General features: G+C 32.7%; 8 protein-coding genes, 1 non-coding gene and 1 pseudogene across 18 annotated transcripts; 7 read left to right on the forward strand and 3 right to left on the reverse strand.

Annotated features, from left to right (window-relative positions):
• Window positions 1–1,914: 1,914 nt before the first annotated feature.
• On the forward strand, window positions 1,915–5,192 carry LOC110644454 (disease resistance protein RPV1-like). The gene is made up of 3 exons (XM_058134257.1): window positions 1,915–2,387; window positions 3,674–4,757; window positions 4,878–5,192. Exons 1-3 carry the CDS (start codon window positions 1,915–1,917, stop codon window positions 5,190–5,192), a joined length of 1,872 nt encoding a protein of 623 aa, XP_057990240.1.
• Window positions 5,193–5,848: 656 nt separating this feature from the next.
• Window positions 5,849–18,537, forward strand: LOC110661718 (disease resistance protein TAO1). 4 transcript variants are annotated; one of them, XR_009143058.1, is made up of 7 exons: window positions 5,849–6,050; window positions 6,134–6,277; window positions 6,433–7,625; window positions 8,040–8,219; window positions 9,214–9,321; window positions 17,105–17,415; window positions 18,077–18,537. XR_009143058.1 is itself a non-coding variant. In XM_058133516.1 (5 exons), exons 1-5 carry the CDS (start codon window positions 5,862–5,864, stop codon window positions 18,153–18,155), a joined length of 1,785 nt encoding a protein of 594 aa, XP_057989499.1. In that variant the 5' UTR covers window positions 5,849–5,861; the 3' UTR covers window positions 18,156–18,537. The 4 variants fall into 4 exon arrangements, 1 of the variants encoding a protein (XP_057989499.1); XR_009143060.1 differs by having other exon boundaries at window positions 17,105–17,144; XR_009143059.1 differs by lacking the exon at window positions 17,105–17,415.
• A 647-nt stretch (window positions 18,538–19,184) lies between these two features.
• Window positions 19,185–72,603, forward strand: LOC110661812 (disease resistance protein TAO1-like). 7 transcript variants are annotated; one of them, XM_058133519.1, is made up of 8 exons: window positions 20,978–22,019; window positions 22,224–22,316; window positions 22,860–22,941; window positions 64,212–64,465; window positions 64,632–64,683; window positions 64,816–65,105; window positions 70,789–71,001; window positions 71,085–72,602. In XM_058133519.1, the coding sequence occupies exons 7-8, from the start codon at window positions 70,810–70,812 to the stop codon at window positions 71,946–71,948; spliced, it is 1,056 nt and encodes a 351-aa protein (XP_057989502.1). In that variant the 5' UTR covers window positions 20,978–22,019; window positions 22,224–22,316; window positions 22,860–22,941; window positions 64,212–64,465; window positions 64,632–64,683; window positions 64,816–65,105; window positions 70,789–70,809; the 3' UTR covers window positions 71,949–72,602. The 7 variants fall into 7 exon arrangements, 4 of the variants coding, with proteins under 4 accessions (XP_057989503.1, XP_057989502.1, XP_057989501.1 ...); XM_058133518.1 differs by having other exon boundaries at window positions 64,833–65,105; XM_058133517.1 differs by lacking the exon at window positions 64,816–65,105 and having other exon boundaries at window positions 71,085–72,603.
• Window positions 23,391–25,330, reverse strand: LOC131173142 (YTH domain-containing protein ECT3-like; annotated as a pseudogene).
• LOC131173743 (small nucleolar RNA R71) lies at window positions 56,949–57,055 on the forward strand. Its single transcript, XR_009144057.1, has one exon. It is a non-coding gene; the product is annotated as a small nucleolar RNA R71 (small nucleolar RNA).
• Window positions 72,604–75,046: 2,443 nt separating the features above from the next.
• LOC131172739 (uncharacterized mitochondrial protein AtMg00810-like) lies at window positions 75,047–78,148 on the forward strand. Its single transcript, XM_058134258.1, has 3 exons — window positions 75,047–75,087; window positions 75,196–77,298; window positions 78,086–78,148. The coding sequence occupies exons 1-2, from the start codon at window positions 75,047–75,049 to the stop codon at window positions 76,436–76,438; spliced, it is 1,284 nt and encodes a 427-aa protein (XP_057990241.1). The 3' UTR covers window positions 76,439–77,298; window positions 78,086–78,148.
• A 10,379-nt stretch (window positions 78,149–88,527) lies between these two features.
• Window positions 88,528–92,896, forward strand: LOC110652432 (disease resistance protein RPV1-like). Its single transcript, XM_058133514.1, has 5 exons — window positions 88,528–89,385; window positions 89,650–90,715; window positions 90,836–91,135; window positions 91,218–92,620; window positions 92,702–92,896. The coding sequence occupies exons 1-4, from the start codon at window positions 88,901–88,903 to the stop codon at window positions 92,592–92,594; spliced, it is 3,228 nt and encodes a 1,075-aa protein (XP_057989497.1). The 5' UTR covers window positions 88,528–88,900; the 3' UTR covers window positions 92,595–92,620; window positions 92,702–92,896.
• Window positions 92,897–94,464: 1,568 nt separating this feature from the next.
• On the reverse strand, window positions 94,465–97,128 carry LOC131172740 (YTH domain-containing protein ECT4-like). The gene is made up of 6 exons (XM_058134259.1): window positions 97,125–97,128; window positions 96,811–96,872; window positions 96,092–96,278; window positions 95,573–95,641; window positions 95,078–95,454; window positions 94,465–94,938 (listed from the first exon to the last, which is right to left on the reverse strand). The coding sequence occupies exons 1-6, from the start codon at window positions 97,126–97,128 to the stop codon at window positions 94,465–94,467; spliced, it is 1,173 nt and encodes a 390-aa protein (XP_057990242.1).
• Window positions 97,129–103,233: 6,105 nt separating this feature from the next.
• On the reverse strand, window positions 103,234–106,879 carry LOC110666548 (leucine-rich repeat receptor-like serine/threonine-protein kinase BAM1). Its single transcript, XM_058133515.1, has 2 exons — window positions 104,859–106,879; window positions 103,234–103,899 (listed from the first exon to the last, which is right to left on the reverse strand). The coding sequence occupies exons 1-2, from the start codon at window positions 106,717–106,719 to the stop codon at window positions 103,481–103,483; spliced, it is 2,280 nt and encodes a 759-aa protein (XP_057989498.1). The 5' UTR covers window positions 106,720–106,879; the 3' UTR covers window positions 103,234–103,480.
• A 26,800-nt stretch (window positions 106,880–133,679) lies between these two features.
• Window positions 133,680–134,878, forward strand: LOC131172741 (disease resistance protein RUN1-like). The gene is made up of 2 exons (XM_058134260.1): window positions 133,680–133,773; window positions 134,370–134,878. Exons 1-2 carry the CDS (start codon window positions 133,680–133,682, stop codon window positions 134,876–134,878), a joined length of 603 nt encoding a protein of 200 aa, XP_057990243.1.
• The last annotated feature ends 9,301 nt before the right edge of the window (window positions 134,879–144,179 follow it).

Genomic DNA, 144,179 nt, shown 5'->3' on the forward strand with positions numbered 1-144,179 from the left:
ATTAATTATGCAATTATATATATATATATATATATATATATATATATATATATATATATATATATATATATATATATATTAAACGATTACTCTTTTAATGATATAATAAGTAACCATTATTGTTAGGTAAGTTATAATATATGAACATATATTTATTCTATTTACTTATATTTTATATAGTGCATACATATAATTTTGTTTTCATCTTTTCCCTTTTGCATTATTTTTATGATATTCAGATTATTAATATTATTTTTAGAATAATATTAATATTATTAAATAAAGATAATATTTGAACATATTATATTTTTTATTATTTTAAAAGGATATAAAAATTTTTGTTATTTTAAAGTGATGAAAATAATCATATAGTTTAACTAATCTTAAATTATTTTATATTTTTAATTGGTATTTCACTATATTACCACATTTTTTTTTATTTTCATTATGAAATTTTCATTAAAAAATTTGTGAGCTAAAAAGTTTACTCGACATAAAAAAGTAATAAAAAAATAAAATATGGTGCAATTAACAATAAATTTAAAATATTATGTTATTTTAATATATTAAAATTATAATTAGCAATGCGTAAAAGCACGGCAATTTGCTAGTCAATTATATTAGGGAGATAATATTTTATATTTTGTATTTATTATTACTGTTATTGTAGGAAATTATATACATTTATATTTTATTTTAAAATTTTAATATTCTGCAAGTGCACTTAAAAATGTTGTGCGGTTAATTTATAATCTATAAATTTTTATTTCCTTAGGATTTATTACGTTGTAGAATAGAACTTGAGAGAGCTGCCGTCTGCCAAATACAAACAATGAAAAAAAAAAGACAAATAAATAAAAAACCAACTTGGTATCATCATATATATATATATATATATATAGAGAGAGAGAGAGAGAGAGAGAGAGAGAGAGAGAGAGAGAGAGAAGAACATTGATATAATCGGGAATTGCCGGCAATTTAATTAAAGTTTTGGCTTATTTGAGCATAGATAGTGGAAAAGCTTTTGATAGTTTCTACGATTGAACGTTGCCTTCCACATTAAGTTTGCAATTGAAATTTCAAATGACTTTGTTTATAGCTTAATTTCTGCATTTACTTTGCTGACAAAGTGCTAGCCGTTCCTTTAATTGTTCATTAGTAATTAATATGTTCCTTCCAAGTAGAAGGATATGGTATCTGCTTCCATTCATATGTATGTTCTTACTTTTGTCAGTTACCATGGCCGGCTTCATCAACCCTTTCCCTGCAATTTCACATGTAATGCTCTATAGTTTAAGTATTTATTATTTGCATGGCAGTCTAGAATAGAAAAAAAAAAAAAAAGAAAAATTAATTAGATAATAAAAATAAATTTTAAGTATTTTATATTTTAAATTGTCTCGTTTCTTAAATTTCTTTTAAAATTCGACAATAAAAATAAAAAATAGAATTATGCTTAAGAGTTCCTAAATTTTCCTTGAAAACATCTGTCCAAATCAAGTCGTGAACTGTCTTTAATACTCAATTTTTTTTTTATATATATAGTTATTTATGTACCAATTTAATTAAATCAATAATTTGATAAAATGCAATAGATTAATGCCGGCCATAAAGAGCAAAAGATAACACAGAGACCATTGAAAACCTACTTTGGACGAAATGATTTCTTATTGCTTTGCTTAACGGCTTCATAATTTCATTCACACTGAATGATTTCTTTGTAGAAGGCCAATGTGGTGTTTCCACTCGCCTTCCTTTTTTTAATTCCCCTTAATTTCTATATCTGTTGTTTATAAATTTCAAGTCTCCGAATAGTTTACCACACACCCACAATATATTCATCTCTAATACTATTTTGCTTTCTCTACCTTCTTCAAACTCAGTTTGCACCAGATCATTCTTTTATCACTTATCATGGCTTCTACTTCTTCTTCAACCCTACCCTGCGAATATGATGTTTTTATTAGTTTTAGAGGCAAAGATGTCCGTTGTCGTTTTCTCTCCCATCTCTCTAAAGCCTTGAAGGACAAAAAAATCAAGACCTTTACGGATGAAGAGCTTCGTAAAGGAGAAGAGATTTCACCAGAGCTCTTGAAAATAATCCGAGAATCAAGTGCCTCAATAGTCATTTTCTCCAAAAATTATGCAAATTCTCCGTGGTGCTTAGATGAGCTTGTTGAGATACATAAATGCAGAGAAGAATCAGGACAAATAGTCCTACCAGTTTTTTACCAAATAGATCCAACTGATGTTCAAGACCTGACGGGGAATTTCGGGAAGGCACTGGCTGTGCATAAAGAAAAAGAGAGTCCACAAAAGGTGGAGAGCTGGAAGCATGCTCTGATGAAAGTAAGCGTCTTATCTGGATGGGATTCACAAATTATTAGGTAAGTTAATTACTTTTTTAATTACTCTTTACTATAGTTTTTCTAAGTTTCAATTTATGGAAATAGAATCAAAATATATAGACGCCTTTAATAAAGTACATTAATCTTAATACTTAGTACTAATCCAAATATAGGCAGCACTAATATGGAAATGGACATTTGTTAGCTTATTCTAAAATCAAAACATATTAATTATATACTAATCGTATGTTGAGCATACTGTTTATTTTTTTATTTAATAACATAATTTAATATATATTTTTCTACATTTTATATTTTCATAATCATATTACAAAATGTTAATAATAAAGTTCTTAATTAATTACAATTTTATCTCAAGTGTTAATAAGTAAATAAATTAATTAATATATTAGTTTTTGTTATTTTTAAATTATGACATATATCAGTAAAATAATAAATAAAATAAAAAAATTCATATGACACATGATAATTTTTAAAATATCATTATTAAAATTTTTAAATTTTAAATATAATAAAAAATATTTTTAAAATAAATGCTTAAATTTTATAAATAATTTTTAGTGAACAAATTATTTTTAATTTCATTTTTATTAACTTAGAAAAATAGTAAATTATTTTTTAAAAAAATTATATCAATAATATATATTTAATAAAATAATTTAATATGTATTTTTCTATATTTTATATTTTCATAATCATATTATAAAATGTTAATAATAAAATTATTTATTAATTATAATTTTATTTCAAGTGTTAATGAATAAATGGATTAATATATTAGTTTTTCTTATTTTTAAACGTGGCAATATTTTAAATATCATATTTAAAATTTTTAATTTTAAATATAATAAGAAATGTCTTTAAAAATAAATGCCTAAATTTTATAAATAATTTTTTAGTGAATAATTATTTAGATATAAATATTTATATATTAATATAATTTTAAATGAATTTAAAAATGGTTAATTTTTAAAAATATTATAATAAGTAGAAGTTCAAAAATTTTAAATTTTTAAAAAAAAAATAGTAAAGCGAATTTTAAATAGCTATTAATATTTTTGCATGAGATAAAATTTTAATAGTCGAAATTATAAAATTTTTAGATAAAAAGTTAATTTTTCATGTGATAAGTTAATTATGATATAACAAAATATAAAAAATAAAAATAAAAAGGTTATGTCTCACATGTCCTTTTTTAGGTAGCACACACATGTAAAGTCATTTTAAGGCTTGCTTAGCTTTATATATACTTAGAAGTGTGAGTCTATCTTACTTACTAGTGTTTGTTGTTTATATGTGATTAGGGATGAGGTCAAATTAGTTGACGAAATCGTCAATGATGTGTTGGAGAAATTTAATAATTTGTCTAAAAGTGATGATTCTTATGATCACAAATTGATTGGAATTAAATCACGTGTGGAAAAAGTGGAACAGTTGTTAAACGATAAAAAAGTTATAGGAATTTGGGGGATGGGAGGTATTGGTAAAACAACTATTGCACAAGAAGTATTTCGTCGAAATAGGAGTAAATTCGATGCTCATTGCTTTGTAGAAAATGTTAGGGAAACAATGACAAAGCAATCACCAAATGATGTACGAGACAAAGTCATTCGTCAACTATTAGGGGACAAAATTTTACATGAAGACAAATTGTATTTGCAGGATTTCACTAGAAGGCTTAAACGTCAGAAGGTATTGATTGTTTTTGACGATGTAGAGGATCGAAACCATGTAAAAGATTTAGCAGGAGAGTGTGATTTGTATGATGAGGGAAGTAGAATCATCATAACTAGTAGAGATTCACACGTATTTAAATCTGATTTTTCAGAGGAAGGCATATATGAGGTTGAGAAGTTAAGTGATTCTCAAGGTTTGGAACTTTTTAGCTTGCATGCCTTCAACCAAAATCTTCCCAAGGAAAAATATGTGGAGCTATCAAAGAAGGTGACAAACTATGCTAGAGACAACCCACTAGCTCTTAAAGTTTTGGGATCTCATTTATTTCGTAGGACGATAAAAGAATGGGAAAGTGAATTGGAAAAATTGGAAAGCAAATCTCCTCAGAAAATTCAAGATGTCTTGAAAACAAGTTACGATGGGCTAGCAAAGAATGAACAGGAAATATTTCTTGATATTGCATGTTTCTTCAAAGGTGAACATAAAGATCATGTCGAGAGAACATTAAAAGCATTTGATTTCTATCCAGAAAGTGGAATACCTAGTCTAATTGAGAAATCTCTTATAACTATTTCAAACAATATGGTAGATATGCATGACTTGCTAGAGCAAATGGGCAAGGATATTGTTATTAAGGAATGCAAACAGCCTGGAGGACGCAGCAGGTTGTGGAATTTTGAAGATATTGATCATGTATTGACAACAGATACGGTAAGGACTGAATTAATCAATGAAGCTTCTTTCATTATCATTTTTGAATTTTGTAAGAATAGTAGCTCTCGTGATGAATTAAGTATTAATCAATAATCCTTTTTGCTGTTATTTTATCAGGGAATCGAAAATGTTGAAGGCATATTGCTTTATTCGCCTTGGGGAAATACTATGGAGCTTAGTGCCACGGCCTTTGAGAAGATGCGCTATCTTAGATTCGCAAAAGTCAAGCATCAAACGGGCCTTCCTAACGACTTTGAATTTTGCCCACCAAAGCTAAAACGTCTTGACTGGGATTATTATCCTCTAGAATCTTTGCCACTAAACTGTTGCCCAAATAAACTTGTAGAACTTCGTATTCGTGACAGCAAACTCACACAACTGTGGAATGGAGGAGATAAGATACAGTTTATAAATTTTACGTACATTTTATAAAGTTAATTCGTATCTTCTAATTTATTGATGTTTTTCCATTTAATTACAGTCTCTTTCAACTTTGAAATTGATGGACCTTAGCTACTCTTGTAGCCTGACCAGGGTTCCGAACTTGTCTAGCATTGCCCCAGATCTCGAGTTTTTGTATTTGAATGGCTGTCCTAGTTTGGCTGAAATTCCCTCTCTTCAAAATCTAAGTAAACTTGTAGAACTTCATATGCGTTGTAGCAAACTCATACAACCGTGGAGTAGAGGAGATAAGGTGTAGTTTTTAAATTTTAGATACATTTTATAAAGTTAATTTGCATATTCTAATTTATTGATATTTTTCTATTTAATTACAGCCCCTTGGAAGTTTGAAATTGATGGACCTTAGCTACTCTTGTAACCTGATCAGGATTCCGGACTTGTCAAGTATTGCCCCAAATCTCGAGTTTTTATATTTGCATAACTGTAAGAGTTTGGTTGAAATTCCCTCTTTTGAAAATCTAAGTAATCTTGTAGAACTTCATATGCGTTATAGCAAACTCATGCAACCGTGGAGTAGAGGAAACAAGGTATAGTTGTTAAATTTTAGAAACATTTTATAGAAGTTAATTTGATTCTTCTAATTTATTGATATATTTCGATTTAATTACGTATACAAAATTTCTCGGAAATTTTAAATTAATGAACCTCAGCTACTCTCAAGACCTGATCAGGATTCCGGACTTGTCTAGTATTGCCCCAAATCTCGAGTTTTTATATTTGAATGACTGTTATAGGTTGGCTGAAATTCCCTCTCTTCAAAATCTAAGTAATCTTGTTGAACTTCGTATGAGTTCTAGCCAAGTCAAACAACCGTTTAGTGGAGATAAGGTACAGTTTATAAATTTTAGATAAATTTTATACAAGTTACTTTGTATCTTCTAATTTATTGATATTTTTCTATTTAATTACAGCCTCTTGGAAAGTTGAAATTAATGGACCTCAGCTACACTAGTAACCTGATCGGGATTCCGGACTTGTCTAGTATTGCCCCAAATCTCGAGTTTTTATATTTGACTGGATGTTGGAGTTTGGTTGAAATTCCCTCTCTTCAAAATGTAAGTAATCTTGTTGAACTTCTTATGCGCAATATCAAACCCATAAAAACTGTTGAATGGAGGAGATAAGGTACAGTTTATAAATTTTAGATACATTTTATAAAGTTAAAAATTTTTATCTTCTAAATTTTTGATATTTTTCTATTTAATTACAGCCTCTTCGAAATTTGAAATTAATGGACCTCAGCTTCTCTCATCAACTGATCAGGATTCCAGACTTGTCTAGTATTGCCCCAAATCTCGAGTTTTTACATTTGAGACGATGTACGAGTTTGGTTGAAATTCCCTCTCTTCAAAATCTGAGCAAGCTTACTGAACTTAATCTCAGTAAATGTTCAAGACTCGTGACTATTCCAAGCAACTTAGGCGAGTTGAAATGTCTTGAAAAGTTATCTCTCTATAAATGCTCAAATTTAGAAAGTCTTCCAGAAAGCATCAAACAACTTTCGAAGTTGAAAGAGTTTGATTTAGCCCGTTGCAAGAGTCTTAAAAGTTTACCAGAGCTTCCATCATGCTTAGAATACTTAGATGCAAGTAATTGCCCCTCTTTGGAATCTGCATCAATTTCTTTCCATTTCTTAGAACATGAAGATGAAAATGAAGAAGCAGAAAAAAGTGAAGATGAAAATAAAGAAGCAAAAAAAAGTGAATTTCAAGATTGCAAATTTCTTGGTTTTATTGATTGCGTCAATTTGAATAAGAAAGTGATGGAGGATGTTTTTAGAGCGCATCTGTCGGGTCAGAAAGTTATGCTATTTATGGCAGGAGGTGAAGTGCCAGAAGGGATGAGATATAAGAACAAAATTGGATCCTCGCTTTCATTCAAAATTGACCTTCGTCACTTAATTGCCTTCTCTTTCTGCATTGTTACTCATTTTAAACATTATGGTTATTTACCTGAAAGATTTGAATGTGGAGTGGATTTCATATATGAGTCTGGAAATAGGCAGGAACATAATAAATTCACCTTATTTAACGGTGAGGATTTTGCCAATTGGGATCATTTTTGTAAAGGTCCGTACTGTTCGGGCTCATCACACGTGTTGCTTTCATTCAATGGATTGAGGAGGCGTTTTGATGAAGAGTGTTTGGTTAAGGCCTCGTTTTGCTTCATCACTCTTGGTCGCGTGTATGAGGAGCGAATTATGGATTGTGGGGTCCATCCTATATATAGTAGAAATAAAAGGAGAAGCACAAATGAAGAGCATCAGGATGACGAGCAACCCCATCAGCATCAGGATGACGAGAAAGGCGAACCTCCTCTTCAAAGATTGGAACAAATTGAGGACCAAAATTACATTTTGAATCATGAGAGGAGGAAAAGGAAGAGGAAGAGGAAGAGGAAAAGGTAAATCCATTTCCTATTTGCTGTTTTAGCATTCTTAATTTCAATATTCTTCATCAGCACACTTGGTTCTTAACTACTCCAAGGTTAGACATCACACAATCTGCTGCATTTAGAAATATTCAAATTTTATTTTGTTTAAAAAAAAAAAAAAAGGTAGATTCACTCAAGTGTCTTAAGTATGTAATGGCAATCAATTGCCAATAGATGCCTTGTGCCTTGGCAAGCAGTTCATTCTCAATTTACAATAAATTTTCATAGAAGCAGTACATGCATTTTGGCCTTCCTGAAGAACTAGGCTTTGTGAAATTCCCAAATCAGTAGTTAGCCATTTTGTCACTTTTCTCTTCTTAAAGCTTGTATACATTTTATTTTAAAGATGAGCTTCCTACTGTTGGATTCAATTTCCTGTTACAGGACCAAAATTGGACATCAAAATCCAATAATAAGCATTGAAAAAAAACATGAGGACGACGACGAAGGCGAACCTGAGGATAAGGAACACAATGACTTACTGAATCCGGAGGAGGATGAGAACCAAAATGATATTTTGAATCACGAGAGAACGAAAAGGAAGAGGAAGAGGAAGAGGAAAAGGTAAATCTATTTCTTATTTGCTGTTTTAGCATTCTTAATTTCAACATTCTCCGTCAGCACACTTGCTTCTTAACTGCTTCAAGGCTAGACATTACACAATTCCATATTCTATTTATAAATCCTAAATTTTACAATATTGGACCTCAATCGCTTCCAATTACTCTGTTCATGTTGATGGGTACTTATTGCTTGACCAACTTATTTGATGTATGCCATATATCAGATGGATCTTATCCTTTCATTCATTGATATTCACTCTCATTTTTGTGACATAAAATTTCTTCTGCATTTAGAAATATTCTATTTTTTTTTCCTATATAAAAAAAAACAGTTAGATTCGCTCAAGTGTCTTAAGTATGTAATGGCAATCAATTGCCAAAGGACGCCTTGTGCCCTGGCAAGCAGAACTATGTTCATTCTCAATCTACAATAAATTTTCATAAAAGCAGTGCATGTATTTTGGCCTTCCTGAAGAATTAGGCTTTGTGAAATTCCCAAATTAGTTAGCCATTTTCTCACTTTTCTCTTTTTAAAGCTTGTATACATTTTATTTTAAAGATGAGCTTCCTACTGTTGGATTCAATTTCTTGTTACAAGAGCAAAATTGGACATCAAAATTCAATAATAAGCATTGAAAAAAAAAACATGAGGAAGATGACAAAGGCGAACCTGAGGATAAGGAATATGTTATTGAATCGGGAGGAGGATGAGAACCAAAATGACATTTTGAATCATGAGAGAACAAAAAGGAAGAGGAAGAGGAAAAGGAAAAGGAAGACAACCTTAAGAGAAGAAGAATAAATAATAAGGAAAAAGAAAAGGAAGAGGAGGCTTCTTCTTCTTCACTCGATCTAAATCTCTCTCTATCTCTTCCTGCTTCCTCTTAACCAAACCCTGCCCACTTTCACAACAGGGTTAACTAATTTCTAGTTTGCCGTTACTTTTTAGCATTCTTAATTGCTTTACTCTTACAAATATTTGCAATCTTTTGCAGCTTTATCATCTCCTTATTTGGTTCTTAACAACCTTCCGCTCCATACTTGAGAAAGAGAGGGAAGACTATACAGGAGAATAATTAAGCTCAAATCAGGGGGAAAAACAGGTGAAATGATAAATACTATTTTCATTATATGTAATGTAATCAATATTGCAATATAATATGTTGTTATGTGAACATATGATCTATTCTGTCATCCACATTACAACATTAACTTCCAAATCTAATGATTGATCAAATCAACCCCACTTCACCTCTAAATCAACTAAGATAAACATTGCTAATAAATTACAACTCTCTCACTTGAAGAATAAATAGAAATCTAAAGAAATGATAAAATAAGGAAGAGGAACAACATCACATTAGAGGAAAACCCCTCTAGTACAATAAACATTGTAAATAACTAAAAAAGCTATAAAATGCCTATAGTGCAGGAACAACAGGAATTAAATTTTCTATTGGCTTCTTTAAAGAATTACTCTTTGAATTGTAGCCGTGGGGAGAGATTTTTAGTTAGATTGATAAGAGTCATGGGAACTCCGCCTAATCAGCTTACGCTTAGCCAGTCCCAAGCTCGTATAAAGGAGGAGGGTTGCGGTAGGTGACAACCAGCGTAAAAATTTCGTCACACCTTATGATATGGATTCAAATGATATAAACGTTGGGGCGTCCTCTATTCACGATGTGCTACATTGGAGCCCGGGTGTAGTGAGAAATATGCAAGGGTCTAGGGAGTTCACCGAAAGCGACAAGCCATGCCTACGCCCGGGTGTGGTATTAAGTGAGCAAGGGTTCCCACATCATGGACGGGTGTGGGTGGTGTGGGTAAAGAAGTTAGTCCATAGGACAGATAGTAAAACAGATAGTGGAACAGAACACAAGATAGATATAGAAAACAATAGAAGATATCATAAAAGGAGACCAATTAGGAAGGAGCAGGATAGGAGGAGGATCAGGGTTGGTACTTGGAATGTTGGATCACTTACAGTAAAATTAATGGAGCTTGTGGATACCTTGGAAAGGAGAAGGGTGAATATTGCTTGCATTCAGGAGACTAAATGGGTAGGAGAGAAAAGTAAGGAAGTGGGTGATTCAGGGTACAAACTGTGGTTTACCGGAAAGGAGAGAAACAAGAACGGATGGGCATAATCATAGACAGGACATTGAAAGACGCAGTAATAGCTATGAAAAGAGTAGGAGATAGAATTATACTAGTAAAACTAGTACTAGAAGGAGAAATAATAAATATAGTTAGTGCTTATGCCCCACAAATAGGACTAGACAGTGAGAGTAAACAAAGGTTTTGGGAAGATATGGATGATTTAATGCAAAGCATACCGAATGAAGAGTATGTTTTCATTGGTGAAGATTTGAATGGACATGTAGGAAGTGATAGACAAGGTTATGAGAATGTCCATGGAGGTTTTGGTTTTGGCAATCGAAATGAGGAGGGAAAAAGCATCCTGGATTTTGCTATGGCATACGACCTAATACTAGCAAATACTTACTTTATAAAAAGAGAGTCACATTTAGTGACTTTTAAAAGTGGGCAACATAGAAGCCAAATCGACTTCCTCTTAACCAGGAAGACAAATAAAGCTCTATGCAAGGATTGCAAGGTCATTCCAGGAGAGGCTTTAACAAGTCAACATCGATTGGTGGTCTTGGATGTCAAGTTTAGGAACAATTCAAGTAAGGCCAGAAGAAATAGTGTAGCTCGAACAAAGTGGTGGGAGTTTAAAAGAGTAAAGCAAGTGAAGTTCAAAAATGAGCTTCTCGAATCCAAAGTATGGAAGCTGGATATGGAGGCCAATGATATGTGGATACAGATGGCATCAAAGATTAGAGAAGTAGCTAAAAAAGTACTTGGAGAGTCTAAAGGACATGGACCACCCTCAAAAGAGAGATGGTGGTGGAATGAGGAAGTACAAAAGGCAGTGAAGAGAAAAAAGGAATGGTATAAGAAATTACCTTAATGTGATAATAATGAGGCATATGAACAGTACAAGATAGTAAAGAAAGAGGCAAAAAAGGCAGTTAGTCAAGTAAGAGCATAGGCCTTTGAAAAGTTATATGAGAAACTTGGAACTAAAGAAGAGGAGAAAAATATTTATAGATTAGCAAGGAGGAGAGAAAGGAAATTTCAAGATCTGAATCAAGTTAGGTGCATTAAGGATAAAGAAGAAAAAGTGTTAGTGAAAGATGAGGACAATAAAGAAAGATGGAGAAATTATTTTAATAATCTTTTTAATAATAGTCAAAATGGTAATAGCGTGAATATAGACTGTAGAACAATAGAAAAGAATGTGAATTATACTAGAATGATTAGATCTTTAGAAGTAAAGGAAACACTTAAGAGAATGAAAGTGGGTAAAGCCTGTGGACCTGATGAAATACCAATTGAAGTGTGAAAATGTTTGGGAGATATGAGAGTGGCATGGTTAACTAAATTATTTAATAATATTCTAAACTTAAAGAAAATGCATGATGAATGGAGGAGGAGTATTTTAGTATCTATTTTTAAAAATAAGGGAGACATACAGAGTTACTCAAACTATAGAGGAATTAAACTCATGAGCCATACTATGAAGTTGTGGGAGAGAGTTGTGGAGCATCAACTACGTCATGTGTAACACCCCTAATTGTATAGCCTGGTATATTTCACTGTTCCGGTGACCGGTGTCGGTCCGGACAATTAAGGGGATTAGAACCATACTTAAGACAACTAGAGAAGCCATAAACACAAATAATTAGTAATTGCCAATTAGTTAAGTATAAATAAGAAAAACAGAACATAAGAGGTTAAACGAGCCGAGAGTCATAGCGATGGGTGACCTTCTCGGGAACGACTGCGAAGTCGTTTTAGACTCAAATTTCGAATCGTAAAATGTGACGCCGTGGTCCTTAGGACCCTTATGAACACAGTGGAAAAGAGAAAATCACGAAAAAGAACTGTTAAGCCAGTCAAATAATTAGGTCAGGGAGCCGAAAGAAATATGGAATTATTTGCAAACCGGGATGAACCGGCGAGGGGCAATTTGGTCAATTGACCCCGAGAGCTGACTCCTGACCTAACTGTCAAATAAAATCGGAGAAAAGAAAATTTCAGTATCGATAATTAAATTAAAGAACTAATAGAAAAAAAAAAAAAAGAGAGGAAAATGAAAAAGTAAAAAGGTGATGACATCATGCATGACCTCATGCATGATGCCATAAATAAATTAATTAATTTAATTATTAATTTAGATTTTGTGGTCTTCCATAAACTAAAATAAATAAAGAAAAGAAAAGAAAAAAAAAACAAAAATCTCTTCTTCTTTCTCCCAATTGCCGCCTCACTTTCTCCCTTGTTCCTCCATGAATGGTCCTCCATTTGAGCTTACATTTAAGCTTAATTTTCTTCACTTAACCTTCATAACTCCCCTAAAAACCTTACTAGAGCTTGTTATTGCAACTTGAGAAGAAGATTACAAGAAGAAAGAAGAGTTAAAGATAGAGATTTGAAGTTTTAAGAGAGGTTAGTATGTTAACTTGTTAATTTCCATTTTAAATGCATAATTAGTTGTTGAAATGAGCTTAGAAATTAATTAAATGAAATAAATATGGGGGGGAGGGGGAGGACCAAACTGAAATTTCGGCCTGTTGAAGGGGAGTATGATTTTGTATGGTTTGATGGATTTGAATGAGTTTAAAAACCTTATTTAGTTGAATGGTTAGGATTAAGAGCACTAATTGTGATTAAATGCATGAGATGGATAAGTTAAGGTTTTGAATATTAGGGTTTGTGAACCAAAAATGTGAGAAATGAGCAAATGATATCTTTGACCTATTGTGAAGTGAAATAATGGTCAATTATGACCAAGTGAGTTGTGTGGGAATGGTAGGAAATTAAGTTAAATTCGGAGGTTGTATGGTCATGCTGCTGGCAGCATGACCAAGTCAACTTTAAAGGACCAAAACTGAAATTTTACAAGTCCAATTGATATGGTACCAATTGGGGATGAAAATAGACATAAAATGACACAATTTTCATTTAGGAATCATGCCCAAAAAGTGACCAAAACTTAGTGAACCAATTGACCAAAGTTGGATAAGAGCAGTCTGCCACTGTACAAACTGACCAAATGAACAGTTTTTGTTCATTTGGTCATAACTCGAGCTAGGCAAGTCAAATTGACCTGAAATTTTACCAGAGGTTAGATGAGATATAGACCTAAAACTTTTATGAAGAACACAAGTCCAAATTCTGCCAGCAACCAAGCCATTTAGCCACCCCAAGTTGGTGACCCAAATCTGCCAGCACCAAAATTGCCCAGAAAATCTGGGTTGTTTTCAATCCGGCAGCCCTAGTTTAAATGGCCATAACTTGAGCTACAAAACTCCAATTGAGGTGATCCAAAAATGAGAATAAACTTAAGACAATAAGGAACATTTTCTATGAAAGAAGGTTTGCCAAATTCTAACAGTAGATTGACCAATGGAACAGTGCAACTAGGAGCACCAAAACTGAAAATTTGACAATTTTGCTTGAAGGACTTAAGCTTTGAGAAAATGACCAAAACCAACAAATTTAATGACCAAAATGTGGTATGTGGGTGAAGTTGGAGTTCCCATACCTATTATGCCTTAAAAAGTCAACACTTTGACTTGAATAGTGTAGTGAATAGTAACCCGAAACACAAAAACTCCGAGAACATCGAAATTAGCACATTAAAGCTAGGTAAAAATGAAGTGAAATTTATTTTTGGATTTATGCTAAGTTATGGTACTGAAACACTGTGAAATTGTGTGTTTCAGGTGAAAAAGACTTGGAAGCTCTGAGAGACTGAGTCAAGGCCTAGAGGCGAGTCAAGGCCTAGAGGCGACTCACGTCAGGTCTGTGCACAATAATACTTGTTTAAATATTTTATTCTCAAAAATTTGACTTCTTTGATTAATTATGTACTGTGTTGCCATTTTATAATCGTAAATGTGACTTTAGAAATTGATCAGATTTCTCATAAATTGTTTGAATAAATTGTTTTGAATTGATTTTATGTTCACACTTAGCATGACAGTATCACATTATTCCTCCTCCATTTGTGGGGTTGAGATCGTTTATTTTCCTCCCTCTCTGGCTTGCCAGTTGAGGTTGAGATCGGATGAGTACTCATTAGCTAGCTAGCCACCTCCCTCATTGATTTTGATTAATAGGGTTGAGATTGCTTTGTCGTGGTGTACAACACGGCATTGATCGGAAATTTTGTATCATGGCTTAAGTTGTGTATGATTTTGGCAACACTATGTTTAATAAATTATTTGACTAAATGGAGTTGTTATGAGCTTTGATATTTGTGAAATGTGATTGAGAAGTATTCAAATTGTGTTTCATCAATGAATGATTTATGTATTGCATTTTAAATTTTTATTGTGCACCACTGAGTATGTTTATACTCAGCGATAGCTTATTTTGCTGTCGCAGATAAGAGCAAGGAGAAAGCAGCAGAGTGAGCTGCTATCGAATTGTGGACCACATCGATCATTTTGTACGGGTATTATTTTATACTCTTGTAGATAATTTTGATGTAAATATAGAAATATTGTATGTATCAATGTAAGTTGAGTAGTTGTAAATAAATTGTAATAAAATTATTTTGGATTTCCTTCTGTAAATTTAATATTCGTATATGTGAATTTCATGTTTTATGCCTTGTGAATGAAGTATTAAATATTTTGAGATGATGAATTTTAATTTGGATTGTGGAATTATTTTGAAGTGATTGGAATTGAGTTGATTTGAGATTTATTGGAGGTTGGGAGTTGTGAAAAATTTTTGGAAGTGTTTTTCGCAGGTATTTGAAGAACTGTTTTCTCTAATTACAAACGGAACTCTGTCAAAATTTTTACAAAATTTGCGGCAAAATTAAATTGGACAAAAATTTTTACTAGTATTTAAACTTTGAATAAATGATTTTTCATTCTTACCAAAATGCTCACCACTCCCAAAATGTAAGAAAATGGTTTCAAAATCCCTTGTAGTGTACTTAATGAATTATCGGTAGGTGAAGTTCGGTAGTTCATTAGGTATTCTACGGGATCATGTTATGCCTTATAGAGGGGTAAGGTGTGACATCATGATACTTCTATCTCTCTCAATTAATTTGGTTTCATGCCCAGTCGTTCAACTATGGAAGCGATCGTTCTCATTAGAAGCTTGATGGAGAAATATAGAGATGTGAAGAAAAATCTACACATGGTTTTTATTGATTTAGAGAAGGCTTATGATAGAGTTCCAAGAGATGTCTTATGGAATGTGTTAGAACAAAAGAGGGTATCTATTAGGTACTTACAAGTGTTGAAAGATATGTATGAAGAAGCAACTACTATTGTGCGCACAGTGGGAGGGGATACAAGAGATTTTCCGATCTCAATTGGATTACACCAAGGATTAGCCATAAGCCCTTACCTTTTTACATTAGTTTTAGATGAATTTACGAAACATATACAAGAGAGTATTCCTTGGTGCATGTTATTTGTGGATGATATTGTTCTGATAGATGAGACACGAGAATGAGTCAATAGAAAGCTAGAGCTTTGGAGAAGTACTCTAGAGTCAAAGAGTTTTAAGTTAAGTAGAACGAAGACAGAATACATGCATTGTAAGTTCAGTGAAAGCCAAACTGGTGATAGGGAAGGAGTTAGTTTAAATGGAGTGGTACTGTCCCAAAATAATCACTTTAAATATCTAGGATCAGTCCTTCAAGTAGATGGGGGATGTGAGGAGGATGTTAGTCATAGGATTAAAGCCGGATGGTTGAAGTGGAGACGTGCCACGGGAGTTTTATGTGATCGTAAAATTCCCAATAAGTTGCAAGGAAAATTTTACCGTACAGCCATACGACCGGCTATGTTATATGGTAGTGAGTGTTGGGGGCACTGAAGGAGTCATATGCGTCTAAGATAAGAGTTGCAGAGATGAGAATGTTAAGGTGGATGAGTGGCCATACTAGACTAGATAAAGTCCGTAATGAGAGTATTAGAGAAAAGGTAGGAGTGGTGCCAATTGAAGATAAGTTGAGAGAAGGGAGATTGAGATGGTTTAGTCATGTGAAGCGTAGACATATGGAGACTCCAGTTAGACAAATAGAGCACATTAGGTTAGATGATAGAAAGAAAAAAAGGGGTAAACCTAAATTGACTTGGAGGAAAGTAGTACAATATGACCTAGAAGCATTACACATTTATGAGGATTTAACTCAAAATCATTTAGAGTGGAGAAAGCGAATCCATATAGCTGACCCCAAATCTTTGGGATAAAGGCTTAGCTGAGTTGAGTTGAGTTGATAAAAGTCATGGGATTAGTAGTTTCCTTGATCCTCAAATCATCATCACATTTCCTATCTCCTGCTTTTGTATGCTTCTGCACAATAAAAATAGAGTTGCCAAATTAGCAACTAAAAATGAACAAACATTAAACAGAATTCAGCTAACTGCCATAGCAGTCAGCAAATTTAAAATGGGAGCATTAATACAATTCATAGCAGTCATTCAATTCTAGTTAAGTATCTAGGCAAGACTTAAGGCTTCATTGTTGTTGTATCTAGGCAAGATCCCTAACATCGCCCAGCAAAATTCATAGAATTCAGCTACTAGTCCAAAACTGATTGGAGAAAGTGAATACAACAATAAGATCATGTAAATACTGAAGTAATCTAGTTTAATATTGAATTGTATTATATAATTTATACTGCCCTGGGCCCCTGGCTCAACCATTTATTCTGTATTATCATGGTTTTAGCATTTTTGTTGTTTCTATTAATCTTAGGTGCTAGAGGTTAAAATTTGAATTGCATGGTTGACTAGATTATTGATGAGATTAAAAATGTCTATCTTTTATTTTGTGGGGCAGGATGGGATGGGAGGTGTTTAGTCAGCTTGAATTGGACAGGGTGAGGATACAGAACTTCTTTGCTACTACCTGTCCTGCAAAATGCCTTCATCCTTCAAATTTATCATCTGTTTGTTAGGCCCTATCCCTATAACTTAGATGAAGTCAACCTATGAAATGGGTCAGAAGTGTAAGTTTATGGCTGTTGAGAAGGGAATATCGAAAAATTTGTCACGCTATATATCTATGCTAACCCAACTACTATAGTGGAGTTGGTTTGTCCATCTCCATGTAGCCTTCAAGCTCCAAGTTGGTATTAGTTCCTTTATCAGGTGATGATCACCATACTAATCAGGTGCAGGATTGAAAATCATAATCTCGCTTGCTGGATTTTATGATGCAATGTTCCTATTTTTTATCATAACTGTCGCAAAACCTCATTTTTTTTTTTAACATAGCTAAACCATGTGGATATTACAAAGTTATTCTCAAAAATCAACATTTCACTATTGATAATATTCGCTAATTTTAAAATAATACGTAATGTATATTAAGGTCAAGCCTCAAATTGTTTAATAGTTTACTCTCACCTGTGCTAGGGGTCCAAAATGAATATAGTCAAGAAATACATTTGCAAATATTCTACATGTTAACAATAAACAAAATTTTAGTACTGGTAGAAAGGAATGGGGTTAATGAAAGGGTATGCTAAGAGTAAATATCCTGGTAGGAGTGGGTCGGGTGCCCTTAATCCTGCATCTATCCCAAATCACAGTCTGATTTTGTTAAGAAAACTTTGACCTTATTATAAACGGTCTCCCACTTGCGCAAATTGTCCTTCCATTTGAGGTGCAGCTGGCTGGTTTGCCGCACCACTGATGCATCTTACATTAACTTTTAATTTGGGATATGTGCGGATTATGATCATTGACCTCCTTTGAGACTTAAATACATAAATTCTAACTTCTTGATGTGTTCTTACTCTGCATGCAGGATGACTGTAAAGAGGCATGATCCTCACATCACAGGACTCGTCAATATGTGTTTTGGATTCTCTTTGCCCCCTCTTTAAGTATTTGTTAGTGTTGGTGCATGATATTACTACTAGGCTTGGTGGATTGAACCTGTCGTTTTGGATTGGACATGCAGCCCTGACTGCTAGACAAGCTTTATGTCTTTACGCATGTATTGTTCATAACTGGAACAGTCCTATCATGATTTTTGTTGCTCATAATAAGAGTTTCGTATTATTTGGTTTGGTGCGATCGCTGATCCTGGTTGGTATTCTTTATCTTGATGCATGGATGAAAATGACAGTGAGAATGATAAAAGCAATCTGCAGAGATCTATGGGCCTTTTACTTTGATTATGATTACTGGTTTGATATTGTTCTTTAATAACTAATGTAATTGGTGTAGTTTTTTATGTTGAAATGATGCTTTTGTAATTTTCAATTTTTTCTCTTTTTTAAAAGAAAACAAATTTAATTTTGATAAGAAATAAGATCAAATTAATCAATTTAAATCAAATTGATTTAAGTTCAAACTAGATCGTCATATCTTGGTTCTACTTGAACTCCGATTTTTAATTGCAGAATTGGTAAAGAGGATTCATCATCCAAGTTAGAGCATCTATTTCCAAAGAGAATGGCAGCTGGTGGAAGATCATCTGCTAGAGCTCTTGGTCAGATTACTCCTTTTAACACAGCAAGCTTAAGCTGCCATTCCTAAAATAAAGGCATCATCAGCATAGATCATTCAAACATAATAAGAGAAATGGGCTTTTAGAAAATTAAAATTATTCACCAATAAATTTTAATTTAATATTGTTGAAGATCTTTTCAGATTATAAAGTGTCAATTTTGAATTTTCAATTAAAATTAAATATATTAAAAAAATAAAGTAATAGAAATTATTTAAGATTCATCATAAATTTAATTAATATCTGATTTCTTTTTATAATTCACCAAATAAAAAGGAAATTCAACTTATTTTTTTTTATTTTATATACATATTTTCTTCCAAAAAAAAAAATAATTAAGTTACCATCAAAACGACGCCGGTTTTGCCGTTTGAGTCTTTTTTTTTTTTTTGTTAATTGAAATTGAACTGGAACTGGAAGCTCAGAACCCCAATAACGGAGCTCTGTCTCTGTCTATATCTGCACCGAATCTATTATCAGCTCGAATTTCTCCTTCAACTGGAAGAAGGTGTGGTGCTATTTATCAGCTGCTAATTTGCGCTTTTTCTTTTATACAGGTTGATTCGAGGGTTTGCTGGTTAGGGAAGATTGATGTGTACTCGTGTTATCCGTTTTTTTGGGTTTTGCTTGTAAATTTTCTTTGAAGCTTCATATTTTCGATAATTGAATGAGAAATTTTCAATTTTATATTCAGTGTACTATTTTTCCTTTTGGTGTGAAGCAATGGGCTTGGAAATTAATTGTAACCGATTGGGATCTTCTGAAAATGTGTTGAATTGTAGATTTATGAGATTCTTTTGTGATTGTTTTGTTTTGGCCTTCTGTTAGCGTATAATATGAAGCGAAAGAAAGGGAACAAGAAGGGTGGGCAAAAGGGCGTTCCTGTGGCTGCCACAAATGAGGCATCTGTAAATTTAGTCAGTTTGGATGGAGAAGATAATTCTGCTGCAGATGATGATGATGATGATGATGATAATAATAATAATCATAGTCATAATAATGAAGAATATGAATCTCGAATGGATATTGATAGACCTTCTTCCACTGCTACAGACCGGCCATTGACTTTTGCTGGTATCAACCCTGATGGTTCGACCGACAAGACTACAGGAAAGTCAGTTAGGCGTGTTAAGGTTAAGCTCAAGACTTCAAAGTTGTTAGAATCGCAGAGTGATACTAATAAGAGTAGCCCACAACTGGGTTTGGAGAAACAAGGAGTGGTTAGTGATAAAATTGAAGATACTGGCAACTCCCTATCCGAAATCAAAACTGTTGTTCCTGGAAATGTGTCAAAGAAACCTGGCAGTATAAAGATTAAGTTCTCAAAAGTGCTTGGTGGATTGAGTGTTGAGAAGAGTGGTAGCACTGTAATGGTGCAGGATGAGAGCTTACAACAAAAGGAATCGAAGACACCTCATCAGGAATCTCAATATAACAAGCAAGAGTTAGATTCTGCCATGTTGGTATGTTAGGTCAAGCGGGATGCCCTTGCTTTTATTGACTACATGATTGTCAAGTTTGTCATTGCAGTGTGGTTGAAATGTGATTAATTATACTTATTTTTGTTTAGTTTTATCCTTTCAGGGGATTAAGAAGGTAATGAAAATGGATGCAGCTGAAACCTTCAATGTTCCTGTGAATCCCGAAGCTCTAGGAATACCTGTAAGTGGAAATAAAGCTCTAGGAATACCTGTAAGTGGAAATACTTACTGTTTGGGGTGCTTAATGACATTATATCTATGGTCCTTATAGCACAATGCTTATATTACCACACCACCCAAACCCCAACCCCCACACACCACCCCCCCTCTTTCCCGCTTCTCTTTTTTTCCCTTTGTTCTCTCTCATTTTGCCTAGATTGGTGAATTTGAGTGTTGCAGCTCCTTAGAGAGAATTGCCAAGATCAATGAAGCTTTTGCAATTAATTTGGTGTTGACTGCTACTTGTCTTTGATGAGTGTGGATCAACAAATGCTTAGAAGCCGTAGTCTCTCGTTTATGATTGCCGGCTCATTTTTATTCTCTGCATTTCTCTCTATCTCTATTTAATGACCACCCTCAGGTATACCATAGGAATCTCATCTGTCTTCATCATGTCATATCAATCACCACCTATATACGACAAGAGAGAAAATATTGTCCATCACTGAGCACTCAGTATTTCTTTATGCAAGATGAATAGAAAATGTGGAAGTACTAGGTTTGTTCTGATAACAGTTCTATATTTTTATGCCAGAATGCTTGATATGTTTATTTCTTTCCATAAAGTAACTTTTTTTTTTGTGGGATCATTTAAAACCTGGATTATTTTGACATCATTGGTACACCAATGGACTTTGGAACAATATGCAGAAATCTTGAAAAAGATGATAAATTTATGAACTCAGAGGATGCTTATAAAGATATTCAATTCATTTGGGACAACTGTTATAACTATAATAGTAAAGGTGACTATATATTGACCTCATGAGAAGGGTGAAGAAGAATTTTATGAAGTATTGGACTGCAGCTGGTTTATCACTAAGCAATCAAGAGGTTCCAGTGGTATGTGTTTTATGGTTGTGTCCTTTCTCAATCAAATCATTTTTATTTGTCTGGTAAGGCTCATTTGGTAAACTTGTCTTTCTTTTTTTTTTCCCATTGTATTCAAAATAACCAAAAGAAAAAGCAAAATGAACCAATCATTTTTATCATTTTGACACTAATATAGCCTTTTATTGGTTGGCATGTGGAAACATAGCCACCATACGAGTACTAGGTCTTACTTATCCTAGGTCTTTTTTTATTATTATAAATTATAGCTTCAAAAATGGAGGAATAGCTATTATTTTAGTACTTGATAACAATATAAAAAAATAAATTTCAGTGCTTTTGGCAATATATCAGTACTTTCCTTTTTTTTTTAATGAAAATATATCAGTACTTTTAATCTTACTAATTCAGGTCAAATTTTCCTTCATCATTTTTCATTTAAAATTATCATTAGCTTACTTACATGGGTCTTAAGCAGGAGTTACTGGGGCCAAACTATGCCAAGAAATAACTAATGTAGCAGGGCATCCATTTCCTGAAATATATATGGCTACAAATCAGATGAGCCATTGCCATAAGATTTTTAGTGCCAAATCATATGTGGTACCAGAGGTAGACTTCATGATTGCTACCACAAAGTAACCGTTCTTTCATCCCAAAACATCTTAAGTACACCCTGATTCATTCTGATCCTTTATCAATTGGTAAGTACAGGAATTTCTTCATAGTGGGGTTTGCTGACAGCTGAAACAGCTGATTAATATGTTCATGGTTTGTCTGTGCTACATAGTTTAGGAAAATCTTTTTACTTGTTGTTTATTGGAACATGCTGGGCTCCATTGGTTTAAGGCTGTTTGGCTTCATTTTACTATGGTAGCCTAAGCATTATTCATTTTTCATTGTGCCAGGTGCTGAAGCCCCTCAAGGGGAGGACATTGGAGCATCAAGTCAAGGACATGGTAAAAGCGGTCAATCGAAACAGAAGACAAAAAATGTCATGAGTATGTCTCTCTATGGGTTAATTCTTTTTCTGTTAATGCGTAGTATATACAATTTTCCTCCACTGTTCTAGACGTGTTTTGGGAATTCTTTAAATTAAATGGTAATTCCTGGTTTCTGAATATCCAACTTTTAGATGTCTCATTGAGGTTATCTGGTAAATCTACATTGGCAGCAGATAAATTCAGCATGAAATGATGAATGGTCATACAATTAGCAGAGGACAATTTTTTTATCATTCCCTTTTCCCATCCCTCTATTTGTTGTTTTTATGCTCAATTTTCTACTGGTCCTGTGAGATATTTTGGATGATTAAATCTTATGGTTGTGAAATTTATTCAGTGTAGTCCAGTTGTTAACTGGTGTTAAGAAACTTGGATAAAGTCTAATGTAAACATCAAACAGACTCCATGTGGCTCATGTGTCACTGCACCCTGCTTTTGCTTTGTTCTCACATGTTAGAATAGACAATGTCTTAGATTGTACAAGGTGTTATATCATAATCTTTCTTTGCTTTAAATAACATAGCTATTTCTAATTTGCAGAAGGCATCATAAACTTGATTGCCTTGCTAAAGGTCAGATTGGATGCGCTGATAACAAACTTGCTCAGGAGTTAAAGCAAGAGGTGCGTCTATATTTTCTTACTAATGAAATGGTCGTCATATTCAAACTTCATTGATTAAGTAGATCTCAAGTTGGTTTGATAATATGTGGTTGATAGCAATATCCGATTTGACAAGATCTTGGTTACATAACCAATATTCCTTAAATTTACTGAAATTTTGAAATAGATCTTTTTGAATTTGATAGAATTATCGCATAGTTGCATACTTGATAAGTGTTGGTTACAGGTGGAACCTTAGGGTGCAACCCTTTTTGTTCTTAGCAGTTAACATAGATCCCTAACATTGCACAGCAAAATTCATAGAATTCAGCTACTAGTCCAAACTGATAACAATAAGATCATGATTTTAACAATAGCAAATTTTAGGGGAAAAATGCATCTTCTCAGAAGATGCAACAGTAAAACCTGAATTGTTGACAAAACTATATGGCTAGTTTTCGAGAGTGAACTTACAGAAAATCACCATTTTCGTGTATTTCCATTCGCAAAGTTGCAGGCTTATTGCTCTTTTTAGTGTGTAGAGATTTCTCTTGATTTTCATAGAAATTGAAGTCATCTAACAATGAGGTCTTAGCTGAATAACTCTTAAATATATTCAGCATTTCCAAATCTTGCTCAAGTCCAATCTGCAAATTATTATAACAAATCGTGTCAATCCAACCTTAAATATATTCAACAAGAAAAGGGGGCTACCGTGCACAAGTTTCTATTCTACGCTTCTGGCAGCATCTTTTGCCAGATACATTGAAATATCAATCCTAAATTGTATGGTACAACCACTGAAAATAACAGAAAAATGGCAACATACTCCACTAAGTTGAGTTTTTAATGCAGGGGAACCATATGCACAGCATATTGCAGAAGACTTCCACAAATAGAAGCTGTTGTGTAAGAGAACAGGTCTTTTCTCAAAACCACGAACTTCCAAATTAGAGAGTGGTTTTTTTTTATTTTTTTTATTTTTTGAGGTTAACATGAACTTAAAATTATTTCTGCTCCATTCCCAACGTGACAGGGTCAAGTATAACAAATATTCATTGTAAAGCAGTACTACCATGAAGTGAACACAATTTTCGACAATCAATATGGATTTAGTTCTAGCCATATTTCTTAAAATATAATATAACAAATTAGAAGATGTAAATGTAGAGCAGACTGGCTTTCACAACAGAAACATCAGAATACAATTGAGTTCTAAAGAAAAGGAGATACCTCTTGAGTGTCTCTGCTATAAGTTACAGGCCGCCTACCATTATTTTCAAGGATGATATCCCGCAGATGACTGTTAGGAATGTCTTTTTCGACATGCCATTTAACTGGGAAGAAACCATTCCACTTGCGAAGTTGCCAAAAGTCCATATCTTTATCAAAATCCACCTGCCCAACCACTTCAGCTATCCCAACAAATTGTCCACTTCCATTAACCTAAAGTTATGATCAACAGAAAATGAGGACTTGAAACAAAGTATTTTATGTTAGACATGATAAGAACTGAGGATTTAGGCACAACAGAAGATAGAAGACATGATTTTCAACTCACCAAAAAAAAAGAGCAAAATTGGACATTTTGTGCCAGTTCCACCTGATCTCTGTTCTGCTTCACGGAATGCTGCATCTAACTTCTTATTGCCATTTGGGGTGCTTGCCCATGCATCGTATTTAATGCTCTTATGAATGTCATCTTCATTGTAAGATTTGATAACATAGAACTTAGCACCTGCGTACTTTAGTTTCAAAATCTAGTTTGTTATACTGATCCCTTTGTACAGTGATTCCCAAGTCTTCCTTGACAGCAGTCTCCAGAGAAGAAAATTTGTTAGAGGCTCTAGGACCACAAGTTAATTCATTTGAGGTTTCAAAATCACTGTTTTTATAGAGTCTGTCTGTAGATTTATTTCTATCATTTCCATTTCATATCTTTCCATTCTGTCTATAGTTCATAGGACAATTATGCGGGAATGGACCATGTTTTTGGACAGAAAAAGGAGGCAAATTTCCTACAGGATGGTATCCTTTCAAGAGACCTGCTGAGAAATCAGAACCCAATGTAGACACCTGTAACCAAAAAAGTTAAATCAGCAAAAACACTCAAAACTGAAGACTAGTGATGACCAACTAGCACAACAAACTTCAAAATCAATTCTTTTTGGAAAAGTTCAAAGATATACACATAAAAAGTAAGAATATTTCATACCTTGTTTCAAGGTCTGATTGCTTGTGTATTTGTAGACTTAGAGGATTTGCCAGCGGTATTGCCATTAGACTTCATAGAGTTAAAACCACTGGACTTAGCAAGAGTAGAGCCTGATCCATATTTTCCATTTCGAGAACCAGTATTGCCATTTGAGACATCACTAACATATGCTGAACCCCATGAATAAAAAGGCATGGCTTCTGATCCATAGGAAACAGGATGTAGAAGGTATCTATTACATATTATAGGAAGAAGTTTAGGAATAAAAAGGAGGGAAAGGCTGTTGTAACTGAAGGAGAGTAGCTGATGACAGTTATAGAAGTCAATGAACAGCTGGAATTGATTAGCAAACAGCTGGAATTGATTAGTAAACAGCTGGAACTTATTAGATAAGCAGTTACAACTGCTAAAGTGTATAAAACTGGGGAGTTACTTTGTAATTGCATAACTGAAATCTTAGAAATAATATTCTTCTTTTTCTCTCTAATTTTCTCCCTAATTCTTCTTTCTTTCGATCCTCTTTCTTACTTCTTCTCTCTCAGTTTCTTCTTCTTTCTTCTATTCTCCTAATTTCTCTTGTTAGGAATCCAAAATCCTAACATTTGGTATCAGAGCTGGTACGTAGCGAGATTGATTCAATTGTTGGTTCTTGTGAGTTGGAAATATGACTAGATCTGTAGTGGTGAGTTCTGAGATGGTCAAGATTGTTGAGCTAGAGGAGAAAATGAGAGATCTCCAAGAGGAGACTCGAGGAATGAAGAAGGAGGCAAAGAAAACTTCTCTGAAACTTAATTCTTTCGGGGAGGAATTTCGGGCTTTCATGAGCATTGTGATGGAGGATAAAAACAAAGAAAAAGGAAAGGAAATTTGTCGCAGTGATGAGGAAAAATCTGGAGTGCATGAAAACAGGGGGCTGTTGGACAGATCTGGAGTGCATGAAAATAGGGGGTTGTTACCCATTCCTTCTCAAGGTAGTTCTGGAAACTCTAATAATTCTTTTAGTTGTGAGGGATCAAACCCTTATCTGCCTAAGATTGAATTGATGACTTTTGATGGACATGATCCTAGGGTTTGAATTTGGAAATGTGTTAAATATTTTGATGTGTATGGAGTGTCAAAAGATAAAAAGATTGGGATTGCTAGTTTGTTTTTAACTGATAAGGTAGATGCATGGTTTCATAACTGGAATAGGGAAAAGAGTCATTCTTGGGAGGAATTTGAGCAGAGTATTTGTGAGAGGTTTAGGGATCAAGGGTTACAAGATATTGTTGAGGAATTTATGAAGTTAAGGCAAGAGGGGACTGTGGATGAATATCAAGATACTTTTGAGGATCTAAGAATTAGAATGGAGAGGGTTATGCCAAATTTGGGTGAATCCTATTTTATTTCAGGATTTATTGGGGGTTTGAAGGATGAGGTAAGACTTATGGTAAGAATGATGAAACCAACCACTCTTTCTCAAGCTATTGAGGTTGCTAGACTGCAAGAGAAGCTTTTGGATAATACCAGAAGGTACAAAGATCCTGTTAAGAATTCTTATACCACTGCAAGTTTTAGACCTATTTCTTACAGCAATCCTAACAATAGCAATTTCGGTAATAACTTCAATTCTACAAATGCTAGCCAACCCAACCAAAATTCTAGACCTAGTCAGCCATACTCTTACCTTCCAAGACCACCTCTTGTTAATTCTCTTCCTAAGCCAAATTTTCCTTTGAACAAAACAATTACTAGCAGTACTACCCCTGTTGTATCAGCCAATTCTTCAGTCAACAAACCTTCCAATCAACCTAATTCAACTGCTAAAACCAAGCCAAGACCTTGTTACAAGTGTGGAGAGAAGTTTGCACCTGGGCACCTATGTAAACCTAAGACTGCAATGGCTGTGCAGATTGAGGAATTAGAAGGGGAAAATGAGGAAGAAGGTTTGAATATGTTAGAGGAATCACAGGAGTTGGAAAATATGGGAGAACCTATGCTATCAATATATGCTGTGGAAGGAAAGCAAGGGAATGAAACTATTAAAGTCTTGGGGAAGTATAGAAGTAGACAGCTGGTGATTCTTATTGACACAGGGAGTACTAATAGCTTCTTGGATAGGAAAGTTGCTAAGAAATTGAAGCTACCAAAGGTGGAAATACCAGCTGCCCATATTTCTGTTGCTGATGGGAGGAAAATTACTTGCGAACACAAATGTCAACACTTTTTTTGGCAGATGCAGTCTGATCATTTCAATTTTGACTTGAGGATTCTGCAGTTGGGAACTTTTGATATGATTTTAGGGGTTGATTGGCTTAAAAGTTTTAATCCAATTTTGTTTGATTTTAAAGCTTCAAGGGTTATATTGAGTGGTGATGGGAAACCAACTATTTTACAAGGGTTGAATGATTACTCTTCAGGATCTATTCAGAAATCCTGTGATACTATTTTTGAATTACTGCAGAAAGGAGGGGCTGATTTAGCAACACCTATTTTCTGTGTTTCAGTTTCAGGAAGTGAGCAAAATGATTCTGTTGTTAATGCAATAGCAGTGCATGTGGGTGAGGGTTTAGAGCAGCTATTGCAAAAGTATCATAGTATCTTTGAAGAACCTCAAAGCCTTCCACCATTTAGAAGCCACAATCATGCCATTCCATTGAATTCAACTTCTCAGGCCATTAATGTTAGGCCATACAGGTATCCCCATTTTCAGAAAGCTGAAATTGAAAAGTTAGTTTCTGATATGCTGCAATCTCAAATCATTCAGCCTAGTACTAGCCCATATTCTTCTCCAGTCCTTTTGGTGAAGAAAAAAGATGGGACATGGAGATTTTGTGTTGATTATAGGAAATTGAATGATCAAACAATCAATGATAAGTTCCCTATTCCTATTATTGATGATCTACGGGATGAATTGCATGGAGCTTGTATTTTTTCCAAGATAGACCTTAGAGCAGGGTATCATCAAATAAGAATGCATATTCCAGACATACCCAAAACTGCATTCAGGACTCACCAAGGCCATTATGAGTTTACTGTGATGCCTTTTGGGCTTACCAATGCCCCAGTAACCTTCCAGGCATTGATGAACCACATATTTCAGCCTTATTTGAGAAAGTTTGTTTTGTTTTTTTTTTTTATGATATTTTAGTCTACAGCCCTAATATGGAGACACATTTGCAACACCTAAAAGTGGTGTTTAAGGTTCTTCAAAAGCAGCAATTATATGCAAAAATGTCGAAATGTTCTTTTGGGAAGATTGAAGTGGAGTATTTGGGTCATATAATTTTAGGGGAAGGGGTAGCAACAGATCCAAAGAAAGTGCAGGCCATGATTACTTGGCCAACCCCTATTTCTGTTAAGGAATTGAGGAGTTTTTTGGGGCTTACTAGCTACTATCGAAATTTTATAAGGAACTATGGTATCATCAGTAAATACTTGACAGATTTATTAAAGAAGGATGCTTTCCAATGGGGTCCAGCAGCTCAAGAAGCCTTTAATGAGCTCAGCAGCTATAATCAAGCTCTGTTCTTGCTTTGCCGGATTTCGCAAAAAATTTTGTTATTGAGACTGATGCTAGCAACTGGGGAATGGGTGCAGTATTGCAACAGGAGAATCATCCTATTGCTTTTATTTCTAAAGCTTTTGGACCTAGATCACAGACCCTATCTGTGTATGAAAATGAGCTTTTGGCCATTACCTTTGCTGTCTCTAAATGGATACATTACTTGGAGCAAGGTCAATTCTTCATAAAGACTGACCATGAGAGTATCAAGCATCTTTTAGAGCAAAGGTTACATACTGGATTACAGCTGAGGGGAATTTCAAAATTATTGGGCCTTGATTATAAAATTCTCTATAGAAAAAGAGTTGAAAATAAAGTGGTTGATGCCTTATCTAGAAGGCCTGATAGGACAGTTCAGCAAGTCAATGTATTGCAACTGTCCAATTCTTCTGTTACACCAACTTGGATGTCTAATTTGGTTCATAGTTATGAGGGTGATGAGAAAGCATTAGAGTTGCAAAGAACTCTTTCATTGGATCCTAATGCATATCCTGGTTATAGGTTGAAAAATGATCTGATCTATTATAAGGATAGAATGTATGTGGGGCCTGCTACAGTTTTGAGGCAGAATTTATTGGCACTTTATCACAGCACTGCAGTTGGGGGACATTCAAGGGTGCATGCTACTCACATGAGGTTGAAAAGACTTTTTTTTTTGCCTGGTATGTTGGCTGATGTTATGCAGTATATCAAAACTTGTGATACTTGTGCTAGGTGCAAATCTGAGCATTGTGCTTCCCCTGGTTTATTGCAACCATTGGAGATTCCTACTCAACCTTGGCAACAAATTTCTATGGATTTCATAGAGCATTTGCCAAAATCAAATGGGAAAGATACTATTCTAGTAGTTATTTGCAGATTGACAAAATATGCCCATTTCCTTTCCTTAACACATCCATTTACAGCTTCTTCAGTAGCCAAAATTTTTATGGATTCTGTGTTTAAACTTCATGGCATTCCTTAATCTATTATTTCAGATAGAGACAAAATTTTCACTAGTCTCTTTTGGAAGGATCTCTTTAAATGTTTGGGGGTTACACTTGCTTTTAGCACAGCATATCACGCTCAAACTGATGGACAGTCTGAAAGATTAAATCAGTGCTTGGAGGCCTATTTGAGATGCATGTGTCACTTGCAACCTTCTTCTTGGAGTAAATGGCTTTCGTTAGCAGAATGGTGGTACAACTCTTCTCATCATAGTGCAATTAAGATGTCCCCTTTTGAAGCTCTTTATGGATATTCTTCTCCATTTACGCGATAATTCCATCGAGTTGCCTCTTGTGTGTAGCTGAATATTTGGAACAGCGGCAACATATGAATTCTGTTCTTAAGGAAAATTTGTCATTTGCACAACAGAGAATGAAGCATCAAGTCGATAAAAAGAGAAGTGAAAGGGAGTTTGCTGTGGAAGATTGGGTCTATTTGAAACTTCAGCCTTACAGGCAATCTTCTATTGCCCTTAGGACTTCATTGAAGCTTGCTGCCAAGTATTATGGTCCATATCTAGTGTTGGAAAGGGTTGGCTCAGTGGCCTACAGATTGCAGTTGCCACCTAGTTCCTCTATACACCATGTCTTCCATATTTCTCTTTTAAAGAGGAAACTAGGAGATAAAGTAACCCCTTTGACGGAATTACCAACAATGATAGAGGAAAGGGTTATTGTTGCTCCTGAGAAGGTTTTACAGACAGGAGTTATTACAAGAGACAAGCAGCATGTGCTTCAAGGCCTCATTAAATGGGCTAATCTACCTGCTGAAGATGTTACTTGGGAAGATCAAGCTTCTCTCTGAGCTCAATTCCCTGAATTTTTACATTCTTGGGGACAAGAATGTGGTAATGGGAGAGGTATTGTTACATATTATAGGAAGAAGTTTAGGAACAAAAAGGAGGGAAAGGCTGTTGTAACTGAAGGAGAGTAGCTGATGGCAGTTATAGAAGTCAATAAGCAGTTGGAATTGATTAGTAAACAGCTGGAATTGATTAGTAAACAGCTGGAACTGATTAGATAAGCAGTTACAACTGCTAAAGTGTATAAAACTGGGGAGTTACTTTTTAATTGCATAACTGAAATCTCAGAAATAATATTCTTCTTTTTCTCTCTAATTTTCTCCCTAATTCTTCTTTCTTCTGATCCTCTTTCTTACTTCTTCTCTCTCAGTTACTTCTTCTTTCTTCTATTCTCCTAATTTCTCTTGTTAGGGATCCAAAACCCTAACAGTATCCAGGTGAAAAAAAATATGCTTGTTGACCAACACTTTGCCCAGAAGCATATGGATAATAGCCAGGTAAATAATAGACTAGTGATCCATTGTCTGATTGCATTCCTTGATGCGATCAACCGATACACCAGTATAAATTATCAACAAGACACAATTATACAAAACTATGCTTATCAGCCAAGACGAACGAGACATAGTTTTGCATAATTTTTGCAAATAGAAATGAAAGTATATGTCAGAAGAACATACCATATGAGATTCATCTGCTTGAAAATAACCATGATCATCCAATTGTGTGAAGGATCCATTATACCCTGCAACAAAGAGTAAGTTTGAGAAATAATATACCATAAATTAATCTAATTCTCAAATTATAAAATTCAGAGCTGCAAATCAAACTAAAAAAAATATATATCTTTAATTGAAGCAAAATAAAGTAACTTAATATTTTCAAAATTATCATGATTGAAGACGTGCTAAAGTATTATCTTTTCATTTTTCACATGATTGCACCATTAGCCTAAAAATGATTCTGACTATATGGAAGTCGACTAAGAAATATGAGTACTTGAACACAGGGCCGATTAACATCATCCTATGCAATACATTGAGGAGTATATTACCAGACATCTCAAGTCTCAACTTTACTGAAAACCTATTATATGAGTACTTTTAACTAAGATTATGGCATTTCATTTAATTAACTTTATCACAACTCCAAAAGATTATATATAAGAAGAATATATAACTGTCTCAATATCCCACCTGGGTAGTAATAATTGTAACTACTAATTGGTGGATTGTAAATGCTGAGGTCTCCAACAGACTCTTGGTCAGCCTCCTCTTTGATACTAGAATTACCATCTCCTTCACCTTTGGTATTAGAAGTGGCATCTCGTGAAGAGCAACTGAATGATGTTGAGCCACATGGTAATCCATCTTTTCCAGAAGCCTGAAAACAAAGGCATACAAAGGAAAATAAGATAATAAAAAGATAATCTTGTTCTACTAAGCATTAAGTTTGTTGTTAAAATAACCATCTACCATGCACAGAATAAATTTGTACAATGTGGATGCCTAGAGATACATATGCAGAGCCACAAAATCTAAGATCCAAAAAATTTAAATAAAACACTAGCAATCTTTTTCAACAAGCAGAATGGATCTCATGGTACTCACACAAATAGATCATGTTCTTGAACTTATGTTATAATGACCAAAAACATATTTCCTTGAGCTTGTAGTGTTTTATAATTCTAAGTAATCCAATGCATACCATACACCAAATCGCAAAGTGAAAGTTGGCACAACTACAAGAAAGATAGGAATCCACAATAAATTAAAATTAAGCCTTTTCACCTTCATAACGCTATTTGTCCAAGCAATTATAGCTAAATTTTGACAACCATCCCTGAACTTATCTAGTTGTAACATTACAGTCCCTTAACTTAAAAATGTAACATAAAACCCCATCTACTTTTAAATTTTGCACAGTAAAATTCCTCAAACCTTCAATTATCAGTTTTTCAGTTAAATGTTGATCTGGACAGTTCTAGCATGGAGCTTAGTCAGTATTTCTCTTTTCTCTCTCAAGCCATGTGTAAATTGAATCTTTTTTCTCTTTGTAGAAAAAAATAATTTTTCTTGCCCGGGCGTAGGGAGAAATATGCAAGGGTGTAGGCCGTTCACCGAAAGCGACGCGCCATGCTGGTGCCCTGATGTGGTGTTAAGTGAGCAAAAGAAGTTAGTCCATAGGACAGATAGTAAAACAGATAGTGGAACATAACACAAGATAGATATAGAAAACAATAGAATATATCATAGAAGGAGACTAATTAGAAAGGAACAGGATAGGAGGAGGATCAAGGTTGGTACTTGGAATGTTAGATCACTTACAGTAAAATTAATGAAGCTTGTGGATACCTTGAAAAGGAGAATGGTGAATATTGCTTGCATTCAGGAGACTAAATGGGTAGGAGAGAAAAGCAAGGAAGTGGGTAATTTAGGGTACAAATTGTGGTTTACCGAAAGGAGAGAAACAAGAACGGAGTGGGCGTAATTTAGACAGGACATTAAAAGATGCTGTAATAGCTGTGAAAAGAGTAGGAGATAGAATTATACTAGTAAAGCTAGTACTAGAAGGAGAAACAATAAATGTAGTTAGTGCTTATGCCTCACAAATAGGACTAGATAGTGAGAGTAAACAAAGGTTTTGGGAAGATATTGATGATTTAATGCAAAGCATACCGAATAAAGAGAATATTTTCATTGGTGGAGATTTGAATGGACATGTAGGAAGTGATAGGCAAGGTTATAAGAATGTTCATGGAAGTTTTGGTTTCGGCAATCGAAATGAGGAGGAAAAAAGCATCCTGGATTTTGCTATGGCATACGACCTAATACTAGAAAATACCTACTTTATAAAAAGAGTCACATTTAGTGACTTTCAAAAGTGGACAACATAGAAGCTAAATTGACTTCCTCTTAACCAGGAAAACAAATAGAGCTCTATGCAAGGATTGCAAGGTCATTCCAGGAGAGGCTTTAACAAGTTAACATCGATTAGTGGTCTTGGATGTCAAGTTTAGAAACAATTCAAGTAAGGTCAGAAGAAATAGTGTAGCTCGAACAAAGTGGTGAGAGTTCAAAGGAGTAAAGCAAGTGAAGTTCAAAAATGAGCTTTTCGAGTCCGAAGCATGGAAGCTGGATATAGAGGCCAATGATATGTGGATACAGATGGCTTCAAAGATTAGAGAAGTAGTTAGAAAAGTACTTGGAGAGTCTAAAGGACATGGACCACCCTCAAAAGAGAGATGGTGGTGGAATGAGGAAGTACAAAAGGCAGTGAAGAGAGAAAGGGAATGGTATAAGAAATTACCTAAATGTGATAATAATAAGGCATATGAACAGTACAAGATAGCAAAGAAAGAGGCAAAAAATGCAATTAGTCAAGCAAGAGCACATGCCTTTGAAAAATTATATGAGAAACTTGGAACTAAAGAATGGGAGAAAGATATTTATAGATTAGCAAGGAGGAGAGAAAGGAAATGTCAAGATCTCAATCAAGTTAGGTGCATTAAGGATAAAGAAGAAAAAGTGTTGGTGAAAGATGAGAACATTAAAAAAAGATGGAGAAATTATTTTAATGATCTCTTTAATAATAGTCAAAATGGTAATAGCGTGAATATATACTATAGAACAATAGAAAAGAATGTGAATTATACTAGAAGGATTAGATCTTTAGAAGTAAAGAAAGCACTTAAGAGAATGAAAGTGGGTAAAGCTTGTGGACACGATGGAATACCAATTGAAGTGTGGAAGTGTTTGGGAGATATGGGAGTGGCATGGTTAACTAAATTATTTAATAAGATTCTAAACTCAAAGAAAATGCCTGATGAATGGAGGAGGAGTATTTTAGTACCTATTTTTAAAAATAAGAGAGACATACAGAATTACTCAAACTATAGGGGAATTAAACTCATGAGCCATGCTATGAAGTTGTGGGAGAGAGTTGTGGAGCATCGACTACGTCATGATACTTCTATCTCTCTCAATCAATTTGGCTTCATGCCCGGTCGTTCAACTATGGAAGCGATCTTTCTCATTAGAAGCTTGATGGAGAAATATAGAGATGTGAAGAAAGATCTACACATAGTTTTTATTGATGTGGAGAAGGCTTATAATAGTGTTCCAAAAGATGTCTTATGAAATGTGTTAGAACAAAAGAGGATATCTATTAGGTACATACAAGTGTTGAAAGATATGTATGAAGGAGCAATTACTATTGTGCGCACAGTGGGTGGGGACATAAGAGATTTTTTGATCTCAATTGGATTACACCAAAGATCAGCTCTAAGCCCTTACCTTTTTACATTAGTTTTAGATGAATTGACAAAACATATACAAGAGAGTATTCCTTAGTGCATGATGTTTGCGGATAATATTGTTCTGATAGATGAGACGCGAGAAGGAGTCAATAGAAAGCTAGAGTTTTAGAGAAGTACTCTAGTGTCAAAGGGCTTTAAGTTAAGTAGAACGAAGACAGAATACATGCATTGCAAGTTCAGTGAAGGCCAAACTAGTGATAAGGAAGGAGTTAGTTTAAATGGAGTGGTACTGTCCCAAAGTAATCACTTTAAATATCTCGGCTCAGTCCTTCAAGTAGATGGGGGATGTGAGGAGGATGTTAGTCATAGGATTAAAGCCGGATGGTTGAAGTGGAGACGTGCCACGGGAGTTTATGTGATCGCAAGATTCCTAATAAGTTAAAAGGAAAATTTTACGTACAGTCATACGACTGGCTATGTTATATGGTAGTGAGTGTTGGGCACTGAAGGAGTCGTATGCGTCTAAGATAAGAATTGCAGAGATGAGAATGTTAAGGTGGATGAGTGGTCATACTAGACTAGATAAAGTTTGTAATGAGAGTATTAGAGAAAAGGTAGGAGTGGTGTCAATTGAGGATAAGTTGAGAGAATAGAGATTGATGTGGTTTGGTCACATGAAGCGTAGACATACAGAGGCTCCAGTTAGACAAGTAGAGCACATTAGGTTAGAGAATAGAAAGAAAAAAATGGGTAGACCTAAATTGACTTAGAGGAGAGAGTAGTATAATATGACCTAGAAGTATTACACATTTCTGAGGATTTAACCCATAATCATTTAGAGTGGAGAAAGCGAATCCATATAGCCGACTCCAAATTTTTGGGATAAAAGCTTAGTTGAGTTGAGTTAGAAAAAATAATTTTTCACGTGTAGAGAGAATAATTTTACACTTTGCATAAGAGAAGAGAGAGAAATGTTGACTAAGCATCATGTGGGAGCTATTCACGTCAGTTTCTAATTGGAAAATCAGTAATTGAAAGTCAGAAGGATTTTATTGTGCAAAATTTAAAAGTTTAGAGGGTTTTATATTATATTTTAAAGTTGAAGGAGTTTAGGGACCGTTGTTGAAATTTACCCAAGCAATTATCCACAAGGAAGAAAACAAAAGCAACATAGATTAATATGACATACCACATCACGCCCAGCCAATTTCCTAATGGACTTTGATTTCAATCCTGTGGGAACAGGTTCAGCTGCATTCTATCGTTAAGAATACAATCCTTGTTCAATTAGCCAACAAATCATCGAGTTGCCAACAATATAGCAAGAGGAAGGAATGAAAGGGGTGAAAGGGCATAAATCAAACAAGCCAAACAATTTACTTTCCATAAAATCAAAATCTTGATCATCCACGATAATTATTACTCATCTTCAATATAAAATGAACAACCCAGATTTTTTTTTTCGTTTTCAGTTTAAAACAAAAGTTACACAAATGAAATTAAAAACAGAACCCATAATAGCTTTATATTTAAAAAGTTAGGGGTAAAAAAAGGGCAGAAAAGAAACCCAATAAGAGAGTATACGTTTCTCGAGTTCCGTTCCAGCGGTCATCGTCGATCAATAAAAGCCCAAGTTAACACCTACAAACAGATAGACAAAATAAATAGCAAAAGTGTTGGTCAAAGTCAAAGCACCAATCCTTTTATACCAAAAGTCTTGGATTATTTTCCAAACTCAACCATTGTTGAGAAATCAACATGGATGGGTAAATAAGAGTAAGAGAAATAAGTAATTATTATATTTTTGTTTAAAAAAAAGTAAATTAATAAAAAGTAAGAGTAAATTAAGATAAAATTTATCATCCCTCACTCCTCAAATCTTAATTTTTTCTTATACTTCACATTGGGTTATAAACAAGGAGGTGAAAGTTAAAAATTACTTTATTTTTTATTTATTTATTGTGTTCTTAATTTTTTATTAAAATTTAATTATACCAATTAAAAATAAATCTAGTCTATCAATATAAACAAATGTCTCCTCTCTCATGTGGCTGATTTTAAATTATTGCAGAAATAATATTATTTTTACCTTTGTATTTAATTTTAGTTTTTAAATCATTTATTCTTTCAATATTTTACTGTAATTATAATACTTCAATTATCAATTTTTTCCTCTAATCAATTCATTCTTTATTCGACCCTTGTTTGATTCTTTCATTATTATTTTAATTTATTAATTTTATAATTTATTCACGGTGAACTATTACTATTTATAAATTTAAGATTTATCATGCTGAATTTACTATTTAATAAATTATCTAATTACAAACTAAAGGTTTGATCATTAATGCTATAATTTTTTTGTTTTTAGTTTGCATATTAAAAAAGATAAAGAATTAATTTTTATCTAATAAGAAAAAATATTTTTATACTTTTAATAATTATTTATCTTTTTTCATCTCTTTTCAAACATAAAAAATATATATATTACCTCTCTTTACCTTCTCATTAATTCATTCATTTTCAATCATGAGATTTTTTTTTATTATAATTATTTTTATCCTTCTCTCTTCTTATCCTCACATTAATTACCCTTCAATCACCCCTTCCAGTCCACACAGAGCCTTAAATATTTATTCTTATAAAAGTTGAATTTGATTGTTTTCCTTTTAATAATAGAATTCAAAAAAAAAATCCCATTCCAAAAGCAAAAACGCTGGTTGCGGGCTATCCAGTATCCACTAGGCACACGTTAGCAACTTACACAGAATGGGGAAAAAAGAGATTCAGATTCCTCTTATTATTAATTAATTAATGGAAAGCATAAAATTCTATTTTATTATTATCTTTTGATAGCGTTTTTTTTTCTTTTGAGATAAAAATCAAACAGAAAATGGAATTTTGTATATAAATTAAAAAAAAAAATCTCAGGAGAGAAATCAAATGCAAATACTGAAATTAAAAAAAAAAAAGATCTTTTTGAGTAAAAGTAGGAAATTCAATATATATCTTACAGCGAGCAAACAACTTTTAAAGATTTTTCGTTTTTAAAGAGGGGGGAAACAAATCTGCTTGGTTGCAGAGAAATCGCGAGAAAATGAAATTTCGTGACTTCAAGTCCACATAAAATAGAAAATCAATTTGCAAAATGGAAAATTAGAAACAGAAGTCACCGAATCAAACTACTCATAGAGAGCAAAAAATTGGAACTTTTCATTTCCTTTGATACGCATGTGCTACAGAGGAAGCATCGGAGAGACTAAAAACGAAGAAAAATGAGAAATCGGAAGCGGACCTAGAAGCGACGGATCGAGGCCGATAAGAAACCGAGAGACCCGATCTGATGGGTCCGGGAAACCGCTTTTCAGTAGAGTAGAAAAGTGGTTTTCCAGATAAGGAAAGAAAAAGAAGCAGTGAAGTGAAGGTCGAGAAGGAGAAGAAGGGAAACAAAAGGGTCTAATTATGGAAGGATCGGACAGGTGAGATGAGTTCCTGGTTTGAGAAGAAGAAACATCCCGTCTAAAAGCAACTGAATGATGTTGAGCCACATGGTAATCCATCTTTTCCAGAAGCCTGAAAACAAAGGCATACAAAGGAAAATAAGATAATAAAAAGATAATCTTGTTCTACTAAGCATTAAGTAAGTTTGTTGTTAAAATGACCATCTAATCTTGTTCTACTAACAATTCAGTAAGTTTGTTGTTAAAATAACCATCTACCATGCACAGAATAAGTTTGTGCAATGTGGATGCCTAGAGATACACATACAGAGCCACAAAAATCTAAGATCCAAAAAATTTAAATAAAACACTAGCAATCTTTTTAAACTAGCAGAATGGATCTCATGGTACTCACACAAATAGATCATATTCTTGAACTTACGTTATAATAACCAAAAACATATTTCCTTGAGCTTAGTGTTTTATAATTCTCAGTAAATCCAATGCATACCATACACCAATCCGCAAAGTGAAAGTTGGCACAACCACAAGAAAGATAGGAATCCACAATAAATTAAAACCAAGCCTTTTCACCTTCATAACGCCATTTTTCCAAGCAATTATCCACAAGGAAGAAAACAAATTCCCTGTAGTTTCTGCAATTTTGTATGTCTCCCTTATTTTTTAAAATAGATACTAAAATACTCATCTTCTATTCATCAGGCATTTTCTTTGAATTTAAAATCTTATTAAATAATTTAGTTAACCATGCCACTCCCATATCTCCCAAACACTTTCACACTTCAGTTGGTATTTTATCGGGTCTATAAGTTTTACTCACTTTCATTCTCTTAAGTGATTCCTTTACTTCTGAAGATCTAATCCTTCTAGTATGATTCACATTATTCTCTATTGTTTTGTATTCTATATTCACGTTATTACCACTTTGATTATTATTAAAGAGATTATCAAAATAATTTCTCCATTTTTATTTGATGTCATCATCTTTCACCAACACCTTTCTTTCTTTATCCTTAATGCACCTAATTTGATTGAGATCTTGACATTTCTTCTCTCCTCCTTGCTAATTTATAAATATCTTTCTCCCATTTTTTAGTTCCAAGTTTCTTATACAACTTTTTAAAGGCCTGTGCTTTTGCTTGAGTAACTATCTTTTTTGTCTCTTTTTTTGCTATCTTGTATTGTTCATATGCCTCATTATTATCACACTTAATTATTCTATTACCATTCTCTCTTTCTCTTCCCTACCTTTTGTACTTTTTAAATCTGATTTCAATAAGATTAAAATTATCTATTTGAACCATTAATTTCAATTTTATAATAGGAGAAAAAAAACTAAAATCCGTCACTCTATGAATTATTATCAATTTGATTCCAATTCAAACCCTTAAATCATTAATTTGTGCCAATTTCATATTTTAATTTTGATATAATTCAAGACTTATCTAGGTAAGTTCTTTGATATTTAGTGTTATTTTGTTATTGATTTGAAAAAAAAAATTGCATATATCAATTTGATTGGTTAAAAATATAATTAAAAATGTACAAAATATGTAAATTATAATTTATATTAATTATATATCATGATGACTATATTTATATATTTTATGATATATTAAAAGTTTTTTTTAATATAATTCCTTAATTAAAATGTCTGTGGTTTAAAAAGATAATGTAGATATAATCACTAATATTTTTATATAAATAAGAAACTATTTACATGGAATGAATTTCTAGTATGAAATATTAATTAATTGTTGAGAAAATAGTTCATGCCTACATAGGGGATGCTCCATGTGAATTCTACCATACAGCTACTTCATATTATTCATTTCAATTTTTAGTTTATAATTTATTTTTTAATTATTATAAATTGATATATATAAAATTAAAAAATAATTAACATTATTGTTATAAGAATCGGATCGGTTTAATTAGGAAAAGAACTAATAATCAATTTGATTTAGATAATAAATATGAAATGTTAGAAAATTAGGGTTCATTGGTTACTCACTCGTGTTTTAAATGATTTAATTAACTCATTTAAAATAAAAAAAAAAATTGAAAATAGTGTGCTAGGAGATTTGAACATAGGACCATATAATGCATAAATGGTTTGTAATCAACTTTAGTGTATGTATATATATTTTGATGATTGTAACAATATATTATTATTATTTTTAAGAGATTATTAATTATACAGGATATAATTAATATTTATTTAATTATGGGAATAGATTCATACTTTAATCTACGTAAGATCTTAATTGCCTTTTTTATTGATTTTATACAGATTATAATTAAAAGTTTATTTAAAAAAAAATTCAAGTTATTTTTATAAACAAAACAAATTAAGCATCTATAGATTTAATGTGATAATAAATTTTTCAAATTTATATAAAATTTTAAATTTGTCTTTTATATAAATAAATGAAAAAAATTATAAAATTCAACGGTGACCCCTTCTCTCTTTTACCTTATTGACCCTTTTCTCCTTCACCATTTCAATGAGTCTCTCTTTAGCTGCATTCCCTTTTTTGGTACAATTTCATATCTTTCTTTGGGGCAGAAGATTGAGAAGCATAACTAGCCAATGATATGTATATTTTTTCTCTACCTCTTCTGTAAAGAACTATTATATTTTTTTTTCTTTTCTTTTAAATTATATGTATATTATATGACTAATGATATGTTTATTGGTGTATTTTGATTGTTCTATGAACGACCTGACTTGTTAGTTATTGGAAAGGCAGCTGTTAGCTGCCACTTATTTTGCATTTATTTAGGGCATTTGTTTAGGAATTTTTGTGTACATATCTGTTCTTACCTTTTGTATGATTCTGATACAATTTTGGTAGTTTAGCTTGATTAGGAACCTATTTATTAGCTGTAATTTTTTATATATATCTTTGATTTCTGGGGCAATAAAGATTAGAATTCTTATTCCAAAATTTCTTAGTTCTTTTACATGGTATCAGAGCCATGGCTGATGAAAAGAAAAATGAGAGTTCTGGATCAGGGAAGAAAACTTCTAGTTCTTACACACTGAATTCGAATGACAACCCAGGTAACTTGATTACCCAAGTTCAGTTGAAGGGCGAGAATTACAAAGAATGGGCGCGAGCTATGCGGACTGCATTGCGGGCCAAAAAGAAATATGGTTTTATTGATGGATTTGTCAAGCAACCAGCAGATGACTCACTGGAACTCGAAGATTGGTGGACGGTTAACTCTATGCTGGTTTCTTGGGTGTTTAACACCATTGAACCGACGCTTCGCTCGACCATCTCTCACATGGAGAACGTAAAGGATCTGTGGGAGGATATTAAACAGAGGTTCTCGATTGGGAATGGTCCACGAATGCAGCAACTGAGATCGGATCTGGCGAATTGTAGACAGGAAGGTCAACCGATCGTGTCCTATTTCGGAAGACTCAAAACGTTATGGGATGAAATAAACAACTATGATCAGATACCAGTGTGTATCTGTGCAGGCTGCAAATGCAATCTTACCATTGAATTGGAAAGAAAGCGTGAAGAAGAGAGAGTTCATCAGTTTTTGATGGGCTTGGATGAAGAAGGATACGGAACAGTGCGCTCTAATATTTTGAGCACTGAACCCTTGCCCAATTTGAATCGTGCCTATGCTATGGTTGTTCAGCAAGAGCGGGTGCGAACTATGATACGAACCAAGGAAGAAAGAGGCAATCCTATGAGTTTTGCAATTCGAGCAGGTAGTCGAAATTTAGGGGGGGATAAAGACAAGTCATCAATTTGTTCTAATTGCAACCGAGGGGACACGATGCTGAAAGTTATTTCCAGCTGATAGGTTATCCAGAATGGTGGGGTAATAGACTGATGTGACTTATCAGCAAGTATACGGGCCGTCTCAAGTAATAAAGTGATGAATCAAGTATCGTTCCCACGAGGATTTGCTGTTTGAGTACCAAAATATGAATGAAGCGATTATTTGGGCTAATGATTAATGAATAAATGGTAAATGTAAATAAGCAAGGTAAATTGATTAATCTAATTGAAATGGGTAAAGAGCAAACAAATAAATTCTAATTCTAGTTCGCAATTAAACTAAATTAACAATGGGTAATTTAAACGAAAGTCTAATTATGGTAAAAGTGATTCCAGAGTTGGGGGTTTATGCATAAATTAATTGGGATTTATCTTGGGCATTCCAATTTTTAGGGAAAAATAGAGTTTGAAGGAAATTGATTCTAAATCCCTTTGATATCTTTTTCAAGTAAATCAAAGTGTATTCTAAAATAACCAAACCTACCTTCGTATGTATTTGATTACTTTAAAACCCATTAAATTTTGTAACCAATAATTAATTCCTCTTAAAATCCTAGTTTATTTCTAAATCTAGGTGATTTTAAGTTTCAATCCATGATTACCTATCAATGACTTTCACCTTTCGGTCCTTCAATCAAAGATTAACACAATACCCAATGGGTACCAACATTAGGCAAGTAAATCAAGTACACAAGGAAGGAATCAAAACTCATATTCATATAAAATAAGGAAATACCCAGTCCAAATCCACAAATTAATCTAAAACATATTTCCCAACTCTGAAATCTAAAGAAATTACTCACTCATGATGGTATTTACAAGAAATATTGATGGAAAAGTAAAGGAAAACATGATAAGAGGACTGAAATAGAAAAACCCAGGTGGAAGAACCAAAGTCCCTGGTTTCTGGAGCTCCAAAACTGGGGCAGCAGCTCTTCCCCAAGAGAAATGGCGTCTTCTCCCTCTCTTTCTATTAGATTTTCTTTCCTTTTTGTTTTTCCTCCCTTTCCTCTTGTGGCAAAAATAAGGAAATGATGAATTTATATGGTCCCTAAAAGTTGCCCTAAAAGTAAATAAAAGCCAAGGAGTGGATAGGAAATGAGGTGTAAAATTATCCAAGTCAGCAGCATCTTTCACGTTCTGGGCAGTCTGCTTAGGGTTCGGCTTAACCCTAAGCAGCTTCTTAGCAAATTTTAGCCTCAGTCTGCTTAAGGTTAAGCAGACCTTCAGCAAATCTCGGCAGACTTAGAGTAGAATGGACTCTTCTGCTCATGCTTGACTTGTGCTGCTCCTTAAGTACTGCCGCTTTACCCTAAGCATGACCTTAAGCAAAGTCTCAAGCAAATTTCGGCTAGTTTGCTCTTTCAAGGCTTGATTTCTTTAACTTTCCTCCATGCTTAAAGAACATCAAATCTCTTCAAATTATTTCCTATTGCACTCATTGATCTTTGATTTGCCACAAAATCCTATCAAAACAACAAAAATTACGAAAATCAAATATAAAGTATCTAAAATTAACAAATAAGATAAAATAAAGCTAAAAACATAAAATATACTAAAATATGAGGGCAAAATGGATGCAAAACTACCCTAAAATGCCTATATGAATTGAGTATAACAAATTCCCCCAAACTCAAACCTTTGCTTGTCCTCAAGCAATTTAAAAAACAATTAATGCAATTTGGGGTACCTTACCTTAAATTTATGAAAATTACTTATCCAAACTCTCAAGCTTACCTTTAGCCACCAACACACCATATACCCACTTTCAAGATACAAAGAATTCAATCCTTACCAAAGTTATCACCGCTTAGCCTTGGGTTAATTATCCATATTATCAAGCCCAAACCAATCAATCACAAAGAATAATCATGCCTAAATAGACTATAGGGTAATCCATAAACTAAAGTGTCTCAAATAATAATGGAAGTGAATGAATGGATTAATGATATCACAATCCCATAGGCAATTCTCCTATTCCAATCTCCACTAATGTAACAAAACACCATCAAAAGATCAAAAGGACTTTCAAGGGTTGTAATGGGGCTAAGGGGGTGATAATGTGGCTAACAAAAAAAGGATAAAGGTAACAAAATATGAGAATAATCAAATTATTAAAAGATCAAGATACACAAAATATTTTTTTTTTTTTTAAATCAATTGGGAGAAGGAACTTTACAACTTTTCACCAATGCTAGCATATAATTTTGAAGCTTTTAGAGGGACTACATAAATAACATTGACTTTGAATTATAATTGTCCCTTTCAATTCATCCCCAAACTCATTTCTTTGTGTACTTGGGTGGTGAATTACTTTACATACCATAATTGAATTTGCTAGCTTTTTTTTTTTTTTTTTTTTTTTTTTTTTTTTTATAATCAAAACTCCCAACTAATTATTATTATTTTTTAAGTGTATCTATCATTCAAAGAATTATTCTCATGGAGGGTAGGTAAGTGTTTGGGTTTATGGCTAGGCATTAATGTGGGTTCCAAAGAAATAAGAGGGATAAATGTAGGCTCAAATTGGTTTCAAAGGAAATTTTGAAGTGAGGTTGGCTAAGGCTAAAATGTGGGTTTAAAATTCAAAGAATGCCTAGATCATTTCTTTTTCAAGTGCATGCTATGATTTTGCCTTGAAAGGTTTAGAAAGATTGTTCTAGGATTGGTGAGACATCAATTAGCTACTTCTCACCCTAGAGTTTTCTCTAGGCACTCAAAGTCAATGCAATTGATTGGGTGGCCCTTGGCTAAGAAGATATAAACTAAAGCAAGAATCTAATAACTTTGCACCTATCTAGAACTTTCAATCCATCAAACCCTTCTAAAAGTAAGCTCAATTGCTCTTCAAAGCAATTCTCAATCCTCTAAGGACAAGGTAAAAATTTATTTTTATGATATGCATGATCCTAAAATGAATGCATAAATCGAATTAAAACTAAGTGTAATCTATATGAAAACTATATGCTAATGTATGTGTATGAGTATAGACATGTGTGTGGTATATGTATAAGTGCATGGATTATCTATATATGAATGAATGAAATGCAATAAATGAATGAAAGAAAATTTAAAAAAATTTTGCAAAAATTATGCCCTCACCCTCAAACTCAAATGAAACATTGTCCTCAATGTCTAAAATGAATGCAAAGATGGGCAAAATTGCGTGAACTAATCAATTAATGAAATATATACAATTGGGGATTAAATCAATATAAGCTCAAGTATTTCAAAATTAGCTCAAAATGATATTAACAATGAAGCTTTAGAGAGAAAAATGTGAAAAGGTATCCCAAATGTATGAATTTACACTGCTTAAGATGTTGCTTAACCTGTTGCGTAGGGTAAAGCGAAAGCATAAGCATTGGCAACATACCATAAGCATAAATGGTAAAAGGGTAACCTGTTACCTCCAAATGATGTGAAACAGATGCGGCTTGAAGAAAATTTGTGCAACTCATCAATGTCAGCAAAATTAGGATTTAAGAAAAGATAAAGTGCAAAAATAATGTGCAGGAAGATGAAAAAGTGTAAAAATATAAAATCTAACAGTTAAATCAAGAATTAAATCAAAAAGGCATTCACAAAATAACTATGTCCATAGCAGAAAATAAAATATAATAAACTAAAAGAAAGAAGTGCAAGTATAATCATAAAAACTAATTACCAAAGTATTACAACTATTACCAAAGTTTGAAAATGAAAATAAACAGATTACAAAATAAACCTAGAAGAGAAATTAGAACTATTGCTACTGATCAAGCTCTGCTGTCAAGGCTTTGTTGCTGCATCAGGGTCTGCTTCAGGTTCTGCAGTAGGTTCATTGTGATCCGAAGCTTCAGAAGCAGTTTCCAAATTTTCTGTGAGGTCTTTCATTTCTTGAAACATGGTTTGGCCCCAATGATATAAATTGTTGTAGGATTGGGCCAGTTTGTTGTAAAGCTCCAACATTTGAAGTTGATGTTGCTTCTGTTTCTTTTTAAGAGATAAAAATCTCTTTTTAAGTTTCTTTTCTAGCTTCTTCTTTTGGTTAACCTGCTGCTGACCCATGGTTTCAATTTTGATTTCTAAGCTCTTCAAGGTAGCAAGAATTTCTGTGGTGTCAGGTGAGGGAACAGATGGTTGGACAGTGAAACTTGCTATTCTGGATTCCAAGGATCTTAAGAGGGATAGAATGTCTGTTGAAAACTGTGGGGTAGTGGTTGGTTGTGGTTCTGCTGGTGCGAAGTTAATGGGGTCTGTAGTACCAGTGGTATCAGGATGCTGCTGTAACAGAGTGTAGGTGTGCCCTATTTTCTCACAGACATCCATATGCAACAACATTGTGCTGTCTATATATGATTCCCCAGAAACTGGCAGCAATTTATATAGACTAGCATCAAAGCTAAATGAGTTTGCTATAGCAGTTATATACCCCCCAAAAACTATACTACCTTTAGTATGCTTCGTGACAATTTGGTGCCAATGAGTAGCTATGAAATGGGCCGTGCTTACTTGTTTTCTCTCCTTCATGCACCACTAGAGAAACAAGTCACCAGCACCCACAATACTGTTACTGTGTCCCCTTCCTAAAACAGTATAAGAAATGAACCTATGGAGGTATTTCAATACATGATCAACTATCCTAGAGGCTTTTGCAGTCCTCTGTCTATAATAACCCCCAAAAGGTGCAATATCCTTCCAGAATTGAACAGGGTCATAAACAGTTTGCTGTCACTCAATGTTTTTATACCCCGAATCCTGAAAACCAAAAATTGCATTCATAGCAGCCATGTCTAACTCCCTATCAATTCCAGCACATCGAAAATATATCATATCTTTATGTTCAGGCACTGTTGGTTTGAAACTCAGCCTTAAGGAACTCAAAAATTCCAGGGTTAAATCCTTGTACACTGGTTCCCTAATTTTAGCAAAATCAGTCCAGCTAACAGCATTCAAATAGGCAAATACATAGTCATAAATGCCTAATTCTTTCAAAATCTGCTCATCCATATACTTGTTTGCCAAAATAGTTTTAGAAACTAATTTCTCATAGGCCTTTTTCATATCCATATCCCTAAAAGCCCAAGGTAATGGAGAAATTACCTCCTCGATAGTATCTGCAGATGACGCAGGTGCTGGAGAGTGTAAGGGAGACTGAGGTACTGGTGTTTGGACCACTGGTGTTGGGGTTTGCGAGGAAGACCTGGTCCTTTTGCTGACTGGTTCAGAGGATGGCTGAGGTGGAGAATTTAGGTCGAAAGGAACAGAGGGTACTCGTTTCCGTTTTCCGACAGGGGTTTCCTTGGGTCTACCTGCAGCCCTTTTAGTTTTACCTTTGGTTTTCGTTTGAGTAGGCGTAGGCTCAGGCACTGGTTCTGGGGAATGGGTGTCGAGAATTGGTGTTTCATTTTGCGGTTCGGTTTGCGGCGAGAGGGGAGTCGGCGGAATGAGAGGTGGTATTTGGCTTGGGGGTAGTGGTGGTGACTGAGGTGGTGGCGATTGAGGTAATGGCGGCGTTTGTGGTGGCGGTGACTGAGGGAGCGGCGGACTGGGGCTGGGGTTAGGGTTTGTGGGCAATGAGGATGGAATACCCATTTTTGATTTGACAGAATGTCGAAATCTACTGAGTTTGGGTTTATAGGAAGATCACATTTTAATTCTTACCATTTTAATGAAAAGAAAGAAACCTTTCGGCTTCCTATAAAGATTGCCGGAAAAAATAGCGTGGGAAAGGAGTCGACGAGGTTTATCGGGAGTGTGGGCGAGGCTTTTGGAAAATTGGCGGACATTTTGGGCTATTTTAAATTGTGGGGCAGACTTGTTGTAAGATGGGCCATGCTTGGGGTTAAACATAAGGTTCAGCAGAATTTGCTTAAGACTCTGCTTGACAAGCAATGTCATCAGCAAGTTTCGGCAGGTTTTTGGAAAAATTGTGGTTTTGCTTGCCAAAAACAGTCCAAAAGCTATGGAATTCTATCATGACCCTCAGCAATTACCACATACACACAAACACCATAAAATTAAAGAATTTTAGCTCATCATCTCTCATAAACTTAGTAAGCATAGCACATGTTCATTTAGCTTTTTGCAATCATTGTTCATTTTAAGCACCCATTGTGACTACCTTTTTGCACATTTAATGAAATGGTCTCCTCTCTAAACTTATACCAAAAGCACATTTTCAGCAGCATTTGAGACAAGTTCCAAACATTCAAAAATTGCAGAAAAGACATAGAAACTGACTTTTTAAGCAGCATGAACAGTAGCGTGAACAGTAACCAAAATCTGCAGATTACAAAAACTAACAGCAATTCAAACAAAAACATGCAAATTCCTATCAGACTACAAAATTATATATACACTAAAAGGTAAAACTTAACAAACACTATTTTTGCACCTCAATAAAGCTCACATCAGTCCTAAATATCAAAATTGATCCTCATTCAAGTTGCATTTCATAGAATTTACACAAAACACAAAATCAAACATGTGCTATCAAGTATATTGCAATATCAGCAATTTAGCACAAGTTTAAAGGTGTTACTGTTCACAGGTACTGGATAAATTGCAGAATTTTGCTTATACTTACTCCCTTTCAATTCTTTCTTTTTGCTACAAGTGTTAATTTGCCCAATCTTCATGAATGACCTACAAAAGATAAACAAATGTCACTTTTGAGTTTAATTAGGGTGAAAACTGAAAATGAAATGAAATGGAAAATTAATAAACTATAAAAGGATACGCTTGGGTTGCCTCCCAAGAAGCGCTTGTTTAAGGTCTTAAGCTTGACCTTCCACTCCAATTCACCTAAGTATCCCTGATTGGAGAACTAAGCCATGAAACCTCTACAATCCTTTGTGTGGGTTCTCCAACAATATAATGCTTTAATCTCTGCCCATTAACTTTGAAAGTCCCTGAGGTTTCATTGCCTATCTCAACAGCTCCATAGGGGTATACTTTTATAACAGTGTAGGTTCCTGACCATCTTGACTTTAATTTTCCTGGAAATAACCTTAACCTAGAGTTGTATAGAAGAACAACATCACCTTCCTGAAATTCTTTCCTCCTAATATGCTTATCATGCCATCTCTTAGTTCTTTCTTTGTAAAGCTTGGCATTTTCATAAGCATCCAGTCTAAGTTCCTCAAGTTCATTTAGTTGCAGCATTCTTTTTTCTCCTGCAGTTTTTAAGTCAAAATTCAGTGTCCTTATAGCCCAATATGCTCTATGCTCCATGCTCCAACTCCAAAGGTAGATGACAAGCTTTCCCATAAACCAATCTAAATGGGGTGGTTCCAATAGGAGTTTTAAAAGCTGTTCTATAGGCCCAAAGAGCATCATCTAACTTTAGTGACCAATCTTTCCTTGAACTATTCACTGTTTTCTCAAGAATTCTTTTCAGCTCTCTATTGGAGATCTCCACTTGACCACTAGTTTGTGGATGGTAGGGTGTTGCAATCTTATGCTTCACTCCATATTTTTGTAATAATCTTTCAAATTGATGGTTGCAAAAATGAGAACCTCCATCACTTATAATGGCACGTGGAGTTCCAAATCTTATAAAAATGAACTTTTTAAGGAATTTAATCACAACTCTAACATCATTAGTTGGAGATGGTATAGCTTCAACCCATTTGCTCACATAATCTACTCCAACTAAAATGTATTTGTGTCCCAAGGACGATGGAAAAGGTCCCATGAAATCAATGCCCCACACATCAAATAGTTCCACTTCCAATATATTTTGGAGGGGCATTTCATCTCTCTTTGAACTCCGCCTAAGTAGTTTGCGCTTAGCCAGTCCCAAGCCCGGGTAAAGGAGGAGGGTTGCGGTAGGTGACAACCAGCGTAAAAATTTCGTCACACCCTATGATATGAATTCAAATGATATAAACGTTGGGGCGTCCTCTACTAACGACGCGCTATATCGGAGCCCGGGTGTAGTGATAAATATGCAAGGGTGTAGGGCGTTCACCGAAAGCGACGCGCCATGCCGGCGCCCGGGTGTGGTGTTAAGTGAGCAAGGGTTCCCACATCATGGACGGGTGTGGGTAAAGAAGTTAGTCCATAGGACAGATAGTAGAACAAATAGTGGAACAGAACACAAGATAGATATAGAAAACAATAGAAGATATCATAGAAGGAGACCAATTAGGAAGGAGCAGGATAGGAGGAGGATCAGGGTTGGTACTTGGAATGTTGGATCACTTACAGGAAAATTAATGGAGCTTGTGGATACCTTGGAAAGGAGAAGGGTGAATATTACTTGCATTCAGGAGACTAAATGGGTAGGAGAGAAAAGTAAGGAAGTGGGTAATTCAGTGGTACAAACGTGGTTTACCTGGAAAGGAGAGAAATAAGAACTGAGTGGGTATAATCATAGATGAATATTGAAAGACGCAGATAGTAGATGTGAAAAGAGTAGGAGATAGAATTATACTAGTAAAGCTAGTACTAGAAGGAGAAACAATAAATATAGTTAGTGCTTATGCCCCACAAATAGGACTAGACAGTGAGAGTAAACAAAGGTTTTGGGAAGATATGGATGATTTAATGCAAAGCATACCGAATGAAGAGAATGTTTTCATTGGTCCATTTGAATGGACATGTAGGAAGTGATAGGCAAGGTTATGAAAATGTTCATGGAGGTTTTGGTTTTGGCAGTCGAAATGAGGAGGGAAAAAGCATCCTGGATTTTGCTATGGCATACGACCTAATACTAGCAAATACCTACTTTATAAAAAGAGAGTCACATTTAGTGACTTTCAAAAGTGGGCAACATAGAAACCAAATCGACTTCCTCTTAACCAGGAAGACAAATAGAGCTCTATGTAAGGATTGCAAGGTCATTCCAGGAGAGGCTTTAACAAGTCAACATAGGTTGGTGGTCTTGGATGTCAAGTTTAGGAACAATTCAAGTAAGGTTAGAAGAAATAGTGTAGCTCGAACAAAGTGGTGGGAGTTCAAAGGAGTAAAGCAAGTGAAGTTCAAAAATGAGCTTCTCGAGTCCGAAGTATGGAAGCTAGATATGGAGGCCAATGATATGTGGATACAGATGGCATCAAAGATTAGAGAAGTAGCTAGAAAAGTACTTGGAGAGTCTAGAGGACATAGACCACCCTCAAAAGAGAGATGGTGGTAGAATGAGGAAGTATAGAAGGCAGTGAAGAGAAAGAGGGAATGGTATAAAAAATTACCTAAATGTGATAATAATGAGGCATATGAACAGTACAAGATAGCAAAGAAAGAGGCAAAAAAGGCAGTTAGTCAAGCAAGAGCACAGGCCTTTGAAAAGTTATATGAGAAACTTGGAACTAAAGAAGGAGAGAAAGATATTTATAGATTAGCAAGGAGTAGAGAAAGGAAATGTCAAGATCTCAATCAAGTTAGGTGCATTAAGGATAAAGAAGGAAAAGTGTTGGTGAAAGATGAGGACATTAAAGAAAGATGGAGAAATTATTTTAATGATCTCTTTAATAATAGTCAAAATGGTAATAGCGTGAATATAGATTATAGAACAATAGAAAAGAATGTAAATTATACTAGAAGGATTCGATCTTTAGAAGTAAAGGAAGCACTTAAGAGAATGAAAGTGGGTAAAGCCTGTGGACCCGATGAAATACCAATTGAAGTGTGGAAGTATTTGGGAGATATGGGAGTGGCATGGTTAACTAAATTATTTAATAAGATTCTAAACTCAAAGAAAATGCCTGATTATTGGAGGAAGATTATTTTAGTAACTATTTTTAAAAATAAGGGAGACATACAGAGTTGCTCAAACTATAGGTGAATTAAACTCATGAGCCATACTATGAAGTTGTGGGAGAGAGTTGTGGAGCATCGACTACGTCATGATACTTCTATCTCTCTCAATCAATTTGGTTTCATGCCCATTGCGTTCAACTATGGAAGCGATCTTTCTCATTAGAAGCTTGATGGAGAAATATAGAGATGTGAAGAAAGATCTACACATGGTTTTATTGATTTGGAGAAGGCTTATGATAGTGTTCCAAGAGAGATCTTATGGAATGTGTTAGAACAAAGAGGGTATCTATTAGGTACATACAAGTATTGAAAGATATGTATGAAGGAGCAACTACTATTGTGCACAGTAGGAGGGGACACAAGTGATTTTCCGATCTCAATTGGATTACACCAAGGATCACCATAAGCCCTTACCTTTTACATTAGTTTTAGATGAAGACGAAACATATACAAGAGAGTATTCCTTGGTGCATGATGTTTGCGGATGATATTGTTACGATAGATGAGACACGAAGGAGTCAATAGGAAGCTAGAACTTTGGAGAAGTACTCTAGAGTCAAAGGGTTTTAAGTTAAGTAGAACGAAGACAGAATACATGCATTGCAAGTTCGGTGAAGGCCAAGCGGTGATAGGGAAGGAGTTAGTTTGAATGGGGTGGTCTTGTCCCAAAGTAATCACTTTAAATATCTAGGCTCGATCCTTCAAGTAGATGGGGATGCGAGGAGGATGTTAGTCATAGGATTAAAGCGGATGGTTGAAGTGGAGATGTGCCACGGAGTTTTATGTGATCGTAAGATTCCCAATAAATTAAAAGGAAAATTTTACTGCATGACCATACGACCTGGCTATGTTATATGGTAGTGAGTGTTGGGCCTTTGAAAGAGTCGTATGCATCTAAGATAAGAGTTGCAGAGATGAGAATGTTAAGGTGGATGAGTGGCCATACTAGACTAGATAAAGTCCGTAATGAGAGTATCAGAGAAAAGGTAGGAGTGGTGCCAATTGAAGATAAGTTGAGAGAAGGGAGATTGAGATGGTTTAGTCATGTGAAGCGTAGACATACGGAGGCTCCAGTTAGACAAGTAGAGCACATTAGGTTAGAGGATAGAAAGAAAAAAAGGGGTAGACCTAAATTAACTTGGAGGAGAGTAGTACAAAATGACTTAGAAGCATTACACATTTCTGAGGATTTAACCCAAAATCGTTCAGAGTGGAAAAAGCGAATCCATATAGCCGACCCCAAATTTTTGGGATAAAGGCTTAGTTGAGTTGAGTTGAGTTGAGTATTTCATCTCTCTTTGAGATATTACCCATCCTTTGACACCTATCACATGCATTTACAAACTTCCTCACATCCTTAAACATGTGTGGCCAAAAGAACCCTGCTTGAAGAACTTTTTCTGCAGTCTTTTTTACACTCGTATGACCCCCATAAAGTGAAGAATGGCAATCTTTAATAACATTCCCTATCTCCTCATCAGCTAAACATCTTCTAATCAGCCCATCTCCACATCTCTTGAACAAAAATGGCTCCTCCCAATCATAATCCTTTACATCAAAAAGAAATTTCTTCTTTTGCTGCCATATTAGATCAGGTGAAAGGATTCCACACACTAGATAGTTCACAAAATCTGCATACCAAGGGGCTTGTGCATTCATGATTACTAACAGTTGCTCATCAGGAAAATAATCATCTATTGGGGGCTCTTTTCTCAAATTGTCTCCTTGTTCTTGCCTCAATCTAGATAGATGATCTGCTACCACATTTTCTACTCCTTTCTTATCCTTAATTTCCAAGTCAAACTCTTGAAGGAGTAGCACCCACCTTATCAATCTAGGTTTAGCCTCTTTTTTCTGAAGGAGATACTTGATAGCTGCATGATCCGTGTACACTATTACCTTTGACCCCACAAGATAGGATCTAAATTTGTCTACTGCAAATACCACTGCCAAAAACTCTTTCTCTGTAGTAGAATAATTTATTTGAGCATCATCTAAGGTCCTACTTGCATAGTATATTGCATACACCTTCTTATCTCTCCTTTGTCCCAAAACAGCCCCAATGGCATAATCACTAGCATCACACATTAACTCAAAAGGTAATGACCAATCGGGTGGCTGCATAATAGGAGCAGATATCAAAGCTTCCTTTATCCTGCAAAAAGCATTCATACAATTAGTATCAAAATTAAATTCCACATCTTTACTCAATAAATTGGTAAGAGGTTTAGAAATTTTAGAGAAATCTTTGATGAATATCCTGTAAAATCCAGCATGCCCCAAGAAACTCTTCATTCCCTTCACAGATGTTGGGGGTGGCATTTTCTCAATAATTTCTACCTTTGATTTATCCACCTCAATACCCCTATTTGACACAAGATGTCCCAAAACAATTCCTTCTTGTACCATAAAATGGCACTTTTCCCAATTCAAAACTAAATTGAACTCTTCACATCTCTGCAAAACCTTAGACAAGTTAGATAAGTATTCATCAAAAGATTTACCATACACAGAAAAATCATCCATGAACACTTCCATAATACCCTCAATCATGTCAGAAAATATGGACATCATACATCGTTGAAATGTAGCAGGGGCATTACATAGTCCAAATGGCATCCTTCGATATGCAAAGGTACCATAAGGACATGTGAAGGTAGTTTTATCTTGATCATCTGGGTGAATAGGGATCTGAGAGAACCCTGAATAGCCATCCAAATAGCAAAAATAAGAATGATGAGCTAGTCTCTCAAGCATTTGATCTATAAATGGTAATGGAAAATGGTCCTTTCTGGTTGCATTATTCAATTTCCTATAGTCTATACACATTCTCCATCGATTCTGATCCTTGTAGGTATTAGTTCATCATTTTCATTTTTCACTACTGTGATGTCCCCTTTCTTAGGTACAACATGGACTGGACTTACCCAATTGCTGTCAGAAACAGGGTAAATAATACATGCATCAAGCAATTTCAAGATCTCCTTTTTCACAACCTCTTTCATATTTGGATTCAATCTCCTTTGTGATTCTCGAGAGGCTTTATGGTCATTTTCTAACAAAATTCTATGCATGCACACAGAAGGATGTATTCCTTTAATATCATCAATGGTATAACCAATTATTCTTCTATGCTTCCTAAGAACTCTCAATAATTTTTCAACTTCACAATCAGTCAATTTAGCACTAACAATCACAAGATATGTAGAATTTTGACCTAGAAAAGCATACCTGAGATTTGTTGGAAGAGGTTTCAACTCTACCTTAGGTGCCTCACCTTTTTCAAGCTTTGATGATGAAGTTGTTTCTTGCTTCAAGTTCCCAATCTTTTCAATTTCAGTCATAGGCAAAGGTGGATTTCCTTCCAAAATTGTAGCATATTCTGCAGCTTCTTCAATCTCATCCCCTTTTTTGATGTTATGAACCAAACAAGCTTCTAAGGGATCTTTAGGATGTTGCTTTTTAAGCACTTCTCTAACCTCTTCATCTATCACATCAACTCTCAAGCATGAGTTTGAATCATCTTTCTTTTTCATTGCTTGAAACAAATTAAATTCAACTTTCTCTTCCCCAACTTCTAATGTAAGCCTCCCATTTTTTACATCAATCACAGCTCCAGCAGTAGCAAGGAAAGGTCTACCAAGAATAATAGGAATGTGTACATCTTCCTCCATTTCCAATACCACAAAATCCACTGGTATGAAAAATTTCCCAACTTTCAGAGGAACATTCTCAATCACCCCAATTGGAAATTTAATAGACCTATCTGCTAACTGTAGTGATATAGTAGTAGGCTTCATTTCTCCAATCTTCACTTTCTCATAGATAGACAATGGCATCAGACTAACACTGGCTCCAAGATCACATAAAGCCTTATCTATACTGATATCCCCAATGTGACATGGTATGGAGAAACTTCCAGGATCTTTCAGTTTGGGTGGAAGCTTATTTTGCAAGATAGCACTGCTTTCTTCCGTGAGAGCTACAGTCTCAAATTCCTCCAATTTCTTCTTGTTAGATAAAATCTCCTTCAAAAATTTAGCATACGAAGGCATTTGTGCTAAAGCATCAGTGAAAGGAATAGTCACATGCAAAGACTTCAATACCTCCAAGAACTTCCCAAATTGTTTATCCAATTTTGCTTTCTGAAATCTTTGTGGGAATGGTAAAGGTGGCATGTAGGCTTTAGGTGCAACGTATTTAGGCTCTTCTTCTTTGCTCTCCCCCTCCTTACTTCCTTTTTCTTCCACTGAATTTTCTTTCTCAGCTTCAATTTGTTCATCTCCTTCTCTGTTTTTCTTTTCTTCAATTTTCTCTTCAATTTTTTTATATCCATTTTCCAATATTTTTCCACTTCTCAATGTAATAGCCTTGCAATGCTCCCTTGAATTTTCTGGCTGGCTAGGGAGCTTCCCAAATGCTTTGTTACTTGAAGAGCTAGCTTGTTGAGCTATTTGATTTTCTAACATCTTGTTGTGTGTTGCCATTTGATCTACTTTAGATGCTAATTGAGAAATCATTTCTTGTTGACTTTGATGGCTCACAAGTAGAGTTTCAATCATAGATTCCAATCTAGCTGTCTTGTCTAGTTGTGCTTGTTGTGGTAGAGGTGGAGCAGGTGCATTTTGAGGTTTAGAAATTCCAGGAGGAGGGCCTCTATTTTGCTGAAAATTCTGATTTTGTTGATATCCAGAAGGTTGCTGAAAATTCTGATTTTGTCCTTGTCTACCTCCCCAAGAGAAATTGGGGTGGTTTCTCCATGCTGGATCATAAGTTGCAGAAAATGAGTTACCACCTGGTCTTTGATTGTAGTTCCCCACATAATCCACTTGCTCACTTGAAAAATCTTGATTACGTGTAGAAAAATCTTCTGCACAATTGACATTTGCAGCTCCAACTTCTAATGTATTACTAGAACCTCCAGCTGAAGAATCTACTTTTATGCTCAGCTTGTCCATCTTCCTTGTTAAAGCATCAAACTTAGCATTAATCATATTCATGGCATCAAGCTCAAACATACCAGCTGGTTTCTTGATCTCATTCCTCTCACAACTCCATTGGTAGTTGTTATAAGCAATTTTATCAAGAGCAGAAAAAGCTTCATCTTCAGATTTCTCCATAAGGTCACCTCCAGAAGATGCATCAATTGTACTTCTAATAGCTGGTGAAACTCCATTGTGAAAGTGTTGAACAAGCATCCACTTAGGAATCCCATGATGTGGACATCTCCTTTGCAAATCCTTGTACCTCTCCCATGCTTCATACAAGCTCTCATCATCTCTAGGTTTGAAAGAAGTCAGCTCATTTCTTAGCTTAACTGTCTTGCTTGGTGGAAAATATTGAGCTAAAAATACTTGAGAAAGTTCATCCCATGTTGTGATAGAACCCGGTGGCAAAGAATGTAACCACTCTCTAGCTCGGTCCTTCAGAGAAAAAGGAAATAATCCGAGTCGAATTGCATCATCAGAAACTCCATTTATCTTCAACATATCGCTGATCTCAAGAAAGTGTGCTAGATGCACATGTGGACTTTCACTTGGATTTCCTCCAAATTGTGATTGTTGCACCATCTGACAGAGTGCAGGCTTCAGTTCAAAATTATTAGCTTCTACCCTTGGTCTTGTGATACTTGGCATGAAATCTCCAATGTTAGGATAGGCATGATCCTTCACAGAGCGGTTGTTATTGTTGTTGTTGGCCATTTCTTCTTGTAATTGCTCTTGCTCTTGTGCTCTTTCTTGTTGTTGTTGAGCTTTAATTTCAGCTTTTCTCCTCTTAGATTCTGCTCTTAAAGCTTTTGCTGTCTTTTCTATTTCTGGGTCAAAGAATAGATTGATTTCTTCACTTTTTGTCCTTCTCATAAAATAAAGCACCTGAAAAACAAAAATAAACAAATTCTCAAAGTAAAATGGTAAAAAGAAAATAAAATAAAATGCCCAAATTAACCAAACAAACAATTGTTCAATATCAAACAAAAATCAAATCCCCGGCAACGGCGCCAAAAACTTGATGTGACTTATCCGCAAGTATACGGGTCGTCTCAAGTAATAAAGTGATGAATCAAGTATCGTTCCCACGAGGATTTGCTGTTTGAGTACTAAACTATGAATGAAGCGATTATTTGGGCTAATGATTAATGAATAAATGGTAAATGTAAATAAGCAAGGTAAATTGATTAATCTAATTGAAATGGGTAAAGAACAAACAAATAAATTCTAATTCTAGTTCGCAATTAAACTAAATTAACAATGGGTAATTTAAACGAAAATCTAATTATGGTAAAAGTGATTCCAGAGTTGGGGGTTTATGCATAAATTAATTGGGATTTATCTTGGGCATTCCAATTTTTAGGGAAAAATAGAGTTTGAAGGAAATTGATTCTAAATCCCTTTGATATCTTTTTCAAGTAAATCAAAGTGTATTCTAAAATAGCCAAACCTACTTTCGTATGTATTTGATTACTTTAAAACCCATTAAGTTTTGTAACCAATAATTAATTCCTCTTAAAATCCTAGTTTATTTCTAAATCTAGGTGATTTTAAGTTCCAATCCATGATTACCTATCAATGACTTTCACCTTTCGGTCCTTCAATCAAAGATTAACACAATACCCAATGGGTACCAACATTAGGCAAGTAAATTAAGCACACAAGGAAGGAATCAAAACTCATATTCATATAAAATAAGGAAATACCCAGTCCAAATCCACAAATTAATCTAAAACATATTTCCCAACTCTGAAATCTAAAGAAATTAGTCACTCATGATGGTATTTATAAGAAATATTGATGGAAAAGTAAAGGAAAACATGATAAGAGGACTGAAATAGAAAAACCCAGGTGGAAGAACCAAAGTCCCTGGTTTCTGGAGCTCCAAAACTGGTGCAGCAGCTCTTCCCCAAGAGAAATGGCGTCTTCTCCCTTTCTTTCTATTAGATTTTCTTTCCTTTTTGTTTTTCCTCCCTTTCCTCTTGTGGCAAAAATAAGGAAATGATGAATTTATATGGTCCCTAAAAGTTGCCCTAAAAGTAAATAAAAGCCAAGGAGTGGATAGGAAATGAGGTGTAAAATTATCCAAGTCGTGACATCTTTCACGTTAGGCGATGCAGCTTAGGTTCGGCTTAACCCTAAGCGACTTCTTAGCAAATTTTAGCCTCAGTCGCTTCATGCTTAAGGTTAAGCGGACCTTCAAAGAAATCTCGGCAGACTTAGAGTAGAATGGATTCTTCTGCTCATGCTTGACTTGTGCTGCTCCTTAAGTACTGCCGCTTTACCCTAAGCATGACCTTAAGCAAAGTCTCAAGCAAATTTCGGCTAGTTTGTTCTTTCAAGGCTTGATTTCTTTAACTTTCCTCCATGCTTAAAGAACATCAAATCTCTTCAAATTATTTCCTATTGCACTCATTGATCTTCGATTTGCCACAAAATCCTATCAAAACAACAAAAATTACGAAAATCAAATATAAAGTATCTAAAATTAACAAATAAGATAAAATAAAGCTAAAAACATAAAATATACTAAAATATGAGGGCAAAATGGATGCAAAACTACCCTAAAATGCCTATATGAATTGAGTATAACATAGACCACGTGGAACTTCTGCTGGACGAGGTGGTCAAAAGCGTGGCAATGGAGCAGGACGTAGCAAGGGAGGAGTTGCTCGTGCCAATGCCACACAAGCAACTGGAGTTGATGGTGGGCATGGAATTGTGACAGATTCAGATCGAAAGGGTCTTAGTGGATTAAATGAAGAGCAGTGGGTTGCTTTGCTAGGAATGTTGAATTCTTGTCAGAATGGTGGCAATGAGAGGCTGACAGGTACGCAGAGGATATTTCCTTGGATTATTGACACAGGAGCTTCCCATCATATGACAGGAACGTTGGCATTTTTGAGTGAATGGCGTGATATTGTGCCATGCTCAGTCGGGTTACCTAATGGAGAAAAGACCTTGGCGATGAAAGAAGGAACTGTGTTGCTTGGAAGAGACTTGAAATTGCAACGAGTCCTTTATGTGCCAAATTTGAATTGCAATCTGATCTCTGTATCACAACTACTTAATGATTCAAATTTGGTTATTGAACTCACTAACAAAATTTGTGCTATACAGGACCTAAATTCGAGGAACCTGATTGGAGCGGGTGAGCAACGAAGGGTCAGATTTTTCTCAAGGGAGTGACATCGGTACATGCTTGCAAGGTAACTGATGTGGGGTCTTTTGAGTTTTGGCATAAGAGAATGGGTCATCCTTCTTATAAGGTAGTAGAGTTAATTCCAGAAGCTGGTAGCATTGGTAGGAAAACTAATAAAACTTGTGAAGTTTGTTTTAGAGCAAAGCAAACAAGAGAGATTTTCTTTTCTAGTGACAATAAAGCTGATGGTTGTTTTGAATTGATACATTGTGATTTGTGGGGACCTTATAGAGTTCAAACTTCTTGTGGAGCAATTTACTTCTTAACAATTGTTGATGATTACTCTCGTGCTATTTGGATATATTTGCTGAATGGAAAACAAGAAGTAGCTTGTGTTCTTAAGAAATTTGTTGTGACGGTTAAACGCCAATTTGAAAAAAATGTGAAAATTGTCAGAAGTGATAACGGAAGTGAATTTATGTGCTTGAAAGAATATTTTGATGAACAAGGGATGTTGCCTCAGACTTCCTGTGTAGGAACACCTCAACAAAATGGCCGAGTGGAAAGAAAACATCGCCATATTCTTAATGTGGCAAGAGCTTTGCGTTTCCAAGCAAATTTACCCATAGAATTTTGGGGAGAATGTGTACTTGCAGCCGGGTATTTGATTAATAGGACTCCATCTATGTTATTAAATGGTAAAACCCCATATGAGATGCTCTTTGGGAAAGTACCTTCTTACAAACACGTTCGGGTTTTCGGTTGTTTGTGCTATGCGCATAATCTGAATCGAGATAAAGATAAATTTGGTAGTAGAAGTCGTAGGTGTGTTTTTGTTGGGCATCCATTTGAAAAGAAGGGATGGAGATTGTATAATTTGGAAACTAAAGAATACTTTGTTTCAAGAGACGTGGTATTCGCTGAAACAGAATTTTCATATGCAAATGAGAAAACAATGGGTGATGAACTCATTAAAAATGGAGTTGAGGAGTTGGGTGATGAAGTTGATGGTTTAGAGAACAACTTGGGAAAGGAGCACGATGAAAGTGTGGGTAGAGAAAGTGAGGTGAATCCTGAAATGGAAGAATTGATCCATGAAAACAGTGAGGAAGTGGATAGAGGTGAAGTTGTTGAAGAGCAACTAGGTAGGGGACAAAGGGCCAAGCAACCTAGTGTTCGTTTGAAGGATTATGCGACAAACGCCATCAAACAAGCCCCTCGGTATGCTCACCTTCCCAATCTGATTCCTCAGGTACGCCTTACTCTATAGCACATTATGTGGGTTATGATAAATTCTCTGCACAACACTGATGTTTTGTGGCAGCCATTACTACAGGACATGAACCAAGCTCTTATGCAGAAGCAGTTAAGGATGAACGGTGGAGAGCGGCTATGGGAAAAGAAATACAGGCTTTGGAGGATAATGGTACATGGACAATTAAAAATCTGCCATTTGGGAAGAAAGCAATAGGAAGCAAGTGGGTATACAAAATTAAATACAATTCTGATAGAAGTGTTGAACGATACAAGGCGCGGTTAGTAATATTGGGAAATAATCAAGTTGAAGGCATAGATTATCAGGAGACTTTTGCTCCTACAACAAAAATGGTTACTGTGCGCACCTTTCTTGCCGTTGCCGCTGTAAAGAATTGGGAACTCCATCAGATGGATGTCCAAAATGCTTTCTTACACGGTGATTTGGAGGAAGAGGTTTACATGAAGATGCCGCCTGGATTTGCTTCTCAATCACCAAGGAAGGTTTGTAAACTCCGGAAATCTCTATACGGTTTGCGGCAAGCACCTAGATGTTGGTTTGCGAAATTGGCTGCTTCTCTAAAAGCTTATGGATTTCAGCAATCATATTCAGATTACTCTTTGTTCACTTTTATTTGGAATGTATTCAATTGAATGTGCTTATTTATGTGGATGACCTTATTATCTCCAGTAATGATGTTTCCGCTGTACAAAAATTCAAGAACTATTTGAGTCGTTGTTTTCATATGAAAGACTTGGGGAAACTGAAATTTTTCTTAGGGATTGAAGTAGCCAGAAACTCGAATGGTATTTTCTTGTGTCAACGTAAGTATGCGTTGTATGTAATTTCAGAAGTTGGATTATTGGGTTGCAAGCCGGCTAAAACTCCTCTTGAACAAAATCACAAGCTGGCCCTTACCGAGAGTGATGATGTGGATGACCCTGCTCAGTATAGGCGTCTGGTGGGACGGCTTATTTATCTAACAATAACTCGGCCCAAGTTGTCTTATTGTGTGCATATTCTTGCTCAGTTCATGCAACAACCGAAGAAAGGTCATTGGGAGGCAGCTGTTAGAGTTGTGCATTATTTGAAAGGAAATCTAGGTCAGGGTATACTACTGCATGTCAATTGTGATCTCAAATTGTGCCATCGTGATTCTGATTGGGCTAGTTTGTCCTTTGTGAGACGGTCTTTGACCGGTTATTTTATTCTTTTGGGTGAATCCTATCTCGTGGAAGACTAAAAGCAACGAGCGGTGTCTCGCTCATCATTGAAGTTGAATATCGGTCTATGAGTACTACAACTTGTGAACTTAAATGGTTGAAAGTATTATTGAATTCTCATGGTGTGGCGCATCGAACCTATGAATTTGTATTGTGATAGTCGCACTCGCATATAGTCGCTATCGTCTATCATGAACGTACCAAGCATATTGAAGTGGATTGTCATTTTATCCGTGATGAGATATTGAATGGTAACATTCGAACAGATTATGTACGTAGTTCAATGCAACCTGCGAATATCTTCACAAAGGTGTTGGGAAATGATCAGTTTTACTTTCTTCTTCGCAAGTTGGGCATTCGAGATCTCCATGCTCCAACTTGAGGGGGGTATTGAAAAGGCAGCTGTTAGCTGCCACTTATTTTACATTTATTTAGGGCATTTGTTTAGGAATTTTTTTGTACATATCTGTTCTTACCTTTTGTTGTATGATTCTGATACAATTTTGATAGTTTAGCTTGATTAGGAACCTATTTATTAACTGTAATTTTTTATATATATCTTTGATTTCTGGGGCAATAAAGATCAGAATTCTTATTCCAAAATTTCTTGGTTCTTTTTCATTAGTGTTTTAATATAGGTTGCTTTATTTATTTATTTATCTAATTTATTTGTTTTAATTAAGTGTTTGAGAAATCTATATATTCTATAATAGGACTCTATGTTCGGTTAGTAAATCGCCAGGTTAAAGCTCTGGCAGTTTGTATCTAAGTTATACATGTCTTAATTAGGGAAATTTAGTGTGACAAGAGAAATAGTTGGTTTGCTTCCACAGAATAATTAATTGTGACACAAAATTTTACCATTAAAATCTTAGTGAAATTTCTTCTAAAAAAAAGTCTTAGTGAAATTTGATTTATTGAATTAATTTGATTTTTCAAATGTGTTGCTCTGTAGGTCTAAGTCTATAATATGTATTACCACATTCTTTTTGCTAAATTTACTAAAGTTATCAAAATGATATAGTTTTATGTGTAAATTTAAAAAAATTAATGAATTTATTTTTTCAAAATTAAAAAAAAAGTTCAAAGATTTTTAAAAGGCTATTAAATTTCCAATTATAATCAATAATTCAATTTGTGATATATATCTGTCTATATATTAATAATTTGAAGTTAAATTTGCTACTGCACAATTAATCATAATTAATTATATGTAATATTAAATATTTTCTTAAAATAATATTTACAATTATTAAATTTTAAATATTAAAAACACAAAATAGAAAAATAATCATATACAATGAACTTTCAGTATTTAATGATATAATTAATATGGTTAGATATTCAATGTCATAATTAATTATAAATAAATATTAAAATTTTTGAATTAAAAAATATATACTAATTGGTCCAATCAAATATAGAAAAATAAAGAAACTCAAAATTTCTAAAAAATAGAAAAACAAATTACAATTCATAAAAATTACCATGTAGAAGTAGGAAATTCGGATTTTCGTTGGCTATTATATATTTATATAAATATAGATAAAAATATATAGATATAGATGTTAAAGAGTCATTGACAATAGCTAGTAAGACTATGTTGCTTTGTGATTAAGGATATGTCATTGGCTGCTCTTTGCCTGAGTTTAGCGCGCGCTCTCTCTCTTTCAAACAAGCATGCCTTCAATATGCTAATGTTTATGTTGATACTCGTGGATGGATATGATGCCGTGTTTGTAATATTGGTTTTGCCACTCCATAAAAGGAGATATTATGATTGTTGTATTATTTTTTTATATATATTTTTATTTTGGTTAACTCTTCCCGAGTCCTCTCTACGTTTTGTCGCTGCTTCTTTAGAGAATAACTAAAGTTAGTAGATCAAACATGGAGTATGGCTGCTCTGTCAAGGAAGAATTGGGAATTACTATGCAAAGGGATCAGCATAACCTACCAGATTTTGAAAATGAGTTCGCAAACGCAAAGTTCTGTGTTATCAAATCTTACAATTGAAGATGACAATCATAAGAGCATTAAATATGATGTATGGGCAAGCACTCCAAATGGCAATAATAAGCTAGGTGCAGCATTCCGTGATGCAGAACGAAGATCAGGTAGAACTAGCACAAAAATGTCCAATTTTCCTCTTTTTTTTTTTTTTTTCTGTTGAAAAAGCATGTCTTCTATCTTCTGTTGAAAGTGCCTTAATCTTCGTTTCTTAACATTTCTAACATTAAATGCTTTGTGGAAGTCATCATGTTCTCTTAATCATAACTTCAGGTTAATGGAAGTGGACAATTTGTTGAGATGGTTGGGCAGAGACACTCAAGAGGTATCTCCTTTTCTTTCAAACTCAATTGTATTCTGATGTTTCTGTTGTGAAAGCTAGTCTGATCTGCGTATACATAATCTCATTTATATTTTAAGAAATATGGTCAGAACTAGATACCTATTGATTGTCTAGTTCACTTCTCTTGAAAGATTGGACCAATTTGAGGAGGATGAGGACCAAAATGCCTTATTTCACTTCTCTACTGACCATGACAAGGAGGGGAAAATTAAGTGTGCGGTTCATCCAATATAACAACTTGAGATTAATGAGGAAGGCGTTCAAAGATTGGAACAAAATGATGTGGATGAAGACCAAAATGACTTTTTGAATCATAAGGGAGAGGAACCACACCTCCTCTAACAAATTCAAAATCTCTATCGCTTCCTTGTTGCCTATGCTAACCAAACTCAAAATGACAACAGGTAAATCTATTTCTTATATGCTATTTTAGCATTCTTAATTTCTATATTCTCTGTCAGCACATTTGCTTCTTAACTGCTCTAAGGTTAGACATTACACAATCTGCTGCCCCATATCAATATGTATGTATATACATTAAAGCTAAAGCACAAAAATGGCCTTATAAAATTAAGTCATTTGGCTTATTAATACACTTAAAAACTATTCATTTAAAAAATTACCATGTATCATATTTTGTAATCCACATGACTTAATGATTTGTCATCATATTCATCTGGTATAAATATTAATTATTTTAAAATTTAATTTATCCTATTTAATTTTAAAATTTAAATCATCATTTTCCTTTTTATTTTTATATATTTTACTTCCTTTAAAGTTGTAACATTTTTATTTTTGCTTTTTTCCTTATTTTGTTTTTATCTTTTGATTGGTATACATAAACTAATTTAAAATATAATACAAATCATTTATCAAAATTTAAATTTAAAATTAAATAGTATTTATATCGATTACAATTAAATAATTTATTTATTAATACTAGAAAATAAATTCATTCCTCATTCCTTTTTCTTTTGAATATTGAGTATCTATCTTATTAAAATCTCTCAAATTTTTACTTGTTTCTACCGATACTTTAATTGTTTTATTTTTTTTTAAATATGTGTAATTATTTTTAAATTATTTATTATGTTTTATTTTTCAAATCAAATCTTTTTCTTTGCATGTATAATTATAGAATATATTTTAAAAAAATATGTATTTTTATAAAAGATATAGAATTTAAAATCAGATGATTAGAATAAAGAGATATATAATTAATTGTATAACTTTTCAATGATTCATATAAAAAAGTAAATGTTGTTTTTAAAAAAAAATACAAAATATTATATAGGAAAAATTTTGTATAATATTTTTCAAATCACTGTCCACGCTCTTGTTTTTCAATTATTTGTAGACCTTTTTTTTTTTAACTTTCTCACTCTATCTCAGGACGTAAACTGAATCTCAAAAATGCTCAAAGAATTTTCAAAGATCTGAAATAATTTTAAAGCATAAAATTATTTAAAATTTGCCATATATTAAAATAATTTAAAATAAATTATCGAAATAAAATTCCATAAAAATGCAAACTCAAAATTTAAATTTCTGAAAAATTGTAATAAATTTCTCTAATTTTATTACATCTAAATACACCATAAAAAAAAAATATATTCGAATTCAACCTGCATTTAACTCTTTTATTAAGTGTATGAGCTCATTTTATATTTAAGTCATTTAATGATATACTCAATGAATTATAATAACTGAAAGAGGAATTCCACTTCTTCTCTTGAGGTACCGTCTTCTAGTGACCCTTCACTTTTCTTTACTGGTTTTTCACAGCTCTCCTTCATTTCTCTCTCTTTTCGAGCAGGGAAGGAATTTTCCCCCTGCCCGGAGAGTGGATTATCCCTTCCCGCCTTTGAGCAAGATTACAAATAGGCTTTTATGGGTGTATTTCGGATGTAGATCCAATGGCACCGAGGAGAGGGTTACTTTGGATCTACTCAGCTCTGGTTCCCTCCACAGAATAGCCATCGAATTTAGGAAATTGAAAATAAATTATTAAAGAGATTTCAAATATGAGCCTTTTATATACTAAACATGTCCATTAAATTTAAAAATTAAATAAATAAAGACCTAAAATCTTAGATGAGTCTATCACATAATTAATAAGACCATAGTCTAAATTAAAAGTTATGTACTACTTATTTATTAATAATTATTTATTGCTAATTTTTAAAATAAAGAAACAAAGTTAGTTATCTCATTTTTTAAAATTTATTTAAGATTTAAAAAATAATTTTAAATTGTTTTTCAACTGTTAGCTAAAATTATATTATAGCTTTTTTATAATTAATATTAAATAATTATTTAAAATATTTATTTATAATGATAAAAAATTAATTATTATAATAAAATAAATGAATCAAACAAATTAAAAAAATTAAAAATAAAATAAGATTTAAATATATTTAACTAATAATCTCTTTTCTAATTATAAAAGATATTAATAAATTTTAATTTTTGAATTAAAAAACTATTTTCTATTAGTTCCAGGTAAACATGTTTTTCCTTATCTTTAATGAAAAATAAAAAAACAAAAATTTATTTTCAATAGTAAACGAGCCTTTATTTACTTTCTTCCTCTTTTGAAAAAGGCAACTAGAAACGAGCCCTTATTTACTTTCTTCCTCTTTTGAAAAAGGTAACTAGATTTCTATTTAATAAATTTAATATAATTTATATTAATCAATTTAAATTAATATTTTACTAGAAAACATTTTCTTAGAATTATGACTCAAAATCCTAATGGGATTTGGAGAGAAATCTTTTTCTAATTTGAGTGGGAGAAATATTTTTCAATAGGATGGAGGAATATTTTCTATAATGAGTAGAACTCTTATTTTAGGGTTATTCCTAAATTGAGTAAGACTCCTAATCAGATAAGAATTGAGGGAATTAACACTATAAATAGGAGAATGATGCAAAAGGTTATTTTGCTTTTGCCCATTGAAGAGAGTGGCTTTCAGCCCATGAAGTGGAGGCTGTCACACGTTATAGAGAAGGGCTTTGCCAATTGCTGAGGATTTGGCTCTACCCATTAATGAGGGGCATTTGCTTTTTGCAGTGGATAGAGGCTTCGGCCTAAGGTGGAGTAAGAACATAGAATTCAAGAGGAATGAATTCTTATCTATTGGTGAGAGGGCTCTTGCAAATATAGTTGAAGGCACTCTTTGTGGTGTAGTGTTGTAATAGTAAATATATTGGGTTATATCTAGAGGAGACTGAGAGGGACTAACTAATATATTTATTATGAGCAGTTTGATGTACTGTTGGATCTCTTGGGTGTAATTGGGTTGATGGGTAATATAGCTATGAGCTTGTAATGATGATTTATTTATTAATGATAGTGTAAGATGGCATGCCCATGGATGTAGCCCTATGTTGAGAGGGTGAACCACGTAAATATTGGTATTTTCTGTGTAGTTTGCATGCAGAAAGGAATTCTTGTCTATTGATGAGAGGGCTCTTGCCCATATAGTTGAAGGCACCCTTTGTGGTGTAGCATTGTAATAGTAAATATATTGGGGTATGTATGGAGAAGACTGAGAGGGACTAACTAATATATTTACTATGAGCAGTTTGATGTATTGTGGGATCTTTTGGGTGTAATTGGATTGATGGGTAGTATAGCTATGAGTTTTTAATGATGATTTATTTATTGATGATAGTGAAAGATGGCATGCCCATGAATGTAGTGCCATGTTGAGAGGGTGAACCACGTAAATATTGGTATTTTGTTTGTTTACTTTATTTCTTTGCAGTTTACACGCTTCCGCGGTACACAACAAGTTGGTATCACAGCACGAGATGATCTTGATGAGTTTGGTTGAAGGTGGAGCTGCTGCAACATGTAGAAATTCGCACATGCAATAATGGTGGTGGTGGAGAGTTGAAATTGAGGTGGAGCTCTTAATGCAAAATCAAGAAGATGATGTGAAAATTTTTTAAAGAAAGAAGCAAGTTACACCCAAGATGAAGATTAAAAAATTGATGATTTGAAGGGTTTAAGCTCAAGCATGGAGATTTGATGATTTAATGATACCCAAGAATTTGAGGTATGCAATGGTTGATAGATTTTGAGTCAATCTAAAGATTGTTAGAATTATTACTCAAAATCCTAATGGGATTTGGAGAGAGATCTTTTCCTAATTTGAGTGGGAGAAATATTTCTCAATAGGATGGAGAAATATTTCCTATAATGAGTAGAACTCTTATTTTAGTGTTATTTCTAAATTGAGTAGGACTCCTAATCAGATAAGGATTGAGGGAATTAACACTATAAATAGGAGAATGATGCAAAAGGTTATTTAGCTTTTGCTCATTGAAGAGAGTGGCTTTCAGCCCATGAAGTAAGACTGTCATCCATTGTAAAGAAGGGCTTTGCCAATTGTTGAGGATTTGGCTCTGCCCATTAATGAGGGGCATTTACCCATTGCAGTAAAGAGAGGCTTCGGCCTAAGGTGGAGTAAGGACATAGAATTCAAGAGGAATGAATTCTTGTCTATTGATGAGAGGGCTCTTGCCCATATAGTTGAAGGCGCCCTTTGTAGTGTAGCGTTGTAATAGTAAATATATTGGGTTATATCTAGAGGAGACTGAGAGAGACTAACTAATATATTTACTATAAGCAGTTTGATGTACTGTGGGATCTCTTGGGTGTAATTGGATTGATGGGTAGTATAGCTATGACTTTGTAATGATGATTTATTTATTGATGATAGTGGAAGATAGCATGCCCGTGAATGTAGTGCTATGTTGAGAGGGTGAACCACGTAAATATTGGTATTTTGTGTGTTTACTTTATTTCTTTGTAGTTTACACGCTTCTGTGATACACAACAAATTGGTATCAGAGCACGAGATGATCTTGATGAGTTTGGTTGAAGGTGGAGCTGCTGCAACATGTAGAAATTCGCACATGCAATAATGATGGTGGTGGAGAGTTGAAATTAAAGTGGAGCTCTTGATGCAAAATCAATAAGATGATGTGAAAATTTTTTAAAGAAAGAAGCAAGTTACACCCAAGATGAAGATTAAAGAATTGATGATTTGAAGGGTTCAAGCTCAAGCATGGAGATTTGATGATTTGATGATACCCAAGAATTTGAGGTATGAAATGGTTGATGGATTTTGAGTCAATCTAAAGATTGTTAGAATTATGGCTCAAAATCCTAATGGGATTTGGAGAGAGATCTTTTCCTAATTTGAGTGGGAGAAATATTTCTTAATAGGATGGAGGAATATTTCCTCTAATGAGTAGAACTCTTATTTTAGTATTATTCCTAAATTGAGTAGGACTCCTAATCAGATAAGGATTGAGGGAATTAACACTATAAATAGGAGAATGATGCAAAAGGTTATTTAGCTTTTGCTCATTGAAGAGAGTGGCTTTCAGCCCATGAAGTGAGATTGTCACACATTGTAAAGAAGGGCTTTGTCAATTGCTGAGGATTTGGCTCTGCCCATTAATGAGGGGCATTTACCCATTGCAGTGGAGAGAGGCTTAGGCCTAAGGTGGAGTAAGGACATAGAATTCAAGAGGAAGGAATTCTTGTCTATTGGTGAGAGGGCTCTTGCCCATATAGTTGAAGGCACCCTTTGTGGTGTAGCGTTGTAATAGTAAATATATTGGGTTATGTCTAGAGGAGACTGAGAGGGACTAACTAATATATTTACTATGAGCAGTTTGATGTATTGTGGGATCTCTTGGATGTAATTGGATTGATGGGTATCGGCCTTGGACAAAAGTTTTGAAGCTAAGAGCCACGGCCTTTATGAAGATGTGCAATCTTAGATTCGTCAAAGTGAAAAATTCATATCTAAACATTGTGCTCCCTCCTGCAAACTTTGAATTTTGTCCACAAGCGCTAAGATATCTTTACTGGGATTATTATCCTCTAGAATCTTTGCCACTAAACTTTTGGCCAAATAATCTTGTAGAACTTCATATGCCTTATAGCAAACTCATACAACTGTGGAATTGAGGAGATAAGGTAAAGTTTAAAAAATTTTAGACACATTTTATAAAGTTATTTTATATCTTCTAATTTATTGATATTTTTCTATTTAATTACAGCCTCTTGGAAATTTAAAATTAATGGACCTCAGCTACTCTCACCGCCTGATCAGGATTCCGAACTTGTCAGGTATTGCCCCAAATCTCGAGTTTTTATATTTGTATGAGTGTAAGAGTTTAATTGAAATTCCCTCTCTTCAAAATCTAAGTAATCTTGTAGAACTTCATATGCGCTGTAGCAAACTTATACAACTGTGGAATGGAGGAGATAAGGTACAGTTTATAAATTTTAGATACATTTTATAGAAGTTAATTTGTTTCTTCTAATTTACTGATATTTTTCTATTTAATTTCAGATAGAGCCTCTTGGAAATTTTAAATTAATGGACCTCAGCTACTCTCATGACCTGATGAGGATTCCGGACTTGTCTAGTATTGCCCCAAATATCGAGTTTTTATCTTTGAAAAGATGTTATAGTTTGGTTGAAATTCCCTCTCTTAAAAATCTGAGCAATCTTACTGAACTTGATCTATGTGAATGCTATAAAGTCAAAGATTGTCCAGAGATTCCGTGTAATATAAAGATTCTAACTTTAGATTACACTGGAATAGAACAACTGCCCTCATCAATTAAGCATCTGTCCCAACTTGTCACATTGTCCTTGAACGAGTGTACAGAACTCGTGAGTCTTCCAAGCAGCATTGGCTATTTGAAACGTCTTGAACAACTTAATTTAGTTGGATGTTCAAGACTCATGACTATTCCAAGCAGCATTGGCAATTTGAAACGTCTTGAAGAGCTTCATCTCGGTGGATGTTCAAGACTCGTGACTATTCCAAGCAGCATAGGCGAGTTGAAATGTCTTGAAAAATTACTTCTCTTTAGATGCTCAAATTTAGCAAGTCTTCCAAAAAGCATCAAACAACTTTCGAAGTTGAAACAGCTTGATTTAAGCATTTGCGAGAGTCTTAAAATTTTACCAGAGCTTCCATCATGCTTAGAATGCTTAGTTGCAGGTAATTGCCCCTCTCTGGAATCTGCATTAATTTCTTTCCATTTCTCAGAACAAGAAGATGAAAATGAAGAAGCAGATAAGAGTGAAGATGAAAATGAAGTGTTATGGAAAGTCAATCACTATGTTATGGAAAGTCAATCAATATATTATTTCTCTGTATATTTTGTATTTAGGATTTCTTATTTAGGATTTCTTCCTAATTAGTAGAACACAATTATAGGAATCAATTGTATATATATACCCATGTACAGATTAATTGAAATCAATGAGAATCATCTCTTTCTACATGGTATCAGAGCAGGTCATCAATCTAGGGTGACTATTTGTTCTCACTACCCAGCTCAGGAGAGACCTTGGCCGCCGACCGGCCGTTTCAACCCCGATCAACATCGCCGGCGTCGCCTCAACCCCCTCACCTGATCCAGTAAACCATTAAAGGACTTCTGAGGTTTGGCTCTCAAATCCTACTTCGGTATTTGCTTGATTTGTGATTTTGGGTTATTTTGTTGCTATAAGCACTTTGGATTAGCGTTTCGGTCAGTTTTCTTTGTCTCAACAAATGGCAGACAATAAGAATATTATTTCTGATGTGATTCCGGTGACGACTAAGATCACGGAACACAAACTTAATGGTTCGAATTACCTGGAGTGGAGTAAGACTGTTAGGGTCTATTTGCGTAGCATTGATAAGGATGATCACCTTACTAAAGATCCACCCACTGATGATACATGACAAACTTGGCTAAGGGACGATGCTCGGTTGTTTTTACAGCTTTGGAACTCGATTCATAGTGAGGTAATTAATTTAATTAATCACTGTGAATTTGTTAAGGAATTGATGGATTACTTAGATTTTCTGTATTCTGGTAAAGAGAATATCTCCCGTATTTATGATGTTTGTAAGGCATTCTCGTCTTGAGAGAAAGAGGATAAGTCTCTCACGGCTTATTTTATGGATTTTAAATGGGTATATGAGGAACTTAATGTATTATTGCCTTTTAGTCCTGATGTGAAAGTTCAGCAGGCCTAACGGGAGCAACTAGCTGTTATGAGTTTTCTTGTAGGCCTTCCTTCAGAGTATGAGACTGCTAAATCTCAGATTCTCTCCAGTTCTGAGATTTCCTCTTTGCATGAAACGTTCACACGGGTCCTTCGTACAGAGAGTACTCAATCTTCACAGCCTGCCTGTAGTGCTCTTATTAGCCGTAATCCAAATGGACAACAGGGTAATAGAAGAGGAAGTAGAGGAGGAATTACAGGTAACAGAAGTAATCAGCGTAATGGAGAGGCTAGTTCTAATTAGGACTCAAGAGAAGTCATTTGTTATTATTGCCATGAGCCTGGCCATACAAAATATAATTGTCCGCAACTTCAGAGAAAAAATCAGCGATCACAGATGGTAAATATGGCAGTAGAGAATTCTACAGTATCTTCCTCTGAGAAAACTATTTTGGTATCTGCAGAGGATTTTGCACAATTTTCCCAGTATCAGGCATCTCTAAAGCCTACCAGTTTCCCTGTCACTGCGATCGATGAGTCAGGTAAATCCACTACATGCCTTGTGTCTTCTTCATCCAAATGGGTTATTGATTCTGGTGCGACAGATCACATGACAGGTAATTCTAGTCTTCTATCTGCTTTTCAGTCTAATCCCACTTTATCTACTGTTACTTTAGCTGATGGTTCTACTTCTTGTGTCATGGGTTCTGGAACTGCGAACCCTATTTCGTCAATTTCTTTGTCTTCTGTTTTGTGTCTACCAAAATTCTCTTTTAATCTACTTTCTGTTAGTAAACTTACTCGCACCTTAAATTGTTCTGTTTCCTTTTTTCCTGACCAGTGTTTGTTTCAGGATCTTACGACGAAGCAGATTATTGGTAGAGGACGCGAGTCAGGTGGTCTCTACATTCTGAAAAATCATGTACTGTGGTCACTTGTTTGCTCCAGTACCTTAACACCTCTTGAAGCTCATTGTAGATTGGGTCATCCTTCTTTGTCTACCATGAAGAAGCTATGTCCTCAATTTCAGTCTTTATCAACACTAGAATGTGAGTCGTGTCAGTTTACAAAACATCATCGTTTGCCTTCTGTGTCTAGAGTCAATAAACAGGCTTCATCCCCTTTTGAGTTAGTTCATTCTGATGTTTGGGGTCCTTGTTCTGTTACATCTAAAACTGGATTTTGTTATTTTGTTACTTTTATTGATGATTACTCTCGTGTTACCTGGTTATATATAATGAAAAATCATTCTGAGTTGTTTTCTATCTTTTGTGCCTTTTGCAATGAAATCAAAATTCAATTTAATATTCCTGTGCGCATATTAAGAAGTGACAATGCCAAAGAATACTTTTCAGCACAATTTCAGCCTTATATGACACAAAATGGCATTCTTCATCAGTCTTCCTGTGTGGATACCCCATCCCAAAATGGCGTGGCCGAAAGAAAAAATCGTCATCTTCTTGAGGTAACTCGTGCTCTTCTTTTTCAAATGAAAGTACCTAAACACTTTTGGGCGGATGCAGTTTCTACGGCATGTTTTTTGATCAATCGTATGCCGTCTTCTGTCCTTAATGGGGATATTTCTTATACTACTTTGTTTTCTACAAAATCTTTGTTCCCTATTGAACCTCGTATTTTTTATTGTATCTGTTTTGTGCATGATGTTCGTCCACAGGTTACTAAATTGGATCCAAAATCTCTCAAATGTGTCTTCCTTGGGTACTCCCGGCTCCAAAAAGGGTATCGTTGTTTCTCTCCTATTCTTAATCGTTATCTTGTTTCTGCAGATGTCACATTTTTTGAGTCCACTCCATTTTTTCCTCATCTGTGTATAAGAGTCAGGGGGAGGAGGATGATCTCTTAATATATACTGTCCAACCAATGTCTAGTCCTCTCCCACAGCCTGTTCCTTCTGTCTCTAGACCTACTCGACCTCCCGTTGTTCATGTTTATTCCAGGAGATTGGAGATTCCTGACTCAGATCCTCCACCAGCTACTTCGTTGGGAGATCCTGTACCCCATACTGATTATGATTATGATCTAGACTTACCCATTGCTCTTCGTAAAGGTAAACGTTCATGTACTTACCCTATCTCTTCTTTTGTTTCTTATAATCAATTGTCTTCTTGTTCTTGGTATTTTGTTACTTCTTTAGACTCTGTTCCTATCCCTAATACTGTTGATGAGGCACTGTCTCATCCTGGCTGGTGTGATGCTATGAAAGAGGAAATGGAGGCTTTAGATGCTAATGGTACATGGGAACTATTGCCTTTGCCCACTGGTAAGAAAGCTATTGGTTGCAAATGGGTATTCTGATGAGTAAATCTGATGGTTACGTGGCTAGGTTAAAAGCACGCCTTGTAGCAAAAGGATATGCTCGGACATATGGGGTTGATTACTCGATACTTTTTCTCCTGTAGCTAAACTTACTTCTATTCGCTTATCTCTTTAGCACTACATATGATTGGCCCCTGCATCAATTGGATATCAAGAATGCTTTCCTTCATGGTGATCTTCAGGAAGAGGTGTATATGGAGCAACCACCTGGGTTTGTTGCTCAGGGGGAGTTGGGTAAAGTTTGTAGGCTTCGGAAGTCTCTTTATGGCTTGAAACAAAGTCCTAGGGCATGGTTTGAGAGATTCAGTGAAGCAGTACAGGAATTTGGTATGCAAAAGAGTAAGTGTGATCACTCAGTATTTTATAGGCAATCTGAGGCTGGTCTAATTCTCTTGGTAGTCTATGTGGATGACATTGTCATCACTGGGAGTGACTCTGCAGGTATTTCATCTCTTAAAACCTTCCTCCAAACTCAGTTTCAGACCAAAGACTTGAGATTGTTAAAGTATTTCTTGGGTATCGAAGTTATGAGAAGTAAGAAGGGTATTTTCTTGTCTCAAAGAAAATATGTCCTCGATCTATTAACAGAGACAGGAAAATTAGGTGCTAAGCCTTGTAGCGCACCAATGACTCCAACTTTACAACTGTTAGCAGGGGATAGTGAGTTGTTTGAAGATCCAGAGAGATACAGGAGATTGGTAGGAAAATTGAACTACCTTACAGTCACTCGTCCTGACATTGCTTATGCCGTTAGTGTGGTAAGTCAGTTTATGTCTTCCCCAACTGTTGCTCATTGGGAAGCCTTGGAACAAATCTTGTGTTATCTGAAGGGCGCTCCAAGAAGAGATTTGCTATATGGTAATCATGGGCATTTGAATGTTAAATGTTTTTCAGATGCCGACTGGGCTGGATCTAAGGTTGACAGGAGGTCAACTACTGGATATTGCGTTTTTATTGGAGGAAATTTGGTGTCTTGGAGAAGCAAGAAGCAGAGTGTAGTTTCTCGATCTAGTGCTGAATCCGAATACAGAGCCATGGCACAATCAGTATGTGAGGTAATGTGGATACTTCAATTACTAGATGAGACAGGTTTTAAGACCTCTCTGCCTGCGAAATTGTGGTGTGATAATCAAGCTGCTCTTCATATTGCTTCTAATCTGGTGTTTCATGAGCGGACCAAACATATTGAGATTGATTGTCATTTTATTCGTGAAAAGATTCAACAACAGATCATCTCAACAGGACATATCAAAACTAGAGAGCAGTTAGGAGATATTTTCACAAAAGCTCTGAATGGAGCTAGGGTTGACTACATTTGTAACAAGTTAGGCATGATTAACATCTATGCTCCAATTTGAGGGGGAGTGTTATGGAAAGTCAATCACTATGTTATGGAAAGTCAATCACTATATTATTTCTCTGTATATTTTGTATTCTGTATTCCTATTTAGGATTTCTTATTTAGGATTTCTTCCTAATTAGTAGAACACAATTATAGGAATCAATTATATATATATACCCATGTACAGATTAATTGAAATCAATGAGAATCATCTCTTTCTACATGAAGAAGCAAAAAAAAGTGAAGAAGCAGATGAAAATGAAGAAGCATATGAAATTGAATTTGAAGATTGCAAATTTCTTGATTTTAGTAATTGCTTCAATTTGAATAAGAAAGTAATCGAGGATGTTTTTGAAGCCCATTTGTTGGGTCAGAAAGTTAGATTATGTATGGCAGGAGGTGCAGTGCCAGAAAGGATGAGATATAAGAGTAAAGGGTCCTCGCTTTCATTCAAACTTGACCTTCATCACTTAATTGCCTTCTCTTTCTGCGTTGTTGCTGATACCACATTTTGTAATTTTTTCATTAAAAGAATTAAATGTAGAGTGGATTTCATGTATGAATCTGGAAATAGGCAGGGACGTCGTACATTCATCTTCTTTGAAGGTGATGATTTTGCAAATTTGTATTTTTTTTAATCATCAAACGTGTTGCTTTCATTCAATGGATTGAGGACACGTTTTGATGAAGAGTGTTTCATTAGAGCCACATTTTACTTCCCCCACTGTGTTTGCGAAAATTGTGGAGTGTGGGGTCCATCCGATATATAGTAGAAATAAAAAGAGAAGCAGAAATGAAGAGCATCAGGATGACAAGGATCACCAACCACTTCTTCAAATATTGGAAGACAACTAATTTCTAGTTTCACAACAACAGGTATAACTAATTTCTAGTTTGCTGTTACTTTTTAGCATTCATAATTGCTTTTCTCTTACAAATACTTGCAGTTCAAGATGAGCTTCCTATTGTTGGATTCAATTTCTTGTTACAGGAGCAACAAGATGACTTATTGAATCAGGAGGAGGATGAGAACCAAAATGACATTTTGAATCATGAAAGAACAAAAAGGAAGAGGAAGAGGAAAAGCAAAAGGTAAATCTATTTCTTATTTGCTGTTTTAGCATTCTTAATTTCAACATTCTCCGTCACCACATTTGCTTCTTAACTGCTCCAATGTTAGACATTACACAATCTGCTGCTCCATATTCTGTTTATAAATACTAAATTTTACAATATTGGACCCCGATTTCTTCCAATTACTCTGTTCATGTTGATGCCTACTTATTGCTTGACCAACCTATTTATGTATGCCATATGTTAGATGGATATTATCCTTTCATTCATTGATTTTCACTCTCATTTTTGTGACATAATATTTCTGCTGCATTTAGAAATATTCAATTTCTTTTTTCTATAAAAAAAAGCAGTTAGATTCACACAAGTATCTTAAGTATGTGATGGCAATCAATTGCCATTGGATGCCTTGTGCCCAGAGAAGCAGGACAATATTCATTCTCAATCTACAATAAACTTTCATAGAAGAAATACATGCATTTTGGCCTTCCCGAAGAATTAGGCTGTGCGACGTTTCCAAATCAGTAGTTAATATACATTTTATTTTAAAGATGAGCTTCCTACTATTGGATTAAATTTCCTGTTACAGGAGCAAAATTGGACATCAAAATTCATTTATAAGCACTGAAAAAAAAAAAAATTAGGAAGATGATGAAGACAAACCTGAGGATAAGGAACATGATGACTTGTTGAATCGGGAGGAGGATGAGAACCAAAATGACATTTTGAATCGTGAGAGAAGGAAAAGAAAGAGGAAGAAGGAGGAGGATGAGAACCAAAATGACATTTTGAATCGTGAGAGAAGGAAAAGAAAGAGGAAGAAGAAAATGAAAAGGTAATTCTATTTCTTATTTGCTGCTGTAGGATCCTTAATTTCAATATTCTCCCTCAGCACACTTGCTTCTTAACTGCTCTAAGGTTAGACATTACACAATCTACAGCATTTAGAACTATTCTTTTTTTATTTTTTTGGGTTATAAAGAAAAAAACCAGGTGGATTCACTCAAATGTCTTCAGTATGTAATGGTAATCAATTGCCAATAGATGCCTTGTGCCCTGAAAAGTCGGACAATGTTCGTTCTCAATCTACAATAAATTTTCATAGAAGCAGTGCATGCATTTTGGCCTTCCTGAAGAATTAGGCTCTGTGAAATTTCCAAATTAGTAGTGGCCATTTTCCCTTTTTTCTCTTTTCCAAGCATGTTGTTAATATGCATTTTATTTGAAAGATGAGCTTCCTACTGTTGGATTCAATTTCCTGTTAAATTGGACATCATAATTCATTAATAAGCATTGAAAAAAAAAAAAAAAACATGAGGTAGACAGCGAAGGCGAACATGTGGATAAGGAACACGATGACTTATTGAATCTAGAGGAGGATGAGAACCAAAATGACATCTTGAATCATGGAAGAAGGAAAAGGAAGAGAAAGAGGAAAGGGAAAAGGTAAATCTATTTCTTATTTGCTGTTTTAGCATTCTTAATTTCAATATTCTCTGTCAGCACACTTGCTTCTTAACCGCTTCAAGGTGGGAGATGACACAATTTGCTGCAATTGGAGCTATCTTTTTTTTTTTTTTTTTGGGTTAATAAAAACCAGGTAGATTCATTCAAGTGTCTTAAGTATGTAATGGCAATCAATTGACAATTGATGCCTTGTGCCCTGACAAGCAGGACAATGTTCATTCTCAAATTACAAATAATTTTCATGGGAGCAATTAGGCTGTGTGAAATTCCCAAATCAGTAGTTGGAGATTTTCTCATTTTTCTGTTTTCCAAGCACTTAGGTAATTTACATTTTATTTTAAACATGAGCTTCCCACGGTTGGTTTCAATTTCCTGTTACAGGAGGATGCAAATTCAATCTTGAATCAAAGTTCAGTAATGAGCATTGAAAACTTTGGTGCTCTCATTCTGGAGAAAGAACTCTATCTAACACTGGGATCTAGTGCATTTTTTGGCTGCACCAGATAATGGCTTGTTGGGTTGTTTGAACCTTGAAAGGTCTGTTTTGTTGAGACCATTTAGGTTGACACCTTAGCAGTGTTTGTATGGCAATTGTTTAGTACAGGTTGGGTACATGATGTGTGACATGTTGATGACGGGTAGCACCATCTTCTGGTTTTTCCCCCTAAACATCTCTATTTTTTTTTTAATAATATTTTCTGACTATGCTTGTTTGGACTTCCTAAGAGAAACACATTATACATTAATAAATTGGATGCTTAAGTTTTCAGAAATTGCTTCTAGTGCCCAAGATTAGAAAACATCACCACTATATGGATTTGAGAACACTTGCGGTCCTTATGGTTTTTATTTAAGTTGTAGTCTTGCAGATATCTCTTCTCGCATTGACATATATATGCTGCTTAATTGAGAAGTGCAATGAACTTCCATAGTTACAACTAATTTGTTTGACTAGTTATGTTAAAAAACAGTCTTAATCTTATTTAAAACCCAATTAGTACCAAGGAGGATTCAAAATTTATGTGAATCTTACATTATGGTGTGCCACATTCAAGCTTTATTATATCAAATTAATTTTGTTTCTTACTTGTCTTTGTTTCAAAGTCCATGTTTTTCCATGCTACTGAATCTGTTGAGGCACTAGAACACAATGAAATGATGCTAGGGAGGAATAGCACATTTCAAAATGAAAAAACAAAAAAAATCCCTGAAAGCAAAATCAAGAGATGGTTTAGTTACAAAATTGATTCTGAAGCTTCTTTGCCACAATTGCACAAAGTCTCTAATAATGATCCTCTTTTTCAACTTCGAACTTCTTCCTCTGTTAGAACTTCTTTCATTCTCTCTTTGATGGATTATATCTTCATTCTCTCAAAGAACTTTGTATTTGGCACAATTTTGTATATCTCAAACGCTATATTATGTAACAATTTATACTTTCTGCTCACCTAAAATATAATTATATATATATATATTTTTTTTCAATGCTGAATGAGAAATTGAGGTGAAATTATTTTATCATGTATGTAGTAGGGCATTTTTAAAGTAAAATATTGTTGTAGCATATTAGTATGTGGGCTTATTGCTCGTTTTAGTGTGTAGAGGTCTTGGCTGAATAACTCTTAAATATATTCAGCATTTTCAAACCTTGCTCAACTCCAATCTGCAAGTTATTATAACAATGGTGTCAATCCAACCTTTAATATATTCAACAAGAACAGAGTCTACTATGCACATCTTTTTAAATTATTTTCAACTGCTAACTAAATTTATACTCTAACTTTCATAACTAAAATTAAAAAAACGGAAAATAAAAATCCAAATTTTCTTAGAAAAGAAAATAAAAAATAGAAAATAATTTTCTACAATTATACATGCCCCCTCTTTTGACAAAAGTAATTAGACTGCTAATTAATAAAATTAATATTATTCAGTTTAAGTTAATATTTTACTAAATATGGTTTACAACTGTGCAGTTATGAAATGGAGAGTCAATTTAGTTCTAGGTGAAATAGTTTAAATTATATAATGATGTGAAAATTTAATTCGATTCTTTTTCTTACACATGATTTGTTCTAAAGGAATTCTATGAATAAATTGTGGAGGACACATGTGACAAAGCAAGGATAGAACTTACAAGAGAAAGAAAGAAAACTAACTAATTGAAGGAAAAAAAAAATAGTCCTTAAAAAATTTACCAAATTTTATAAATTAATCTATTTATTTTTAATTTAAAATAAATAAATTTTTAATATTTTATTTTATTAAAAAAATAGTATTTCTATTTAAATTTTATTAATCCATTGCTTTCCATTTACTTACTTTGTGTTGCTAGATAAAGCAATGCCTGAGCAATCCCTCCTCCTGGATGGCAGATAATCAAGAATTGCTAGCAATTTTAATAATTAAGAATTTCACCTTTTTGTTAATATATAATTTCAACTCACATGACTTTGTGGACTAAATGCCAGTCGTTTTATGTAGTCCATTAGTGATATGTTCTTTCCTAGAAGAATATCATGGTCTTCCGATCATCTTCGTCTTCCCCCCTTCTTTTTTTTTTTTGTTCTTCCTTTACTTCTTCATTTCTTCATAAATTTCTTGTATGAGACTAGTTAATAAATTTAATTTTGTTTCACTAAAATCTCTTTAATTTGATATATATATATTTTTATATTAAAAAAATAAAATAATTTATTTTTATTCTCTTTTCTTTCACATTCAAAAAATTTGATCATTCTAATAATTATCTGGACCTCATTATAAAAATATTAATATCATCACAATAATTTATTTTTTATAAAATAGGAGAATTTATCTATTGATAAAAAGTATTAAAATTATATTTGTAAACATCGTATTATAATTTAGAGTGATTTTTTAATTTAAAAATTTGTTATAGATTAGCATTTTTTAATAAAAAGTTAAAATTAAGAAAGAGAAATAGGGTTATAAAACTTACCCTTTAAGCGTTGCCTTCCACATTGAGTTTGGAATTCAAATTTATGAGGACTTTGTTTGCAGCTTTGTGCATTTACTTTGCTGACAAAATGCTAGCCGTTCCTTGATTGTTCATTAGTAATTGCCGACAAAATGCCTTCCACTCATCTTCTAATGGCCAGCTTCTACTTCATCAGCCATTTCCCTGCAATTTCACATGTAATGCTTTATATTTTAAGTATTTATAAAAAAAAAATTGTATTTTAAAAATTGTGATTTTTACTTTTTTTTTTTTGTCTGACTGTAATTTTACTATTGAAGTTTAATTCAGAATATATTGATATTAAAAAAATATTCAAATTAAAATTTTATTATTATTTTAATTATAATTATAATTTTAAAATTAAATTATTCATGAAAACTCCGATAAAGCATGAATTTATGATTATTATTATTGGCTAAGAAATTAAAATTTATATTTTAACATCAAGATATAACACCTTTTTAATATATTTTTATTAAACAAATAAATTATATTAAAAATAATTATTAAAGAAAAAAAAGAGATATAGAAGAAAAACGAAAAAAATTAACTTTATTTTCTTGTCTTTTCCATTCAATTTATATAAAAAACAAAATGCTAAATTTTTAGAGTTCTTTCCCTTTCAGCTTCTAACAAAACAGAATAATTGGAGATTTTTTTTTTCCTTTTTAATTTTTCCTTCCAACAAAATAAGGTAATTGCTTTTCATCTTCCACAACCATTTTCCTCTCCCTTTCCTTTCACTAACAACACAGCAGGCCCCAAGTTTTTCAAGAAGGAAGAAAGGGAAGTAAAGGGCCTCAAAGCTTTTGCTAGTTTCTTGGCAGAGACCCCACGAGCTTTTTAGTTGCCTGCCACTCATAATTTTTAACCATATAATTAATCGTATGGTGAAGCTAGCGAGTGAGGAAACATGGAGGGGTGGGCAGGATTGGCAGTATTTGCACGCGTAGCAAAGATGAAAAAAGCTGGAATACATATTATATATATATATAATATAAATATATATTATTAACTTAATATTATAATTAAATAATATAAAATATTATCACAGAAATTTTTTTTTTTGAAATAATTTTTATAAAAAATATTTTTTATATATAAATTATTTTTTATAAAAAAAATAGAAGTTAAGTAATAAAAGGTATTTCTAACTACTTAATAAATTTACTTTCACTTTGCTATAAACCTTGTCAAAATAGATTTTCTTTTTAACTGAAATTTTGAATTTCAAATTACGACCTTTTTTTTTTTAGCCAAACATGCCTTATTTTTCTTTTTTTATATGTAAAAATTTTAGTAATAAAAGATGAATAAAAATTTAGCACATTTTCTAGTATTTTTTTTTTTATGATATTTGATAATTAATTTAATAATAATTTTTATTTTTAAAACTATAAAATTATAAATTTCATAAAGTGTCAAGTCAAAATTAATACTCTCAATCATGTCCTAGGGTAGTAATTATATTTTTTAAAATAAAATAAAAGAAATGAGCTTAATAAAATGTGAAGTTGGTGAAGACTCCACATTGGTGGCAAGAAGCACAGTGGAAGAGCTGAAAGTAAAGGAAAAGCTTTTGTGAAAGCTGCAATGCTTCAATCCCACACGCCACGTTTAGAATTGAATCCCAATCAATTATTAGACCCACTCTACTGTTTTGCATTTAATTGTGTGGACCAAATGGAGCTATACGATCCTTCCTGGAAGGCAAATCTGATGTTGACTAAAAGCTCTTCATTTGTTCATAAATTTCTTGCATCAGACTATATATTTTCTTTGTAATGTGTGAAATCAAAATTAATTAATAGTCTTCATCATATTCTTTAGTGAAGGCATCTGTAAGTTATTTTGTGTCAGAAATATAATTTTATTGAGGCTATATATGTCTTGTGATATTTTGTCTGAAAATTTGAATTAAATTCTTTAATTATATTAAAATTAAGAAATTTAAAATTTTAATTTTTTTAAAAACCTAAAATTTAAATTTTGCAGAAATTTAAAATAAAATAAAATAATTGACCTTAATAAAATATGGAGTTGGTGAAGACTCCATATGGTGGGGGCCCACTCTACGCTATTGCTTTCCATTTACTTTGTGTTGACTAAATAGAGCAGTGCCTAAGCGATCTTTTCTGGAAGGCGACTAATCGAGAATTGCACCTTTTTTCATGTAATTTTGTTAATATATAATTCCAATTCACATGAGTTTGTGAACTAAATGCTAATCGTTTCATATTGTCCATTAGAAATATGTTCCTTCCTAGAAGAATATTATGGTGTTTCTGGCCATCTTCATCCTCTTTCTTTTTTTCATTCTTCCTTTACTTCTTCATTTGTTCATAAATTTCTTGTATCAGACTATTTAGTTTACCCAAATATTCATCTCTAATATTAATTATTTTGCTCTCTGTAGCTTGTTCAAAGTCACTTGCACAAGACCCTTCTTGGATAATTTTTATAATTCATCTTGAATTTTGCTCTATATTTCATTTCCGTCTCTTAATTTTAATTTATTAATAAAAAAATCCTTAAAGATTAATTTTGTTTCACTAAAATTCCTTTAACCTGTTATATAAACCTGAGATAGTAGGTTTTTAAAATGAAAAAAATGAAATTATCTTTTTACACCTTATCCTTTCACATTCAACCAAAAAAAAAAAAAAAATCAGCCATTTCAAAAATTACTTGGACTTTATTATAAAAATATCAATACTATCATAATGATTTATTTTCTTTAAAATAAGAGGATTTATCCATCAATAAAAAGTACTAAAACAATATTTATAGATATCATACTATAGTTTAGAGTACATTTTTAATTTAAAAATTTACTATACTGAAACTATATTTATAGATATCATACTATAGTTTAGAGTAAATTTTTAATTTAAAAATTCACTATTACATATTAGAGGAATTTTCTTAAACCAAATTAAAATTTAAGAATTTTTTAATAAAAAATTTAAAATTAAAAAACAAAAATAAAATATGGGGCAAAATTCAAATACAACTATAAAAATTACCCCTTAAACGTTGCCTTCCATATTAAGTTTGGAATTCAAATTTATGAGGACTTTGTTTGCAGCTTTGTGGATTTACTTTGCTGACAAAATGCTAGCCATTCCTTTAATTGTTCATTAGTAAATAATATGTTCCTTCATCAACCTTTCCCTGCAATTCGACATGTAATGCTTTGTATTTTAAGCATTTATATGCATGGCATTCTAGGGAAAAAAAAATATTTTATATTCTAAAAGCTGTGCAATTTTACTATTGAAGTTTAATTCTTATAGAATACATTGATATTAAAAAAACATATTCAAATTAAAATTTTATTATTATTTTAATTCTAATTATAATTTTAAAATCAAATTATTCATGAAGACTCGGGTAAAGTGTGAATTTATGATTATTATTATTATTATTATTGGGTAAGAAATTAAAATTTAATTTTTAACATCAAGATATAAAACTTTTTTAGTATAAAATCAGGGTACAATTGGGGCCTAATATAAAACATGCGTATCTAAATAATTTGGACATTCATTTTTGTTTTTATTTTTATTATTTAATTATTAAATAAATTTATATATAAATAAAAAAATTATTTCTTTATTTTCTTTTGGGTGGATTTTTTATTTCAGTATCTTAAAATAAAAGAAATGGATTGTTGAAACTTAGAAAAATCAGAAAAAGTAAATTTTGTCGCTTCATAAATTTCTTTTAAAATTACTATAAATTTTTTTCATAGGAAAATGAAATGAAAAAAAGTGGTATGTTTATTTTCCTTATTTAAAAAATAAATAAATAAAGAAAATTATTTTATTTTTATTATTATACTCATATTAAATAAATAAATAAATTATAATAAAAATAATTATTAAAGGAAAAAAAATTTTTTTAAAAAAATTAATCTTATTATCCTCTCTTTTCTACCTAATTTAAATGAAAACAAAATAACACAAAATACTCTTTAAGCATTTTCGTTCCAACAAAATAAGGTAATTGCCTTTTATCTTCCGCAACCATTTTCTTCTCCCTTTCCTTTCACTAACAACAAAACAGGCCCCAAATTTTTCTACAAGGAAGAAAAGAAAATAAAGGGCAAAGCTTTTGATAGTTTCTATGCAGAGGCCCGACGAGCTTTTTAGTTGCCTTCCACTTATAATTTTTAATGATATAATTAATCTTATGGTGAAGCTTGCGAGTAAGAAAACATGGTGGGGTGGGCAGGATTGGTACTATTTGCACGCGTAGCAAAGATGAAAGAAGCTGGAACGAGCACAGTGGAAGAAATTGCATTCAGTTTTACTAGGGGAAAGAGTAGAAAATAAAGGGAAAAGCTTTTGTTAATTAATTAATTCCCATGGTTAAACCCCACACAATAAGAGCCGCAGCAGCTGCCTTCGCCATTAAGTATGAAATTGAAATTTCTGATTAATGCTGGCCATACAGAACAAAAGATTAGAGAGAAAACATTGAAAAGGAAAAATAGTTTGGACAAAATGATTTCTTATTCGATTTTTTGCTTTATCGAGAGCACAGTGGATTGGAAGAGTGGAAAGCAAAGGGAAAAAAGCTTTTGTTAAAGTTCCTATTACTAAACCCCACACGCTAAGAGTAAGTTTGGAATTCAATCCCAACGAATTATTAGGCCCACTCTACTCTACTGTTTTGCATTTACTTTGTGTGGACTAAATAAAGCTATACGATCCTTCCTGGAAGGCGATTCTGATGTTGACGAAATGATTCTACACAATTATCACATACTTTGTTGACTAAATGCTAGTCATTCCTTTTTGTCCATTAGTAATATGTTCCTTCCTAGAAGAATATTATGGTGTTTTTGGTCATCTTCATCTTCTTTCTTTCTTAGTATCTGGACCTCATTATAAAAATATTAATATCATCACAATAATTTATTTTTTGTAAAATAGGAGAATTTATCCATTGATGAAAAGTATTAAAATTATATTTGTAAACATCATACTATAATTTAGAGTGATTTTTTAATTTAAAAATTTGTTATAGATTAGCATTTTTTAATAAAAAGTTAAAATTAAGAAAGAGAAATAGGGCTATAAAAATTACCCTTTAAGCGTTGCCTTCCACATTGAGTTTGGAATTCAAATTTATGAGGACTTTGTTTGCAGCTTTGTGCATTTACTTTGCTGACAAAATGCTAGCCGTTCCTTGATTGTTCATTAGTAATTGCCGACAAAATGCTTTCCACTCATCTTCTCATGGCCAGCTTCTACTTCATCAGCCATTTCCCTGCAATTTCACATGCAATGCTTTATATTTTAAGTATTTATAAAAAAAAATTGTATTTTAAAAACTCTGTGATTTTTACTTTTTTTTTTTTGTCTGGCTGTAATTTTACTATTGAAGTTTAATTCAGAATATATTGACATTAAAAAAATATTCAAATTAAAATTTTATTATTATTTTAATTATAATTATAATTTTAAAATTAAATTATTCATGAAAACTCCGATAAAGCATGAATTTACGATTGTTATTATTGGATAAGAAATTAAAATTTATATTTTAACATCAAGATATAACACCTTTTTAATATAAAAATCAAGATACAATTGGTGTAATATAAAAGATGTACACTTTTTTACTATTATATTTTTATTAAACAAATAAATTATATTAAAAATAATTATTAAAGAAAAAAAAGAGATATAGAAGAAAAACGAAAAAAATTAACTTTATTTTCTTGTCTTTTCCATTCAATTTATATAAAAAACAAAATGCTAAATTTTTGGAGTTCTTTCCCTTTCAGCTTCTAACAAAACAGAATAATTGGAGATTTTTTTTTTCCTTTTTAATTTTTCCTTCCAACAAAATAAGGTAATTGCTTTTCATCTTCCACAACCATTTTCCTCTCCCTTTCCTTTCACTAACAACACAACAGGCCCCAAGTTTTCCAAGAAGGAAGAAAGGGAAGTAAAGGGCCTCAAAGTAATTAATCGTATGGTGAAGCTTGCGAGTGAGGAAACATGGAGGGGTGGGCAGGATTGGCAGTATTTGCACGCGTAGCAAAGATGAAAAAAGCTGGAATACATATTTTATATATATAATATAAATATATATTATTAACTTAATATTATAATTAAATAATATAAAATATTATCACAGAAATTTTTTTTTGAAATAATTTTTATAAAAAATATTTTTTATATATAAATTATTTTTTATAAAAATAAATAGAAGTTAAGTAATAAAAGGTATTTCTAACTACTTAATAAATTTACTTTCACTTTGCTATAAACCTTGTCAAAATAGATTTTCTTTTTAACTGAAATTTTAAATTTCAAATTACGACCTTTTTTTTTTGAGCCAAACATGCCTTTTTTTTCTTTTTTTATAAGTAAAAATTTTATTAATAAAATATGAATAAAAATTTAGCACATTTTCTAGTATTTTTTTTTTTTGTGATCGTTGATAATTAATTTAATAATAATTTTTATTTTTAAAACTATAAAATTATAAATTTCATAAAGTGTCAAGTCAAAATTAATACTCTCAATCATGTCCTAGGGTCGTAATTATATTTTTTAAAATAAAATAAAAGAAATGAGCTTAATAAAATGTGAAGTTGGTGAAGACTCCACATTGGTGGGAAGAAGCACAGTGGAAGAGCTGAAAGTAAAGGAAAAGCTTTTGTGAAAGCTGCAATGCTTCAATCCCACACGCCAAGTTTAGAATTGAATCCCAATCAATTATTAGACCCACTCTACTGTTTTGCATTTAATTGTGTGGACCAAATGGAGCTATACGATCCTTCCTGGAAGGCAAATCTGATGTTGACTAAAAGCTCTTCATTTGTTAATAAATTTCTTGCATCAGACTAGTTTACCCAAATATTCATCTCTTGTATTTTGCTTTCTCTACCTTCTCCAAACTCAGCTGCACAAGATCCTTCTGTTATCACTGATCATGGCTTCTAATTCTTCCACTCCTCCCAATCAGGGAAAGAAATGGGATGTTTTTATTAGTTTTAGAGGCGACGATACGCGTTATGGTATTCTCTCCCATCTCTCTGATGCCTTGAAGGACAAACAAATCAAGACTTTTACGGATGAAGAGCTCCGTAAAGGAGAAGTGATCTCACTAGAGCTCTTGACAATAATCCGGGAATCAAGTGTCTCAATAGTCCTTTTCTCTGAAAATTATGCAGATTCTCCATGGTGTTTGGATGAGCTTGTTGAGATACGTAAATGCAATGAAAAATCAGCACAAATAGTTCTGCCGGTTTTTTACAAAGTAGATCCAACTGACGTTCAAAAGCTTTCAGGGAATTTTGGGGAGGCATTTGCTATTGCTATGCATGGGGAAAAAGGCAGTTCACAAAAGGTGGACAACTGGAAGCGTGCTTTGATGGAAGTAAGCAACTTAGCAGGATGGGATTCACAGAAAATCAAGTAAGTTAATTACTCTTTACTGCAGTTTTTCTAAGTTTGAATTTAAGGAAATAGAATCAAAATATATAAACTTTTAATACAGTACATTAATCTTAATACTGAGCACTAATCGAAATATAGATAGCACTAATATGAAAATGGATATTTGTTACCTTATCCTAAAATCAAAGCATATTAATTATATATTACTATTTAGTTAGAGCTGTGGGTCTATCACTGTGATTCTATCATTACTCACTAGTGTTTGTTTTTATACGTGACTAGGTCTGAGGCCGAATTAGTTCGTGGAATTGTCAATTATGTTTCAAACAAACTTAGCGATATGTCTAAAAGTGATGATTCTTGTTATCGCAACTTGATTGGAATTAAACCGCGTGTGGAAGAAGTGGAACGGTTGTTAACTGATAAGCAAATTGTAAGAATTTGGGGGATGGGAGGTATTGGTAAAACAACTATTGCACGACAAGTATTTCATCGAAACAAGAATAAATTTGATGGTCATTGTTTCGTTGAAAATGTTAGGGAAACAATGACAAAGCAATCACCAGATGGTGTACGGAACAAAATCATTTGTGAATTACTAAGGGAAGAACATATAGACTATTTGAATGATCGTATTCACCAAAGGCTGAAGAGTAAGAAGGTATTGATTGTTTTTGATGATGTAGAGGATCGAAACCATTTAAAAGATTTAGCAGGAGAGTGTGATTTGTATGGTGAGGGAAGTAGAATCATCATAACTAGTAGAGATTCACTTGGTTTTTCAGAAGAAGGCATATATAAGGTTGAGAAGTTAATTGATTCTCAATGTCTGGAACTCTTTAGGTCACATGCCTTCGAGCCAAATGGTCCCAAGGAAGAATATAAGGAGCTATCAAAGAAGGCGACAAACCATGCTGGAGGCAATCCACTAGCTCTTAAAGTTTTGGGATCTCATTTATTTAATATGCACATAGAAGAATGGGAAAGTGAATTGGAAAAATTGAAAGTTGAACCTCTTGAGAAAATTCAAGCTGTTTTGAAAACAAGTTATGATGGGCTAGGGGATAAGGACAAGGACATATTTCTTGATATTGCATGTTTCTTCAAAGGGCAAAATAAAGATAAGGTTGAGAGAATATTAGAAGCATTTGGTTTCTTTCCAAAAAGTGGAATACCTCGCTTACTTAAAAAATCTCTCATAACTGTTTCGTCACTCAATAAGATTCATATGCATGACTTGCTAGAGCAAATGGGCAAGGATATTGTTATTAAGGAATGCAAACAGCCTGGAGGACGCAGCAGGTTGTGGAATTATGAAGATATTAGTCATGCATTGACAACAGGGACGGTAAGGACCAAATTAATCAATGAAGCTTTTTTCATTATCATATTTGAATTTTGTAAGAATTGTAGATCTCGTGACGAATTAAGTATTAATCAATAATCCTTTTTGCTGTTATTTTACTAGGGAACCGAAAATGTTGAGGCCATATCGTTTTGTTGGGATGGGAGAGATATTGGGAAGCCTTTGAAGCTAAGTGCCACGGCCTTTGCGAAGATGTGCAATCTTAGATTCATCGAAGTATGTGCAATGCCGAACGAAGTGCTCCTTCCTAAGAACTTTGAATTTTGTGCACCAGCACTAGGATGTCTTTACTGGGATGATTATCCTCTGGAATCTTTGCCGTTAAATTTTTGGCCAAAGAATCTTGTAGAACTTCGTATGCATGATAGCGAACTCATACAACTGTGGAATGGAGGAGATAAGGTACAATTTATATATTTTAGCTATATTTTATAAAGTTAATTTGTATCTTCTAATTTATTGATATTTTTCTATTTAATTACAGCCTCTTAAAAATTTGAAATTAATGGACCTCAGCCTCTCTTGTGCCCTGGAAAGGATTCCGAACTTGTCTAGTATTGCCCCAAATGTCGAAGTTTTATATTTGGAAGAATGTTCGAGTTTGGTTGAAATTCCCTTTCTTCAAAATCTGAGCAAGCTTACTGAACTTTATTTAACTGGATTCAATAAAATCAAAGATTGTCCAGAGATTCCGTGTAATGTAAGGATTCTAAAATTAGACGAAACTGGAATAGAACAACTGCCCTCATCAATTAAGCATCTGTCTCAACTTGTCATATTGTCCTTGGATCAGTGTACAGCACTCGCGAGTCTTCCAAGCAGCATTGGCAATTTGAAACGTCTTGAAGAACTTCATCTAGCTCAATGTTCAAGACTCGTGACTATTCCAAGCAGCATAGGCGAGTTGAAATGTCTTGAAAAGTTATTTCTCCGGAATTGCTCAAATTTAGCAAGTCTTCCTGAAAGCATCAAACAACTTTCGAAGTTGAAACTGCTTGATTTAAGCAATTGCGAGAGTCTTAAGAGTTTACCAGAGCTTCCGTCATGCTTAAAATTATTAAAAGCAATTGATTGCCACTCTCTGGAATCTGCATCAATTTCTTTCAATTTCTTAGAACATGAAGATGAAAATGAAGAAGCAGATAGAACTGAACATGAAAATGAAGAAGCACATAAAAGTGAATCTGAAGATTGCAAATTTCTTGATTTTAGTAATTGCGTCAAATTGAATAAGAAAGTAATGGAGGATGTTTTTGAAGCGCACCTGTTGGGTCAGAAAGTTACATTATTGATGGCAGGAGGTGAAGTGCCAGAAAGGATGAGGTATAAGAATAAAGGATCCTCGCTTTCCTTCAAACTTGACCTTCGTCACGTAATTGCCTTCTCTTTCTGCGTTGTTTTTCGTCCCTGTATTTTTCCTGGATTTGAAGTGGATTTCATATGTGAATCTGGAAATAGGCGGGAACGTAATACGTTCAACTTATTTAGCGATAAGGACGTTGCGAATTGGAATGGTTATTATGGAGGTCCGTATCTTTCGGACTTATCACACGTGTTGCTTTCATTCAATGGATTGAGGACACGTTTTGAGGAAGAGTGTTTCGTTGAGGCCTCATTTTGCTTCAACACTGACTATTACATGGATCGGCCGGAAATTATGGAGTGTGGGGTCCATCCTATATATAGTAGAGATAAAAGGAGAAGCAGAAATGAAAAGCATCAAGATGACGAGGAATGCCAATCACTTCTTCAAATATTGGAAGACAAATTGAAGAGAAGAAGAATAAATAATGAGGAGGAAGCTTCTTCTTCTTCTTCACTCGATCTAAATCTCTCTCTATCTCTTCCTGCTTCCTCTTAACCAAACCCCACTCACTTTCACAACAGGTATAGCTCATTTCTAGTTTGCCGATACTTTTTAGCATTCTTAATTGCTTTACTCTTACAAATACCTGCAATCTTTTGCAGCTCTATCATCTGCCGCTCTATTGTCATTTGACAGAGGGAAGACTATACAGGAGAATAATTAAGCTCAAATCAGGGGAAAAACAACAGGTGAAATGATAAATAGTATCTTCGTTATATGTAATGTGAACAATATTACAATATAATATGTTGTTATGTGAACATATAATCTATTCTGTCATCCACATTACAACATTAGCTTCCAAATCTAACGATTGACTGAAACTGAACCCCACTTCACTTCCAAATCAACTAAGATACACATTGCAAATAAACTACAACTCTCTAACCTGAAGAGCAAATAGCCTTTATAATTATAACAGGCTTATAATGGAAAGCTAAAGAAATGATAAAATAAGGACGAGGAACAACAACATCACATTAGAGTAGAATAAACATTGTCAATAACTAAAAAACCTCTAAAATGCCTATGGTACAGGAACAACAGGAATTGAATTTTCTATTGGCTTCTTTACATAATTACTCTTTTGATTGTAGCCGTGGAGAGAGAGATTCTTCATTAGATTGATAAGAGTCATGGGATTAGTAGTTTTCTTGATCGTCAAATCATCATCACATTTCCTATCTCCTGCTTTTATATGCTTCTGCACGATAAAAATAGAGTTGCAAAATTAGCAACTAAAAATGAACAAACATTAAGCAGAATTCAGCTAACTTCCATAGCAGTCGGCAAATTTAAAATGGAGCACTAATACAATTCACAGCAGTCATTCAATTTTAGTTAAAGTATCTAGGCAAGACTTAAGGTTTAGTTGTTGTTGTATCTAGGCAAGATCCCTAACATTGCACAGCAAAACTCATAGAATTCAGCTACTAGTCCAAAACTGATAACAATAAGATCATGATTTTAACAATAGCAAATTTTAGGGAATAAATGCATCTTCTCAGAAGATGCAATGGTCAAACCTGAATTGTTGACAAAACTATAAGGCTAGTTTTCGAGAGTGAACTTGCAGAAACTCACCATTTTCGTGTATCTCCATTTGCAAAGTTGCAGGCTTATTGTTCTTTTTAGTGTGTAGAGATTTCTCTCGATTTTCATAGAAATTGAAGTCATCTAACATTATGAGGTCTTAGCTGAATAACTCTTAAATATATTCAGCATTTCCAAACCTTGCTAAAGTCCAATCTGCAAATTATTATAACAAATCGTGTCAATCCAACCTTTAATATATTCAACAAGAACAGAGGCCACCATGCACAAGTTTCTATTCTAGCAGCATCTTTTGCCAGATATATTGAAATATCAAGCCTAAATTGTATAGTACAACCACTGAAAATAACAGAAAAATGGCAACATACTCTGCTAAGTTGAGTTTTTAATGCAGGGGAACCATATGCACAGCATATTGCAGAAGACTTCCACAAATAGAAGCTGTCGTGTAAGAGAACAGGTCTTTTCTCAAAACCACGAACTTCAAAAATAGAGAGTAGTTTTTTTTTTTTTTTTTTGAGGTTAACATGAACTTAAAAATATTTCTGCTCCATTCCCAACATGACAAGGTCAGGTATAACAAATATTCATTGTAAAGCAGTACTACCATGAAGTAAACACAATTTTCGACAATCAATATGTATTTAGTTCTAGCCATATTTCTTAAAATATAATATAACAAATTAGAAGATGTAAATGTAGAGCAGACTGGCTTTCACAACAGAAACATCAGAAGACAATTGAGTTCTAAAGCAAAGGAGATACCTCTTGAGTGTCTCTGCTATAAGTTACAGGCCGCCTACCATTATTTTCAAGATCTCTGCTCTGCTTCATGGAATGCTGCATCTAACTTCTTATTGCCATTTGGAGTGCTTGCCCATACATCATATTTAATGCTCTTATGAATGTCATCTTCATTGTAAGATTTGATAACATAGAACTTAGCATCTGTGTACTTAGTTTCAAAATCTGGTTTGTTATACTGATCTCTTTGTACAGTGATTCCCAAGTCTTCCTTGACAGTAGTCTCCAGAGAAGGAAATTTGTTAGAGCCCCTAGGACCAGAAGTTAGTTCATTTGAGGTTTCAAAATCACTGTTTTTATAGAATCTGTCTCCAGATTTATTTCTATCATTTCCATTCCATATCCTTCCGTTCTGTCTATAGTTCATAGGACAATTATGCGGGAATGGACCATGTTTTTGGATAGAAAAAGGAGGCAAATTTCCTACAGGATGGTATCCTTTCGAGAGACCTGCTGAGAAATCAGAACCCAATGCAGACACCTGTAACAAAAAAAGTTAAATCAGCAACAACACTCATAACTGAAGACTAGTGATGACCAACAAGCACAACAAACTTCAAAATCAATTCTTTTTGGGAAAGTTTAAAGATATAGACATAAAAAGTAAGAATATTTCATACCTTGTTTAAAGGTCTGATTGCTTGTGTATTTGTAGACTTAGAGGATTTGCCAGCAGTATTGTCATTAGACTTCATAGAGTTAAAACCACTGGACTTGGCAAAAGTAGAAGCTGATCCATATTTTCCATTTTGAGAACCAGTATTGCCATTTGAGACATCACTAAAATATGCTGAATCCCATGAATAGCAAGCCATGGCTTCTGATCCTTTGAAAACAGGATGTGGAAGGTATCCAGGTGAAGAAAAATATGCTTGTTGACCAACACTTTGCCCATCTACCCCAACCACTGCCCCAGAAGCATATGGATTATAGCCAGGTAAATAATAGACTAGTGATCCATTGTCTGATTGCATCCCTGACGTGATCAACCGATACACTAGTATCAATTATCAACAAGACACAATTATACAAAACTACCCTTATCAGCCAAGCAGAACGAGACATAGTTTTGCCTAATTTTTGCAAATAGAAATGAAAGTATACGTCAGAAGAACATACCATATGAGATCCATCTGCTTGAAAATAACCATGATCATCCAATTGAGTGAAGGATCCATTATACTCTGCAACAAAGAGTAAGTTTAAGAAATAATATACCATAAATTAATCTAATTCTCAAATTATAAACTTCAGAGCTGCAAATCAAACTGAAAAAAAAAAATCTTTAATTGAAGCAAAGTAAAGTAACTTAATATTTTCAAAATTATCATGCTTGAAGACGTGCTAAAGTATTATCTTTTCATTTTTCAAATGATTGCACCATTAGCCTAAAAAATGATTCTGACTATATGGAAGTCAACTAAGAAATATGAGTACTTAATCACAAGGCCGATTAACATCATCCTATGCAATACATTGAGGAGTATATTACCAGACATCTCAAGTCTCAACTTTACTGAAAACCTATTATATGAGTACTTTTAACTAAGATTATGGCATTCCATTTTATTGACTTTATCACAACTCCAAAAGATTATATATAAGAAGAATATATAACCGTCTCAATATCCCACCTGGGTAGCAATAATTGTAACTACTAGTCGGTGGATTGTAAATACCAAGGTCTCCAACAGACTCTTGGTCAGTCTCCCCTTTGATATCAGAATTACCATCTACTTCACCTTTGGTATTAGAAGTAGCATCCCGTGAAAAGCAACTGAATGATGTTGAGCCACATGGTAATCCATCTTTTCCAGAAGCCTGAAAACAAAGACATACAAAGGAAAATAAGATAATAAAAAGATAATCTTGTTCTACTAAGCATTAAGTAAGTTTGTTGTTAAAATAACCATCTAATCTTGTTCTACTAAGCATTAAGTTTGTTGTTAAAATAACCATCTACCATGCACAGAATAAATTTGTGCAATGTGGATGCCTAGAGATACACATACAGAGCCACAAAAATCTAAGATCCAAAAAATTTAAATAAAACACTAGCAATCCTTTTAAACAAGAAGAATGGATCTCATGGTAATCACACAAATAGATCATATTCTTGAACTTATGTTATAATGACCAAAAACATATTTCCTTGACCTTCTAGTGTTTTATAATTCTCAGTAATCCAATGCATACCATACACCAAACCGCAAAGTGAAAGTTGGCACAACTACAAGAAAGATAGGAATGCACAATAAATTAAAACCAAGCCTTTTCACCTTCATAACGCCATTTTTCCAAGCAATTATCCACAAGGAAGAAAACAAAAGCAACATAGATTAATATGACATACCACATCACGCCCAGCCAATTTCCTAATGGACTCCGACTTCAATCCTGTAGGAACAGATTCAGCTGCATTATATAGTTAAGAATACAATACTTATTCAATTAGCCAACAAATCATGGAGTTGCCAACAATATCTACACCATTAAACAGTCAATACAGAATTTTTCTTTTTTTCTTTTTTTCCACAGGACAAAGCCCATATGCAATTTTAGCAGCAAGAGGAAGGAATGAAAGGGGCGAAATGGGCATAAATCAAACAAGCCAAACAATTTACTTTTCATAAAATCAAAATCTTGATCATCCACGATAATTATTACCCATCTTTAATATAAAATGAACAACCCAGATTTTTTTTTCCCATTTTCAGTTAAAAAAAAGTTAACACAAATGAAATTAAAAAACAGAACCCATAATAGCTTTATATTTAAAAAGTTGGGGGGGGGGGGGGGTGGGGGGGTGTGGGTTTGGTGGGGGTGGGGAAGGAGGGGGGGGGGGGGGGGGGGGTTGGGGGGGGGGGGGACGGGGGGGGAGGAGAGGGGGGGGGGGGAAGGGGAAAAGAAACCCAATAAGAGAGGATACATTTCTCAAGTTCTGTTCCAGTGGCAATCGTCGATCGATAAAAGCCCAAGTTAACACCTGTTTGACAGAGAGACAAAATAAATAGCAAAAGTGTTAGTCAAAGTCAAAGCACCAGTACTTTTATATCAAAAGTCTTACGATTTAGCATTGTATTTTGATGGGTGAAATTATTTTTTTTAATAAAAATATTATTTTAAATATTATTAAAAAATAATTTAAAAAATTTATTTTATTATTTTTATATTTTTATAATTAAAATAAATTTAATTTAATTTTTAATTATTTTTTAATATTTTATAATTAATATATTTTTAAAATAAATTTTTTAATAATAATTTTAGTAGCAATATCAACCCAACCTAATTCAACCCCTATCGATAAAACAAAATATTTATTCTTATAAAAATTGAATTTTATTGTTTTTCTTTTAATAATAAAAGTAAAAAAAAAAAATCTCATCTTCAAAAGCAAAAACGCTGGTTGCACACTATCCAGTGTCCATCAGGCACACGTTGGCAACTTACACAGAACGGGAAAAAAAGAGATTCAGATTCCTCTTATTATTAATTAATTAATTAATTAATGGAAAGCATAAAATTCTATTTTATTATTATCTTTTGATAGTTTTTTTTTCTTTTGAGATAAAAAACAAACAGAAAATGGAATTTTGTATATAAATTATAAAAAAAAATCCCTGGAGAAAAAAATCAAATGCAAATTCTCAACTTAAAAAAAAAAAAGAGAGATCTTTTTGAGTAAAAGTGGGAAATTCAATATATATCTTACAGAAAACAAACAACTTTCAAAGATTTTTCGTTTTTAAAGGGGGGGAAGGGAAATCGGGAAATTGACCGTACAAGGGTAAGTTAGAAACAAAAATTACTAAAATTGGGTTCGACATGAAAAATTTACCTGACTGGGGTTAGAAAAATCAGGAGCCTAAAAATGCTAGTACCAGTAGCGTTTTAATGTCCAAAACGCTATTAATAATAGCGTTCAAATAAAACGCTACTCTTAATAGTGTGCAGACGCTATCCAAATTAAAAAAAAAAAAAAAAAAAAAGCTGGACGCTACTATAAGTAGCGTCAAGCTTTTGTTTTAATTTTTTTAATATTTTAAATAAAATATAAATATTATTTTAATAAATAATATTATAATAATTAATATTATATATTATAATATTTTTATTATAAAAAATATTTTTTAATTTAAAATTAAATTAAATTTTAATTAGATAAAAATTAAAAATATAAAATATTATTATAATAAAAAAATTAAATGAAAACCTGGACGCTACTATAAGTAGCGTCCAGCTTCTTATTTAATTTTTTAATTATTTTATTTTTATATTTTAAATAAAAATATAAATATTATTTTAATAAATAATAGTACAGTAATTAAAATTATATATTATAATTTTTTATTATAAAAAATTATTTTTCAATTTAAAATTAAATTAAATTAAAAAAATATAAAAAAATTTGTAATGTAATTTAATTTTAATTTTTAATTTTTATTTAATTTTTATAATAAAAAAATTAAATAAATTAAATAAAAACCTGGACGCTACTATAAGTAGCCTCCAGCTTCTTATTTAATTTTTTAATTATTTTATTTTTATATTTTAAATAAAAATATAAATATTATTTTAATAAATAATAGTATAATAATTAAAATTATATATTATAATTTTTTATTATAAAAAATTGTTTTTCAATTTAAAATTAAATTAAATTCAAAAAATATAAAAAATTTGTAATGTAATTTAATTTAAATTTTTAATTTAATTTAATTTAATTTTTAATTGAAAAATAATTTTAATTTTTTATTTAATTAAAAATATTATTTTAATAAATAAAATCATAATATTTAATATTATACATTATAATATTTTTATTATAAAATATTATTTTTTAATTTAAAATTAAATTAAATTTAATAAAATAAAAAATTAAAATTAAAAAAAAATAAATAATTAAAAAATTTAAGAAAAATTGGATGCTACTTTTTCTTTAAATTTTTAATTATTTTATTTATATTTTTAATAAATTAAAAATATTATTTTAATAAATAAAATTATAATATTTGATATTATACATTATAATATTTTTATTATAAATATTATTTTTTAATTTAAAATTAAATTAAAATTTAATGAAATAAAAAATTAAAATTAAAAAAATAAATAATAAATAATTGTTATTATTAATAATAAAATAATTAAAAATTTAAAAAAGCGTTCAACTTTTCTTAAATTTTTTTAATAATTTATTTTTTTAATTTTAATTTTTTATTTTATTAAATTTTAATTTAATTTTAAATTAAAAATAATATTTATAATAAAAATTTAAAATATATAATATTAAATATTATAATTTTATTTATTAAAATAATATTTTTAATTTATTTAAAATATAAAATAAAATAATTAAAAATTTAAAGAAAAATTGGACCTACTTATAGTAGCGCCCAATTTTTTTAAAACTTTTTAATTATTTATTTTTTTAATTTTAATTTTTTATTTTATTAAATTTTAATTTAATTTTAAATTAAAAAAATAATATTTATAATAAAAATATTATAATATATATTATTAAATATTATAATTTTATTTATTAAAATAATATTTATATTTTATTTAAAATATAAAATAAAATAATTAAAAATTAAAAAAAATGTTGGACGCTACTATAAGTAGTCCAACCTTTAAATTTTTTTTAATTAATTTTTTATTATTTAAAGGAAAGCTGGACGCTATTTTAAATAGCGTCCTTTTAAACTTTTCGGACCTTAAAAACGTTATTATAGTTAACGTCTCACACTCAGCTCGTCCAACTCAGCACAATTCACCCATTTTTGGTAATTAATTTCAAACTCACCTATTTTGATAAAATTTCGTTTTTCATTACCCCTTTTTGGTAATTAACCCAGGGAAATCTGCTTGGTTGGAGAGAAATCGCGAGAAAATGAAATTTCATGACTTCAAGTCCGCATAAATAGAATATCAATTTGCAAAATGGAACATTAAAAAAGAAGTCACCGAATCAGACTACTCATAGAGAGCAAAAAAATTAAAATTGATATTCTATTTATGCGGACTTGAAGGAAAGAAGAAGAAGCAGTGAAAGTAAGGTCGAGAAGGAGAAGAGGGAAACAAAAGGGTCTAATTATGGAAGGATCGGACATGTCAGATGAGTTCCTGGTTTGAGAAGAGGAAATAGTGATCGTTGGATGTAGGGTTTAAAGACGAAAAGGGTGGGAAAGCGCCAATATTTTGGGAGTGCATCCAGTTTTGTGCTAACCTTGTTCGGAAATTAAATTCTCTTTGTTGTTTTTTTTTTTCCTCTTTTCTCCAACATGTTTAATAATGAAATATAATTAGTTTTAAAAATTAACGAAATAAAATTAAAAAAATTATATTTTATGAGTATGTTTTGGCTAGTTACTGATTCAAATTAGATTGATTTTGAGTTGAAATCGGCAATTCAAGATTTAATTAGGTAATAAAATTAATCTTGATTTGATTCTAATTTTAGTTTCAAGTTCAAAAATGTTTTAATTCACATTGTGCCTTATAAAATTATCATTTTTTTTTTAATCTGATTTCAATAAGATTAAAATTGTCTATTCGAACCATCAATTTCAATTTTATAATAAGAGAAAACAAAATTAAAACCCATCACTATAAATTATAATCAGTTTGATTCTAATTCAAACTCTTAAATTATTAATTTGAGCCAATTTCATATTTCAATTTCGATATGATTCAAGATTTATCTAGGTAAGTTCAATGTTATTTTGTTATTGATTTGAAAAAAAAAATAGATATTAATTTGATTGGTTAAAGATATAATTAAAAATGCACAAAATATATAAATTATAATTTACATTAATTATATATCATTTATAATGATATGGCTATATTTATATATTTTATGATATATTAAAAGTTTTTTAATATAATTCATTAATTAAAATGTCTATGGTTTAAAAAGATAATGTAAATATAATCATTAATATTTTTATATAAATAAGAAAATATTTATATGTAATGAATTTCTAGTATGAAATATTAATTAATTGTTGAGAAAATAGTTCATACCTACATGAGGGATGCTCCATGTGATTTTACTTCATATTATTTTGAAATTTGATGATATGCGTCTGTAATTTTTTCATTTTAATTTTTACTTTATATTTTATTTTTTTAATTATTATAAATTGATATATATATATATATATATAATACAAAAATAATTACTCTAGTTAACATTATTGTTATAAGAATCGGATCGGTTTAATTAGGAAGAGAACTAATAATCAAGTTGAACAAATGGTTGGTTATCAACTTTAGAGTATACACACACACACACACACACACACACACACACACACATATATATATATATATATATATATATATATATATATATATATATATATATATATATATTATTGTACAATATATTATTAGTATTATTTTTAATATATTGTTAATTATATAAAATATAATTAATATTTATTTAATAATATACCCATTAAATCTCAGTTGAAATAAGAATAGATTTAGTATGGGGGCAATGGGCCGCTGCTCTCAATTTTCCTTTTAAAAGATAATTTTTATACAAAATTTTAATATTATCCTATATTTAAAGATATTAATTTGCCCTACATTTAAAGATGTGTCATATAATTTCTTTTGTTAAATAATTTTCTCTTATTCCATTAAAGTTTGGATGATTCTATTAATTGAAATAAATTTATTAGTTTTCTTAGGAAAAATAAATTTATTAGTTGAATATATATACAAGTGAAAATGAGTATTTTTTATGTTTATATATTACCCCTATTAATAAGAATTTATAAATTCATTATTGATTTAAATCTTAAATTTTTAATATTTTTTTTGGCAAATTTAAAAAACACGCTTAGAGCAATTTAAAGCTAACCTTTTTATTTTTCAAAAGTTGAGAGTTCTCAGCTTCTAGTGGAAATTTATTTATTTTTTAATTATAAATTTAAAAATATTTTGTATTATTTTTGCACATTCGATGGAAAATTTAGAACAATTATTTTGTATTTATTTTTATTATTTTTATATAGATTAAATTTTTTATCTTTTAAATTTTTTAACAAAAATTTCATAATAAAAAATAAAAATATAATAATATAACAAAAATATTAATTAAAGATATGAAATCATTTGAAATTGGTTTAATCATATGGTTATTTTTATCATTTTTAATATTATATTATATTTTTTTAATAAATTAAAAGAATATATAGAATATAATATTATATTTTCATATTAAAAAGAATAATATATTTAAATATTATTTTTATTTATTAATATTAATATTATTCTTAAAAATAATATTTTTTAAAGAAAAAAAAAAGAATTAACATGATAGAGAGTGTCATGCAATAATACTATGAAAAAGAATATCGCATGTCAGCTCCTTGGAAACATCTATTTTAATATATGGATTCAGTGTTTAATTAATAAAACAAAAATAGATTTTTTGAGTTTAAATTTCCTTTTCTAATTACTTTAAAAAATTATTAAATGGGATGCTTTAGATGTGCATTGGCTCCACATATTTAGAAATGATTTTTCTTGAATCTATAACATATGATATATGATGAAATTTACTTATTAAATATATAAATCTCACGTACTTATGTCTTAGTTTCAAAGTGAAACGAGTTTACATATTATTAATGCCATCACTTCATATCTATAAACATTGATTATAACATGAAGGGGGGGACAAAATGTAGAGGAGGGGCAAAAAATGAAGTAATGTAAAGCAATCAAATATAGCATTTGTATAGAGAAGAGTATATAATACAAAAAGCATTCATGATCCCTTTAATAAAAGATTGCAAGCTCTCCACCTAAGGAGGACACTCCTTAAAAAGAAGGTAACCCACAAATTATTCCTACATCTATATGCCTAATTCTATGCCCAAGAATCATAAAGAAAAAAATTATTCTTTGCACATTAATAAAAAAAAAAAAAGCTATAACAAAAATCAAGCCAATTTAAAGACAGCATTAAAATTCAAAGGGAAAAAGAAAATTATTCAAGCTTAAACTAAAAGATCTTGTTTGGATTTTGCAAGTATTTTCTCATTTTCCCCATTTTTCAATTGTTGGGAAACAATAGAAGATGATGAAGAATCGTAATTTGGAGAGTTACGAGGAAACTCAGAGAGCATTTGAACTAATTCTCTCATTGTAGGACGTTCAATGCTATTTTCTTGGCAGCACAACATTGCAACGAAAAATAGATGCATTGCTTCATCTTTAGTCACCATTGTTAGTCTTGGATCAACAATGCGCATCACATCTTCTCTCCGATTATTCGTTACTCTTTTGCTCCATTGTACAATATCCACCCCTTCGCCGAAATCACCCACAGGTCGTCGTCCTGTTAGCAGCTCCAAGAGAACAACTCCAAAACTATACACATCACTCTTCTCGTCCACCTTCAATGTGTATGCATATTCTGCAATATGAACAAAATTTAGTCATGACATAGCTAAACCATGGGATAAGGCCCATAAGACCACCACAATCCAAGCCCAAACACACAACCCAATTTGCAGCATCTTCATCTTGGGATTAAGGAAAGTACCCCCCAAAAAAATCATAGATATTAGGTCAAAGGACAAAGACAAAAACAGATGCCAAACTTGCCAAGAAAGCTCAAAGCAGCCAAAGAAGACTGGTCGGTGGGAAGAAGAAGAAGAAGAAAAATACGCTTTACACGTAAGACCAAAATCAGCTATTACACGAAAGATTAGTGTTGTAAATAGGTGTGCATGCATATATGTGTCGGTTAGCTTTCACTAATCTCAATGTGCTGGTACGTTAGAATCATTATCAGACTGAAAATAAGCAACAATTTGTCAGATTTGGACCTCCAAGAGAGTTTTTCGTGGGTCCCAACAAAGTGCTTCGGCTCTTTTGTTTCTGTGTGATGTTGTGCTGTGAATGCCAATAAAACCTATGCGCCTGTCTCCCTTTGGCACAAATCCCGGGTGGTTTTTCTGCTGTCACTTTTTTTTTTTTTTAATTTAAGAGTTTGAAGTCGAGATCCTATAGTTTCTCAATGACTTCAGTTTCACTGAGGTAACACTATTGCGTACAGTACCTCTTATAAGGGATCAAAAGTCAGCTATACGTGGCTTGCAACTGTTCTTACCTTGGGAATATCAGATGGTTGCTGTTCATCTTGAGTTCTTGAAATATTTAGACAATTTTGACATTACAAGAAAAATTTACTACGCACAAAATAACTAACTGAACTAACAAGGTCACTATCAATCATCAATCATCTACAGTATCACTGTGCACAAAATCAGAAAGCAAGCATTAGTAATGTGTGTAAAAATGTGATGCAGTGGTTAAAAACTGGCTTAGTGATATCATTTAATTGCAAATATAGTGAAGTAATGAACTTACCGGGTGCTATGTAGCCATAAGACCCTGCAATTGCTGACATACATTCTGATGCTCCCCCATCAATAAGGAATTTTGCTAATCCGAAATCTGCAACATGTGCTTCGAAGTTCGAATTTAACAGAATATTGTTGAATTTTACATCTCGATGAACGATCAATGGTGAACAATCATGGTGGAGGTAGCATAGGCCTTTAGCAGCCTCAATGGCGATTTTGTACCTCAAATTCCAACCCAAGAAAGAACCCTTTTTGCCATGTAAGGCTTCTCCTAGGCTTCCATTTCTCATGTACTCATAAACCAACAAGTTGGTTTCTTTGTTGGAGCAGAAAGCAAGCAATCTAACGATGTTTCGATGCCTAATGCTGCCTAGTGTTTGAATTTCTGCTCTAAAGCCATGGTCATGGCTATTGGTGCCAAAACCAAGTAGTTTTTTAACTGCAATTTCAACCCCATTTGGCATTTTCCCATGGTATACAATCCCAGCTCCTCCTCTACCAATTACGTTTCCATCTTTTACACATTCCAGGATGTCTGTGATAGTGAATTCTAGCTTTTGGAAAGCTGTCATGTTCCAAGAATCTGAGCTGTTTTTCTTGAAAGACTTGGCCTTTATTATGGCAGCAGTTGCAAATATCAGAGAGCATATCAGCAAGCCTAAAGCGAAGATGAGCTTGAAATCACTAGGGGCTTTTCCTGGTGTGTTTGTGATGGTGGTGAAATTGCAAGGATTGTTAAGTAGAGGACCACAGAGTTGAGGATTTCCTGCAAAAGAGGAGGCATTAAAGAGGGAGAACTGACCGGATTCTGGGACCTTTCCGGAGAAATCATTGAAAGAGAAATCAGCAACAGTGAGGCTTTTCATGGAACCAATGGATTTTTGTATTGTTTGGTTCAAGTGGTTTCTTGACAAGTTCAAGTAATTCAAGATATAGATGTTGGATATCTCTGGTGGGACTGAACCAGAGAGGTTGTTCTGGCTCATGTCAAGGAAAGTGAGATGGAAACAGTTTCCTATTTCAGGTGGAATTGGACCTGAAAGTGAATTTCTGCTAAGATCAAGCATTAGTACTTGCTGGAGTTCTCCTATGGAAGTTGGAATTGGACCTGAGAATTGATTTCCACTGAGCAGAAGGATTTGAAGGGAAGAGAAATTCGAAAGCGAAAATGGCAGAGGACCCGAGAGGAGATTGTTTGACAAATTGAGTTGGCCTAATTTAACAGGTTTAGATGAACTATTACCATTCTCAGATAAATTCCCTGACAGGACGTTGTTCTGCAACTCTGCTAAATTCAACCGAGGCAAGTAAACGAAACCATTTGGAATGCTTCCATTCAAATAGTTCTGCCCCAACCTCACTCTAGTGAGACTATAACATGTCTCCAAACCTTCTGGGATTGGACCCAACAGGAAATTCTTTAAGAGAATGAGAATCCTCAACTGATTAGAGGAACACAAGTCTTGCGGGATTGTACCAGTGAGCTTATTTGAGGACAAATCAAGAATGTGAAGCTTCCCATTTTGGCCATGTTTTTGAGGAATCTCACCGGTGAAATTGTTCATCCACAGCCCCAGCGTTTCCAAATTAGGCAATTCCGCGACATAGTCTGGAATGGAACCGTGTAGTCTATTCAAGAAGAGATTGAAGAGCTTCAGTTGCTTGAGATTGATGAACTCAAATGGGATTTCACCAGTGAGTGCATTGTTGGAGAGGTCAAGATTCACCAAGTTGGTCAGGTTGCCTAACTCCTTTGGAATAGAACCTGAAAAATGATTGGCATGCAAATATAGAGTATCAAGCAGCTTCAGGTTTCCAAGCTCCCTCGGAACTAGACCATCTAGTCCACAGTCTGGTGAATTCATGATGGGCTACAGAGGAATGAAAAGAAAATATTTCTTGATATTGCATGTTTCTTCAAAGGGGAAAATGAAGATTGTGTTGAGAGAACATTAGAAGCATTTAGTTTCTATCCAAAAAGTGGAATACCTCATCTAATTAAGAAGTCTCTCATATCTATTTCATCTGTCAATCATATTCATGTGCATGACTTGCTAGAGCAAATGGGCAAGGATATTGTTATTCAAGAATGCGAACAGCCTGGAGGACACAGCAGGTTGTGGAATTATGAAGATGTTAATCATGTATTGATAATAGAAACAGTAAGGACCAAATTAATCAGATGAAGCTTCTTTCACGATCATATTTAAATTTGTATGAATTTTAGCTCTTATGAACAATTAAGCATTAATGAATAATCCCTTTTGATGTAATTTTATTAGGGAACTGAAAAAGTTGAAGGCATATTGCTTGTTATGCCTTGGAGTTATTATTTGGAGCTATGTTCCACGGCCTTCATAAAGATGTGCAATCTTATATTCCTCAAACTCGAAGTTTGGAATAAGTCTTTAAGTGAGCAAGTGCTCCTTCTTAATGACTTTGAATTTCTTCCACAAAAGCTAAGATATCTTTCTTGGTGTAGATATCCTTTGAAATCTTTGTCATTAAATTTTCGCCCAAAGAATCTTGTAAAACTTCACTTGCATTGAAGCAATCTCATACAACTATTGAATGGAGATAAGGCATAGTTCATAAATTTTAGCTACATTTTATAAAGTTAATTTGTACCTTTTAATTAATTGATATTTTTATATTTTATTATAGCTTCTTGGAAATTTGAAATTAATGGACCTCAAAGACTCTAATGAGCTGATTGAGATTCTGGACCTGTCTAGTATTGCCCCAAATCTTGAGTTTTTATATTTGAATGAATGTTGGAGTTTGGTTGAAATTCCCTCTCTTCAAAGATTGTCTAGAGATTCCTTATAATATAAGGATTCTAACTTTAGATGGAAATAAAACAATTGCCCTCATCAATTGAGCATCTGTCTCAACTTGTCAAATTGTCCTTGAATAAGTGTATATAGCTCGAGAGTCTTCCAAGCAGCATTGGCAATTTCAAACATCTCAAAGAGCTTTATCTCTATGAATGTTCAAGCCTCATGACTCTTCTAAGCAGCATAGGCAAGTTGAAATGTCTTAAAGAACTTTGTCTTGATGAATGCTTAAATTTAACAAGTCTTCCAGAAAGCATTAAATAATTTTCGAAGTTGAAACAACTTGATTTAAGAGATTGCAAGAGTCATAAATGTTTACCAAAGCTTCCATCATGCTTAGAATACTTACATGCATCAAAATGCACCTCTTCAGAATATGTTGGAACAAAATAAATGCAGAAGAATAAAGAATAGAAGAAAAAAAAACTCTCTGTATAACTCCATTGACTCAAATACTGATTAATTGTGCTATTTACATAGCATTAAAGTCTAACTAAATAAAATAAAGTCTCATCTAAATCTCGACCACTAGTCAAGATTAAATTACTACTTTAAAATTGAAATGCATTAACCTTAAATACTATTATCTCCAAAATCTTATAGGATACTAATGGATCAGAATCAACCATGTTTGAATTAGGTTCTAACATTATGTCCCTTAATTCAAACATAGACTCAAAACAATTTATTTTTTAATTGTGTTTCAAGCATTTCTCTCGAAAAGATAGGTTAATATGTTGTAGCACTTCTCTCTAGCTGACAATTTTGTGTGTTGGAGCACTTCTTTCCAACTGATAATTTTGGTACACTTCTAACCAATTTCATATTATTGATCATCTTGGAGCACTTCTCTCCAATCTCTTCATTATTAATGCACTTCTAGACCTTTTTATGTTTTTTTCATCAAAACTTTTCTTGGAGTACTTCTCTCCAACAACCCATGATAAACTTGTGTCTAAAGATTTATCTCATGTGCCCATAGGATCATTGAGGCTCTGATACCACTGTTGGAACAAAAACAAATGCAAAAGAATAAAGAATAGAAAGTGATACATGTATTTTGCATAGTCATTTACGTTTAATTTCATGACCATTTTATTTGATTGTTAGTCACTTTTAGCCAATTTTATTAGTTATTTAGTTAGTTTTTCATGATTGTCAATTTTTGGATTAATTTGTAATTTTACTTTATTTTGTAGGAAAAATGGTATTTTTGAGGGACTAAAAAAAGAAATTATGCCAATGAGGAGTGATTCCTACAGCCAAAGATGTCAAAAACAAGTTTGAAAGTTGAAGTATGCATTGGCCAAATTGCGCATAACTTACCGCATAAGTTGTGCAGTTCTGCACAAGGAGAAGAAGCAATTTTTTCTATTCCTGCCGAAATCTGCATAAGTCACTGCATGACTTATGCAAACTTACTCCTTGCTTATGCAGCTTCACATAGAAGGCCCAAAAACCTGTCGAAAACTACATAAGGGACTGCATAACTTATGTAGTTTTATAGAGTCTTCATAATGAGCTGGCAGAAGATTCCCACATGAAAAACACACCTTAAACACACCATTTTAGGGCTACTTGTCAGCAAAAGATATAAATAGGCCCTTATCTCATTTTGGAAAGGGAAGATGAGACAAAAAAAGGGAGCAGCAGCAGGGGAAGAGTCATAAAACAGAGAGCAAAACATCACCTCTCCATTTCTAGACCAGATTTTGAGTTTTCTTCCCTTCTTCCCTATTTCCTATCTTTCTTGTAATGGGTTTATTAGTTCTTAGCTTAGATTTTAGATTTATTTCCATATTAACTCAGAATTTCTTGTAAATATTATGGATAGTGAGTAGTTTTCATTAGATTCTGGAGTTGGGATGTAATATTTGAGATATTTTATGGATTTTCATTTGGTTATCTATATTTTGTGGTTTTAATGAGTTTTATTCATTTCTTGTGTGCTCATTGACATGCTTAGTGTAGGATCCCATTAAGTGTTGTTCTTAATCCATGGTTGAAGTACCGAAAGGAGAAAACCTTGTGATAGATAATTAAGAAATTGGACTTAATTAACTTAGATATAGAAATAGACTAAGGATTAAGAGGATTTACAGATTAATTAAGAAACTTAATGGGTCTTGATTAATTTTAACTCCACGAAAGTAGGATTAAATTGATTAAGGCACTATTTGTCCCACTCGAAAGGGTATTCAGAGGATTTAAGAATTAATCTCCTTAAAACCCGTAAGTTCCACAAGATTGGATAACCAATTTAAAAATTCCAAAATAGCTTGAATATGAGCTCTCGAACTCCGGAATCGCCCTTTTTATCATTGTTAATTTCTAATTGAGTTTAATTGCTTGCCATTTTAAATTTTGCCATATTTTAATTTGCTTATTTTAATTTGATGCAAATTTAGTTAAATCATTACATTGTTGAATAGATTATAAATTTTACACATATAGATTTCACACTTTAATATCTATCAATTTATTACTTTAATTTCAAAGATAGTTCAAATTAGTCCATTTTTATATCAAAAATTTGATCATTAACACAACTCCTCATGGGAACGATATCTTTTCTATATTGCTTGTACGACCTGTGCACTTGCGGTTAGGCCACATCAATATTAAATTTCAAAATCCACATGGCTGTATGTTGGTTTTTGAAATAGTCGTATAGTGATTATGATTGAATATGATTGAATTTCGTAGCCCATATGAAACCTGCATACTGTCATATATAATTAATTTAATAAAAGTCAAGAGTATAAAATATTTACAATTCTATTTGATTATGTGTTTGTTAATTATGGTAATATTATATGTTTATTAATAGTTATTGGTTTTATTAACTAATTATATTCAGGCATGTTGAGAACATATTTATGAGTATTAACATTATTACTATGCTCATAATATAGTGTCCATGGAAATTCTGATTATAGTAAACACTTTTATGATTATGAGCTCACCTATCATGGGACTAGTCATAAAATTGTTTTGTTAATTTGTTTAAAAATTTATTCCATGGATTTCAAGAACTATTTGGATCATTTAATAGTGGATATACCCATCGGTATAACACTATTAATATAATATGTTATTGTTGGTTATAATATTATTTGTTAATTGTCTTTAATATTTTTTTAATACCCTATCGGTATAAAAGTGTTAAAGATGTTGGTTTACATATATATATATATATATATATATATATATATATATATATATATATATATATATATATATATATATATATATATGATGAGTTCAATGAGTTTTCTTGATTTTATTGTAATCTGGGACCTTTAGGCGGGATTATAATAAATAACAGTTTTGTTCATAATTACTTTCTTAGCTGGATCTAAAAGGAAGCTTTAGTTTTGTGATTATGTTATATACATAATTCATGTTTCCTTTATTATTTGATTTCAGCTGCTATTTCTATGCAATTATCTGCTGTGAAAACTCTGAATGACTCCAATTTTGATGACTGGAAAGAGTCTCTGAGCATGTACCTTGCAATAGCCCAACTAGATTTAGCCTTAAGGGTTGATGCACCTACTGAACTTACTGATGAATCCATAATTGCACCTGTTCTCTCAAGTGAGAAACTCTCTAAAGCTCAGTGTCCTCAAGATGACAAGGAAAGGACTGAAATGGAAAATATTCCATATGGTTCTGCAGTTGAGAGCTTGATATATGCTCAAGTATGCACTCATCCTGATATAGCATTTGCTATTAGTGTCCTTGGTAAATACTTGAGTAATCGTGGATGGAGTCACTGGAAAGCTACAAAGAAAGTTAAGAGATATTTGTATGGTACTAAGAATTATAAATCTAGAAGTCATTGGGTACTCTAATTCTGACTGTACAGGCTGTGTAGATGATAGAAAATCTACTTCTGGTTACATCTTCATATTGTCTAGAGGAGCTGTTTCTTGGAAAAGTGCCAAATAAACACTTAACGCTACCTCCACTATGGAAGCAGAGTATGTTGCTTGTTATGAGGCCACTTGTCAAGCTATTTGATTAAAGAAATTGATTTCTGGTATACTTGTTGTTGAGAGCATCTCAAGGCCCTTGACCATTTATTGCGATAATACTCCTGCTGTTTGCTTCTTTCAAAATCATAGGAATTCTAGTCGAACTAAACATTTTGATGTCAAATTCCTATTTGTTCGAGAGAAGATTCGTGAATCACAGACTCGAATTGAACATATTACTACGGATTGAATGATTGTGGATCCGTTAACCAAAGCTTTGCCCATTAGTGTTTTTCAGAAGCATGTTGCGCATATGGGTGTAGTGAAAACTTTTGATGATGCTTTGGTTTAGTGGGAGTCTGTTTTATATTACATTTGGGTTAGCATTTGTATGGAATGCTTAGACCATTGTTTTTGAACATATCTTGTCACATATTCCATTTAAATTCAGTTTTTTATTTTTGAGATTTTGTTGGCACATGTATATAATACTGTTTTTCCTATCGGATTCAATGTTATTTTGTTTGTCATTACATTAACTGGATTTTATAGGTTAAATTTCTTACTTGTTATTAGATATTGTTTTGTATTTTATTAATCTGTATTTTTGATGTGGCCCAACCGCAAGTGCACGGGTCGTACAAGTAATATAGAAAAGATATCGTTCCCACGAGGAGTTGTGTTAATGATTGAATTTTTGATATAAAAATTCTAACTAATTTGGACTATTTTTTGAAATTAAAGTAATAAATTGATAGATATTGAAGTGTGAATTCTATGTGTGTGAGATTAATAATCTATTCAACAATGTAATGATTAAACTAAAATTGCATCAAACTAAAATAAGCAAGATGAAATATGGAAAAATTTAAAATGGCAAGCAATTAAATTCAATTACAAATTAACAATGATAAAAAGGCAATTCCGGAGTTCGGGAGTTCATATTCAAGCTATTTTAGGATTTTAAATTGGTTATCCAATCTTGTGGAACTTACGTGTTTTAAGGAGATTAATTCTTAAATCCTTTGAATACCCTTTCGAGTGGGACAAAGAGTGCCTTAATCAATCTAATCCTACTTTCGTGGAGTTAGAGTTAATTAAGACCCATTAAGTTCCTTAATTAATCTGTAAATCCTCTTAATCCTTTGTCTATTTCTAGATCTAAGTTAATTAAGTCCAATTTCTTGATTATCTATCACAAGGCTTTCTCCTTTCGGTGCCTCAACCATGGATTAAGAACATCACTTAATGGGATCCTACACTAAGCATGTCATTAAGCACACAAGAAATGAATAAAACTCATTAAGATCACAAAATATGGATTACCCAATCAAAATCCACAAAATATCTCAAATATTACATCCCAACTCCAGAATCTAATGAAAACTACTCACTATCCATAATATTTACAAGATATTCTGAGTTAATATGGAAATAAAACTTTAATCTAAGCTAAGAAATAAGAAACCCAATACTAGAAAGGTAGGAAAAATGCAAGAAAGGAAAGAAAACTTCAAATCTGGTTGGAAATGGTGTGGGAGACGATTTTGACTCTTCAGCTGCTGCCCTCTTCCTTTTCCTTTTCTTCCTCTCCTTTTCTCCTCCTTCTAAAATGGGATAAGGGGCTATTTATAACTTTTTCTGACATGGAGCCCTAAAATAGTGTGTTTGAGGTGTGATTTTCTGAGGGAATCTTCTGCCAGCTCATCAATGAAATCTTTGTGGGACTGCATAAGTGGACTGCATAAGTTATGCAGTCCCTTATCTGATTTCAGCTGATTCTGGCTCTCTTGTGCGGCTTGCATGAGCAATGTGCAAGACTGCATAGGTTATGCACAATTCTGTGAGGTTGCATAAGGGAGGCACGAATCTGCATAAGTTATGCGGCAACTTATGCAGATTTCGGCAAGTGCTTGGGACAGTTTCTTCTCCTTATGCAGAACTGCATAGCTTATGCGGCAAGTTATGCGCAATTTGGCCAATGCATACTTCAACTTTGAAACTTGTTTTTGACATCTTTGGCTGCAGAAATCATTCCTCAAAAGTAAAATTTCTTTTTAGTCCTTCAAAAATACCATTTTTCCTACAAAACAAAGTAAAAATTACAAATTAATCCAAAATTGACAATTATGAAAAACTAACTAATTAACTAATGAAATTAGCTAAAAATGACTAATAATCAAATAAAATGGCTATGAAATTAAACCTAAATGACTATGCAAAATGTATGCATCAAATACCCTCAAACTCAAGCTTTTGCTTGTCCTCAAGCAAACTTTAAAATGTAATGCAATTTTTAGGGGTGCCTTATCCAAAGAGCTATGAAAATCACCTATTAAAGTAACTTAACACACCTTTAGCCATACCAACAATCCATATACCCATCCTTCAAAATGCAAAGAATCTAATGCTTATCCAAGCTTTCATCGCTTAGCCATCAAGTCAATTATCATCCAAAATTCCTAAACCAACTAATCAAAAGAGAGAGTCATGCTCAAAAAGAATTCTAGAACAATCAATAGCCAAAGTGTCTCTACATAGAATGATGAAATTAAATGAATGAATGGATAATTTTCCAACCCCATAGGCAAATTTCCTACTCCTATCTCCACTAATGTAGCAAGTACTATCAAGAGATCAAAGGTCTTTTTAGGGATATAATGGGGCCATGGGGTTCAAAATGAGACTAAGAAGAAAAATGGGTAAAAAAGATTTAAAGCATGAGAATATTTTCAATCTTGACAACATAAGGTACACTTCTTATTATATATATATATATATATATATATATATATATATATATATATATATATATATATATATATGGAAGAGAGAAATACGCAATGAAAATTGTCAAGTGATAGCATAATTTACAAAACACATAAAAATGGAGGGACATTTTGATACTTTAAACTTGTATCTAGCATTTTCTTTTGATGATTGTCCCTAAAAATAACACCCCCAAACTCATTCCTTTTAATACTTTGGGTGGATTTCTTTCAATTTGAATGACAATAATGAAAAGCACATATACTAGCACTTTTACAAGATGACAATCATTTCTTCTCCCTTTTATTGTATTTTTTTTTCTTTTCTTTTCTTTTCTCTTTTTTTTTTTTTATGTACCTAATATTATAAATAATTATTCTCATGAAAAGGGTTGGAGTGTTTGGTTCATTGGCTAGGTAGCAATAAGGGTTTCAAGAAAAATTAGGAATAAAAAGGCTCAAAGGGGTTTGCAAGGGTCAATTTTAATTAGGAAAAGGGCCAAAGGTTTAAAATGAGAAGGTTTAAATCAAAGAATGCCTAATCATCTCTCTTTTCAAGTACAAGCTGGTATTTCACCTTGAAAGGTTTAGAAAATTTGTTCTAGGATTGGTGAGACATCATTTGACTACCTTATATCCAATAACTCCCTCTAAACACTCCAATCTCTAAAGGACTAGTTGGGTGGCTTTTTGGCTAAGAAGATATAGGCAAGAGATAGACACTTCAAAACTTTGCACCTCTTAGAAAACTTTCAATCCACAAACCCAACAAAAGGTAAGTCAAATCACTCTCATAGGCAACTTTTCAATACTCAAGAGATTTGGCAAAAGATTTTAATGCATGATGCATGATTCCTAAAAATGAGCAATGCATTAACTAAATGGAGGAAATCTATTTGTATGCAATGTGTACAATTTCTAAGTGATGTATAATGTGTGTGTAAATGTGTTATGTATATATATGTATAGATGTATATGTAAAATATTTACAATATATGTAAATGGAATGGGGTGAGATGTTCCTATACTCAAAATGTGAAAAATGTAGCAAAAATCAAAATGCACACCCCCAAACTCAAAATTGGACATTGTCCTCAATGTCTCAAGCAGTGTATTATCAAAACTCAAAGCAAAGAGTAATTACCAGGAATTGTGAAATTTAAGAGCAAAAAGAAAGAGTTACCTGGTATAGAGCATATGAGAATTCAAGAGATAAAGGTGATGCATAAGAAGCTGCACAGGTTATGCAGAATAAAATGCTGTACAGAACAGGTGCATAAGGAGGGTGTAATACCCTAGGCAAATCCCACATCGACAAAACACGGGAGAGATGCTGGGTTTATAAGTTGGTGGTTCGTAACTCCTAGTGACGCATTTTAAAACCGTGAGGGCTTCAGCCCAAAGCGGACAATATCACTAGTGGGCCGGGCCATTACATTTGTGGTATCAGAGCCGCTCCGCGTGCAACCTTGAACGATGGTGGGGCAAACCTCAGCGAGGACGCTGAGTCCCATAAGGGGGGTGGATTGTAACACCCTAGGCAAATCCCACATTGACAAAACACGGGAGAGATGCTGGGTTTATAAGTTGATGGTTCGTAACCCCTAGTGACGCGTTTTAAAACCGTGAGGGCTTCGGCCCAGAGCGGACAATATCACTAGTGGGCCGGGCCATTACATTTATGGTTAAGTGGTCCTCATGAAAAGTGTAGCCCTATGTATAAACTTTCCATGGTTAAAATTTTAGGTCATTTGGACCAGTATAGAGAGAGTTATGACCAAATGAACAGTACGTGTTCATTTGGTCATAACTCTCTCTATACTGGTCCAAATGACCTAAAATTTTAACCATGGAAAGATTAGACATAGGGATACACTTTTCATGAAGACCACTTAACCCAGTTTTGCCTTTAACCAATTCAAATTATTAGCACAAGTTGGGTCCTTTGAAGCGCCAACCAGAAAATGTCCCAAAATAATATTCCTTTGGTATTTTGACCATAACTTGAGTTCTATAACCCCAAACTCAGTGATTCAAAAACTGAAATTCAAGTTTAAACATAGAGGAGCAATTGTTATGAAGGAATTGTGACTAAATATACATCCCAACCTAGTCAAATTCCTAGATAAAGATAACACATCAACATGAACCTAAAGAAAGGTTCATGGGAAAAATGCTATATAGGATAATTAAAATACTCATAAGGAAAATTTAATATTTAAAAATGATATGAATATGTAAATTAGGACTAATGTCCTATTAATATGAAATTTATGGTACCAATGAACAGTACTAGATAATAGTAATAGTGAATAGTGCTAAATTAATTAAAAATATTTAATTGCCCATAGTATACCTAGACTTATTTATTTAGTTGGATAAATTGGTATACCAATTAGGGACTACAGATAGCAAGATCGCCTCGAGAAAATCATGAACGACAATATATGTCCGGTATGATTGTTCTACGTGCTATACGCCTACTTTATTTACGGCTTTACAAGCTGGCAATGAGCCTCGTGCGACGGTGGCCTCGTGCACGGCAGGGCGATATCTTGAATAGACATATGGCTGTCTAACCAGTATACACCCGTACATCCAGCTTTTATAATTTGTTATAGGTTTTCTTGGGCACTGAAAAAAAAAATTAATTAAGACTTAAAATACAATAAGTAATCATAAAAGATCCTAATAATGTTAATTATTTTCAAAGAGCAATAAAAATGTAAAATACCCAGAAATTATGAGTTGTATATATTATTTCAAATTATTAAATTATTGTTATTATAAATTATGCACCACTAAGCGTTATTTTTCAAATGTAATGGCCCGGCCCACTAGTGATATTGTCCGCTTTGGGCTGAAGCCCTCACGGTTTTAAAATGCGTCACTAGGAGTTACGAACCACCAACTTATAAACCCAGCATCTCTCCCGTGTTTTGTCGATGTGGGATTTGCCTAGGGTATTACAATCCACCCCCCTTATGGGACTCAGCGTCCTCGCTGAGGTTTGCCCCACCATCGTTCAAGGTTGCACGCGGAGCGGCTCTGATACCATAAATGTAATGGCCCGGCCCACTAGTGATATTGTCCGCTCTGGGCCGAAGCCCTCACGGTTTTAAAACGCGTCACTAGGGGTTACGAACCATCAACTTATAAACCCAGCATCTCTCCCGTGTTTTGTCGATGTGGGATTTGCCTAGGGTGTTACAGCTCCCTTCTTATCTCTAATCTCCAAATCAAACTCTTGTAGCATCAGAATCCACCTAATGAGCCTAGGTTTAGCCTCCTTTTTACGGAGTAAATACCTGATAGCAGCATGATCTGAAAATATAACCACCTTTGAGTCAATAATGTAAGGTCTGAACTTTTCCAATGCAAAGACAATTGCTAAGAATTCCTTTTCAGTTGTTGCATAATTTGTTTGAGCCTCATCCAATGTTCTACTAGCATAATAAATAGCATAAGCCCTTTTGTCCTTTCTTTGACCAAGAACAGCTCCAATTGCATAGTTGCTAGCATCACACATAATTTCAAAAGGTAGGCTCCAATCGGGCGGTTGCATGATTGGTGCAGTGATAAGGGCTTGCTTCAACCTGCAAAATGCATCCAAACACTCTTGGTCAAATACAAATGGTATGTCATGACTTAACAAATTAGACAAAGGTTTAGCTATTTTAGAAAAATCCTTGATAAAGCGTCTGTAGAACCCAGCATGTCCTAGAAAACTTTGAATTCCTTTGACATTGGTAGGAGGAGCCATCTTCTCTATCACTTCAACCTTGGCTTTATCAACCTCTATTCCTCTGTTAGACACCAAATGTCCAAGCACCATCCCTTCCTGAACCATGAAATGACACTTTTCCCAGTTTAACACAAGGTCAGTATCTACACATCGCTACAAAACTTTAGAAAGATTAACCAAGCATAAGTCAAATGAAGATCCATAAACAGAAAAGTCATCTATAAAAACCTCCATTATAATGGTAAGGTTATATTTATATATTTTATGATATATTAAAAGTTGTTTTTTTAATATAATTCATTAATTAAAATGTCTATGGTTTAAAAAGATAATGTAAATATAATCATTAATATTTTTATATAAATAAGAAAATATTTATATGTAATGAATTTCTAGTAGGAAATATTAATTAATTGTTGAGAAAATAGTTCATACCTACATGAGGGATGCTCCATGTGATTTTACTTCATATTATTTTGAAATTTGATGATATGCGTCTGTATTTTATTCATTTTAATTTTTAGTTTATATTTTATATTTTTTAATTATTTTATATACATAATTGTGACAATATATTATTAATTATATAAGATATAATTAATATTTATTTAATAATATACCGACTAAATCTCAGTGGAAGTAAGGAATAGATTTAGTAGGGGGGCAATGGGGCGCTGCCCTCAAATTTCCTTTTAAAAGATAATTTTGTATAAAATTTTAACATTATCCTATATTAAAAGGTATTAATTTACCCTACATTCAAAGATGTCACTTAATTTCTTTTATTAAATAATTTTCTCCAATTCCATTAAAGTTTGGATTATTCTATTAATTGAAATAAACTTATTAGTTTTCTTAGGAAAATTAAATTTATTAATTGAATGCATATAGAAGTGAAAATACATATTTATATGTTTATATATAATCCCCATTAATAAGAATTTTTAAATTTATCATTGATTTAATTTCAGTTGAATATTAAATTTTTAATTTTTATCCTTTACCGATTAAATAAGCGGACAAATTTAAAAAACATGCTTTGAGCAATTTAAAACTAACCTTTTATTTTTCAAAAGTTGAGAATTTTCAGCTTTTAGGCTACGTTTATTTTAAAAAAATATATTTTTTTAAAAATACTTTTCATATTTAAGTAAATTAATTAATAGAAAATATTTTTTTATCAAAGAAAAATTAAGTTATTTTTAAAGAAAATGACTTATTTTTTAAAAGAATAAGTCATTTTTCATTTTTTAAACTTTGAATATCTTATTAAAATGTAAGCACACTTATACATACATGAAATAAATAAATATTATTAATTTAATATTACAATCAAATAATAAAAAATATTTTTTATGAAAAATATTTTCTTTATATAAGTCATTTTTCGTAAATCAAACGGAGTCTTAATGATAATTTATTTTTTAAATTATAAATTTAAAAAATTGGGGATGGAAAATACCAACGTCAGCTTGTACATTCGATTGAAAGTTGCCAAACACCAAATTTTGACTGTTGGACGGATTAACCATTAATTTCCAAAGAGCAAAAGCTCAACCTAGCAGCCACTTAGCCCCGAATTTCATGCATAAATTAGGAATGGCTTTTGCCAATTTACATTATTAGTAATTTTAATTTATACATATTTTTTTATTTTAATAATTTTTTATTAATTATTTTATATTTTTTATTATTTATATATAGATTAATTTTTTATTTTTTAAACTTTTAATAAAATTTCAAATATTAATTAAAGATATGGAATCATTTGAAATTAGTTCAATCATATGGTTATTTTCATATTTTTAATATTATAATATATTTTTAATACATAAAAAGAATATATAGAATATAATACTATATTTTCATATTAAAAAATATAATATATTATAAATATTATTTTTAGGCCTATGCTTTTGCTTGACTAACTATTTTTTTTTTATCTCTTTCTTTGCTATCTTGTATTGTTTATATGCCTCATTATTATCACACTTAGGTAATTTCTAATACAATTCCGTCTTTCTCTTCACTACTTTTTGTACTTTTTAAATCTGATTTCAATAAGATTAAAATTATCTATTTGAACCATTAATTTCAATTTTATAATAGGAGAAAAAAATTAAAATCCGTCACTCTATTTATTATCAATTTGATTCCAATTCAAACCCTTAAATCATTAATTTGAGCCAATTTTGATATAATTCAAGACTTATCTAGGTAAGTTCTTTAATATTTAGTGTTATTTTGTTATTGATTTGAAAAAAAAAATTGCATATATCAATTTGATTGGTTAAAAATATAATTAAAAATGTACAAAATATGTAAATTATAATTTATATTAATTATATATCATGATGACTAACTCCGCTCAAGCAGTTTGCGCTTAGCCGGTCCCAAACCCAGATAAAAGAGGAGGGTTACGGTAGGTGACAACCAGCGTAAAAATTTCATCACACCTTATGATATGGATTCAAATGATATAAACGTTGGGGCGTCCTCTACTAACGACATGCTACATCGAAGTCCGAGTGTAGTGAGAAATATGTAAGGGTGTAGAGCGTTCACCGAAAGCTACACGCCATGCCGGCGCCCGGGTGTGGTGTTAAGTGAGCAAGGGTTCCTACATCATGGACGGGTGTGGGTAAACAAGTTAGTCCATAGGATAAATAGTAGAACAAATAGTGAAACAGAACACAAGATAGACATAGAAAACAATAAAAGATATCATAAAATGAGACCAATTAGGAAGGAAAAGGATAGGAGGAGGATCCGGGTTGGTACTTGGAATATTGGATCACTTACAGGAAAATTAATGGAGCTTGTGGATACCTTGGAAAGGAGAAGAGTGAATATTGCTTGCATTCAGGAGACTAAATGGGTAGGAGAGAAAAACAAAGAAGTGGGTAATTCAAGGTACAATCTGTGGTTTACCGGAAATGAGAGAAATAAGAAAGGAGTGGGCATAATCATAGACAGGACATTGAAAGACGCTGTAATAACTGTGAAAAGAGTAGGAGATAAAATTATACTAGTAAAGCTAGTACTAGAAGGAAAAATAATAAATGTAGTTAGTACTTATGCCCCACAAATAGGACTAGATAGTGAGAGTAAACAAAGGTTTTGGGAAGATATGGATGATTTAATGCAAAGCATACCAAATGAAGAGAATATTTTCATTGGTGGAGATTTGAATGGACATGTAGGAAGTGATAGGCAAGGCTATGAGAATGTTCATGGAGGTTTTGGTTTTGGCAGTCGAAATGAGGAAGGAAAAAACATCTTAGATTTTGCTATGGCATACGACCTAATACTAGCAAATACCTACTTTATAAAAAGAGAGTCACATTTAGTGACTTTCAAAAGTAGACAACATAGAAGCCAAATCGACTTTCTCTTAACCAGGAAGACAAATAGAGCTCTATGCAAGGATTGCAAGGTCATTCTAGGAGAGGCTTTAACAAGTCAACATCGGTTAGTAGTCTTGGATGTCAAGTTTAGGAACAATTCAAGTAAGGTCAGAAGAAATAATGTAGCTCGAACAAAGTGGTGGGAGTTCAAAGGAGTAAAGCAAGTGAAGTTCAAAAATGAGCTTTTTGAGTCTGAAGCATGGAAGCTGAATATGGAGGCCAATGATATGTGGATACAGATGGCATCAAAAATTAGAGAAGTAGCTAGAAAAGTACTTAGAGAGTCTAAAGGACATGGACCACCCTCAAAAGAGAGATGGTGGTAGAATGAGGAAGTACAAAAGGCAGTGAAAAGAAAAAGAGAATGGTATAAGAAATTACCTAAATGCAATAATAATGAGGCATATGAACAGTACAATATAGCAAAGAAAGAGGCAAAAAAGGCAGTTAGTCAAGCAAGAGCACAGGCTTTGAAAAGTTATATAAGAAACTTGGAACTAAAGAAGGGGAGAAAGATATTTATAGATTAGCAAGGAGGAGAAAAAGGAAATGTCAAGATCTCAATCAAGTTAAGTGCATTAAGGATAAAGAAGGAAAAGTGTTGGTGAAAGATGAGGACATTAAAGAAAGATGAAGAAATTAGTTTAATGATCTCTTTAATAATAGTCAAAATAGTAATAGCGTGAATATAGACTATAGAACGATAGAAAAGAATATGAATTATACTAGAAGGATTAGATCTTTAGAAGTAAAGGAAGCATTTAAGAGAATGAAAGTGGATAAAGCCTATGGACTCGATGGAATATCAATTGAAGTGTGGAAGTGTTTGGGAGATATGGGAGTGGAATGGTTAACTAAATTATTTAATAAGATTCTAAACTCAAAGAAAATGCTTGATGAATGGAGGAGGAGTATTTTAGTACCTATTTTTAAAAATAAGGGAGACATATAGAGTTGCTCGAACTATAGGGGAATTAAACTCATGAGCCATACTATGAAGTTGTGGGAGAGAGTTGTGGAGCATTGACTACGTCGTGATACTGTTGTAGTATGCCCTAGAGCATATCATTTAGTATGTATCTTGTACATATTCTTATTAACAAAAAGGCATTTCTACTTTTCCGTTTACATAATATATTTATGTGTAATAGAAAAGGTCCATTGATATTTTATTAGAAATATTATTCTTAAGTTGTTAAGAATATGAGTGACAATATTTCCAGCACAAAGTATCATAAATAGGTTCACAATCGAGGATACTTCATAATAAGGACATGACTTATCCAGAAAGATTGTATTAATGTTTGTTCCCAAGTTATTTATATGAGATATAAATAAGATGGAATGGTGAGTCTCATGCCATATAACAAACATGAAAGGCACTTATAAATGATAAGTAGGCCGAACCAGTGACACTTATGACAAGCACATGGAGTTTACTCTTGTCAATATTTTGTCATAAATCATATCAGTGCATATAATCTTTAGACCTGAGATAGCACAGTTATATTGTATATAGGTAGTTTGAGTTTGATACTGCTTTCATACTTGTACTGTGTATGGGTATATGGGCATCTGTTGGCTCCTACTAGTTATATATGGAGGTAGGTGTTGATCAAGATGGAATCTGTTCCTCTAAGTAAATAGAGATAAAATCCTATGTTCATTTAATTGTTCTTGATGTTTCAAGTTCCTGGCCAGGACAGATAGATTTATTTAGAAAAGAGTTTCTAATGAGAAAATCTTTTTAATCAAGAACTGGAATTAAAAGAGAACATAATATTCATAGCAAATGGAGTTTGACATAAACCATGACTCCAGCTTGAGTTGGGATTTTGTAACAGAGAGATTCTAGTGCATGGTAACATATGATTATAGGTTCATTTAAGGTAAACCTTATTACTAATTGGGTGGCCATGGCATGCTATGCTAGGTGTTAACCATGGTCTATGAGGTGTATACAATGATTTAGAGAAATCATTTATGGTAAGAAAGAGTTCTGATGATATTAAGAGTTGATATCATGTCTCATTGCCAATTAGTGATGAGCCTAGTAAGTCACACACATATACAAGTTATCACCTATTTAAATATGATTTAATTAATTAATTAAAGAGTTTAATTGATTAATTAAATAGGTTTGATTTGCAACTAAATTGCAAAGTCCCTAGCATGACTTGAAACCAAATCTAGATTATTGGATGTATAGTATAAGTTAAATTTATATTTAAAGTGTTTAAATATGAATTTAATTAATGAGAGATTAATTAATAGAGATTAATTAATTAATTTATATTTGATATAAATTAATTAGAAGAAGAGAAATAATTATTTTGGGTTGAGAACTCAAAATTAAGACACAGAGGCATTTTGGTCATTTCACAGTGTGACACGTGGCACCATGAGATGGTGACACATGGGATTACACATAAGCTTGCCAAATATTTTTTAATCATGTAAAATGATTAAAATCAAGATTAAATATAGGTTTGACACTTAGGACAATGTGATTGGGTTACTTAAACCTAGAGCTAATCAAAGGGTGACATGTGGTAAGGGTTTAATGTGTTAACCTAGCTATTTAAGTTTTGTTATGAAAAGAAAAATAACCAGCAGCCACTCCTCTCCTTTGTCACGCCATTTTGAGGCTTTTCATCTATTCCTCTTCATCTCTCATCAATTCAAAGAGATTAGCCATCAATCTCTTGAATTAAGAACACTAGAAATTGTTTCTAGTGTCCTGTTTACATCTCTAATCTCTTAAAAGGCAGAACTTGAATTTCTAATTAATAGAAAAAGCTTTAGAAGCTATTCAAGGGCTGCCATAGGTGTTCTTGGTGTGGACAAGCTAGAGGGACAACATCTGGTGTCCTGAAGATGAATCTCAAAGGCGCAGACACGCTGCAGTGTATCAAGAGGTTAGTGTAATTGTTCTTATTTAATCTAGGGTTCTAAAATTAATCTGATTAATTTTTAAAATCTTAAATAGCAAATACAGATCCAAAAACATATTAAAAGAGTTTTAATATGTTGTTTATCATTGAAATTGTAACACCCTAGGTAAATCCCACATCGACAAAACACGGGAGAGATGCTGGGTTCATAAGTTGATAGTTCGTAACCCCTATTGACGCGTTTTAAAACCGTGAGGGCTTCGGCCCAGAGTGGACAATATCACTAGTGGGCCAGGTCGTTACATTTGTGGTATCAGAGCCGCTCTGCGTGCAACCTTGAACGATGGTGGGGCAAACCTCAGCGAAGACGCTGAGTCCCATAAGGGGGGTGGATTGTAACACCCTAGGCAAATCCCACATCGGCAAAACACGGGAGAGATGCTGGGTTTATAAGTTGGTGGTTCGTAACCCCTAGTGACGCGTTTTAAAATCGTGAGGGTTTTGGCCCAGAGCGGACAATATCACTAGTGGGCTGGGCCATTACATTTGAAAGCCGCTCCGCGTGCAACCTTGAACGATGGTGGGGCAAACCTCAGCGAGGACGCTGAGTCCCATAAGGGGGGTGGATTGTAACACCCTAGGCAAATCCCACATCGACAAAACACGGGAGAGATGCTGGGTTCATAAGTTGATAGTTCGTAACCCCTATTGAAACGTTTTAAAACCGTGAGGGCTTCGGCCCAGAGTGGACAATATCACTAGTGGGCCGGGCCATTACAGAAATCATATAGATAAAAATAAATCTTGCATGATGCATGTGACCCTAGGTGAAAATTTTTGAATTCAATGGTATAAACTTGTGTTTTTCACGCTTCCGTTCCTTCAATTGGTATCAGAGCCACTATATTTGCCATTTAGATTGATGTTTATGTGATTTAATTGTGTGTTTGATCATGAGATCAAAAGTTCATTACTGGTTGCAAAGCCAAGGTGGCGGCACAAATGATGAACACCATGGTGCGCATGGTTGACGCACCACAATGGTGTGCAAAGGTAAATGGATGGTGAATGTACAATTGTTGTATGATCTAAGATCCATTTTATGTCTAATTAGATTGTTTTATTAGAATTTTTATCACACAATTAAATTATAATTCAAATCAGAATTTTAAAAATTGTTTGAATGTGATTCAAATCTGAATTTTAAAAGTTGTTTGAATGTGATTCAAATCTGAATTTTTAAAGTTGTTTGAATCATATTTAAATCTGATTTTTTAAAATTGATTGAATAAAATTCAGATATGATTTTTTAAAAAATGTTTGAATGTGATTCAAATCTGATTTTTTAAAAAATGTTTGAATGTGATTCAAATCTGAATTTTTAAATTTGTTTGAATGAGATTCAAATCTGAATTTTTAAATTTATTTGAATCATATTCAAATCTGGATTTTTAAGTTGAATATGAGATATTCAATTTAATTTAAGTATGTATGTTTTATTTAATTGTTAAATAGTGATATGCATGATGGATGATCATGGACTATAAAAGACCAATGTGATTGGATTTATTTCTTTTATGTTTCTTTGGGATTGTAAATTAATTAATTTATTTTAATTTATTTTGGGCATGTATTATTAAGTTTGTAATAATTTTTGGGTTGTAATTTCATTTATTTAAGTTCTTGTAAATTCGCCTTGGTATGCCAAGGATTACTATGTAATATTGGATTGCAAGAAGTTCAAGGAGGTTAAGAGCATTGGTGGGACCAGTGGGAGGAATTCAAGATCAAGTGTTGATTATGTACTCCTTCAGCAACTCTTGTAAAATGAATGAATGAAATGCACCTAGGAATGTCCTGATTCAATTCTTGGTGGCTCAGAATTGAATCCCTTAGAAAGTCCATGATCATACCATATTTACTGCTTATCCATGAATGCATGAGATGTATGGGAATATATGCAATTATATGATATATGCATGCTAAATGGATAATGTGCAAAGTGAGACCTTAATAGTAATTAGAATGACCATAAAATCTTCCAAATAAATGATTGAGTTGGAAATACTATAATTAAAATAATTATAACATAGGCCCTCCATTGGGGCAATTATTTTAAGAAATTTTAAATAGTTGCATAAGATGCAATTAATTTAAGAGATTTTCTTAAGAATAATTGTTAAGCATGAGATGTTGTAAATATGTAAATAGTTTGGTGGCCAATATTGGATGTACCTGAGGACATTAAAATTATTTACATAATTACTGGCTCAATGGGATCAACTTAACTAATGCAAGATAAGTCAATAATGGATGTACCTGAGATTTTGAGCATTAGGGGCTAGGTAAAGGATTGAACCTCACATGAGATGTGATGGGCAAGGAGTTGCTCACTTATAGTTTATTGTAATTCCAATAATGGATGTACCTGAGGATAATCAATAGAATTATAAGAATTCAATCACCCACTAGAAATCTATCCAACTAGGATTTCCATTTTCTACTTTGGAAGTGTAGGATTCGCTAAGTTAGTGGGAGGACCAATTTGATTAAAAGACCATAATCATTTTGGTTAATTACATGATACATTAACTAATTAATCTGGTTATTTTCTGCAGTTAATTTTCTGATAAAAATGAGCACAAAACAACCACCACCATCCAATATCCTTGCAAGCATACTTGATCGCAATAGGTTGATAGGACCTAATCTGTCTGATTGGCTAAGAAATTTGAAACTTGTCCTGAACCTTGAACATATAGGATATGTTCTAGATTCAAATGTTCCTGGTCCCATACCTCCAGAGGCCACTCAAGAGGAACATGAAATTTTGGACAAGTGGAAGGAGCATGATATGAGAGCTAAGTGTTACATGCTTGCTTCCATGAGTAATGAGTTACAAAAGCAGCATGAGAACATGTTGAGTGCGAGTGAGATCCTCCTTCACCTACAAGAGTTGTATGGTGAGCACAGCAAGAATGCTAGGTATGAGATATCTAGACAGCTATTCCGTATGAGGATGTCTGAGGGACAGAATGTTGGGGATCATGTCCACAAGATGATTCGGCTGATTGAGTAGTTGGAACATATTGACTTCAACATGGATTTCCAACTACAAACGGATTTGATCCTTCAGTCCCTTCCTGAGTCTTTTGGCAATTTTGTGACAAATTTCCATATGACTAAACAGGAATGCACCTTAGATGGTTTACTCAACATACTGGTTATTGCCTAAAAGAATATGCCGGGCAATAAAGGAAAAGAGGTAGCTTTGATTGCATCTTCTTCTGCTGGAAAGTCCAACAAGAAGAAGGGCAATAAGAAAAAAAAAACCTCAGATTCCTAGTCCTTCCAAGAAAGTAGCTAAACAGAAAAGGAAGACTAAAGCTGATGAAGGCAAAGGAAAGTGTTTCCACTGCCAAAAGATGGGCCTTTGGAAAAGGAACCGCCTGGAGTATCTTGCTTTTACGAAGGACAAGAAGGATACACCTTCGGAAGGTATGTCCATATCTTGTTATTTAGATTCTGATGATACTCATAGTTCATCTACAACTTGGGTTTTAGATACTGGTGCCAGTTCTCACATTTCTAATGATATGCAGGAACCAACAAATAGTAGCAGCTTGCGTTCTCAAGATATTAGAGTCCGGATTGGCAATGGCTCAACTGTTGAAACTTTAGCCATAGGATCTAAATCTTTTTACATGTTTGGACATGTTTTGTGTTTGGATAATATTTTATATGTACCTGATGCTTTTAAGAACATCATTTCTATATCTAGTTTGACTAGAAATGGTTATGAATTTCAGTTCACAGATGATGTTTGCAATATTTATTTTGGAAATAAATATGTTGGTTCGGGTTATATGAATGATGGTCTTTATTATTTGGATAATAATGACAAACACAAATTGAATGCAAGTGATCTAAAAGAATGTAATGCCATGGTGAAAACCAACTCAAGTTCAAAATATATTTGGCACTTAAGGTTATGTCATGTTGCAGAAGATAGGATTGCAAAACTGGAGAAAATGGGGATTCTATCCTCATTGGGCTCTGAGCCTACTCCAACTTGTGAATCTTGCCTTCAGGGCAAAATGACTAGGTCACCCTTTGTTGGACAAGGGCAAAGAGCTGAAAATATTTTGGAGCTAATACATAGTGATGTATGTGGTCCATTTAAAGAAATGGCTAGAGGGGGCTTTCATTATTTTATTACCTTTACTGATGATAAATCAATATTTGGGTATTTGTATTTGATGAAATACAAACATGAATCTTTTGAAAAGTTCAAAGAATTTAAATCTGAAGTAGAAAATCAAACAGGAAAGAGTATTAAAATTTGTATGATTATTATTTAAAAAAAATAACGTGATTGAATCATTTTCTTATAAAATAAAAAAACTATCATATTGTGAAATTTATTACTTTTGACAATACAATATTTACTCCTAAGTTTTTGATATAAATCACAAAAAATTTATGATAAAATTATTTTAATCATCTTAAATTTAAATGTGTCCCATCACATTCACATATATTTTAAAATGAATTATGAGTGTTTATATATATATATATATAGTGATCAACTATAACTAACTATATATATATATATATATATATATAATGAAAAACTTACGCATTAAATTAATTTTGATTTTGATTTTGATTTTCTTCAATTTGATTGGGTTATTTTTTAATTTAATTCTATTTTAATAAAAAAATTAGAATCAAATTAAAATGGTAAAATTAGTTTGGCTTGATTTTTATGATTTCAATTTGTCCGTTATGATCCAATTCACTTCGATTTTCAAAATTGATTTAAGAAAACCAAAAATAATTCACAACCCTAAGTAAAAATGTGTTTACTAAACATCGATCTAAACTCTGAAGCTACTTTTCAATGTACAACCGCAGTGAAACTGTGTTAATAAATTCATTATTGCTTTGCTATATAAATATATTAATTTAATAATATTATAATTATTTGTAAAATTATAAATTTAATAGTAAATATCACTATATATTTTCTTTGTAATGCGCCAAGCCAAAATCAGTAGTCTCAGTCATATTCTTTCGTGGAAGGCATATGTGAGTGTTTTTTTTTTTTTTTTTGGGTTATAATTATATTTTATTATATCTTATGATATTTTGTCTAAAAATTTTAATTTCATTCTTTAATTATATTAAAATTAAGAAATTTACAATTTTAATTTTGAATTTTAAACCCTAAAATAAATGAGTAATATTTAAAATAAAATAAAAGACCTACATGAAAGTCGGTGAAGACACCAGATTGACTAACTAAATTATTTTCACAAGTAAACAGCATCTGAATTATCTTCATGACAACAACATTTGTGGCAATAAAGAATATTTGAAAAATTTTTTAAAAAATTTCAAAGGTCAGAAATAATTTTTTTAAATATAAAAATCATTTAAATTATATTGTACAATCTTAAAATAATTTAAAATAAATTATTCAAATAAAATCAATAAACTTTCAAAACTTTTAAATTATTCAATTAAAATCAATAAAATTTCAAAACTGGAAATTTAAATTCAGAAAAAATTTTAATAAATTGTTATAATTTTAATACATCTAAATAAAATAAAATAAAAAAATTCAAGTCGTTACACTTAAACTCAGCTTGCATTTATTTAAATCATTCAATGATATACCCAATAAATCATAATAAATAATTAATAATAATATAATGACACTGTTAATTCAATTATTTATAATAACCACAAAATATATACTTTTTTATATAAAATTACATATTTTAATTTTACACTTAATTTTTTTTATATTTATATTATTTATAGTTTAATTATTTTAGAATTAATTGTAATTATATATAAATAAATTGATTCATGAACCAATAAATAAATCAAATAAAAAACTTATAAATAAACCAACTCGAGAATTTAAATATTTGAGTAATTTTAAGCTGAAATATAGCTCTTTTATTAATGGAACAAGCAGAGAGTGGAAGAAATTGCATTTAGACAGAGAAATAATGAAAATAGTCTTACCCGAAGTTTATCTGCGTCTCAAAAATTCCAAAAATTTATGAGGAAGCCTCTGGAAGTTGAATCATCTCCATAGCCTACCGGAGCCACCGCCGGAACCACCGCGCACGGTGGCCGATCACCGGTCACCAGCTACATTTGCCGGATCTGATCATAACACCATGTTCCTCTCCTCTTCCTTAGTCCATAGGTGGTCTCGGATCGTCCTAGATCTGACGAAAAAGCTTGAAAAATCCGAAACTCTCTCCTTCATATCTCACTCATCCGACCTCCATTTGTTGCAAAATTGGTATCAAAAGAAAGCTCTTGGAACAAGCTTTCCAACGCCACTTGAATTGCCTCGATCGGACGTCGGATGAAACCGGAATCGCGCCGGAAAGCCGCTGCCCACTGTGCGCGCGTTTTCTCTCTCTTCTCCCTCTCTTGCCGCCATTTCTAGTGGTTCTGGCCGTCGCTGGAGGGTCGCTGGCAGGGTGGGGAGGTCGCCTGGGAGGTCGCCGGCCGGTTACCGGAGAAGGAAAGAAGAAGAAGAGAGGGGAGGAGAGGAAAGAAGAGAAATTGGGGGTTCCTCCTCCCGATTTTGGACTCTTTTTTTTTTTTTTTTTTAACTTGGCAGTGACAGTGGAAATCCACTGTCACACGCCAAGTCTCATCCTTTTTTTTTTTTTTTTTTACACTAGCAATTTTAATAATTAAGAATTGCACCTTTTTGTTAATATATAATTCCAATTCACATGACTTTATGGACTAAATGCCAGTCGTTTTCTGTTGTCCATTAGTGATATGTTCTTTCCTAGAAGAATATCATGGTCTTCCGATCATCTTCGTCTTCCTCCCTTCTTCTTCTTTTTTTTTTTTTTTTTCTTCCTTTACTTCTTCATTTCTTCATAAATTTCTTGTATGAGACTAGTTAGTAAATTTAATTTTGTTTCACTAAAATCTCTTTAATCTGCTATATATAGATTTTTATATTAAAAAAATAAAATAATTTTTTTTATTCTCTTCTCTTTCACATTCAAAAAATTTGATCATTCTAACAATTATCTGGACCTCATTATAAAAATATCAATATCATCACAATAATTTATTTTTTATAAAATAGGAGAATTTATCCATTGATGAAAAGTATTAAAATTATATTTATAAATATCATACTATAATTTAAAGTGATTTTTTAATTTAAAAATTTGTTATAGATTAGGAAAACTCTTTTAAATAAAATTAAAGTTTAAGAATTTTTTAATAAAAAGTTAAAATTAAGAAAGAGAGGGAAAACAGAGAGTAAAATTCAAATAGGACTATAAAAAATTACCCTTTAAGCGTTGCCTTCCACATTGAGTTTGGAATTCAAATTTATGAGGACTTTGTTTGTAGCTTTGCGCATTTACTTTGCTGACAAAATGCTAGCCGTTCTTTGATTGTTCATTAGAAATTGCCGACAAAATGCCTTCCACTGATCTTCTCATGGCCAGCTTCTACTTCATCAGCAATTTCCCTGCAATTTCACATGTAATGCTTTATATTTTAATTATTTATATGCACGGCATTGTAGAGAGAAAAAAAAATTGTATTTTAAAAACTCTGTGATTTTACTTTTTTTTTTTTTGTCTGACTGTAATTTTACTATTGAAGTTTAATTCAGAATATATTGATATTAAAAAAAATATTCAAATTAAAATTTTATTATTATTTTAATTCTAATTATAATTTTAAAATTAAATTATTCATGAAAACTCGGATAAAGCATGCATTTATGATTATTATTATTATTGGATAAGAAATTATAATTTATATTTTAACATCAAGATATAACACCTTTTTAATATAAAAATCAAGATACAATTGGTGTAATATAAAAGATGTACACTTTTTTACTATTATATTTTTATTAAACAAATAAATTATATTAAAAATAATTATTAAAGAAAAAAAAAAGAGATATAGAAGAAAAACGAAAAAATTAACTTTATTTTCTTATCTTTACCATTCAATTTATATAAAAAACAAAATTCTAAATTTTTAGAGTTCTTTCCCTTTCAGCTTCTAACAAAACAGAATAATTGGAGATTTTTTTTTTCCTTTTTAATTTTTCCTTCCAACAAAATAAGGTAATTGCTTTTCATCTTCCACAACCATTTTCCTCTCCCTTTCCTTTCACTAACAACACAACAGGCCCCAAGTTTTTCAAGAAGGAAGAAAGGGAAATAAAGGGCCTCAAAGCTTTTGCTAGTTTCTAGGCAGAGACCCCACGAGCTTTTTAGTTGCCTGCCACTCATAATTTTTAACCATATAATTAATCGTATGGTGAAGCTTGCGAGTGAGGAAACATGGAGGGGTGGGCAGGATTGGCAGTATTTGCACGCGTAGCAAAGATGAAAAAAGCTGGAATACATATTTTATATATATATAATATAAATATATATTATTAATTTAATATTATAATTAAATAATATAAAATATTATCACAGAAGAGCTGAAAGTAAAGGAAAAGCTTTTGTGAAAGCTGCAATGCTTCAATCCCACACGCAAAGTTTAGAATTGAATCCCAATCAATTATTAGACCCACTCTACTGTTTTGCATTTAATTGTGTGGACCAAATGGAGCTATACGATCCTTCCTGGAAGGCAAATCTGATGTTGACTAAAAGCTCTTCATTTGTTTATAAATTTCTTGCATCAGACTAGTTTACCCAAATATTCATCTCTTGTATTTTGCTTTCTCTACCTTCTCCAAACTCAGATGCACAAGATCATTATGATATCACTGATCATTGCTTCTACTACTTCCACTCCTCCCAATCAGGGGAAGAAATGGGATGTTTTTATTAGTTTTAGAGGCGACGATACGCGTTATGGTATTCTCTCCCATCTCTCTAGAGCCTTGAAGGACAAACAAATCAAGACTTTTACGGATGAAGAGCTCCATAAAGGAGAAGAGATCTCACCAGAGCTCTTGAAAATAATCTGGGAATCAAGTGTCTCAATAGTCATTTTCTCTGAAAATTATGCAGATTCTCCATGGTGTTTGGATGAGCTTGTTGAGATACTTAAATGCAAGGAAGAATCAGCACAAATAGTTCTACCGGTTTTTACAAAGTAGATCCAAGCGACGTTCAAAAGCTTTCAGGAATTTCGGAAGGCATTTGCTATTGCTATGCATGGGGAAAAAGCGATTCACAAAAGGTGGACAACCTGAGCGTGCTTTGATGGAAGTAAGCAACTTATCGTGGATGGGATTCACGAGAAAATCAAGTAAGTTAATTACTCTTTCTGCAGTTTTTCTAAGTTTGAATTTAAGGAAATAGAATCAAAATATAGAAACTTTTAATACGATTACATTAATCTTAATACTGAGCACTAATCGAAATATAGATAGCACTAATATGAAAATGGATATTTGTTACCTTATCCTAAAATCAAAGCATATTAATTATATATTACTATTTAGTTAGAGATGTGGGTCTATCACTGTGATTCTATCATTACTTACTAGTGTTTGTTGTTCACATGTGACTAGATATGAGGCCAAATTGGTTGAGGAATTGTCAATGATGTTCTGAAAAATTTAGTGATATGTCTAAAGGTGATGATTCTTATGATCGCAACTTGATTGGAATTAAAGCTGCGTGTGGAAGAAGTGGAACGGTTGTTAAATGAGAAGCGATTGTAGGAATTTGGGGATGGGAGGCATTGGTAAAACAACTATTGCACAAGAAGTATTTCATCGAAACAAGAATAAATTTGATGGTCATTGTTTCGTTGAAAATGTTAGGAAACAATGACAAAGCAATCATCAAATTCGGTCTGAGTAAAAATCATTCAACAATTATTAAGGGACAAACATGTAGACAGTTTGAATGATTCTACTAGGAGAAGGCTTAAGAGTAAGAAGGTATTGATTGTTTTTGATGATGTAGAGGATCGAAACCATTTAAAAGATTTAGCAGGAGATTGTGATTTGTATGGTGAGGGAAGTAGAATCATCATAACTAGTAGAGATTCACTTGGTTTATCAGAGGAAGACAGATATGAGGTTGAGAAGTTAAGTGATTCTCAAGGTCTGGAACTCTTTAGCTTGCATGCCTTCGAGCAAAATCTTTCCAAGGAAGAATATAAGGAGCTATCAAACAAGGCAAAAAACTATGCTGGAGGCAATCCATTAGCTCTTAAAGTTTTGGGATCTCATTTATTTAATATGCACATTGAAGAATGGGAAAGTGAATTGGAAAAATTGAAAGTTGAACCTCTTGAGAAAATTCAAGCTGTTTTGAAAACAAGTTATGATGGGCTAGGGGATAAGGACAAGGACATATTTCTTGATATTGCATGTTTCTTCAAAGGGCAAAATAAAGATTGAGAGAATATTAGAAGCATTTGGTTTCTTTCCAAAAAGTGGAATACCTCGCTTACTTAAAAAATCTCTCATAACTGTTTCGTCACTCAATGAGATTCATATGCATGACTTGCTAGAGCAAATGGGCAAGGATATTGTTATTAAGGAATGCAAACACACGGAGGACGCAGAGTTGTGGAATTATGAAGATATTAGTCATGCATTGACAACGAGGGCCAGTCGAGGACCAAATTAATCAATGAAGCTTTTTTCATTATCATATTTGAATTTTGTAAGAATTGTAGATCTCGTGACGAATTAAGTATTAATCAATAATCCTTTTTGCTGTTATTTTACTAGGGAACTGAAAATGTTGAGGCCATATCGTTTCGTTGGGATGGGAGAGATATTGGGAAGCCTTTGAAGCTAAGTGCCACAGCCTTTGCGAAGATGTGCAATCTTAGATTCATCGAAGTATGTGCACTGTGGACCCGAGTGCTCCTTCCTAAGAACTTTGAATTTTGTGCACAAGCACTAAGATGTCTTTGCTGGGATTATTATCCTCTGGAATCTTTGCCGTTAAATTTTTGGCCAAAGAATCTTGTAGAACTTCACATGACTTCTAGAAAACTCATACAACTGTGGAATGGAGGAGATAAGGTACAATTTATATATTTTAGCTATATTTTATAAAGTTAATTTGTATCTTCTAATTTATTGATATTTTTCTATTTAATTACAGCCTCTTGAAAATTTGAAATTAATGGACCTTAGCTACTCTCGTAACCTGATCCGGATTCCGGACTTGTCAAGTATTGCCCCAAATCTCGAGTTTTTATATTTAAATTACTGTAAGAGTTTGGTTGAAATTCCCTCTCTTCAAAATCTAAGTAATCTTGTAGAACTTCGTATGCGCGGGAGCAAACTCATACAACTGTGGAATGGAGGAGATAAGGTACAGTTTATAAATTTTAGATACATTTTATAGAAGTTAATTTGTATCTTCTAATTTATTGATATTTTTCTATTTAATTACAGCCTCTTGGAAATTTGAAATTAATGGACATCACCGCTCTCATCGCTGATCGAGATTCGAACTTGTCTAGTATTGCCCCAAATCTCGAGTTTTTATATTTGAAAGAATGTTTGAGTTTGGTTGAAATTCCCTCTCTTCAAAATCGAGCAAGCTTCTTGAACTTCATCTAAGTGATTGCTGCAAAATCAAAGATTGTCCAGAGATTCCGTGTAATATAAGGATTCTAAAATTAGACAGAATCGAATAGAACAACTGCCCTCATCAATTAAGCATCTGTCTCAACTTGTCATATTGTCCTTGGATCAGTGTACAGCACTCGCGAGTCTTCCAAGCAGCATTGGCAATTTGAAACGTCTTGAAGAACTTCATCTAGCTAAATGTTCAAGACTCGTGACTATTCCAAGCAGCATAGGCGAGTTGAAATGTCTTGAAAAATTATTTATCCGGAATTGCTCAAATTTAGCAAGTCTTCCTGAAAGCATCAAACAACTTTCGAAGTTGAAAAAGCTTGATTTAGAAGGTTGCAAGAGACTTAAAAGTTTACCAGGGCTTCCATCATGCTTAGAATTATTAAATGCAATTGATTGCCACTCTCTGGAATCTGCATCAATTTCTTTCAATTTCTTAGAACATGATGATGAAAATAAAGAAGCAGATAGAAGTGAACATGAAAATGAAGAAGCACATAAAAGTGAATCTGAAGATTGCAAAGTTCTTGATTTTAGTAATTGCGTCAAATTGAATAAGAAAGTAATGGAGGATGTTTTTGAAGCGCACCTGTTGGGTCAGAAAGTTACATTATTGATGGCAGGAGGTGAAGTGCCAGAAAGGATGAGGTATAAGAATAAAGGATCCTCGCTTTCCTTCAAACTTGACCTTCGACACTTAATTGCCTTCTCTTTCTGCGTTGTTCTTCGTCCCAGAGGTTTAATCGATTTTCCCTTCGAATTTGAAGTGGATTTCATATGTGAATCTGGAAATAGGACTTTGCGAATTGGATTGATTCTTATGGAGGTCCGTATGGTTCGGACTCATCACACGTGTTGCTTTCATTCAATGGATTGAGGACACGTTTTGATGAAGAGTGTTCCGTTACGGCCTCATTTTGCTGCAAGGCTGACTATTTCGTGGATCGGCCGGAAATTATGGAGTGTGGGGTCCATCCTATATATAGTAGAGATAAAAGGAGAAGCAGAAATGAAAAGCATCAAGATGACGAGGAATGCCAATCACTTCTTCAAATATTGGAAGACAAATCGAAGAGAAGAATAAATAATGAGGAGGAAGCTTCTTCTTCTTCTTCACTCGATCTAAATCTCTCTCTATCTCTTCCTGCTTCCTCTTAACCAAACCCCACTCACTTTCACAACAGGTATAACTCATTTCTAGGTATAACTCATTGCTTTACTCTCACAAATAACTGCAATCTTTTGCAGCTCTATCATCTGCCGCTCTATTGTCATTTGAGAGAGGGAAGCTCAAATCAGGGGAAAAACAACAGGTGAAATGATAAATAGTATCTTCGTTATATGTAATGTGAACAATATTACAATATAATATGTTGTTATGTGAACATATAATCTATTCTGTCATCCACATTACAACATTAGCTTCCAAATCTAACGATTGACTGAAACTGAACCCCACTTCACTTCCAAATCAACTAAGATACACATTGCAAATAAACTACAACTCTCTAACCTGAAGAGCAAATAGCCTTTATAATTATAACAGGCTTATAATGGAAAGCTAAAGAAATGATAAAATAAGGACGAGGAACAACAACATCACATTAGAGTAGAATAAACATTGTAAATAACTAAAAAACCTCTAAAATGCCTATGGTACAGGAATTGAATTTTCTATTGGCTTCTTTACATAATTACTCTTTGGATTGTAGCCGTGGAGAGTCATTAGATTGATAAGAGTCATGGGATTAGTAGTTTTCTTGATCGTCAAATCATCATCACATTTCCTATCTCCTGCTTTTATATGCTTCTGCACGATAAAAATAGAGTTGCAAAATTAGCAACTAAAAATGAACAAACATTAAGCAGAATTCATCTAACTTCCATAGCAGTCGGCAAATTTAAAATGGAGCACTAATACAATTCACAGCAGTCATTCAATTTTAGTTAAGTATCTAGACAAGACTTAAGGTTTAGTTGTTGTTGTATCTAGGCAAGATCCCTAACATTGCACAGCAAAATTCATAGAATTCAGCTACTAGTCCAAAACTGATAACAATAAGATCATGATTTTAACAATAGCAAATTTTAGGGAATAAATGCATCTTCTCAGAAGATGCAATGGTCAAACCTGAATTGTTGACAAAACTATAAGGCTAGTTTTCGAGAGTGAACTTGCAGAAACTCACCATTTTCGTGTATCTCCATTTGCAAAGTTGCAGGCTTATTGTTCTTTTTAGTGCGTAGGGATTTCTCTCGATTTTCATAGAAATTGAAGTCATCTAACCATGAGGTCTTAGCTGAATAACTCTTAAATATATTCAGCATTTCCAAACCTTGCTAAAGTCCAATCTGCAAATTATTATAACAAATCGTGTCAATCCAACCTTTAATATATTCAACAAGAACAGAGGCCACCATGCACAAGTTTCTATTCTAGCAGCATCTTTTGCCAGATATATTGAAATATCAAGCCTAAATTGTATAGTACAACCACTGAAAATAACAGAAAAATGGCAACATACTCTGCTAAGTTGAGTTTTTAATGCAGGGGAACCATATGCACAGCATATTGCAGAAGACTTTCACAAATAGAAGCTGTTGTGTAAGAGAACAGGTCTTTTCTCAAAACCACGAACTTCAAAAATATAGTATTTTTTTTTTTTTTTTTTTTTTTTTTTGAGGTTAACATGAACTTAAAAATATTTCTGCTCCATTCCCAACATGACAAGGTCAGGTATAACAAATATTCATTGTAAAGCAGTACTACCATGAAGTAAACACAATTTTCGACAATCAATATGTATTTAGTTCAGCCATATTTCTTAAAATATAATATAACAAATTAGAAGATGTAAATGTAGAGCAGACTGGCTTTCACAACAGAAACATCAGAAGACAATTGAGTTCTAAAGCAAAGGAGATACCTCTTAAGTGTCTCTGCTATAAGTTACAGGCCGCCTACCATTATTTTCAAGATCTCTGTTCTGCTTCACGGAATGCTGCATCTAACTTCTTATTGCCATTTGGAGTGCTTGCCTATACATCATATTTAATGCTCTTATGAATGTCATCTTCATTGTAAGATTTGATAACATAGAACTTAGCATCTGCGTACTTAGTTTCAAAATCTGGTTTGTTATACTGATCTCTTTGTACAGTGATTCCCAAGTCTTCCTTGACAGCAGTCTCCAGAGAAGGAAATTTGTTAGAGCCCCTAGGACCAGAAGTTAGTTCATTTGAGGTTTCAAAATCACTGTTTTTATAGAATCTGTCTCCAGATTTATTTCTATCATTTCCATTCCATATCCTTCCGTTCTGTCTATAGTTCATAAGACAATTATGCGGGAATGGACCATGTTTTTGGATAGAAAAAGGAGGCAAATTTCCTACAGGATGGTATCCTTTCGAGAGACCTGCTGAGAAATCAGAACCCAGTGCAGACACCCGTAACAAAAAAAGTTAAATCAGCAAAAACACTCAAAACTGAAGACTATTGATGACCAACAAGCACAACAAACTTCAAAATCAATTCTTTTTGGGAAAGTTTAAAGATATAGACATAAAAAGTAAGAATATTTCATAGCTTGTTTAAAGGTCTGATTGCTTGTGTATTTGTAGACTTAGAGGATTTGCCAGCGGTATTGTCATTAGACTTCATAGAGTTAAAACCACTGGACTTGGCAAAAGTGGAAGCTGATCCATATTTTCCATTTTGAGAACCAGTATTGCCATTTGAGACATCACTAAAATATGCTGAATCCCATGAATAGCAAGGCATGGCTTCTGATCCATAGAAAACAGGATGTGGAAGGTATCCAGGTGAAGAAAAATATGCTTGTTGACCAACACTTTGCCCATCTACCCCAACCACTGCCCCAGAAGCATATGGATTATAGCAGGTAAATAATAGACTAGTGATACATTGTCTGATTGCATCCCTGATGTGATCAACCGATACACTAGTATCAATTATCAACAAGACACAATTATACAAAACTACCCTTATCAGCCAAGCAGAACGAGACATAGTTTTGCCTAATTTTTGCAAATAGAAATGAAAGTATACGTCAGAAGAACATACCATATGAGATCCATCTGCTTGAAAATAACCATGATCATCCAATTGTGTGAAGGATCCATTATACTCTGCAACAAAGAGTAAGTTTAAGAAATAATATACCATAAATTAATCTAATTCTCAAATTATAAACTTCAGAGCTGCAAATCAAACTGAAAAAAAAAAAATCTTTAATTGAAGCAAAGTAAAGTAACTTAATATTTTCAAAATTATCATGCTTGAAGACGTGCTAAAGTATTATCTTTTCATTTTTCACATGATTGCACCATTAGCCTAAAAAATGATTCTGACTATATGGAAGTCAACTAAGAAATATGAGTACTTAATCACAAGGCCGATTCACATCATCCTATGCAATACATTGAGGCCAAGATTAATATGACATACCACATCACGCCCAGCCAATTTCCTAATGGACTCCGACTTCAATCCTGTAGGAACAGATTCTTATTCTAAAATAGAATTCTTATTCCAAAATTTCTTAATTCTTTTACATATAGGAATCCACAATAAATTAAAACCAAGCCTTTTCACCTTCATAACGCCATTTTTCCAAGCAATTATCCACAAGGAAGAAAACAAAAGCAACATAGATTAATATGACATACCACATCACGCCCAGCCAATTTCCTAATGGACTCCGACTTCAATCCTGTAGGAACAGATTCAGCTGCATTATATAGTTAAGAATACAATACTTATTCAATTAGCCAACAAATCATGGAGTTGCCAACAATATCTACACCATTAAACAGTCAATACAGAATTTTTCTTTTTTTTTTTTTTTCCACAGGACAAAGCTAATACGCAATTTTAGCAGCAAGAGGAAGGAATGAAAGGGGCGAAAGGGGCATAAATCAAACAAGCCAAACAATTTACTTTCCATAAAATCAAAATCTTGATCATCCACGATAATTATTACCCATCTTCAATATAAAATGAACAACCCAGATTTTTTTTCCCATTTTCAGTTAAAAAAAAAAGTAATACAAATGAAATTAAAAACAGAACCCATAATAGCTTTATATTTAAAAAGTTTTGGGGGGGTGGGAAAGGAGGGGGAAGAAGAGGAGGAGGGGGAAAGGGGAAAAGAAACCCAATAAGAGAGGATGCGTTTCTCAAGTTCTGTTCCAGCGGCAATCGTCGATCGATAAAAGCCCAAGTTAACACCTGCAAACAGAGAGACAAAATAAATAGCAAAAGTGTTAGTCAAAGTCAAAGCACCAGTACTTTTATACCAAAAGTCTTACGATTTAGCATGAAATTATTTTTTTTAATAAAAATATTATTTAAATATTATTAAAAAATAATTTAAAAAAATTATTTTATTATTTTTATATTTTTATAATTAAAATAAATTTAATTTAATTTTTAATTATTTTTTAATATTTTATAATTAATATATTTTAAAAATAACTTTTTTAATAATAATTTTAGTAGCAATATCAACCCAACCTAATTCAACCCTTATCGATAAAACAAAATATTTATTCTTATGAAAATTGAATTTTATTGTTTTCCTTTTAATAATAAATTTTTTTAAAAAAAAAAATCTCATCTTCAAAAGCAAAAACACTGGTTGCATGCTCGCCAGTGTCCACCAGGCACACGTTGGCAACTGACACAGAATGGGAAAAAAAAAGAGATTCAGATTCCTCTTATTATTAATTAATTAATTAATTAATTAATGGAAAGCATAAAATTCTATTTTATTATTATCTTTTGATAGTTTTTTTTTTCTTTTGAGATAAAAATCAAACAGAAAATGGAATTTTGTATATAAATTATATAAAAAAAAAATCCCTGGAGAGAAAAATCAAATGCAAATTCTCAACTTTTTTTTTAAAAAAAAAAAGAGATCTTTTTGAGTAAAAGTGGGAAATTCAATATATATCTTACAAAAAATAAACAACTTTTAAAGATTTTTCGTTTTTAAGTGTGGTTGGGGAGGGAAATCTGCTTGGTTGGAGAGAAATCGCGAGAAAATGAAATTTCATGACTTCAAGTCCGCATAAATAGAATATCAATTTGCAAAATGGAACTTTAAAAAAGAAGTCACCGAATCAAACTACTCATAGAGAGCAAAAAAATTAAAACTTTTCATTTTCTTTGATACACATACGCTACAGAGGAAGCAACAGAGGACTAAAAACGAAGAAAAATGAGAAATCGGAAGCGGACCTAGAAGCGACGGATCAAGGCCGATACGAAACCGAGAGACCCGATATGATGTGTCCGGAAAACTGCTTTTCAGTAGAGTAGAAAAGCGGTTTTCCAGAGAAGGAAAGAAGAAGAAGCAGTGAAAGTAAGGTCGAGAAGGAGAAGAGGGAAACAAAAGGGTCTAATTATGGAAGGATCGGACAGGTCAGATGAGTTCCTGGTTTGAGAAGAGGAAATAGTGACCGTTGGATGTAGGGTTTAAAGACAAAAAGGGTGGGAAAGCGCCAATATTTTGGGAGTGCGTCCAGTTTTGTGCTAACCTTGTTAGGAAATTAAATTCTCTTTGTTGTTGTTTTTTTTTTTTCCTCTTTTTTCCAACATGTTTAATAATGAAATATAATTAATTTTAAAAAATAACGAAATAAAATTAAAAAAAAATTATATTTTTTGGGTATATTTTGGCTAGTTACTGATTCAAATCAGATTGATTTTGAGTTGAAATCGGCAATTCAAGATTTAATTAGGTAATAAAATTAATCTTGATTTGATTCTAATTTTAGTTTCAAGTTCAAAAATGTTTTAATTCACATTGCACCTTATAAAATTATTTTTTTTTTAATTTGATTTCAATAAGATTAAAATTATCTATTCGAACCATCAATTTCAATTTTATAATAAGAGAAAAAAATTAAAACCCATCACTATAAATTATAATCAGTTTGATTCTAATTCAAACTCTTAAATTATTAATTTGAGCCAATTTCATATTTCAATTTCGATATAATTCAAGATTTATCTAGGTAAGTTCAATGTTATTTTGTTATTGATTTGAAAAAAAAAAATTAGATATTAATTTGATTGGTTAAAGATATAATTAAAAATGCACAAAATATATAAATTATAATTTACATTAATTATATATCATTTATAATGGTAAGGCTATATTTATATATTTTATGATATATTAAAAGTTGTTTTTTTAATATAATTCATTAATTAAAATGTCTATGGTTTAAAAAGATAATGTAAATATAATCATTAATATTTTTATATAAATAAGAAAATATTTATATGTAATGAATTTCTAGTAGGAAATATTAATTAATTGTTGAGAAAATAGTTCATACCTACATGAGGGATGCTCCATGTGATTTTACTTCATATTATTTTGAAATTTGATGATATGCGTCTGTATTTTATTCATTTTAATTTTTAGTTTATATTTTATTTTTTTAATTATTTATATATACATAATTGTGACAATATATTATTAATTATATAAGATATAATTAATATTTATTTAATAATATACCGACTAAATCTCAGTGGAAGTAAGGAATAGATTTAGTAGGGGGGCAATGGGGCGCTGCCCTCAAATTTCCTTTTAAAAGATAATTTTGTATAAAATTTTAACATTATCCTATATTAAAAGGTATTAATTTACCCTACATTCAAAGATGTCACTTAATTTCTTTTATTAAATAATTTTCTCCAATTCCATTAAAGTTTGGATTATTCTATTAATTGAAATAAACTTATTAGTTTTCTTAGGAAAATTAAATTTATTAATTGAATGCATATAGAAGTGAAAATACATATTTATATGTTTATATATAATCCCCATTAATAAGAATTTTTAAATTTATCATTGATTTAATTTCAGTTGAATATTAAATTTTTAATTTTTATCCTTTACCGATTAAATAAGCGGACAAATTTAAAAAACATGCTTTGAGCAATTTAAAACTAACCTTTTATTTTTCAAAAGTTGAGAATTTTCAGCTTTTAGGCTACGTTTATTTTAAAAAAATATATTTTTTTAAAAATACTTTTCATATTTAAGTAAATTAATTAATAGAA

This window comes from Hevea brasiliensis, chromosome 14 (genome assembly GCF_030052815.1).
Source record: "Hevea brasiliensis isolate MT/VB/25A 57/8 chromosome 14, ASM3005281v1, whole genome shotgun sequence".
Classification (NCBI taxonomy): Eukaryota; Viridiplantae; Streptophyta; class Magnoliopsida; order Malpighiales; family Euphorbiaceae; genus Hevea; species Hevea brasiliensis.

Coding starts and splice junctions, on each gene's coding strand:
- LOC110661718 (XM_058133516.1), top strand. CDS start 5,862: ATGAACCTCAGCTACTCTCAAGACCTGATCAGGATTCCGGACTTGTCT. Junction 6,278..6,432: donor AAATTCCCTCTCTTCAAAAT/GTAAGTAATCTT, acceptor ATTTAATTACAG/CCTCTTCGAAATTTGAAATT. Junction 7,626..8,039: donor AGGAAGAGGAAGAGGAAAAG/GTAAATCCATTT, acceptor TTCCTGTTACAG/GACCAAAATTGGACATCAAA.
- LOC110644454 (XM_058134257.1), top strand. CDS start 1,915: ATGGCTTCTACTTCTTCTTCAACCCTACCCTGCGAATATGATGTTTTT. Junction 2,388..3,673: donor TGGGATTCACAAATTATTAG/GTAAGTTAATTA, acceptor ATATGTGATTAG/GGATGAGGTCAAATTAGTTG. Junction 4,758..4,877: donor ATGTATTGACAACAGATACG/GTAAGGACTGAA, acceptor TTATTTTATCAG/GGAATCGAAAATGTTGAAGG.
- LOC110661812 (XM_058133517.1), top strand. CDS start 64,636: ATGGAAGTGGACAATTTGTTGAGATGGTTGGGCAGAGACACTCAAGAG. Junction 64,684..70,788: donor TGGGCAGAGACACTCAAGAG/GTATCTCCTTTT, acceptor ATTTAATTACAG/CCTCTTGGAAATTTAAAATT. Junction 71,002..71,084: donor TGTGGAATGGAGGAGATAAG/GTACAGTTTATA, acceptor ATTTAATTTCAG/ATAGAGCCTCTTGGAAATTT.
- LOC131172739 (XM_058134258.1), top strand. CDS start 75,047: ATGGGTATTCTGATGAGTAAATCTGATGGTTACGTGGCTAG. Junction 75,088..75,195: donor TCTGATGGTTACGTGGCTAG/GTTAAAAGCACG, acceptor TTATCTCTTTAG/CACTACATATGATTGGCCCC.
- LOC110666548 (XM_058133515.1), bottom strand. CDS start 106,719: ATGAATTCACCAGACTGTGGACTAGATGGTCTAGTTCCGAGGGAGCTT. Junction 103,900..104,858: donor TTATGGCTACATAGCACCCG/GTAAGTTCATTA, acceptor TTCATATTGCAG/AATATGCATACACATTGAAG.
- LOC131172741 (XM_058134260.1), top strand. CDS start 133,680: ATGGGGAAAAAGCGATTCACAAAAGGTGGACAACCTGAGCGTGCTTTG. Junction 133,774..134,369: donor GGGATTCACGAGAAAATCAA/GTAAGTTAATTA, acceptor ACAAACATGTAG/ACAGTTTGAATGATTCTACT.
- LOC131172740 (XM_058134259.1), bottom strand. Junction 96,279..96,810: donor AATTGGCTGGGCGTGATGTG/GTATGTCATATT, acceptor CTTTGTTTTCAG/GCTTCTGGAAAAGATGGATT. Junction 95,642..96,091: donor TTACAATTATTGCTACCCAG/GTGGGATATTGA, acceptor TCTTTGTTGCAG/AGTATAATGGATCCTTCACT.
- LOC110652432 (XM_058133514.1), top strand. CDS start 88,901: ATGGCTTCTAATTCTTCCACTCCTCCCAATCAGGGAAAGAAATGGGAT. Junction 89,386..89,649: donor TGGGATTCACAGAAAATCAA/GTAAGTTAATTA, acceptor ATACGTGACTAG/GTCTGAGGCCGAATTAGTTC. Junction 90,716..90,835: donor ATGCATTGACAACAGGGACG/GTAAGGACCAAA, acceptor TTATTTTACTAG/GGAACCGAAAATGTTGAGGC.